Below are 131,722 nucleotides of genomic sequence, written 5' to 3' on the forward strand. Positions count from 1 at the left end.
TGCGGCCGCGGGGCGCTGCGGGGCGGTGTTTGCAGGCAGCCGTGGGCAGAGAGCCCTGGTCCCCCACCCTAGGAGGCACGGCCAGAGCGCTGTGCAGGTCACTCTCGGGAGCTGCCCAAGATAAGCGCCAAACCCCTCACCCCCTCCGGCACCCAACTCCCTCCCCGAGCCCTTTCCCCACCCTGCAGCCCCATGCCCTGCCCCATGCCCTGCCCCAGCCCAGTGGCAGTGAGTGAGGGTCCGGGAGAGCCAACCGCAAAGGGAGGGGGACTGCAGGGAGTGGGGGCGTGTCCCCAGGGAAAGGGGCGGGGCTAGGCGGTTCGGTTTTCTGCCAGTAGAAAGTTGGCAACCCGCCCCTCCCCCCGCCCTGCCCCGAACCCTCCCCCCGTCGCCCCTCCCCCAGCTCCCAGCCCCGCCCCCTCCCCTCCCCTCCCGTCGCCCCGCCCCTTTCCCAGCCCCTCCCCTCCCCTCCCGTCGCCCCGCCCCTTTCCCAGCCCCGCCCCCGAACCCTCCCCTCCCTGTCGCCCCTCCTCCCTTTCCCAGCCCTGCCCCCGAACCCTCCCCTTCCTGTCGCCCCTCCCCCCCCGCTTCCAGCCCCTCCCCCAAACCCGCCCCTCCCCCGGCTCCTAGCCCCGCCCCCGAACCCTCCCCTCCCGTCCCCCCGCTCCCAGCCCCGCCCCCGAACCCGCCCCTCCCATCGTCCCTCCCCCGGCTCCAAGCCCCGCCCGTCCCCCCGCTTCCAGCCCCGAACCCTCCCCTCCCCTCCCGTCGCCCCGCCCCTTCCCCAGCCCCGCCCCCCGCCCGTCGCCCCGCCCCCGGCCCCGGCGCGCGGTGCATGCCGGGCGCGGTGCGGCGGCGGGCGGCGCGGGGCCGCCATGTCTCGGGGCGGGCCGTGGCCGCGGCGGCGGGCCTGGCTCCGGCTCTGGCTGCGCGGCGCGGCGGCGGGGCTGGCGCTGGCGCTGCTGGGCCTGGCCTGCCTGGTGCTGCGGGGCCCGGGGCCGGGCGCGGCGCTGCTGGGCGCGGCGGGGGCCTGGTGCGCCCTGAGGCCCGGCCCGGGGGCGCCGCGCAGGCCGGGGACCCGGGGCGGCCCCAAGCCGCCGGCCGCGGCCAACGGGGGCCCCTTCGCCATGGGCGGCCAGCTGGGCCGGGCCGAGCCGCGCCCCGCCGGGGGAGCCGGGACCGCGCGGCCCCTGAGCCGCCGCCTCGCCGCGGGGTAAGAGCGGCCCGGAGCCCCCATCTCCCGGAGCCCCCCATCTACCGGCCCGGCCCCCATCTCCCGGACCCCCCTTCCGGCCCCCCCATCTACCGGCCCGCCCCCCATCTCCCGGACCCCCCATCTACCGGCCCCCCCATCTACCGGCCCGCCCCCCCATCTCCCGGACCCCCCATCCCTCCCGGCCCCCCCGTCTCCCCTCCCGGAGCCCCCCATCTACCGGACCCCCCTTCCGGACCCCCCATCCCTCCCGGCCCCCCCGTCTCCCGGCCCGGCCCCCCCATCTACCGGCCCCCCCATCTACCGGCCCGCCCCCCCATCTCCCGGACCCCCCATCCCTCCCGGCCCCCCGTCTCCCCTCCCGGAGCCCCCCATCTACCGGACCCCCCATCTCCCGGCCCGCCCCCCATCTCCCGGCCCGCCCCCCATCTCCCGGCCCGCCCCCCATCTCCCGGACCCCCCATCTCCCGGCCCCCCCATCTACCGGCCCGGCCCCCATCTCCCGGACCCCCCTTCCGGCCCCCCCATCCCTCCCGGACCCCCCATCTACCGGACCTCCCGGCCCGGGCCCCCTATCTCCCGGAGCCCCCTATCTCCCGGACCCCCCTCCCGGCCCCCCCATCTACCGGAGCCCCATCTTCCGGCCCGACCCCCCATCTCCCGGCCCCCCCATCTACCGGCCCCCCCTCCCGGCCCCCCCATCTACCGGACCCCCCGTCTCCCGGCCCGGACCCCCCGTCTCCCGGCCCGGGCCCCCTATCTCCCGGACCCCCTCCCGGCCCCCCCATCTCCCGGAGCCCCGTCTCCCGGCCCGAGCCCCCATCTCCCGGACCCCCCTTCCGGACCCCCCATCCCTCCCGGGCCCCCCGTCTCCCGGCCCGGGCCCCCTATCTCCCGGACCCCCCTCCCGGCCCCCCCATCTACCGGAGCCCCGTCTCCCGGCCCGGACCCCCATCTCCCGGAGCCCCCATCCCTCCCGGCCCGGAGCCCCCGGCCCGGAGCCCCCATCCCTCCCGGTCCCCCCCCCATCTCCCGGAGCCCCATCCCTCCCGGTCCCCCCCCCATCTCCCGGAGCCCCATCCCTCCCGGCCCCCCCATCTCCCGGAGCCCCATCCCTCCCGGCCCCCCCATCTACCGGAGCCCCATCTCCCCCTCCATCGCCCGGCCCCTCCATCTCCCAGCCCGGCCCCCCATCTACCGGAGCCCCGTCTCTCGCCCCCCCTTCCGGACCCCCCATCTCCCGGCCCGACCCCCCATCTACCGGAGCCCCATCCCTCCTGGACCCCTCTTCCGGACCCCCCATCTTCCGGAGCCCCATCTCCCCCCCCCATCTCCCGGCCCGACCCCCCATCTACCGGAGCCCCGTCTCCCGCCTCCCCATTCCGGATCCCCATTTCCCGGACCCCTCCCTCCCGGACCCCCCCATCTCCCGGCCTGAACCCCCATCTCACGGACCCCCATCTCACGGACCCCCCATTTCCCAGCCCCATCCCTCCCAGCCCGGACCCCCATCTCACGGACCCCCCTTCCAGACCCCCCCGACCTGCTCCCCATGGCCCGGCCCCCCTTTTTCCAACCCCCCCAGCTCTCCATCTCCTGGTCCCCCTCGGCCCCCATCACCCCGACCCGCTTCCCATCACCCAGCCCCCCCTTTCCGACCCCCCCCCCCACTAGCTCCTCATCTCCTGGCCCAATCCTCCCTCACCCCGACCTCCTCCTTGTCTCCTGGCCCAATCACCCCTTTCCGGCCTCCCTCACCCCGACCTGCTCCCCGTCTCCTGGGCCGGCCCCCCCTTTCCAACCTCTGCCAGCCTCCCTCACCTCAACCCGCTCCCCATCTCCTATCCTGGCCCCCCGCTTCCCGACCCCCCCCCAGTTCCCCTCACCCCAGCCCCGTCCCCATCGTCCGACCCATCCCCACCCCAGCTCCTTCCTCCTGACCCAGACCTCCCTTTTCGACCCCACCCCGACCCGCTCCCCATCTCCTGGCCCGGCCCCCCCCTTTTGACCCCACTCCGACTGGCTACCCATCTCCCGCCCTGTGCCCGGTCCCCCTCACCGCAACCTGCTCCCCATCGCCCGCCCCCCCTTCCTGGCCCCTCTCACCCCAACCCGCTTTCTGACACCCCCCAGCCTCCCTCACCCCGACCCGCTCCGTCTCCCGGCCCCCCTCTTTCTGACCCCCCCGACCGCTCCCCATCTCCCAGCCTGACCCCCCGCCTCGCATTGGGGTAAGAGCGGACCCAGCCCCCCCTTTCCGACACGCCCCAGCCACCCCTCTCTCCAACCCACTCCCCATCTCCCGGCTCAACCCCCCCTTTCCAACACCCCCGGCCTCCCTCACCCTGACCCACTCACCATTTCTCGGCCTGATCCCCTTCCTTGCCTTGCTTCGGGGTAAGAGCAGACCCGGCCCGCCCTTTCCGACACCCCCGGCCTCTCCTCACCCCGACCCACTCACCATCTCCCGACCCCCTGCCTCGCCTTGGGGTAAGAGCGGACCTGGCCCCCTCCCAGCCCCCTCTGACCCCCCCGGCTTTCCCTCACCCCGACTCAGTGCCTCGCCTCAGGGTAAGAGCGGACCTGACCCTCCACCCAATCCCACTGACCCCCCCGGCCCTTCCCCCTTGTCCCCCTTTAACTCCCAGCCCTTCCCCTCACTCCGTCCCCCAGACTGCCACCCTCCGGCGTGTCCCCTCACTCTGTTCCCCTCACCGACCCCCCTCCCCCTCAGCCTTTCCTCTCATCCCGTCCCCCCAGCTGACCTCCTGGCCCTTGCCCCAGTCCCCCTGCCTACCTGACCCCGGCCCCCCCACTGACTTTCTCCCAGCCTCACCCCGATCCACCCCACTGACCCCTCCTGGTCCTTCCCCGCACACTGACCCCCCCAGCCTCATCCACCCCTCATCTCCCAGCCTGCCATGTCTCCTCTCCTTGGGGTAAGAGCGGACCGACACCCCCGCCAGCCGTTCCCCCTCACCCCAACCCACTGATCCCTCCCAGCCTCCCCATACCCCTACCCACCCCCCATCTCCCAGCCTGTCCCTCCGCCTCATCTTGGGGTAAGAGAGGGCTGACCACCTGCACCCCAGCCCTTTCCCCTCACCCTGGGCCCCTGACCTGCCCAGCCTCCCCTCACCAGCCCAACACCCCCCAACCTAGCCCTTGCTCCTCACCCTCTGACTAGCCCGTCTTCCCTCCAGCCCAACCCCATGCCTCACCTTGGGGTAAGTGCGGACCGACCCTCCCCAGCCTTCCCCCTCACCCATTGATCCCCTCAGCCCGACCTGCCTCCTTGCCCCTTCACCACTGATCCCCTCACCCCCCACACCCTGACCTGCTCCTCCATCGCTCCCTGCACTCTCTCAGCTATGACTCCCCCATTACCTCCTAGCCCAACCTGCCACCTCGCATTTGGGTAAGGACTGGACATACTACCCCCCAGCCCAACCTGCTACCTCAGGCCCCCTTACTCCTGCCTGCCCATCAGCCCCAGCCGGCCACCTCACCTTTAATTAAGGACTGGACCAGTCCTGCCAGCTCCCCTTTCAGTCTGCTGTACTCTCCCCCCCTGCCCTCGACATACCCCCGCCCTTTCCCCTGCTCCCATTCTCAGCCTGGACCACTGCCTTGCCTTCATCCCCAGCCCTCCCTCACTCTGACCCCTGCTCAACCCATCCACTCCTCTCTCCTCTTTTCCCCCCCTCCATCCACTCCTTGGCCTTTGGGTAAAGACCAGACTGCCCCCTCACCCCCAACTTGACCTGCCACCTCTCCTTCAGGAAAGGACCAGACCTGCCTCCTAGCCCAACCCTGGGGCTCCCACCCCTCTGCTTCTCTTTCTGGTAAAGATGGGACCCACCTGCCCCAGCCTCCTCCTCCCATCCTCCTCATTTCTCCTGATGCATCTCCTTTGGGTAAGGAGAGGACTGAAACCCCCCCCCCCCCCCCCCAGCCCTGCTCCGGGGGCAGCTCCATCCCAGCACAATTCCTCATCCCCAACCCAATCCATGCTGCCTGCCTCTCTCTCCTTCAAGTAAGGACAAGATGGATCCCTCCTCCCCATTGCTCCCTCCCCAACCCCCATTCGGGGGTGGGGCAGCCCCCTCTCCATTATCCTCCTGTCCTTGCTGTCCCTCCTGGCCCCCTCAACCCAACTCCCATTCAACTTTCCTTGGCCCTGCTATCCCCAGCCCTTCTGGAGAACGGCCCCCCCTTCCCTCCCCACTGTCTGATCTTCTCCCCTCTTATGCTGCTCCTGGGGCACCCCTTCTTCCAGCATTGGGCAGCAGGCCCCATCTTGGAGCTACGGGGTGGGGAGGCTCCATGCTTTTGGTGGATTCTGGGGCTAGGTCTCTTCCCCAAGCACATGTCTCTGTTCTGAAGGTACCAACTTGGGAAGAACACCCAGAGGGTTTACCTCCCTCCTGGTATCAGGCCTGGGGAACGCAGACAGGTAGCAGAGAGCTGGTACCACAGCGTGTGAAGCCCCCTTCTCTAGGCAGGAGAGGAAACCCTCTTGCAGGGCGTTCTCCATGCAGCTCTGTGGGGTGCTTGGGCTGTGTGGGGCTCTACCCCACTCCACACAAGCTCATAAGCAATCAACTGGGTCAGGAGAGATGGGTGGAGCAAGTAGGAGTGGGGGAACTCCCTCACTTCTCTCTGTGATTTTGGCCAGGTTTCCTAGGGATTCTTTGCATTTCTGCAGCATGCTGCAATGGACACTCTGCATGTGTACACAAGAAAGTCTAGAGCTCCATGGCATTATCCCAACATGTGCAGGGAGTGGGGAATGCTCTGGGTCCTCACAAGTTGCTGTCCCCTTAGTTTGGCATGGGTGGGCAAAAATGGGGTGAGCACAGCAGCATCTTAGGGAAGGAATGATCTTAGCAGCCACACGTAAGCCCTTTGGGGTAGGGAGTAGACCACCTTGTTCTCTGTGTGTGTGTGTACAGCGCCTAGCAGAATAGGGTCCTGTTCCTTGACTAGGGCTCCCAATAACACATGCTGCTGTTACCGCTATTAATGTAAATAGCGATGGCCTCTCACTCCTGGTCTCTAAGGTCTTGGCCACACTTACTACTTATAGGTTCTTAAAGCGCAAAAACTCTGTTTATAATGGCTAACAAAGTTTGTGCCTGTTACATGGATCTCCTGCTGCCTATTTACCAGCACATTAACCATGTTTGAGCCTGTTGAAAATAGTTTAGCTGTAGTATGCAGTACACAAACTTTGTTAACCAGTTCTCAGAATTGGTCTGATTTGTGCTTGGTGTGGCTAGGGCATTGCTGAGATGCAGGCTTGATATTTATGTCCCCTGCAGATTTATTTGATTCCCTGCAGAAAAATGACTTTCTCACGGGGAAGCAAAGGGAGGCCACCAGAGCAATCACGCGACCCTCCCAAGCAATATGTTTCCAGGTGCCCAGGGCAGCCGGCAGAGAGGTAAATCACTGTAGGGCAGCAGTTAGGACTGGGGAAGACCCAGATAGTGGTTCCGAACCTGTGCCAGCTCAGCAGCTGGGCTCGGGAGGATGGGACTTCCTCCTCCCCTGCATGGCATCTGGGGCCGGGTCAGACCCACCCCCAGATTTCTCCCCCAGCTGCAGTAAGCTCTGCAAACCCCCCGCCCCTGCTTCCTGCACCCATTGCTCCTCAGTTACTGGGGGAGGGATCCCTGTACAGGGAGCTGCTCCGCCATCTGCCCAACCCTGTACATCCAGACCTGCCCCCGCTGAGCCAAACCCCCCTGCACTCAGAATCCCCCTCATGAGCCCCACTCCCCCAGCATCTGGACCCCCCAGTAAGTCCCCCAGACTCCCTGCCAAGTTGTGTATTCCCCAGACCCACCGCTGCTGAGCCCCAACCTCCTTCACCTGGACCCCCCTGCAGAGTCCCATTACCATTGCACCCAGACCCCGCCTCCATGTATCCAGATCCCCTCCACACCCAGATCCCCCACTGAGCAGCCCACACCCAGATTGCCCCAAACAGAACCCTCTCAACCCCCACCTGGATCCCCCCCCACCCCCATTTGGATCTTGCCTTACTGAGCCTACCTGCTTGCACCTGGCATGGAGGGGCAAGGCCCTGGGGTGTTTCTGGTGTAGGCCGGGCCCTTGTGCTATGGCAGGGTTGGGTGCAGTCTCACCTCTGTGTCCGGGGCGGGGGGCTGCACAGTGATCTCCCATCTCTGTGTAGCCAGTGTCCTGTGCTCCCCAGTGCCATGCTGGAGCCTCCACATTTATTTGAAAGATAAAATTTGCAGCATTTTAAAATATTGTGCACAGAATTTTAATTTTTTTGGCACAGAATTCCTTCAGGAGTATATTGTGGAACCAAACAGTGTGGAGAGAATTCACGTCCTGCCCAGAGACTGTCTTCTGCAAGACTGGCCTAGGGTCGAGGCACTTTGGCTTATTTTGGAATGGCTCCTCTCCACTTAGTTCAAGCCAAAGCTTAGATTTTGCAGGAGACTACTATAGAAGTTGAAATCTGAGGTTCTGTTTTCAGAGCTGCATATTTCTCCTGTTCCTAGCAATGAGTCAACTTTCATAAACTATTCCTCACTACTTCATGAGTAACAGTGACTTGGTTGCAGCTGGAATGTTTGTGTCTCTATGGAGTTGGTGGGAGAACTGCTTACCCAGAGTCACTGCCAAGTGATGTTTCATTGGCTTCCTATTAAATAGGCTGGAGGGGGGACTCTCCAAATAGATTAGTATTTGTTTGGTGCTGCCGCATGCTAATGGTTCCGTGGATGTTTTCCCTGTTGTCTGGCCCGTATTCTGAAGTGGGAAATAGTCAGATGATCCTGATGGATTTTACTGCACCAACATCTCTTCTACAAAGAAAGTGTAGTTTCGAAGGGTAGTTCTCACCAAAAATGGTTGCTTTGCCCTAGTCCCCTACTGTAGCAGAAGCGTTCCATTCTCTAGGATATCACCATGAAGTTTAAACTGGTATGGTATTTTCTCGCTGTTGTGTGTTGTTGCTGTATGGAGATGTACGCTCTGCCAGCATCGTAGAGGAAGCTGTGTTTTGGTGAGGCTGTGTGTAGATACTGTGTAATTCTGGTCACTTACGAATTGTTGGGGGTGATTCCTTGTAATGACTAAAGCAGCCCTTTTCTGAACCTTTCTAGTTTTTCCTTGCAACAGATAATTGCAGCTTAAACTCATTTGATCCCTTGCAATGCGTGGAGTCTCTTGGGGTTAGCAAGAGGTACGTTAGCTAGCCGCCCACTTATACCCTGTGGTCTTTCTCTACAGGGATCACCTGACTCCACCAACTCCCTTTGCGCTGACTCCTCGACACCGGTATCCAATTCAGCAGGCCCAGTACTCCTCGTTGGGGGCCCTGCCCACAGTATGCCTGGATGGCTACCAGAGGAAAAGCCTGCTATCTGCTCGCAACTCCAGCATGGTGCACAGCCCAGTGACAGTGAAGATTGCACGTCCGGACAGCAACCTGGCCCGCTCTCCACTGTGAGTACCGCTTAATCAGTGGCCCTTCAGTATCCCACAGCACATGTGGTACACACGAGGTACACGCATACAACCAGTGCTCAAATACACTTGTATCTTGTGTTAAAGATTACTGAGTGCTGAGCAGAGTAGTGTTCCCCTTTAGAGGGCAGGAGCCCTGCTTCTCCCAGATCCTGCACTTACTGGTAGCAAGCAGATTGTATCTCCTGCATGGCGACTTGCTCTGGATGCACTGAGGCGGGTGTGCACTGGTGGTTGCACTTACGCATCACTTCGCACTACTTACAGCTCTGTAAAACCTCCCCTTAATTAATCGCAGAGGGGAGAGTAGCCTGCTTGGGGAAAATGGGTAGTTCACTCTTCTGTTTGCTCGCTTGATGCTCTCTTCCCTGAGGGAGTGTCTGTTGCTCATGGCCCTGTAGTGACCTTTTAATCCCCATCTGAAGTATCGCTTTATTGCCATGGAAAGGCTTGTGAGGTCACAAGCTAGTCCTGAAGGTGCATTGGAGATGCTGCCTAGATTATTTCTCTTTCTTTAGAGGGGGGCCAGTCTTCAGATGTGCTGGGCTGTTCAGGCGCAGGGGAGCTCAGCACATCCATCACTGCTAATGGGGAGGAGGTGGGGGCCCACTCTCCCTTAACTCATGACTTTACATTGCAGCCTGGAGCAGCTGGTTTCACCAATGGCCTTGTCATGCAATAGCTCCCTGGACCCATGTGCAAAGGAGACTGTACTGAGTGCCCTCAAAGAGAGCAGGAAGAGGGCTGTGGAGGAGGAGGACCAGAGTTTCCCTAGTGGTCAGGAGAACAAAAGAAGGTAATACATTAGGGGGCTGGATGCTATCTTTGTGTGTCTGAAGCGGTGCTGTAGGTGTCAGGTGCTTCACTATCTTCATAATAGATATCCAGGCAGCATGCTAGCTGTGAACATGGGAGCAATCAGCTGGCCTTTCCAGTGTGGCCAGTAATCCGAAACAGAACTTGACTATTAAAGGTGGTCGGCAAGAGGAAACCAATCTGGTATCTGTGCCCTTCCAACTACCTTCAGGAAGCCTAGAAGAATCCTCTTTTGAGGAAGAGGGGAAAACTTTGTTTGGGTTTCTATCGTGGAAGTTTTAAATGCCAAGCCTGGTCTCCCCTGCTTTGGTGGAGGTCTTTGACAGCTTTCAATCCACACGCCAGGCCTCTATCTCAGCACTTGGTTGAAGGAGTGAAGGAGTTGGAATCCTAAAAGAGAATCACTTCCATCTGCTTGGATTCTTAAGTCTGGTTTATTAACTTCCATTTAAACATAACCATCCCTTCCCCTCACTTCATCAGGTCTCACTTCCATATTATTTTTATCATAAACCAATCAGTTCTCCAGTCAGCCTCAGTCTTTAGAGAGAAATGGGATACATGTGTCCTGAATTTCTGATGTAAAACAAAACATGACAGTTTAAAATCTGTTGAGATCTCCTTTATATAGCTCAATAAGCAAAAAAAGCATGCATGTTTTTCCTTCAAGAAATGGTGGGGGAAATATTTCCCAGTTTCCATTCGTTATTTTTAATGAGAACACCAGACCTTAGGTCTCAGACACATAGCTTCAGCAGTATCTTTCCCCAGGATTTTAGGAAGGAGTAGGATATAAATCGGTGGATGCCATCCTCTTTCTGGTGGAGTCCTCTTGCAAATGCCCTAGCGTAGTTGTGCTGTCCTCTCTTCCATCTGTGTTTTCCTTCTGTCCATTTCTGTATGTGTGGGTTTAATTTGTTTTGTGACTCCCCATGTTTGTCCCTTGCTTGCCATGAGGCTGCTTGCAGTGGGGAAATCCACTGGGGCTGGGTTCTATGGGCTCTTGCAGATGAATTGAGTGCTAGAGAACCGGAGAAGAGAAGCTTGGGCTGATGAGATACTGTTTGAGTCCGTCACCGTGAATGCTGCTCCTGGCCCCACAGTTGGATGTCAGTTTGAGAGCTTTCAGGGAGCAACCAGTTGCTTTTCCCACTGCTGCAGGAGCACACTTTCACTTGGAGTTGTAGTGACTTATGCAGCTTTCTCCTCTCTCCTTTGCTCTTCTCTGTGCCTCTTGGACTAGTGAATGTCTAGTCCCACCTCCTAAAGTGTGTGTGGGGATAGGATGAATACAATCCTACAAAGCGGGGTAGAAGGTGAGCATGGATGTTAACACTTCATTCTCCTTCCTGACATTGGCTCCACAAATCCCCACTAATATTGAGTGCCCAGCTGTGTAACAGTAACCCATTTCAAAGCACTGAGCCAGCGGGGGAGCGTGAGGAGGTTATGTAGGCAGAAAGCTCACTGCTCAGTGGCTTGAGTTGTGGGCCAAACGGCGCTTGTCAGCTATGTCAGATCTTAGCACCAATGCTCTGAGGGCGCCTTTGTGCTGCCAGCGGTTATGCCTGGCATGCAGGCAGCACCTGGTGTGGCTTGCACTTGAGAAATGCAGTCAAGCTCAGCAGTAGAACTGACCAGAGGATGACAATTCTGTTTTAAGGCAACTTTCAAGGTTTTGAAATTGGTTTTCATTCCATGTTGGAACAAAAACTAAAACTTCTGAACGTTTTCATGAAAACAGAGTTCTGTCAGTGTTGATTTTCAGATGAAAACATGGGTGGGGAGGTCCGTCTGGTCATATGCCTGTCTAGTTAGGGCAGTGGGTGTAGGATGGGGGTTTTCAAACTGGGGGTTGGGACCCCTCAGGGGATCGCGAGGTTATTACATGGGGGGGTCCCGAGCTGTCAGCCTCCACCCCAAACCCTGCTTTGCCTCCAGCATTTATAATGGTGTTAAATATATAAAAAAGTGTTTTTAATTTGTAACGGGGTGACTCACTCGGAGGTTTATGTGAAAGGGGTCACCAGTACAAAAGTTTGAGAACGACTGATGTAGGAGTTCTTGGTTCCAGAGCGGAGATTTTCATCACATATTCCTGGATTGTGTGGGTCCTTCTGAACACTGAGGATTTCCTCGTATCTTTTTCTTGCAGACGCCATGACAGCAGTGGCAGTGGGCAGTCTGCGTTTGAGCCTCTGGTAGCTAATGGAGCCCCAGCTTCTCTTGTACCCAAGTAAGTGCCTGCTATACTGTAAAGGGGCTAGTGTTGGCTAAAGGGCAAAGCCAAAAGGCTCTGCAGACTTGGCCAGTCGAGTGGAGGCCAGAGGAAAAGGCACTGTGCTTTTCCTTCATGAAGTGCAATTTATTGAAATAGCAGGCAGGGCTAGAGCTGGGCTTCCTGTCCTGTGACCCAAGCATTGCGGAGCTGTGCACCCTCACTGTGGGAGAAAAGACTTCTGGGAGGTGTCCAGTGCGGTGCTGGATCCTCTATATGGAGGGAAGCTTGGCCTGAGCTGCTGGCAGCCCCCTTGTCAAGATCTCGGTTGCACAAGCTGAAAAAGGAAAACTGAAAACCCTGCCCCTCCCTCAAAAATCACCCAGACTAACCTGTCAGAGAGAGAGTCTGGGTGGGAGACTCTCAAAACATGTGGATGCTGGGAGTGCATGAAATTAGAACTGGAAAAAACTTTTTTTTAGTGAATAATAAAATCACTGAAAAATGCATTTTTTGCAGCACCAAAATTGTGTGTGAATTCAAGTTAAATTCAGTGAAAAGTTTCAGCCAGAAAAAATGGAAAATCTTGAAAGTCAAAGCTGTTTTTTAAATAGTTAAATCTCTAAACAAAACATCAAGTGCTAAATAACTGAGAATAAAACATTTTGTGTGAAACAAGACAAAAAAAACCCTGAGATGAGACTCAATGTTTTGTTTTTCTCATCAAAACAAAAAACTAAGCTTTGGTTCAAATCAAAGCAAACTTTTTTGGCTCAGCCCCCAAATTGAAAATTCAATGATTTACTTAGCTTCATTAGCAACCTTCTCTCCCTCTTTCTCTAGGCCAGGCACTTTGAAGAGGGCCCTCGTTTCCCAGTGCCTAGACGATTGCTTGAGCAAGAGATCGCGCACTTCTTCCATCGGCTCCATGAACAACACATATGCTGGTGGGATTCCCAGCTCCATCCGCAATGCCATCGCTAGCTCCTACAGCTCCACCCAGGGACTCTCGAAGGTAGGACACAGCGTTTCTAATAAAACACCTGGAATTCACAGGAGACATGGTGGTTTGGGGTGGCATGGCCCTATGAGAATAAGGCAGCATTGCCACATGCCTGGCAATAAACGTGAGTAGTCTCTCTCCAGCTTCATGCAGCACAAAAACCTTCAGCAGAGCATCTCAAGCAAAATGTAAACTGTAGCATTGCCTGTCCTCAACATGCCCATCAGGAGGCAGTGCTTTGCCATCCTCAGCACTGGCTAAAGCCGAGGGGTATCATGGAATTGAGCCCCCTCAAATAGACCAGAACACACTGTGGTTTCCTTATGACTTAGTTTCAGTTGGATGGTGCTCAATTTGGATTGTTCTAGGTAAAACAAAACGTAAAATCAGAACCATTCTCCTGTCATGCCACCCCCTTTCAGGCTGTAATTGGCCAATGTTTGAGTCCAGCATTTTCAGCTTTGATCCAGGGCTCTTAGTCAACTGCTAATCTACCAAAAAAATGGTGTTGAAATGACTCCTTTGTCATCAGACAGGACTGTAAAATTGCAGATGCAGCATAAGGGGGAAAAGGGGATAAACAGTGAGGTGGCAAAATTTGCAGATGACACAAAATTACTAAAGATAGTTAAGACCCAGGCAGACTGCGAAGAGCTACAAAGGATCTCTTAAAACTGGGTGACTGGGCAACAAAATGGCAGTTGTAATTCGGTGTTGATAAATGCGAAGTAATGCACATGGGAAAACATAATCCCAGCTATATATATAAAATGATGGGGTCTAAATTAGCTGTTACCACTAAAGAAAGCGATCTTGGAGTCATTGCGGATAGTTCTCTGAAAACATCCGCTCAATGTTCAGCGGCAGTCAAAAAAGCGAACAGAATGCTGTGAATAATTAAGAAAGGGATAGATAATAGGACAGAAAATATCACGTTGTCTCTATATAAATCCATGATACGCCCACAACTTGAATACTGTGTGCAGATGTGGTCGCCCCATCTCAAAAAAGATATAATGGAATTGGAAAAGATTCAGAAAAGGGCAACAAAAATTATTAGGGGTATGGAACGGCTTCTGTATGAGGAGAGATTAATAAGACTGGGACTTTTCAGCTTGGAAAAGAGACCGCTAAGGCGAGATATGGTTGAGGTCTATAAAACCATGACTGGTGTAGAGAAAGTAGATAAGGAAGTGTTGTTTACTACTTCTCGTAACACAAGAACTAGGGGGTCACCAAATGAAATGAATAGGCAGCGGGTTTAAAACAAATAAAAGGAAGTATTTCTTCACATAACTCACAGTCAACCTATGGAACTCCTTGCCAGAGGATGTTGTGAAGGCCAAGATATAACAGAGTTCAAAAAAGAACTAGATAAATTCATGGAGGATAGGTCCTTCAGTGGCTATTAGTCAGGATGGGCAGGGATGGTGTCTCTAGCCTCTGTTTGCCAGAAGCTGGGAATGGGTAATGAGATGGTTCACTTGATGATTACCTGTTCTGTTCATTCCCTATGGGACACCTGCACTGGCCACTGTCAGAAGACATGATACTGAGCTAGATGGACCTTTGGTATGACCCAGTAGGGCCATTCTTATGTTCTTATAAGAGCAGATAACTGAACTTTACTAGCTAGTAGCCTATCCTTGTGCAGGCTTAACTGCTGCTGTTCTACTCTCTCTCTTGTACCTCCTCGTCTCCTGAGCCACTTTAGGGCATCAAACCTGATACACCTTTTTAAAATAAATCCATGGGAAAACGACATTGAATATTGCATGCAGTTCTGATCTCCCCATCAAAAAAAATATTAATTTGGAAAAAGTACAGAGAAAGGCAACAAAAATGAGTGGTACGGAACAGCTTCCATATGAGGAGACATTAATAAGACTGGGACTATTCAGCTTGGAAAAGAGATGACTGGGGGGGGGGGGCGGATATGACAGAGATCTAGAAGATCATGAATGGTGTGGTGAAAGGGAATAAGGAAGTGTTATTTACCTCCTCATATAACACAAGAATCAGGGCTCACCCAATGCAATTAATAGCAGGTTTTAAACAAACAGAAGGAAGTATTTCTTCACACAGCGCACAGTCAACCTGTGGAACTCATTGCCAAGGGATGTTGTGAAGGCCAAAACTATTACAGGGTTCAAAAAGGAATTAGATAAGTTCACGGAGGATAGGTCCATCAGTGGCTGTAAGCCAAGATGGTCAGGGATGCAACCGCATGCTCTGAGTGTTCCCTAAGCCTCTGACTGCCAGAAGCTGGGGCTGGATGGTAGGATAAATCACTTGATGATTGCCATGTTCTGTTCATTTCCTCTGAAGTATTTGTCACTGTCCACTGTTAGAAGACAGGATACGGGGCTAGATGGACCATTGCTGTGACCCAGTATAGCCATTCCTGTTCTTACAATTCCTGTAGGAAGTGTTCCCTAGGTTCAGTCTCACCTGAAATGTACCACTTTCAATGAAAAAATGGTACAGTCCCTGAGGTAGGATTGACGGTATCTTGTGCAGTGTTGCTGAGAACATAGCCTGTTCTCGCCAGAGTAACTCGATGTGTGCTAATGGATCTAGGGTATGTCTACATCGCAGTTAAAAGCCTACGGCAGGCCTGAGCCACTTATTCTCAGGGCTCGAGCTAAGGGACTAATTGTCGTGTAGACATTCAGGCTCAGACTGGAGCCCAGGCTCTAGGATCCTGCAAGGAGGGCGGACCCCAGAGCTCTTCACCACAATTAAACAGCTCTGTGAGCCCAAGTCAGCTGGCATGGGCCAGTCAGGGATGTCTAATTGCAGCACAGACATATCCTACGGCTCTAGTCTCTTCACCAGCCAGATCATTGTTGCTTTATTTGTTATAAAAAGGAGCAATACAGCCTGTGGGCTGGCCAGGAGCACAGGGTATTTAGCCTCCTGATGTGAATTACTTTTTAATGGTCTCTCTCTCTGGGTTCCAGCTGTGGAAGAGAAGTGGCCCGAGTACTTCCCCTCTCTCCAGTCCGGCATCTTCCCGCTCTCAGACACCGGAGAGGCCTAGCAAGAAAGCAAGGTAACCAAGCTGTACTTCCAGTTCAGTGCAGCTCACATTTGTTGCTGATTCAGTCTAAACAGATGTTGGGGGTATCGTTCTAGCGGTATCCTATGTGCAGACTCCAGCTGGGGGGTCGCAAGGCATGTCCAGGTGGGGCTGGTGTGGCGCTTTGCACTGCCCTCTTCTTTCTCCCCAAGTCTTAAGCTCTGTGTAAGCCACCCACCTTGGGGCACTCCGACCCTTCCCTTCCAATCCATCTCGAGTCCCCTGAAGTCTGGCTAACTCTACTCTCCCTTGTTTTCCTGCTGGTGGCCTGATGCACTCTAAGGAGGCATTGCACTTGTTCCATTCTCTAGTGTCCATAACTGTATCCTGCCTACCCTGCAGCTGATATGGATTACTGGCATGGTGACTTTCAATGCTGCACACACATCCTGCTGCTTTTGTCCATTTCCTTGGCCTGGATTGTTCGCATGTCTGGGGCTGGGAGAGAAGGAAGGGCCCAGTGCCATTTCGTTAACTAACACCCACCTCTGCTGCTCCTAACGACTCCGTCATAGCTGTCCGAGGGATACAGAGGCACCTGTCTACTTCCAGCCTCCTGTCTTAGTGCTCAGCACCTCATCCTTCTGCAGCGAGGGGTGTGTGTCTGCAGTCTGAGTGTGCGCCACATCAGTTGTAAAACAAAAATGTTGAAACAGGCTGTTTTCCCAGAATATTCACAGTGAATGTTTGGGTCTAAAGCAAAATGACTCTCAGGCCAGCAAAATGTGGCCCCCTCAGTGGTGCTCGGAGGTTAGATTTGCCTCTGCCAAGTGCTGGAGGGTTTGTGTGCAATTCTCCCTTTGCTGATATGCCAGACCTCTCCATTGTCCCAAGCTGTGGAACACAAGCGTTCGCCTTTTGCTTCCAGGCACTGCCGAGCTGTTTGGACTAGAGACAGTGCTGTGCTCAAGGCACTGGTCTTACCAGTGGTTGGCAGTTTTCTTGTGGCTTTCAAGATTATCGTTCATGGCTCGTGGGTTGTGTTAAATCTGTCCTGAAATGTTCGCAGCCCTCAGAGTGGAGGTGAGTCGGAGTGAACTGGGCCTAACGGGCTTTCTCCTGTCTCTGCAGGGAGGAGGATCCTCACTGGTCCAGCACTTCTACCCCTGTAAAATCTGACAAGGAGCTGCAGACAGAAAAGGGTGAGTGGGGACGGGGTATGGCTTGCAGAGCCACTGGGGATGCCTGCTTGGCTCAGGCTCTGCAACTGCCTTGTAAAGGAAAGGCTGCTGAAGAGTAAGAGGAGGCAAAAGTTAGAACCTTCTTTGGAAGTAAGATCTGAATGTGATCTAGAAACGGAGTAAATAGGTACAGGGCACAGCAGAGGGGGCAGGATGATGCGTCTCCACCAAGTTCCAAGCTGAGCAATGATAGGCCCCTCCCTATTTCCTCCTGCTGGTTAAATTGGACAGTGTTCTTCACTTGCTGTCCTAAGTGGTTAAACAGCTCCCATGCTTCACCCCACAGGGGGCTGAATGTGGGTGATGGAAAAGGAACCTCAGGTTTAGTTTGTATGCTGGTTAGTGGAGCACTCTGAGAGGATGGGAACAGCCATTATAAAGGGCCACTGCACTGCTGCTCTGAGTTACTGAATGGGCTCTTCAATGTAAGCAGGAGCAAGTCCTGGAGCAGTCTGTTCCACACTCCCTGGGAGACTTCGCACAAGCTGCCTCCTCAGTTTGCGGGTGTGGCCAGCCATTCATCCAGGAAACCCTGGGGTCCTGTACTCAGCTTGGCCCACTGTCTGGCTCTGTGCTCCGAGGCAGGGTTATCTGGAGGCAAGTCTCTCCCTCCCACTCTGACAGAAGGGCAGTGAAAGCATCGGTAAGCAAGTTCCTATGACAGGGTGTGCGAACTGACCCTCTCCTCCATCTGGGATCCCCACTTTTGATTGTTTCCTCCCATTCTAGCTTTGGAGACTCCTGTGCGGAAGAAGCAGAGTTCCTTGACCTTGCCGTCCATGTCAGGGAGCAGTGGGAAACGCAAGCGGAAGATCCAGCTGCTTTCTTCTCGCCAAGGAGACCAGCTTACCCTGGTATGTTGCCTCTACGTAGGCCCTCCTGGGCACCTCTGGCAGTGGAATACCCTGCTGCAGGTCCTCCATTTGTGGGATGGGAAGTGAAGCCAACCCCAGCTCCTGGTGTCTGGAGAGCTGCTTACTGCTGGGCTTCCCGGGCAATACTCTGGCCCACTGTGCACTCAGCACCAAGCTGAGTGGCAGACTCTGCTTCATAGCTGTTGCTGCTCAGTGTCTTTACCATGAGTTTGGCTGGGCTCTGCCTGCCTCCTTGAGGAAGAGACTAAGCTCAGGCTGTTCTTCCCTTGGCAGCCCCCACCCCCTCAGCTAGGTTATGCTGTCACAGCAGAGGACTTGGATGCAGAAAAGAAGACAGCACTGCAATGGTTCAACAAAGTCTTGGAGGATAAGACAGGTAAGGACTCCTCACGGCCTTCCCCTCCTGTTTAGGAGGTGTGGCTAGTAGGATACTTACAGTAAGTTAAAGTTGTAAGCAAGAAACTGAAGAAAACACCCATCCCATAGATTTCTAAGGCCGGAAGGGACCATTATGGTTAAGAATACAAGTCCATCACGGATTCCGTGATTTTTGGTGACCTCTGCAACTTCAGTCCCAGGTGGCGCACGGCTTGGGCTTGAGCAGTGCGGGTCTCGGGCTTCTATGAATTATTGCTTATTGACCATGACCTTACTAAAAATAACCCTGACAAAATCTTAACCTTAATTAAGGTTATCTGGTGTGACTACCTGTGTAACACAGGCCAGAGAACATCACCATGTGAGTCATGCATCATACCCAGTAAAGCTGCCTTCTCCCAGGGGCTAATGAAGTTAGATTTTCTGCCACTCTTGGTCCTGAGGAGAACTTCATGAATGACTCCTTCACTGCTCCCCCCAAACCTGGGGATTTTAATCCCATGTGAGTCCTCCAGATCCTGGAGTGGGGGTGAGGTCCTTGGATCCTTTCTGAAATGTGGAGTGTCCTCCTAATTTTACTTCACTGCGTCAGGCTCCGGTTCCCTCTAGTAGCTGCCCCTGCATAGTTGGGAAGCCCTGCTAATAGCAAACTGCTTTTCTGTAGAGGGGTGTAAGCATGTTGTTTTTCTTGCTCCCCAGCAGTAGATGCCACCCCAAGCACTGCTGCAGAAACCACCCCTGCATCCAGGCCTGTGTCATTCACACTGACATCTACTGGGCCTACGTCTGTTTCATCGGCCCCCCTGGTCACTGACACTGGCTCACTCCTGGAGAGTCTGAAGAAGATGCAGAGCAGCCAGAGTGCTCTTGTGCTTTCAGGTTTGTGCTCCAGCCAGGGCAGGAGTGACCATGGGGCTGTAGTGTGGTGAGGGAGACGAGAGAGCAGTGGGAATGTTGGCCTTTGTGGGTCACTAGCCAGTCCCAGCTTGGCAAGGCCTGGAGTTGCAATGTTGCTTCTCCCTGACACAGCTTATAAACAGCTGAGTGCTGGAAATCCCAAATGGCATTTGATTTAGTGCATCCATAACACCTCTCCAACGCAGAGTGGAACAAGAGCGGCGCAGGAGGGTCTCTAGGGGAAGCCATCCGGGTTCGAACTTGGTGGCTCACCTTGGCACCCAGAGCAGTGCTGTTTGGGTCTGGCGTTTTGCTCCAGGTAAGCTTGTCTTGGTGGCAACTTGATCATCTTCCCCCAGCCCACCGAGTTGACTTCCTTCATCACACAAATCAAACTCTGGTAATCACTCATCTGTTCATCTGTAAATGATTTTCCCTCTTCCACAGATTCGACTGGGGCTGCAGTGACATCTCAGCTGCCTCTGACAGTTCCCACAGTATTGCTGGATTCAGGTTCACTCCCTGCAGCCGTGTCTGACTCCAAGCCCGCGCTGACATTAAACTTGCCTGCTCCCTTGGCCCCTCCCTCCTCCACTGTTCAGCCTGCCAGCGGTGTGAGCAACCTGGCAATTCCTGCCTCATCCGACCTGGGCCAGACCCCCACCAAGACGTCCTCCCCACCTAAGCCCAGCATTCTCTTTGGGATGCTGAGTACACCGCCAGCCAGCCAGCCTGGACCAGCGGCGGCATCCACTGCACCCGCAGCCACCCCCATGTTCAAACCAATCTTTGGCACCCTGCCAAAAAGCGAGAGTGGGGCGCTCTCTGCAGCAGGCACCTCTCTGGCAGTCGCAGCAGCTACTGGCTCCGTGCCTCCCTCAACAGCTGCTTCCTCTGCCGCCACCACCACATTCAAGCCCCTCTTTGGGAACGTAGCAGCTGGTGCTGCCCCTGGAGCAACAGCGTCTCCTTTCACATTCAAGCAGACTCCTCAGCCAGCCCCACCTGCTGACCTGACAGTGACTTCCACTACAGACACCACCTCTGTCTTCACCGGCCTCCCCAACGCCGTCTTTACGACGGCAGCTACCGCTGCCAGCCCACCGGGTGCCACCACTGACTCCAGCACAAAGCCGGCCTTCAGCTTTGGACTCGGCGTGCCGCTTGCCACCAGTGTATCCCACAGCACAACTGTCGCTGCTCCCATCTCCGCCCGAGCAAGCCAGCCGTTCCTGTTCGTAGCCTCTCCAAACCCGGCCCCTAGCACAGCAGCCAGCTTCACGCCTACCGCTCCTGTCTTCCAGTTTGGAAAGCCTGCAGCCCCCGCAGCCCCCACTACCAGCGTTCCAGCAGGCTCCGCCTTTGGCCCCGTGCCCTTGAATGCAGCACAGGCTGCTCCCAGCACCACCGCTGGCTTTAATATCTTTGGGGGCACAAATCTGACCTCTTCTACCCCACCAACCACCAGTCAGTCAACGCTGTCGTTTGGTTCCTCCACTGCTGCATTTGGGGGTTCCTTTGGAACAGGGGCAAAACTGCCCCCTCCGTATCCTGGTGCAGCTGGTCAGCCTGCGTTTGCCACTGGCGCCCCGGAGAGCCAGCAGCCCACCAGCAAACCTGCCGCTGGCCCAGCGAGCTTCAGTACCCCCGCTTTCGGCTTTGGGGCCTCCGCGGCCCAGTCCGCAGCACAGCCGGCCTTTGGGAACAGCTCCCAGCCAGTTTTCGGAGGCACCACGTCCGTGTTCTCCTTCGGAACAGCCGCCACTTCAACCGTGTCAAGTTTTGGCTCCAACACCCAGCCTACAAAGAGCAGTACGGGTAGCATGGTATTTGGCGGAAGCACCCCCTCCCCATTCCCCTTTGGGGGGCCCAGCCAGCAGAGCACAGGTGCCAGTACCTTTGGCATGGGAGCGCCTGCCCCGAGTGGGGGCACCCCCGCAGTGGCATTCAGTTTTGGGGCTGGACAGAACGGATCGGCAAGCGCAGCAACCCCCTTTGGTTCTTCTTTGACACAGAACACGCTGGGTGCCCAAAACCAGAGTGCGCCATTCGCCTTCGCTGTGCCTGGCACTCCTGACAGCAAGCCTGTGTTTGGAGGTAAGGTGCAGGGGAGGAAAGTCTGCTTAGCCCTGTTTGGGACGAAGGCTGGGCCTCTCCTTCGAGCTGGCATGAGGAGGAAATGAGAGGCTTGAGTGGATCTAGGCAGTGACCTTGCTGTGCTTTCATTCTCCCTTTATTCCTCACCCCTCTACACTTAGGGCTGGCGCTGTTGATATTTTGCCCCCTCTGCCATGAGCCATTCCTTGGGATCAGGAGAATCCCAGATGACTGTATTTCCAGTCTTTGCATAGACTGGGGACCACTCCAGCTTGTAGCGGTGTGTCTGTGAGGGGTGCATCCACGTAGCTCAGCTCCGCAGGGGAAGGAATGGGCTGGGGTCACTCTTCTAATAGACTGAGCTGTACAAAGGTCTTTCTGCGCCAGCCAGTAGAGTAAGCTCTCCCCAGCCTGTTCTGTCCCATGGGTCTGCCGAATGGAGGCTCCAGGAAATAGGAAGGGAGTGGATGGGAGATGCAGGAGCCAGTTTTCCCAGGAACTCAAGTATTTCAGGGGGAGAGGGGAGGTGGCCACCTTGGGAAAGAGGGAAATGGAAACCCTCTGGGGTTAGTGGGGAGTGCACGTCATCTCTTCCTGTTGGGAGGCCGGGTGGACATGTTCCACCCCCTGCACAGTCTGTTCTCATCTTCTCCTTCCTCCCCTGGCTGAGCTGTAACCCCCCCCCCGTGGAGCAGAGGCTTCCCCAAAGTGCACCAGGCCCCTATCCTGCTGTGGCCTTGACACAGACTCCCCGTCCTGCTCCTCTAACCAAGGCTGACAGCGCTGTGTTGTTTTCAGGATCTCCCACTCCCTCCTTTGGGCAGAGCACGCCTGCCTCAGGAGCAGGACCTGTCGGGAGCAACAGCCTTTCCTTCGGGACCCCCAGCACTCCCGGGTCGGGCTTCGGAGGAGCAAGGCCTCCATTTGGTAAGAGACTTTCCTCATGGCTTCCTCTTCCCCCAGGTCTGCAACATGGGGGGTGATTGGGGTGTCAGTAGGAGCCCTGCCGCTAATGCAGAGCCTGCTGTGTGCTGCACTGACTTCAGACAGGCTCCCAGAGGTGAGTGTCTGTGGGCTGGCCGTTGGGTGGCTGGAAATATGTCTGACAACTGGTCCTGGAAGACAGCATTTGCCTGCCTGCTCCCTGGGATGGTGGGAAGGTTGGGTCATGGGGAGGACTGCATCCCTCTTGGTTAAGGCTGGCAGTGGCCCATGCAATCTCTCTCGCCTCCAGGACCATCAGCCCCTGCATTTTCTATCGGGGCAGGATCCAAGACTGGGCCCCGTCAGCGGCTGCAGGCACGAAGGCAGCACCCCCGCAAAAAGTAGGCTCTTGGCTCTTCCGTTGGATCGTAGCTCTGGCCCGGCTGTGAAGAGCCCCGCCAGCTACATGAGCAAAGGGGCCTAGTTCTAAGTAACCCTTCTGACGAGCAGCCAGGGCCCTGGGGTCAGGCGCTCGCTTCTGAAATCAGTTGGAGACACTTCTGGGCGACGCAGGACAGGATAAACCAAACCCTTCGTACTTGAACAGTTCCACGGCCGAGACTGGATAAACTCTGTACATATCAGCAGTGTTCCTCTTCTCCCTTCTTTCTCCAGGGCTTCATCTAGCGGCTCCTGTGCTCTCCTGACCTGACAGTTGAGCCTTGCCCATCGGCCACGTACCGAGTGCGCGGAGTGGGAGCTGGTGGGGGGATGAGGGGATGAGGGGATGTGCGCATGGTGCCGGCCCATATGCACGTTCCCTGTGCCTGAATGGAAACCCGTGTTCTGCTCCTTCGCTTGCTGTGTCCCTGCATTCTTCCCCCTTGTAGCTTTGCTGTAAGTGAGGCTCTTCCCTCCAGGCAGATGCGTTCCCAGTCTGCTTCGTGGCTGCTGGCCCTGGAGGGAGGGTGTCTTCGCTGGCTCCAGAGGCCTTTCCCTGCATGGTGATCTCATGACTTGGTAAACACACCTCTCCCCCCTCCTCCTATGGGACTCCAGCCTCTGGTTTGAACTGGCAGGTGCTGACTTGCCAGACCGAGTCCCTGTGTGTTGGGGAGTAACTCTTGGTGCTCCAGACAGACCACCATCCAGCTCCTGCATCTGGGCCTAATTACCGCTGTGAGCAATCTGCCTTTGAATGCTCCTAAGCAGACCTTGCAACTCGGCATCTTTCGTCTCCTGCGGGAACCTAGGATAGGTTGGCAGAGCTGCCCATTGCAGGGGGTAACCTAGCCTCTGCAGCCAGGGAAGGCAGGAGGGTGGTGCCTTTGGTGCACCAGAGGTGTTCTGCTACGCCCGAAACGAGCAGAACCCGTGCCCAGAGGAGGTGGGACGCTGTCACTTACTGCCCTCTCCCGTCGTCATGCTCCTGTAGTTTTCCCTGCTCCTGTCTAAGCACTGTCTGTTGTGCTCTTCGTATATTTGCTCCTGTTTGTTCGCTCATTGAATCGAGCTTGGAGGAAGAATTGAACCGTGTGAGTGGCGGCATGTTGGTAATGCCGGATTTGCTGTGTAAAGATTTTGCGGGGAGGCTGTCTCCTAGTGGGGGATGTGCCCTGCCTAATTGGGTGTTGAGAGTAGCATCATTGTGTGGCTACTAGTGCTGAGTGAACTCTGTATCTAAATGTGATGACTGAAAGGATGGCAGCCTGGGGCGTGGGGGGCCATAGGGCCCTCGGGATGCATGGGGCTGGAAGGGTTCCCTAGGTCACGGTTTGGCAGCCTCTTTGCTGTCATGCCCTGCTCCAAGCCTAGCTCTTCTCTCCCCTGTGTCAAACCCAGCTTGCTCTTGTCTACGCATGGTCTGTAGCACATGTCCCTTCTCGCTTCCCGTCAGTGCCAGGCTTCCCTGGGACTGCACGGAGCTGCAGACCCTGCCTGAAGCCACTAAAGGGAAAGAATCCCCAACTGACATGCTTAGGACTCTGCTTTTTGCCCCCTTGTTAAACTTTCTAGCTGCTCCCCACTGAGACTGGCTCCAGGGGCCCAGTGGGAGCCAGCGGGGGGTGCTCCTGGGGCTGCCCCTGTATCTTGGAGCGGAGTGGGCCAGGGCTTCTATTCCCTCTGTTGCCCGCAGCCTCTGGGGAGCTTTCACTGGGAGGATGCCTTGTGTGCCTCGGGGAGAGGGGCTGACACGCCAAAGGCCTAGGCCCCTATGACTCCCCCACGTTCCAAGAGTGACTCTGGCCGCCAGATCTTTTTACTACTCAGAGGTGTGAGTGTGTGTCTGCCGAATCCTAAATTAACAGATATTTAAACATTTTTTAAGAAAATAAAAATTTATTTTTATATTTAAGCTAAATTGCCTTTGAATTCCTTCAAGCTTGGTTCACTGAGGTGGTCAAAAGTTCAAAGCTGTTGACTAGGATTTAGCTGTGCAGTTACCTCTGGGGAGGAGGAAGTGGTCCCTTGCAGGCCTGGAACCCACCCCTGCCAGCCATGGCAGGCTGGGCTAGCAGCTGGGAAGGGCAGCTAGCCCATGTGGTGCTTTGCCCAGAGGCGTGGGGGCAGGAAGGGCTGGCCTGCTCTGTCCGAGTGGGTGCATTCTCTTCCTGCTGGCAGGAACTGCCAGGGCTGCTTCTCCCCTGACAGTCAATGTTACATGAAATGTACTTAATTCTTTTATAATGTGCTGTATGTGGATGTGACTAAACTTTTTTATTTTTCCTTGAGACTGAGGCTTAGGAGCTCTTGCACGTCAGAGAGAGTTGGGTGTTATTTTTTTCTTCCAGGAACAATGAGCCTCTCCTGGCTGGGGAGGCAGGACATGGGCGGAAAGTCTCTGGGCTCTAGCAGCTGGGAGGTGGCTCCCTTTAGAGTGTGGGGGTGGAGGTTGCGCTGCACTCACCCCTGCCCCTTTGGAGGGCTGTAGCTGCCTTGTGTTGGGCTGTTTTCCAGCCTTTCCTTAGGGTACCAAAGCAGCCATCGTGGGCTGTGGGGGGCTCTCCCCAGTCCATGGGCACTGCCCAACCATGTAAAGAGCACCGGCCCAGCCTTGCGGGAGTTTCATTTCAGTCTGACTCTTCGCACGGTTTTGGAAAATGAGGTGAAGGGGCTCGTACCTTAAAACTGGTCCCAGACCCCCCCACCCCTCACCTGAGAGGCCGTAGCGGCACTTCTCTCCTTGCTGCCGAGCACCTGTCTGGGCCCACGCGCTGTCCTGTCGGGCGACCACTCATTCATCGCTGGTGTCAGGCCTGTGCTTTTCCAGCCTGCTGCCTTCGGGGGCGGCAATGTATGCTGTGTTCAGAGGCTCTGGAGCTTCCCAAATCCACTGGGAATTGGGGCAGTTTGGTTCTGACACGCTGTGAATGGTCCGTGGCTGTTGGTTCGTGGATGTCTTTGCTCGCTGGCTTAGATACAAGAATTGCTTCTACCCAGAAAAAAGAGGAGAGTTCAGTGTCAGCCAGTGAGCAGAGATCAAGGTAGGTGTTGGTACTCGCTGCTGTGACCGCTGGCAGGCCTGCTCCCACGCGCCTGTATTCCTGGGAGACGGGCCTGAGGGAACTGGCCTACAGAGCTCCGTTAGCAGGAGGAGGCAGCTCTTCTGGTTACCTCAGTTGACTTTCCTCCGCCACAAGCCCATTCTGCCCAGCCTCCCATCTATCTCCGTTCATGGCGGTGCTAGGCTAGAGGTGACCTACGAGGTAGAGGCCATGTATTAAGTTTTCTGGCCATGTTATGCTGCATTGGTGTGTAACTTACTGCAATTCTAACGCCCTGCAGCAGAATATAAGGAGGAGGCCTCTTGCGCCTCAGACACAGCTGGGCTCCTGCAGGCTAATTAAACTCTGTTGGGAGTATATTGCATCTGAGGCCCCTGTTCACACCAATGGGGTGTAATGCATTTCAGAGCTGAACTCCAGGCTGTCTTGGTATTCCACATCAGAGGCAGGTTGCTGGGACTGGTGGAAGAGCCGAACAGAACAATGGTGGGTGGTTGGTCTCTATTTATAGAATAAATTATCAGCAACCCAAGAGAGCCCTGTGCAGTGGTTTGTGCCCTGAAACAAACCATGTTCATAATCCGTCTTCAGGGCACGGAGGTTTCAGGCTAGTCCAGTGAAAGAACCAGGGTAGGAAGAAGTAATAGGGTCCAGATACCACCACAGACTGGGGGGGCTGGTTCAGACACTTGCTAGAGTGTTACCCTGGGCTTGTTTTTAAACTGGCCCTGTTCTAGTTCTGGTGCTCTAAACTACCAAGCCATTTAGCAGCAGTAACGAGTCACTTTGCTGTACCTTGGTTGGGCTTGTGTTTGTCAATGGCCCTTTCCTCTTTTTCTAACGCAGTTATGCTGGGCCTGAGTTTTCCAAGCTCTCCCACCGTTCTCTGCTGTGATTAGCAAATACCAAAGCTGCCTAGTGACCAGGCCGCTGCTCTAAAGGACCCCCATCTGCTTATTGCACAGAGACCTTCCGCTGCCCGGCTTCCTCTGTAACAGCTGGGTGAGAACTGTGTGCGTTGCAAACCTGAGTGGGCTACAGTACGTGAATGTTGACAGGGGTGGGAGGCTGGGTTTTTTTAATTACAAATGAAAACTTAGATCATTCCTGGTGCAGCTGGTGGGGATTTTTAGTGTGAATGTGCAATTTTTTCCCTTGCTTATGTCATTGATTTAAAATAAAAACAAAATTGTGCTCGATTCTGGCTGTTCTTGCACCAGTTGCTTTGTGTCCTGGGCAGCCCCAGCTCCACCCTGGCTGGCCATGCCTGTGAGATGGAAGGGGTAGGCTCAGGCAGCAACAGCCACTCTGCGCCATTCGAGAGCAGCATTTCTCAAATGTAGCTGTATGTGGCCATCGGGTTCTTCCTGCGGCCACAACAGCCTCCTGGGCAGAGATGGGGCAGGCCGCAAAGCAGCACCCCCTCCCTGCAGCATACAGGGTGGGCTTCAGCCCCCCTCTCCTGATTCAGAGACTCGGACGGCAGGCTTCCTCCCCCCCCCCCCCTTTCAGCTGCAGGGCTCTTGCTTTGGCTATAGGGTTCTGGGGACAGGTTCAACCTCTTTCCCCCCCACCCCCCTTCAGCCTTGGGGCTCTGGCAGTGGGATCCATGATTCACATCTTTGGTTGCAGGGCTCTGGGCTTCAGCCCCCCACCCCAAATCCAGCCATGGGGCTCTGGGCTTCAGCCCGGCCAACCTTACTGGGCACCATGGTCAAGAGGCAAGGAGCGGGGTGAGCCTGAAGTGCAAGGCTGCAGAAGGGAGCTTGAGAATGGAGGGGGGGGAAGCAGTGGGGACCCAGGGGAGGATGAAGAGGCAGTGGGGCTGGGGGATCTGTAGGGAGAGGCTGTGGAGGCCTAAGGGGATGCATGAGGGGCAGGGAGAGGCATTGGGGGCCAGAGGTGATGGGTGGGGGTCAAGGGCACCAAAATAAATTTTGAGTCTGCAAAAAACCCCTACACACCTAAATTACAATGATTTGGATGTGCATATTTATTATTTTTTCCTAAAGTTAGGAAAATGTCAGAGCAGCCACCAGCAGCAGTTGGTGGCCACACTCTGAGGCCACCAACAAGTGTTGAGAACCCCTGTGCGGCTGCCTGCCTAGTGCTCATCAGGCTGCGGCCATCCCCTTGATCCTGTCAGCTGCTGGATTGCTCTCCTGCAGCTGTGCTACTCACAGATCAATCCTTGTGTGTGGTTAATACAGCAAAATTGGTAGAGCCTTCCTGCACTGAATCAATCCTGCCCTCACTAGAATAATCTCAAGACCCTGTGTCTAGTAGGATGCTCTTTACCCTTAGTCTGCAAATAGTACAGAAAAGTGTGTCCTAGCCTGGCCCAGTGGGAATGCATCACACATCAGTTGTAGGAAGAGAGGCCCTGTGCCCCTTAGTCTGGGGGTAAAAGTGGCTGTAGGTGGGTGGTGTGTGGCTGTACCAAAGCTGAAGGTCCCCTGGCTCTAGCTAGAAATATGATCCATGCTGCTTGGAGGAGGCCAGGAAGAAAGGAACATAGCAATCGCCAGCTGCTCAGAGCTGAAGACCATCAAAGCCAGTGTCCTGTCTGCCAGCTGCCAGTACCAGACGCTTCACAGGAAGGTGCAAGAAATTGCCCCTTAAGTAAGAATCTGTTCTCCACAAGAGGTTTCCTCCTAAACCATCAGACAGGTCTCTCTCAGTTAATGCATTAACTAGACTAAGAACTGTCTGACTTGGTCAGACCAATGGTCCATCTAGCCCAATATCTGGTCTTCTGACAGTAGCCAATGCCAGGTGCTGCAGAAGGAATGAACAGAACAGGTCACCATAAAGTGAACCCTCTGGTTACCCATTCCTGGCTTCTGGCAAACAGAGGCTAGGGACACCATCCTGGCTAATAGCTCTTGTTGGACCTATCCGCCATGAATTCATCTCCTTTTTTTTTAATCCTCTTATAGTTTTGGCCTTCACAACATCCTCTGGCAAAGAGTTCCACAGGTTGACACTGCGTTGTGTGAAGAAATACTTTTAAACCTAGTGCCTATTAATTTCATTTGGTGACCCTGAGTTCTTGTGTTATGAAAATGAGTAACACTTATTTACTTTCTCCACACCAGTTGTGATTTTATAGACCTCTATCATATCCCCCCTTAGTCATCTCTTTTCCAAGCTGAAAAGTCCCAGTCTTATTAATCTCTCCTCATACAGAAGCTGTTCCAAACCCCTAATCATTTTTGTTCTTTTCTGAACCTTTTCCAATTCCAATATATCTTTTTTGAGATGGGACAACCACATTTGCACGCAGTATTCAAGATGTGGGAATACTGTGGATTTATATAGAGGCAATATGATATTTTCTGTCTTATTATCTATCCCTTTTTTAATGATTTCCAACATTGTTGGCTTTTTTGACAGCTGCTGCACATTGAGCAAATGTTTTCAGAGAACGATCCACACTGACTCCAAGATCTCTTTCTTGAGTGGTAACAGCTAATTTAGACCCCATCATTGTATATGTAGAGTTGGGATGATGTTTTCCAATGTGCATTACTTTGAATTTCATCTGCCATTCTGTTGCCCAGTCACCCAGTTTTGTGAGATCCCTTTGTAGCTCTTCGCAGTCTGCCTGGGACTTAACTATCTTGAGTAGTTTTGTATCATCTGCAAATTTTGCCACCTCACTGTTTACCCCTTTTTCCAGGTCATTGTTGAATAGGACTGGTCCCACTACAGACCCCTGGGGGACACCACTATTTACCTCTCTCCATTCTGAAAACTGACCATTTATTCCTACCCTTTGTTTCCTATCTTTTAACCAGTTACTGATCCATGAGGGGACCTTCCCTCTTATCCCATGACAGTTTACTATGCTTAAGAGCCTTTGATGAGGGTCCTCGTCAAAGGCTTTCTGAAAATCTCTCAGTACACTTTATTCACTGGAGTCCCCCCTGTCCACATGCTTGTTAACCCCCTCAAAGAATTCTAGTAGGTCGGTGCGGCATGATTTCCCTTTACTAAAACCATTACTAAAAACATGCATCCAATGAAGTGAGCTGTAGCTCACAAAAGCTTATGCTCTAATAAATTTGTTAGTCTCTAAGGTGCCACAAGTCCTCCTTTTCTTAAAACCATGTTGACTCTTCCCCAACAAATTACATTCATCTCTGTGTCTGACAATTCTGTTCTTTACTATAGTTTCAGCGAGTTTGCCTGGTACTGAAGCGAGGCTTACCAGCCTCTGGAGCCCTTTTTAAAAATTGGCATCACATTAGCTATCCTCCAGGCATTTGGTACAGAAACTGATTTAAATGACAGGTTACAAACCACAGTTAGTAGTTCTGCACTTTCACCTTTGAGTTCCTTCAGAAGTCTTGGCGGAATGCCATCTGGTCCTGGTGACTTATGATAAATTAAATAGTAAATTTGTTCCCAAACCTCCTCTAATGACACCTCAATCTGGGACAGTTCCTCAGCTTTGTCACCTAAAGAAAATGGCTCAGGTGTCAATCTACCTCATATCCTCAGCCGTGAAGAACGATGCAAAAAATTCATGTAGCTTCTCTGCTATGGCCGTATCAACCTCGAGTGCTCGTTAGCAGCTCAATCGTCCAATGGCCCCACTGGTTGTTTAGCAGGCTTCCTGCTTCTGGTGTACTTAAAAATCTTTTTGCTCTTACTTTTTGAGGCTTTGGGCTAGCTGTGCTTTAAATTCTTTTTTGGCCTTCCTAATTATAACTTTGGATAGTCTTGTTAAATGTCCCCTGCCTTTTAATTTTACTAAATTTGTGGCCACATTTCATCCCTTGGGACTGAGTTTACAGCTTAGGTACAAATTGTGAGGAAAGAAATCTTTTTGAATTGGTCATTTTTAATAGAATGGTCCCTTCAAATGGGAGACGGGAAGAAAAAGGAAGCTGGAAGCCAGAAGCGAAGGCTGGTGTTTTGAGCTGGGGCCTACCCTTAGATACCTGCTGGAGAACCAAGAGCATTTGTGTGAAGTACTGAACTCAGCCATCAATGGCAGTGCTGGCTTCGGTATCTCTACTTCAGTCACAGCAGCCCCTATGTGAGTCGTCATTTCAAGGATCACTTGAGCCATGTTGAAAATCAGGCCCCTCTAAGGTATCAAGCGAAACACCCAAGTACACAGGTCACTTGTGAAAACCAGGGCTTGACATTTCAGCCTCTCTGCAGGGTGCCTTGGTTTCCAGAGTTCTGCAGTCCTTTTACTCAGCGGGCCCAACGGCTGCAGGTAGAAAGAATGCAAATTCCTCACTGAGCTTATTTCAGCCCGGTGAGCAAACTCATGGCCCATGGAACACGAGCACCAAAATAGCTGGCTGTGCTCCTCAGCGAGGGGGAGAGCCTAGAGCCCCCGGCACTGGAACAGTGGCAGTGCTTATAAGGGAGCAGATTTCATTGTCCAAGCTAAACACACCAGCTCAGGAGCTCCTGCCTGGATTTTCTGGCCGCCTTGAACTCTCAGTGGGTTCTGGGGGGCTAGGGCTTAGCCAGTAACCCAGGATTCTTCCCCATTTCATCACTGTAACCTGCACTTCTCTCTCCAGGCGCTGCCCTGCTATACCCAAGGGAGGGCTGCGTTGTGCTCACATGCAGGGAGAGTGCAGGAGGGGTGAAGCTGTGGGTGGTGACAGGAGGTAGCCCAGTGCACAGCCCTGACAGAACTCAACACAGGCATAGGGCAGGGAAGAGCAAGCACTGAGGGTGGTCATTTGGCAGTTGAAATTCCTCCTCCCAAGGCTGTCCTGGGGCTGGCTGCTCATGGCTCACAGAGAAAGGCTTATGAAAACAGCCACAGATCTGCCCCCCTTGAGTTCAGCTGCTCTAGCCACAGCTGTTCTTCCTCACCCCAACCCACTGCAGTGCTACTTCCCATGTGCAGCCAGTGTCCCTTTTCTCCCCCTCCAAAGCTGCCAAGCTCTCACCTAAAGGCTTGGCTGGCCTCCAGCGACAGAAGAGACCAGCAAGAGTCAGACAAAGTTGATGCTCAACCCCTCCCAGGAGCAAAAGTCAGGGAGGCCAGAAAGCAGTTCTGGATTGAGAGACAGGAGGGACCATACAACAACATAACCTGGCCCACGTCTGTCTGCTGGTCAAGACACCTGCTTGCGAAGGGGAGCTGACGGATTGCTTTGAGTGGAGTCATCAGCGAGCCCTTGGTTTGTATCTTACTCTCATAGAAGAGCCCATCAAGAGCACAGGTTGGAGTCTGAGCCCATGCGCAGGTGGTGTCCCTGGGGCCCGCACTGCAGCAGCATTTCTACAGACTGGGGCTCAGAGAAACTTACTCAAGATAAAACCTGAAAGGGGTTGGAAAGCTTTACTCCCACCCTGACCCAGGCTGGGGCCACAGCACCCCCAGCGGCTGGACTGGCAGCGGCTTAGAGAACCCCCTTCGACAGCAAAAACATCTGTTCGGACCAGCCCCATGGAGGGAAAGCTTGCCAGCAGCACAGGGCCGACGCAGCAAGGGGCTCCAGCCTCAGGGCTCCGAGTTCTGCCAGCAGGATAGGCAGGCGGCTGGCAGAAGCCTGGCTCTAAGGCTGCCACCACAGGGCCACCGCTGCTCCTGTCAAGAGTCCTCATTTCACACACTGGCTCTTCTTCCGCCTCTTCTTGCGGGCAGCGAGAGGGCCCCTTCCCTCTCCATCCTGGGATCTCTCTGCTCCACCGTCCACCTCGGCAAGAAGGGAGCTGGAAGCAACAGCCGGAGGAGAGCCCAGAGCAGCAAGAGTTACTGGTGGGACAAAGTCACCTTCCCAACAGAGCAGTGCCCCAACAGACTGGCCGTCCCACCACTAGACATTGTTCCCCAGCCTTGCTTCTATTGACACTGACAACTCCACAAATCTGCCACCCCACTCCTCCTGCCCAGCCTCAGCCCTTGGATTCAGCACAATCTGACCAAGGCTCTTGCTGCTGTTCCCATCTCCCCCTCTCCCCCCCACCAGCTACTTTCTCTCCCAACCCCCAGCTCTGACCTCCATCACCTCCCTCAGCTGGCTCCCCTCCCCTCCAATCTACGCCCTTCCCTAAGGCCCTACAGCTCACTGCCTCCTGCTGTCCCTCCTCCCAGCTAGAGGGTAACCTCGCCTCAGGGTCAATGAGCTCCTTCAAAGCCACTTTTTGCAGGAATCCTGCCCCCTATGGTTCCCCCCCCACCCAGCCCAGGTGCTGCAGGACAGCGGGCCTTGTCGGACAGCCTGCACAATGGAAATGCAACATAGTTCCTATTTTTAAGGAAGGGAAAAAAAGTGTGATCCGGGTAACTACAGGCCTGTTAGTTTGACATCTGTAGTATGCAAGGTCTTAGAAAAAATTTTGAAGGAGAAAGTAGTTAAGGACATTGAGGTCAATGGTAATTGGGACAAAATACAACATGGTTTTACAAAAGGTAAATCGTGTCAAACCAACTCAGCAAGATGCAGCATGCCCAGGGCATGGTGCTGCCAGCCTCTCCGCACCACATCCAACAGAGGATTTCTAACCAGAGCCTTTAAGGCAGTGCTAGGCCCTGCAAAAGAACAGAGGGCAAGCCCCAGCCCCTTGCCCCTATAAGGTGGATAGAAAGCTGGCTAGATTGTTGGGCTCAACGGGTAGTGATCAATGGCTCCATGTCTAGTTGGCAGACGGTATCAAGTGGAGTGCCCCAAGGGTTGGTCCTCGGGCCAGTTTTGTTCAATATCTTCATAAATGATCTGGAGGATGGTGTGGATTGCACCCTCAGCAAGTTTGCAGAGGACACTAAACTGGGAGGAGAAGTAGATATGCTGGAGGGTAGGGATAGGATACAGAGGGGCCTAGACAAATTGGGGGATTGGGCCAAAAGAAATCTGATGAGGTTCAACAAGGACAAGTGCAGAGTCCTGCACTTAGGACGGAAGAACCCCATGCACCGCTACAGACTAGGGACCGAATGGCTCGACAGCAGTTCTGCAGAAAAGGACGTAGGGGTTACAGTGGACAAGAAGCTGGATATGAGTCAACAGTGTGCCCTTGTTGCCAAGGCCAATGGCATTTTGGGATGTATAAGTAGGGGCATTGCCAGCAGATTGAGGGACGTGATCGTTCCCCTCTATTCGACATTGGTGAGGCCTCATCTGGAGTACTGTGTCCAGTTTTGGGCCCCACACTACAAGAAGGATGTGGAAAAATTGGAAAGAGTCCAGCGGAGGGCAACACAAATGATTAGGGGACTGGAACACATGACTTATGAGGAGAGGCTGACAGAACTGGGGATGTTTAGTCTTCAGAAGAGAAGAATGAGGGGGGGGAGGGATAGCTGGTTTGAGCATTGGCCTGCTAAACCCAGGGTTGTGAGTTCAATCCTTGAGGGGGCCATTTAGGGATCTGGGGCAAAAATTGGGGATTGGTCCTGCTTTGAGCAGGGGGTTGGACTAGATGACCTCCTGAGGTCCCTTCCAACCCTGATATTCTATGATTCTATGATTTGATAGCTGCTTTCAACTACCTGAAAGGGGGTTCCAAAGAGGATGGCTCTAGACTGTTCTCAGTGGTGGCAGACGACAGAACAAGGAATAATGGTCTCAAGTTGCAGTGGGGGAGATTTAGGTTGGATATTAGGAAAAACTTTTTCATTAGGAGGGTGGTGGAACACTGGAATGTGTTCCCTAGGGAGGTGGTGGAATCTCCTTCCTTAGAAGTTTTTAAGGCCTGACTTGACAAAGCCCTGGCTGGGATGATTTAGTTGGGATTGGTCCTGCTTTGAGCAGGGGGTTGGACGAGATGACCTCCTGAGGTCCCTGCCAACCCTGATATTCTATGATTCTAGCCGCAGAGCTCTCACCTGGAGGAGACCTGGCTGTTGCATTCCTGCTGCCTCTCCAGCACGGCAACAAAGAAGCCGTTTGTCAGCGTCGCTGTGGGGCAGGCTCGGAGGCAGCACTCCGCACCTGGGAAGGTGGCGAGGCCTCGATGGGGCCAGGAAGGCAGCACGTTTACCAACCTGTGAGCGGGGGCAAGATCACGACAAAGCTCAGTGACCCAGCTAGCCACTGCCCGCTCCGCTGCAGGGCACCAACCCAGAGGCCTAAGAGCCCAGCTGGCCAGCTGCCTGTGACAGTGAGGCGGGGAAACCTGACTCTTTGGAACCACTGGCTAGAGCCCCCGGGCCTCAGAGCTGCCTCAAACGATGCCCTCAGTCCCCTTCCCCCCCCCCAACAGGAAACACAGGGAGCAGATACTAACAATGCTGCCTGGCTTGTCCCCCGCCCCGTGGGCAATTCCACTTCCATCTAGCCACGGGCACCCACACACACTGTTTACTGCAGACCCAGCTACAGCCCTAGTGTCGGTACCTGAATGCTGTGCCGTGTTCCTGGAGCACATCCCACACCACATCCTCGTTCTCCTCCTGCTGCACCGAGCAGGTGGAGTAAGCCAGGCGCTGGAGGGCAGGGAAGCGCAGGGCATGGCTCAGGGCCTTGCGCTGGAACCCAGCCAGCGCCCGCAGCCGCTCCGAGCTGGGGGCACTCTCCTCAGCTGGCAGCCGGTTCACCATTCCTGGGGGGAGAGACAGTCAGAGAGGCATGGACAAGCTGGGCTCCAATTCAGGCACCCGTATCACCCAGCTGCTGGGCTCCCCTCTGTTCCAGGCTTTGCATCCAAAGGTCTATTCTCCACCAACCCCACTGACTTCAGTGTATCCTGTGGGGAGAATCAGGGCCCCAGGATCCTTCCCATAGGCTGGAATAGGCAGCCCTAGATGGAAGCAGAACTTTAGAGATATACTCAGACAGGTACACCAGATGAGTATAACCACCACCCTGTTTGTACTGCATAGGCCTGGCCTACCCCCACCCCTTACCTGAGCCGCTGCATGAGGGGTCCAGGAGAATGTAGGTCACATTGTTGTACTTGGGGTCACTGGGGTCAATTGTCAGGAAGTCCTGATTGGCCAGTTCACAACAGCTAACCCCAGCCTGCACCAGCATGGTGCTCATGGTGGCCAAGCGGTTGGGGTCCAGGTCAAAGGCGAAGATCTGCCTGAATGTAATGCCCCAAAGAGGAATACAGGAATCATTACCTGGCAGACAGGGCCCTACCTTCATTGCCAGACCCACAACCCCAGGCACGCAGAAATTCTCTGACAACCAAAGCAGTTTTGGCCAAGTACATCCTTAAGTCATTAACCCACTTCCCCCAGGGGTATAGCACCTCCTTCCCACCACTGCAAGAGGAGCCGGAGCACAGCTGGCAGCATGCTGGGGGAGGAGGGGGTTCACCTTGCTCTGCAGTGGGTGGGTACAGGTCACTTGCCAAGAACATCTGGCTATATCTTAATAGTTTCCCTGCCATTGCAGGGGTCTCGGGCACTGCTGCACCTTGGTCCCTCCTATCCTCTCCCTGTGGCACACAACAGTCTAGTCTCTGGTGGGCTGTGATGCTTCGGTCTCATTCTGGCTGTTGGGTTAGTGTGCAGGTGCTGGTGGTCTGAAACGTACAGCAAGCCAGAGTAGATGATCTGATGGTCCCTTCTGGCCTATGACTCTATATTAACGGCTGCCAATCGGAGTCTTTGGTTGCTTTTAAGTCCCTCCCCAAGCCTCACTCTCCAGCTGGTGCTCTGCCAGCAGTCCCCACAGACGCTGCCCTGTGCTGGACTGATTTCAGACAAGGACAGAGCTAACAAGACAAGCTGACAACAATTCCCAGTTCCCACATATGAGAGCCAAAATGCCCGCTCCCCCAGTGCTTGCCCCTTTCCCTTGTGTAGTCCTGCTTTCCTAGGCTCCTGGAGGACCCAGAGGGCTCTGAGCAGAACTGAGGCCAAAGACAGCGTGCATCCCTCCCTCCCAGGGAATCACAGAATCATAGACTTTAAGGTCAGAAGGGACCATTATGATGGTCTAGTCTGACTTCCTGCATGACGCAGGCCACAGAATCTCATCCACCCACTCCTGTAACAAACTTTTAACCTATGTCTGAGCTACTGAAGTCCTCAAATTGTGGTTTAAAGACTTTGAGGTGTAGAGAATCCTCCAGCAAGTGACCCGTGCCCCATGCTGCAGAGGAGGGCGAAAAAAACCCCGGGCCTCTGCCAATCTGCCCTGGATGAAAATTCCTTCCCGACCCCAAATATGGCTATCAGCTAAACCCTGAGCAAGCGGGCAAGCCTCACCAGCCAGACACCCAGGAAAGAATTCTCTCAGATCCCACCCCATCTAACATCCCATCATGGGCCATTCGGCATATTTACCGCTAATAGTCAAAGATCAATTCATTGCCAAAAATTAGGCTATCCCATATCATCCCTTCCATAAATTTATCAAGCTTAGTCTTGAAGCCAGATATGTCTTTTGCCCCCACTGCTTCCCTTGGAAGGCTGTTCCAGAACTTCACTCCTCTGATGGTTAGAAACCTTCGTCTAATTGCAAGTCTAAACTTCCTGATGGCCAGTTTATATCCATTTCTTCTTGTGTCCACATTGGTACAGAGCTTAAATAATTCTTCTCCCTTCGTGGTATTTATCCCTCTGATATATTTAAAGAGAGCAACCATATCTCCCCTCAACCTTCTTTTGGTTAGGCTACACAAGCCAAGCTCTTTGAGTCTTCTTTCATAAGACAGGTTTTCCATTCCTCAGATCATCCTAGTAGTCCTTCTCTGTACCTGTTCCACTCCGAATTAATCTTTCTTAAACATGGGTGACCAGAACGGCACACAGTATTCCAGATGAGGTCTCACCAGTGCCTTGTATAATGGTACCAACACCTCCTTATCTCTACTGGAAATGCCTCGCCTGATGCATCCCAAGACCGCATTTGCTTTTTTCACGGCAATATCACACTGGCGGTTCATAGTCATCCTGCGATCAACCAATACTCAGAGGTCCTTCTCCTACTCTGTTACTTCCAAGTGATGTGTCCCCCGTTTATAACAAAAATTCTTGTTATTAATTCCTAAATGCATGACCTTGCACTTTTCACTATTAAATTTCATCCTATTACTATTACTCCAGTTTACAAAGTCATTCAGATCCTCCTGTAGGATATCCTGGTCCTTCTCTAAATTGGCAATACCTCCCAGCTGTGTCTCATCTGCAAACTTCATTAGCACATTCCCGCTTTTTGTGCCAAGGTCAGTAATAAAAAGATTAAATAAGATTGGTCCCTGAGGAACTCCACTAGTAACTTCCTTCCAGCCTGACAGTTCATTTTTCAGTGTGACCTGTTATAGTCTCCTCTTTAACCAGTTCCTTATCCACCTTTCATTTTCATATTGATCCCCATCTTTTCCAATTTAACTAATAATTCCCCATGTGGCATGGTCTCAAATGCCTTACTGAAACCTAGGTAAATTAGATCCACTGCGTTTCCTTTGTCTAAAAAAATCTGTTACCTTCTCAAAGAAAGATCAGGTTGGTTTGGCACGATCTACCTTTTGTAAAACCATGTTGTGCTTTGTCCCAATTACCATTGACCTCAATGTCCTTAACTACTTTCTCCTTCAAAATTTTTTCCAAGACCTTGCATACTACAGATGTCAAACTAACAGGCCTGTAGTTACCCGGATCACATTTTTTCCCTTTCTTAAAAATAAGAACTATGATAGCAATTCTCCAGTCATACAGTACAACCCCTGAGTTTACAGATTCATTAAAATTTTTTGCTAATGGGCTTGCAATTATATGTGCCAGTTCCTTTAATATTCTTGGATGAAGATTATCTGGGCCCCCCAATTTTAGTCCCATTAAGCTGTTCAAGTTTGGCTTTTATCTCAGATGTGGTAATATCTGCCTCCATATCCTCCTTCCCATTTGTTGTACTACCATTATCCCTAAATTCCTCATTAAAGACTGAGGCAAAGTATTTGTTTAGATATTGGGCCATGCCTAGATTATCCTTAACCTCCACTCCATCCTCAGTCTTCAGCGGTCCCACTTCTTTCTTTGTTTTCTTATTTATATGGCTATAGAACCTTTTACTATTGCTTTTAATTCCCTTTGCAAGGTCCAACTCTGCATGGCTTTTGGCCTTTCTCACTTTATCCCTACATGTTCTGACCTCAGTAAGGTAGCTTTACTTGCTGATCCCTCCCTTCTGCTTTTTCTTAATCACCTCTCTAGGATGCTTAGAATCACAGAATATTAGGGTTGGAAGGGACCTTAGGAGGTCATCTAGTCCAACCTCCTGCTCAAAGCAGGACCAATCTCCAACTAAATCATTCCAGCCAGGGCTTCATCAAGCCTGACCTTAAAAACCTCTAAGAAAGGAGATTCCACCACCTCCCTAGGAACCCATTCCAGTGCTTCACCACCCTCCTAGTGAAAAAGTTTTTCCTGATATCTAACCTAAACCTCCCCCACTGCAACTCGAGACCATTACTCCTTGTTCTGTCATCTGCTACCACTGAGAACAGTCTAGATCCATCCTCTTTGGAACCCCCTTTCAGGTAGTTGAAAGCAGCTATCAAATCCCCCCTCATTCTTCTGTTCCACGGACTAAACAATCCTAGTTCCCTCAGCCTCTCCTCATAAGACATGTGTTGCAGTCCCCTAATCATTTTTTTTGCCCTCCACTGGACTTGTTCCAATTTTTCCACATCCTTCTTGTAGCGTGGGGCCCAAAACTAGACACAGTACTCCAGATGAGGCCTCACCAATGTCGAATAGAGGGGAACAAACACATCCCTCAATCTGCGGGCAATGCCCCTACTTATACAGCCCAAAACGCCAAAATCCTTGCTCATCCAGCTTGGTCTACAACTCCTGCCTATGAATTTTTCCCCTTTCTTGGGATGCAGGCTTCTGATAGTTTCTGCAGCTTTTACTTTGAAGTAATTCCAGGCCTCCTCCGCCTTTAGATCCACAAGTTCTTCAGTCCAATCCACTTCCCTAACTAATTTCCTTAAATTTTTTTAAGTTAGCTCTTTTGAAATCAAAAACCCTAGTCACAGATCTATTTTTGTTTATCCTTCCATTTAGTTTGAACTGAATTAGCTCATGATCGCTTGAACTAAGGTTGTCCCCTACAACCATTTCTTCTATGAGGTCCTCACTATTCACCAAAACCAAATCTAAAATGGCATCCCCTCTTGTTGGTTCAGCGACTACTTGGTGAAGGAATCCATCAGCTACCGCATCCAGGAAAATCTGAGCCCTATTATTATTACTAGCACTTGTCCTCCAGTCTATATCTGGGAAATTAAAGTCTCCCATGATCACACAATTCCCATTAGTATTTACTTCATTAAAAACATTAAAGAGATTCTCTATCCATATCGGATCCCGGTGGTCTATAGCACATCCCAAGCACTATCCCAGGGCAGGCTCTAGTAGCTTTCTTCCCCAATGTGATTTTTGCCCAGAAAGACTGTCTTATCCATTCCATCACTTCTTATTTATTTACAGTCTACCTCCTCATTGATAGAGGATGCTACTCCACCACCTTTGCCTTTATTTCTGTCTTTCCTAAACATCACATACCTTTCAATACCGGTACTCCAGTCATGACTACTACTCCACCATGTTTCTGTTATCCCTAGAATATCTGGTTTCACTTCCTGCACCAGTAACTCTAGTTCCTCCATTTTGTTACCTAGGCTCCTTGCACTGGTGTACAAACATCTTAATTTTTGCTGTTTGGCCTCGTTCACAGTCTTTACCCGCGTAGGCACAGACATTCTACAGCCAATATTACCTATTAGACTGCTATGTACACTGCCCTTCCTCCTTATGTCCATTCTCCTACCCACGGCTGTATGCTTTCTTACTTCGTTTTCTTCCCTCTCAACGTTAAAATCTGGCATGGAGATTACCTGGACATCTCCCAACCATTTCCCCCAGATTCCTAGTTTAAAGCTCTCTTGATCAGTTGTACCATCCTCCATCCTAGAAGTCTATTTCCCTCCTTACTCGGGTGAAGTCCATCCCGAAAGAACAGTCTTCTGTCCATGAATGCTTTCCAGTGGCCATACATCCCAAAGCCCTCCTTACAGCACCACTGCCTGAGCCATCTGTTGATCATCATAATCTTATCACACCTTTGTTGCCCTTCTCTAGGAACAGGCAGAATCCTACTGAAGATCACCTGAGCCTCGATTTCCTTAAGCATCTTCCCCAGCCTGGCAGTCTCCCTTGATACGTTCCAGCGAGAATCTAGCCATATCATTTGTTCCCACATGAAGGACCATCAGTGGATTCTTTCCTGCTCCCATTAGGATCCTCTTCAGCCTCAGGTCCACATCCCGTATCTTAGCACCCGGCAGACAGCACACCCTTCTGTTCTCTGGATCAGCTCTTGTTACAGGCTTGTCTATTCTTCTCAGTAAGGAGTCCCCAATCACGTAGACCTGCCTTTTCCTGGTGATGGTGCGATTCTCCAGTCTACCCCCTGTTCCCTCTGGCTGCAAGTCCTCTTGATTCCTATTGTCCCTTGCAATCCTCTGCAATCCATCCCATATCCTCCTGGGGCTCATCTTTGGTGTTATCTCCATTGACTCTTGCCCTCTTCCAATAGGACTAGCTGGTCTTCTCTTTTTCCTTGCTCTCTCACCTTCAGTGACCACCTGCAGTGCCCCTTCTTCATTTTCCAACTCCGCAAACCTGTTCCTGAGCTCTGTTTCTCCTTCACTGGCCCATCTTTTCCTCTGCCTGGTTCTTAGTCACATGCTTCTAACTGTCCACTTTCCTCACCCAGCAGTCTCCCCTCAGAGTTCTTTGGTCCTGCTTCCATCTGCAGGTCTGAGCTTTTCCCTTCAGCCTCCTCATGTCTTTGGTCCATCATCCACTGGAACCCCCTTCTAAACTCAACCAGAGTTTCCACCTGCATCTCCAATCCTCGGATCTTCTCTTCCATCAGCTCTATCAGGTGGCACTTCATGCAGACAAAACTCTTTTCAGGTACCCCCTCCAGGATCATGTACATGCCACAGCTTCTACATCCAGTCCTCTTCATTGTGTCTTTCACTACCACTGCTGCCTCTGTGTCTGTCATAGCCTTCTCACCTAAGTCCTGTTAGTCTGGGAAACGAACACCACCACCCACAGCATAAACAACCCCCATCAAGCACCACAACACTGCCAGAACACCACACTCTCCCTTCACTAGCCTGTCTGTTCCTCTGCCTGGCTCTTAGTCTTCCCCACAAACTCCCCCAACAGAATTCCCACTCAAACTCCCCTGTTTACAGCTCTGTTTGCTGGCTCCTGTACCGCTGCAGCTGTCTGTTCCTCATCAGAACGGCTGCTAGGCCAGGGCTTCAGTGCCCAGCACTGGGAAAACTGCTTATCACAACAGCAGGCAGCCCTCACCCACACAGCTCTGTCCCGCAGCTCACACTCACCCCTTGTTCTTCATGATGGCGGCCACGTGGCTGGTCTTGTTCCCGGGGGCAGCACAGGCATCGATTACATGGGCCTCTGAGGGGGGACTCAGAAGGAAGGCAGGAAGGCAGCTGGCCTGGAAGAGAGACCACCAGTCACAGCTCTGCACCTGCAGTACCTACCTCCCCAATATACACATTTACCCAATCTCTTCAGAGAACTCCCTTAAGTCATTCCACAGCCATAGAATCCACCCCCGCCTGGGGAATCAAAACTTCCATAAAAATACAACCGTCACCCTTCTAGTTATGGAGATAGCTTTCCAACACAGAGTAACCAATGCAGTGACAGCTGCCTCAGTCTGCAGCAAGCCGGAGACTGACACAAATTGCTCTCATTTGTCTTGATGGGGTATTGACATTTAACTAGCATCATGAGGTTTCAGAGTTGATAGGCTAACTATGTCATTGCTCTTTAGCAGAAACACCCAGCTTGAGTCCTTACCCCGCAACCCCAAACTGCCTCCTGCATCTCTCAGTTTGCCCCAGGCAATTTCTACAGTGCAGTTAGGAGCTGTCAGTACAAAAATCTCCAGCATATTGAGAACTATGGGAACTGCATGATCCTTCAGGGTCGTATCTGGGCCATTCTGCCCCATTAAAGGTCACCACTTCTTAGACCTATCTTAAGTTGCTGCACCAGAAAGCCACAGAATTTAGCTTTAGTTTGCTACAAAGTACGTGCGGGTTGTGGCCTAAAAACAACACCCATCCTTCCTGTATAGCCTTGTGACACTCATCACCATACCTCACTCCATTCTACAGCAGAACCACCCCTTGGCACTTCTCCCCTTAGCCTGAGTTTTCCATCCTCACCACAGTGTCACCTGAGCCCCACACCTTGTCCTGCAGTATGATATGCCCTGCGACGTACAGCCGGTTCTCATGGAAGTCTGTCTGTGGCGGGAAGACAAGCAGCTCCGGCAGGTGGGGATCCAGGAGGAATTGCTTCCCTGAGAGGGAGCTCAGCTCCTCCATTCTACCCAGAGACAGCAAGGAGCGGGGATGGAGAAGACTGATTTAGTGAAGTACACATCCTGATTTCCCCAAGCTCAAAAGTCCTTCAGAGGCCAGCTACAGATTTCCCGCTTTCTCATTAGCCCACTAAAGCCCATACCCCAACCCCATCTCAAGACCAGCTAAGTAGCTGACCAGAATCCAGGGCAGCGCATCACTCTAGAAGCTCCAACCCATCCATTGCCAATATTGAAGATAGTGTCCCTACCCCTCTCATTCTCTTCCACACACAAGGCTCTACTACTCCCCTTCACAAAGAGGAGGGCTTATGGCTTCCTGCAGTGCCAACCCTTGATTGTCTGGAAGGTCACTACAGTAGGTGCAAGGCCTCCCCCATCTCGGGCTATCAGCTTGGCAGGTCAGTGAAGATCAGAGCGCACAGGGTCATGGGACAGGCTAGGATGGCTTTACCTGACTGCCCTGCCCAAGTAGGAGTAGCCCTGGCGTTTGAAGTAGTCAACCACATCATCCTTGCAAGTTTTCAGGGTGTTCACTCGGACATACCGTGGCACTTGAGGGGCTGGGGAACCAAAACAAACAGGTTACACACAGACACAGACACACACAATCCCCTTTCCCAAATCACCTGAGATACAAGAATTCTCCAGCTTGTTCCGAGTATCAGACAGAGATGGAAGGGACAGATCAGGTCATGTCTAGCCCAGTCTGAAGGTCCATTTACTAAGTTACAGGTTAACCAGGAGCCCAACTCAAACAGACCCAATGCCCAGAAGAATGAACCTGGAAACCACTGCCCCATACATGACCCTTATCTCTAGTGAAATGATGGCACAAATACAGAGAATAGCCTTGAAGAAACCAGGAACTACAGTACACCCTCCCACTGGAGAAACAGTCACAACCTACCATCCGGGCAGAGGTGGGCACAGGAATCCTGCTGAGTCTCCCGCTACAATGGGATTCCCAGTCTAGAAGCCCACCTGCTGGGGAAAGCCCCCACACTCACCTTGGATCATCCCATCTGTGGGCGCCAGCAGATCCTCGTTGCAGCTCACCTTCCTGCGCACCTTGAGACGGGCCAGTTCTGCCTGCAGTCGGGCCCTGTGCTTCAGCACCAGCACCTTCCAGCGGCCCCCGCACTTCAGACCCTTGCCAAAGAGCAGGTCATACACCAGCACCTGCGGCAAGAGAGGGGGTCAGGCCCAGCCCAGTGCCACCAGCCTAGGGCATCCCCCTGAGATAGCCTGGGCAGGGCCAGGTCTTACCTTGGCCAAGTGGGGAGGCAGCTTCTTCTCAGCCTTCAGCAGGGCAGCCCCGGCCATGATGGAGTCCAGCACCAGCGAGTAGCGCAGGGTCTCGGACACCAGGGCATAGAGCTGCTTCACGTTCTGGGGGGAACAGACCCGGTGAGCCCAGGGGCCCAGCCCCCCTGCCTGGCTCTACCCCCCAATAACCCCAACTCCTGCCCCTGGCATGGTCAGTCTGGGAGCCCAGCCTCCCATCCCAGCTCTGCCCCCCAATAACCCCAACTCCTGCCCCCCACCCTGTGAGCCCAGCCCCCCTATAACCCCAACTCCTGCCCCCCACCCTGTGAGCCTGGGGGCCCAGCCCCCCTATAACCCCAACTCTTGCCCCTGGCATGGTCAGTCTGGGAGCCCAGCCCCCCAGCCCAGCTCTGCCCCCCAGTAACCCCAACTCCTGCCCCCCCACCCTGTGAGCCCAGCCCCCTATAACCCCAACTCCTGCCCCCCACCCTGTGAGCCCAGCCCCCCTATAACCCCAACTCCTGCCCCCCACCCTGTGAGCCTGGGGGCCCAGCCCCCCAGTAACCCCAACTCCTGCCCCTGGCATGGTCAGTCTGGGAGCCCAGCCCCCCAGCCCAGCTCTGCCCCCCAGTAACCCCAACTCCTGCCCCCCACCCTGGGGGCCCATCCCCCCCAGTAACCCCAACTCCTGCCCCCTTCCCGGCTCCGCTGACACCCCACGCCCCAGGCCGGAGCGGGGCGGCGCGGGGGGCTGGGCCCGGCCCCGGTACCTGGAAGCGGCTCTTGTACACCAGAGTCTTGAGGGCGCCCTCCCGGCGCTGCAGCCCCGCCAGGACAGAGGCGGCCGCGCTGTAGAGCGCCATGGCCCGGCCCGGCCCCCGTACTCAGCTGCGCGACCCGAGCCGCCTCAGCCACGCGCCACAGCCGGCGGGCCCGACTTCCGGCAGCGCCGCTCCACGAGGCCCCGCCCCCTCCTGTGGCCCCACCCCGAGAACCCGCGCGACAGGAGCGCGATCAGCGAGGAGGTGCGCTCGAGCCCCGGGCATTGTGGGTAACAGCGGGCGTCCTGCGCTGGGCGGGTCTGGCTGAGGCCGGGCCCGTGATTCCATCTTAGGGTGGCCAACGTTCTAATTGCCCCGCCCCTTCCCTAGGCCCCGCCCACACTCACTCCAGCCCCCCCCCGTTGCTCGCTCTCCCACCCTCACTCGCTTCCAGTGGGGTGGGGCTGGGGATGAGGGGGTTGGAGTGTGGGGGGGGGCTCAGGGCTGGGGTGCGGGGTCTGGGATGGAGTTTGGGTGGGGGCTCTGGGGTGGGGCTGGGGATGAGGAGGTTGGAGTGTGGGGGGGGTCTCAGGGCTGGGGTGCGGGGTCTGGGATGGAGTTTGGGTGGGGGCTCTGGGGTGGGGCTGGGGATAAGGGGGTTGGAGTGCGGGAGGGGCCGCGGGTGGGAGTTTGGGTGTGGGAGGGGGCTCAGGGCTGGGGTGCGGGGTCTGGGATGGAGTTTGGGTGGGGGCTCTGGGGTGGGGCTGGGGATAAGGGGGTTGGAGTGCGGGAGGGGCCGCGGGTGGGAGTTTGGGTGTGGGAGGGGGCTCAGGGCTGGGGTGCGGGGTCTGGGATGGAGTTTGGGTGGGGGCTCTGGGGTGGAGCTGGGGATGAGGGGGTTGGAGTGCGGGAGGGGCCGCAGGCGGGAGTTTGGGTGTGGGAGGGGGCTCAGGGCTGGGGTGCGGGGTCTGGGATGGAGTTTGGGTGGGGGCTCTGGGGTGGGGCTGGGGATGAGGGGGTTGGAGTGTGGGAGGGGCCGCGGGCGGGAGTTTGGGTGTGGGAGGGGGCTCAGGGCTGGGGTGCAGGGTCTGGGATGGAGTTTGGGTGGGGGTTCTGGGATGGGGCTGGGGATAAGGGGGTTGGAGTGTGGGGGGAGTCTCAGGGCTGGGGTGCGGGGTCTGGGATGGAGTTTGGGTGGGGGCTCTGGGGTGGGGCTGGGGATGAGGAGGTTGGAGTGTGGGGGGGGTCTCAGGGCTGGGGTGCGGGGTCTGGGATGGAGTTTGGGTGGGGGCTCTGGGGTGGGGCTGGGGATGAGGGGGTTGGAGTGCGGGAGGGGCCGCGGGCGGGAGTTTGGGTGTGGGAGGGGGCTCAGGGCTGGGGTGCGGGTTCTGGGATGGAGTTTGGGTGGGGGCTCTGGGATGGGGCTGGGGATTAGGGGGTTGGAGTGTGGGGGGGGGTCTCAGGGCTAGGGCAGGGGGTTGGAGTGCAGGAGCGGGTGCGGGCTCCAGGAGGGAGTTTGGGTGTGGGAAGGGGCTCAGGTCTGGGGTAGGGGGTTGGCGTACGGGCTCCAGGAGAGGGCAGGGGTGGGGAGTTGGGGTGCAGGAAGGGTACGGGGTGCAGGCTCTGGGAGGGAGTTTGGGTGTGGGAGGGGGTTCTGACCTGTGGCGAGGGATTCGTGGTGCGGGCTCCAGCCAGGCAGCACTTGCCTCAGGCAGCTCCCCGTTGGCATTGCAGCAGCACGAAGGCAGGTGCCCTGCTCTGGCTCTTCACAGCTCCCCGGAAGCGGCTGGCACAATTCACCTTCTTCCCAAGGCCAACACACACAGCGAGACCTGCCAGGGACGCAGGGTCACCCCTCTGTACCAACAAGCCATGGCGGGGGAGGAAGTAGGTATGAAGGTTCCTTTTTTATATAAAAATCAAGGTTCATATCTGCCCTTAGAGCTTCCAAAGAATTTCGACTCCAGTGCTGCACGTGAGAATCTTAGCCCTAGACCAGCAGCAATCATGCCTCACCCTGTCTTCCAGCCCCAGATATCGCTCCATCCTTGCTCTCTCTCCTCCAGCAGCATCCAGAACTCTTTCAGCCAGCAATCTTCACTGCTCTGTAAATCTGGTCAGCCACAATGGGGCAGAGGATTCTTGTGGGTAACAATGGACACTCTGCACTGGGACCTGGCCCAGTGCATTGTGTGTAACAGCAGAGTGCCTCTGCAAATGCTCATGGCGTCAACTATGCCACAAATAGCGGAGTCATAGTCATAGGGGGAGGGATCGCTCAGTGGTTTGAGCATTGGCCTGCTAACCCCAGGGTTGTGAGTTCAATCCTTGAGGAGGCTATTTAGGGATCTGGGGCAAAAATTGGGGATTGGCCCTGCTTTGAGCAGGGGGTTGGACTAGATGACCTCCTGAAGTCCCTTCCAACCCTGATAGTCTATGATAATGAAGCAGGCTGTGCCCTGTGTCACTCACCAGTACTGCACCATTAGCTCCTCTTTAGGAAACAGGCCAGAGTCCACCTGCTAGGTGAGCTGGTTAGATAAGTCTGGCAGCTACTTGATTATTGAAGAGACAAACCATTAATATTGTTCCGTACTCTCCTCCAGCCCCTCCCCCTTCATGGTCTTTGTTGATTCTTTGTCCATGTGGATCCCACTTGTCATGCACATGAGATTGAAACCCTTGTACCACCAGGGTCTGGTGGGGCCATACTGAAAAGAGCCAAATCAACACCACGGTGTGTAGCAGAGGCCTTACTGTGGGGTCTGTTCCCTGGAGAGACCCTTTTACCCAATGGCCATTATCTCATGAAATTTGCAGCATGTATGAAGCCAGTAGCTCATGTTTCAATTAGTTCATTCCCATCGCTACCCCTCACAAGTTAGACTAATGCACAAGTTAGAAATAACCCCCAGGGATGGGGGAATCTCCAGATCTCACTGAGTGATGAGAAGGGGGATCATTCTGTGGAGAGGACCCCAGGGCAGAAGAAGAACAGAACTTCAGTCAAGGAGAGGAGAGGAACATGGCCTTGGGGAGCTGGAAAAACCTCGGTCTCATGACCTGCTCCTATCTCAGCCCATCCAAATCTAGCAAGCTTACAGCAAGGAGCGTATTCGCGCTCAGCCTTGTGCTCTCAGCTATTCCCCACACTAGTCCCTACGCAGAGAGGAGCTGGCCACAAAGCTGCTGAGATCCAGATGATGTGCCCCATCCCCTCTGGCCTAGGCTGGGCCTGAGCTCTGGGCCTGAGCTTTTCCAGAACCCAGCTTCTGTCTATCAACTAGTGAGTCTCCCCTGAACGAAGAGTCATTACAATGATTCTCTCCTGTCCACCCTCCCCTTCCTCATCCTGAGGATCTGGCTGTCTCCCAGAAGATCCCAGGAAGTGGAGGTGTCATAAATATAAAGGAAGGGAAACCACCTTTCTGTATACAGTGCTGTAAAATCCCTCCTGGCCAGAGGCAAAACCCTTTCACCTGTAAAGGGTTAAGAAGCTACGGTAACCTCGCTGGCACCTGACTCAAAATGACCAATGAGGGGACAAGATACTTTCAAATCTGGAGGGGGGGGAACAAAGGGTTGTCTGTGTGTGTGATGCTTTTGCCGGGAACAGATCAGGAATGTAAGCCTTACAACTCCTGTAAAGTTAGTAAGTAATCTTGCTAGAAAATGCGTTAGATTTTCTTTTGTTTAATGGCTTGTAAAATAAGCTGTGCTGGAGGGAATGTATATTCCTGTTTTTGTTTCTTTTTGTAACTTAAGGTTTTGCCTAGAGGGATTCTCTATGTTTTGAATCTGATTACCCTGTAAAGTATTTACCATCCTGATTTTATGGAGGTGATTCTTTTACCTTTTCTTTAAATAAAATTTTTCTTTTAAGAACCTGATTGATTTTTCCTTGTTCTTAAGATCCAAGGGTTTGGGTCTGTGCTCACCTGTACCAACTGAGAATATTATTCTCAAGCCTTCCCCAGGAGAGGGGGTGTAAGGCTTGGGGGAACACGTCTCCAAGTGGGCTCTTTCCCTGTTCTTTGTTTAAAACACTTGGTGGTGGCAGCATACTGTTCAAGGACAAGGCAAAGTTTGTACCTTGGGGAAGTTTTTAACCTAAGCTGATAAGAATAAGCTTAGGGGGTCTTTCATGCAGGTTCCCACATCTGTACCCTAGAGTTCAGAATGGGGAAGGAACCTTGACAGGAGGTCAATCAAAATCATGTCTCTGGAACATGAAACAGAAGTTTCCTCTTGATTATCAAGAGGCAGAGTAAGATCTGCTCCAGTTGCTGGGGCCAAGATGGCAACCTGGAATGGAGGAATATTGTGGATAAGGAATTGTGTATATTGTGTATAAGGAATATTGTGTATAAGGAATGTGTGGGCCCCTTACTGAATGAGGGAGGCAACCTAGTGACAGAGGATGTGGAAAAAGCTAATGTACTCAATGCTTTTTTTTGCCTCTGTTTTCACTAACAAGGTCAGCTCCCAGACTGCTGCGCTGGGCATCACAAAATGGGGAAGAGATGGCCAGCCCTCTGTGGAGATAGAGGTGGTTAGGGACTATTTAGAAAAGCTGGACGTGCACAAGTCCATGGGGCCGGACGAGTTGCATCCGAGAGTGCTGAAGGAATTGGCGGCTGTGATTGCAGAGCCATTGGCCATTATCTTTGAAAACTCGTGGCAAACCGGGGAAGTCCCGGATGACTGGAAAAAGGCTAATGTAGTGCCAATCTTTAAAAAAGGGAAGGAGGAGGATCCTGGGAACTACAGGCCAGTCAGCCTCACCTCAGTCCCTGGAAAAATCATGGAGCAGGTCCTCAAAGAATCAATCCTGAAGCACTTGCATGAGAGGAAAGTGATCAGGAACAGCCAGCATGGATTCACCAAGGGAAGGTCATGCCTGACTAATCTAATCGCCTTTTATGATGAGATTACTGGTTCTGTGGATGAAGGGAAAGCAGTGGATGTATTGTTTCTTGACTTTAGCAAAGCTTTTGACACGGTCTCCCATAGTATTCTTGTCAGCAAGTTAAGGAAGTATGGGCTGGATGAATGCACTATAAGGTGGGTAGAAAGCTGGCTAGATTGTCGGGCTCAACGGGTAGTGATCAATGGCTCCATGTCTAGTTGGCAGCCGGTATCAAGTGGAGTGCCTCAAGGGTCGGTCCTGGGGCCGGTTTTGTTCAATATCTTCATAAATGATCTGGAGGATGGTGTGGATTGCACTCTCAGCAAATTTGCGGATGATACTAAACTGGGAGGAGTGGTAGATACGCTGGAGGGCAGGGATAGGATACAGAAGGACCTAGACAAATTGGAGGATTGGGCCAAAAGAAATCTGATGAGGTTCAATAAGGATAAGTGCAGGGTCCTGCACTTAGGACGGAAGAACCCAATGCACAGCTACAGACTAGGGACCGAATGGCTAGGCAGCAGTTCTGCGGAAAAGGACCTAGGGGTGACAGTGGACGAGAAGCTGGATATGAGTCAGCAGTGTGCCCTTGTTGCCAAGAAGGCCAATGGCATTTTGGGATGTATAAGTAGGGGCATAGCGAGCAGATCGAGGGACGTGATCGTTCCCCTCTATTCGACATTGGTGAGGCCTCATCTGGAGTACTGTGTCCAGTTTTGGGCCCCACACTTCAAGAAGGATGTGGATAAATTGGAGAGAGTCCAGCGAAGGGCAACAAAAATGATTAGGGGACTGGAACACATGAGTTATGAGGAGAGGCTGAGGGAGCTGGGATTGTTTAGCCTGCAGAAGAGAAGAATGAGGGGGGATTTGATAGCTGCTTTCAACTACCTGAAAGGGGGTTCCAAAGAGGATGGCTCTAGACTGTTCTCAATGGTAGCAGATGACAGAACGAGGAGTAATGGTCTCAAGTTGCAGTGGGGGAGGTTTAGATTGGATATTAGGAAAAACTTTTTCACTAAGAGGGTGGTGAAACACTGGAATGCGTTACCTAGGGAGGTGGTAGAATCTCCTTCGTTAGAGGTTTTTAAGGTCAGGCTTGACAAAGCCCTGGCTGGGATGATTTAACTGGGAATTGGTCCTGCTTCGAGCAGGGGGTTGGACTAGATGACCTTCTGGAGTCCCTTCCAACCCTGATATTCTATGATTCTATGAATATTTCACACTGAAATTCCACTACCAAGAGTGGCATCGTGAAGGGAAATCTTTAGGCTCCTACTTTACAATCAGGCAAACACCTTGTATGTAATAATGTGGGGCAGATAACATGGCCTATCCTTGCTGGAACTGGATACAGGCAAACTCTTCCCAATAGCCAAGCACAGAAAAAAGGCTCTGCACTTTTGCTAAAGATAAAATGCCAGCGTCCTGGAATGCGATCAGCCCCAAGTACAGCAACTCAGTGGGAATCTGCATGAGCCCTACGCCACATGGCATGCTCTGCAATAGAAGATGCAATATCAGCTCCCCGCAGTGCGTACTTCCAGGGAATTTAATGGGAAGCCCCCTCCCTATGGGCCTTGTCCACACTACAGCTTCTAACTGAGTTTGTAACCAATTAGTGATATAGTAGATTCTAAAGCTGGACCAGGTGCATACACAATGTGGTGAAATACTCCATTTTTGTGGCCGATAGAACACCCTCACAGGCATGTGGGGCCCAATCCTTAAATGCTGTGCATCTGTACTGACACCCTAAGGGACATTGTACTCACTGCTGTGTGCCAGAGAAAGGTCTTTCTGATTTGCAAAAGAACACAGAGGTTCTCCCCTTTCTGTGCCATAGTCTCATCAAAGCCACAAGCAGCAGGTGTCATGATGTTGGGGACACTGGGCATGGCCACTAGGTAACTCGAGGGGATGGAAGACCATGAGTGTCGATGAAGCCCCCTCGCACTAGGCCCAAGTGTCCTTGCCCCCCCCCTCCGCCTGGAGGCACTCGCAGCAGTTATGTGTACTAGGCCCAAGTGTCCTTGGCCCCCCCCGCCTGGAGAAACTCACAGCAGTTATGCTGAGGATCTGCAACAAGATGTTGCAAAGTCAGACTGCCTGAAACTAAACAAGGCCAAACAGGGCAGATATGAAAGAACAATGCTGAATAAAGCAGCTTTATGTATGGTTTAACAGATGGTACAGAGAACAAGGGAACTAGCTGGTAACTGGATTGGCTGGCTATATGGATACTTAGGACAGCTTGCTATTGGATAAGTATGCTGAAGAAAGGATGTATAAAAGCCTGTGTAACTTCCTGCTCTGTGTGCAGGATTTGAGATTCTATTCTCCCTGTACCTTGTTGCAGCTGCAAATAAACTTTTCTGCTTCTCCACCCCGTTGTGATTATTGGGTGACGCACACCGGGCAACGAACCTTGCTGTTGTTCGCCTCTGGCACTGGGTGCCGGCAACAATGAGAGAGAGTCACTTTCATCTCTTTGTATCACTGTCTCCGTGTCCATGCCTCTAAGTAGAGGCAGGGCAGACCTCTATCAATAAAACAGCACCTCACCCTTTGGCCTTTCTGTGGCAGCAAATATTACATCAGATATCTGGCTGGTGTGATCATTCTCCCTGAATGTTTGGGCATCTTTGCCTGTGTCTAGACTTGACCCTCTGTTGGCTCTTCCCTCACATTTTGTGTAAACAAGGGCACTTTCATCCCTGCTTAAAAGCTGTGGGGTCATTAAAACCTTGACATATTCCAGACATGCAAACTTCCCTGCAATGGACAGGTTCCTTACTGGTGTAATTATGAGATAGCTTTAACACGAGGCTGCCTGAGGCCTTGGCAGGGCTGTTCAAGAGAATCCCACTCCTTCTTGACACTAGGAACACCTGGACCACAATGTCTCAGTACTTTTAAGATGCTGTATTGCGTAAGAGAGAGCTAGAACATACTCTCCAGGGCGTTCTCTTATCTCTTTCTTGCCACATGCAGTAATAGCCCGAGATGGTGGTGAGGATCGTTCACCTTGATCTCCAGCCGCTCCTGTCATGGGGTTTTCTACTCACTGCTGGAACGCCTCCTTCTGACTGCATCCGGGGATTAGCTCTGCCAGGCCAATGCCCCTTCCTTTGGTAGCACTCATCACTCTCTCAGGACTTGGCTACTGTCACTTCGTGGCTTGGCCCTCCAGCTAGGTCACTGTAGCTCCCCCTTCCAGAGGATCATGTGCATCAAAGTCTCTCCAGACCCACTGTTCCAGGCACTCTTTTTTCCACTGCTCCTTTAACGGTCCCACTTCTCCAGTGTCTGGGAGGGGAACCTAGGGCCTCCCTCTATACTTTTTTCCAGCCCAGAGCAATCAAGGTCTGCCCAGTCCTCTCCCTTACTGCTGTATCCCTGGGCTATTTCCTACCTTGCCTTCTCTTACCCTAACAGTGACTGCAGTTTCTCTCTCAGCAGCCTCCTTCTACAGTCAGCTGCTGGGCTTTACACAGACTCCTCCTGTTCCTGTCCACCTGAGCTTCCTCTTTAATTAGTCCTCCTTGCTCCCTGGGTCCTCCTCCAGATGCAGCTGGTCTGACCTGGTCCCCTTAACTCGCTAAGGCCTTGTATGGCGTGGGCACCACATCACAGCTCCACACAGAGGTTCTGGAGCTGAGCGTTGTTTCTCTGAGCTGCCAAGCTTTATGAAACCCAAATCTGTCTGAATTCTGATGGACAGCATATGGAGACACATTACACAGACTGCTAAAGAGGGGTTTGCTCTAGCCAGTTGTGCCAGGGAAATTTCCTGTTCGTAAAGTTCAGTATCCTCATTGGGTGGATCCAATGTTTTATCTAGTGGGAAAGAGCATGTACTGACAGGTCCTTCAGGCAGAGTTGTTGCTCAACAGTAAAAAGGCTCCATCAAAGGCTCCATCTTGTATTGTCTGTTTTACTACAAGTGAGTGGGGTAAACACCAGTTAAGTCTTTTCCCCACAGGGATAACACACTACTCTAGGGTTCTGATTTGAGGACAAGCCAGACCTAACATAAGCATTGCATTCCTTTTCAGGCAACAAGGCAGGAACTTCTCTATGTTTCCTCTGATTCTGTTGAATTGTGAAGGCTTTTGAATATTGGTCAAGTTGGTCCCAAGTTGCTGTCAGTAGCCATGGCAGATTTGTCATTCAATATCATGGATATAATCTTAATATCCGTTAAGTCCTGCTTTCTACACTGCTGGATTTTCTGCCTCTGAGTTGAGGTGGGTGTCTCCACTCAGGTCTGAAGTTTCTCTGGTTGGCAGCCTGAGTCCAAATTGCTGGGATTCTTGATTAGGAGCATAAAGATGAGAGCTAAAAGATCTTATTGAAAAGTTGGAGTTTTTGATCTGTCCAGTTTATGAATTGAATGAGATTCCCCATCTGAGCAGCTCTGAGGTGGGTGGACCTAACAAGGTCTTACTTGACAGTTAATTTAGAGCAGTATTTCTCAACGGGTGGGTCCCATCCCCCAGGAAGAGTCACAAAAGGCAATCAGGAGGGTCATGAGGCATTGAAAACTGTGTTACAATCTAAAGCAAAGAAAATCTCACTCCCCCTCTCCCTGCACATACTTACCCTTCAAGATCAAATATTCCTGGTCCACCACTCCAGACACACACACCCAAATCAATTCTGTTGCCTTATGACTGCTATCATGGATATCGTTTTACACTTAATTTTACAGTAAAAGTTGTTGGGGGAGAGAGAGGTGTAAACAACTTTGACTTTGTAGAAGTGGTTGCCAGTCTGAAGAGGGTAAGAAACACTAAGTTGGGTTGGACTTTCCTGCTTTTCCCCTCTAAAATGAAGCTATTTTCAGCGCAGCATCCCAGCCTCGAGGTTTGGTCTACATTCAAACTTGAACTGGCCTAGCTATGTCAGTTGGGGTGTGGAAAAGCCCACACACCCCTGGAACATAGCCCTGCCGACAAAACCCCCAGTGAGATGCAGCTATGCCAAGAGAAGAGGGCTTTAGTCTGTGCAGCTAATGTCATTTGGGGAGGGGGTGTTCCTGCACCAGCAGCTGAGCTCCTTCTGTCAGTTTTTGCCACATCTAGGCTAGAGGGCTATTCTGACATAACTGTGATGGCATAGGCGTGGTAACTGCTGGTGGTAACAAACCCCCAGGGGAGGGGTGGGTCCTTCAACCCTCTTCTCTTACCAGGACTGCACTGGGGTGGGGCCAAGCTGGGCAGCAGCATCCCTCCAGGTGTTGTGGTGACCCCTCCAGCTGTTGCCATAGGGACCACATCACAAAGCATCTCTGGGTGAAATCACACTGGGGACAGGTCAGGTGGGTGTGGCCATGGGCGGAGCCTCAGTATAAATGAGGGGGGAGCATCCCCAGTTCTGTGCCTGTTGGCTTGGTGGTGTGGAGGGAGCAGCAGGGTCTTGGGTTTCTTGAGACCCAAGGGCTACAGAGGGAGCAGGGTTAGTGAGTACAGCTCAGAGAGACCTTCTGTGGGTAAGTGCCTGAGCCAGGGGATTCCAGAAGGGGCCATGTGAATTAGCGGCTATTTACTGAGAAGGGCAGAGGTTTGGGACTGGGGGGTGCAGGTTTGTGGGACGTTCCATGACAAGGCACACAGGCAGGCCTGGTGTGTTGGACAATGGACCATTGGGTTTGAGCAATGTCTGTAGAGCAGAGAAAGATCTAACTCAAATCCAGAGCCAACTCCTCAAACCTTTGCGTGTTTGAAATCTGAACCTAGATCCAGATTTCACAATTACCTTTCTTTTTATAATGGACCAAACCCTATCCTCTGATCCAAACAACCCCTGAACTTGGGGGGCAGACATGGAAATCTGGATCCAGATTTGAATTCTGTGGCTTGAGTCCATCTCTACTAGACGAGGGGCTTGGGTCAAGGAGAGGAGGTGGGGGAAAGAGTGGGGAGGGGAGGACAAACTCTGAGTCTGTAACCAGCCCCACAGTTGGCAGCTGTGTAGGGCAGAAAGAAAATCTCAGATCCAGGTCCATTCCCTCCCCAGAATTTGGATTAAGCTAATTCTAGGAGTGGGTTTTCCAAGTGAATTTGTATCTAGGGGGTCTGTCCTAGGGCTTATTTACACATGGTTCTGATTTTTTTAAAATCATTTAATAATTATGATACTTATTAGTTATGGGTCAAAACATTTGAAAAGAGAAAATCCATAGGCTCGATGGGCAACAGTGTTTTGTTCAAAACAAGATATCCTGATGGAGAAAAACATAAGGAAAAAATGATACAGCATCTCAGTCTTTCAGTAGTAATCATTGTCAGTAATTATCTATAACTGTCATCACACGGGATGGCAGGAGAATGATTCACTAAGGGCCCAACTGTGAAAATTTTACACACCTTGGGGTGTATTCCCACAGCTGAGTAGTCCTGCTGAAGTCAGTGGGTTTACTTGAGTGAGTAAATGGCCATCATTAGTGGATGGGTGTGTTGCATGTTTGAAATAATGATTTGTGATTGTCAAATAACAGGGGCAAATGGAATTACTTAATAAAAGATTAATGCAGCACTATACAGAATGCAGAAAGAAGATATACTCTACCACACCCAGTAGATGGCAACGAGAAGATAGTTTGGGCCTTTCCTCTGTGTCTAGTGGAATACTGGCAGTGTTCATTCACAAATTAGCTATCTAACTGTCTTTCCTTTTCTAGGGTGCGAGCTAAAGATACTTCTTTTTGGAGGGAAAAATATCTTCCTGTGATTAATTTTACCATGTGTTCTATTTTCCTAATTACTCATGTTCCTCAGTTTACCTGATTGATGAGCAAAAAGGAATCTCTAACCAAGTCATGAATAACAGCTGTGACAACTGAGAGTTCTTAATGAGTTAAAAACATCTTTCAGTGGGTCATTATCTCATCCATTACAGAATCCATCTGCAATAAGAATAACCTCTTCTCAATCACAGAACATAACTGGATCCTAAGTACCCTTATCAATTTCCCATAACATACTTCTGTAGACACCTTTCATTCATTTTGAGGGGGTCCCTTCCCTGGGTGTCTGGGCTATATTAGTAAGGTCAGGGTAAAAGATTGCACACATTCCATCTGTGACCAGGGTGGGGGCCAACTGAGGTTACCCAATTAGGGCGAACCGCAAAGAATGGGGCAGATAATCCCCAAAATTGGTGGATATTTTCAATACTTAGATTTACCAAGACAGCATAAAACAGCTTCTTTATTACCTCCCTGGTTGTCCAGAAACCAACAACACAGTTCCCTTAAAGTAACCCAGCCTCAGGCCTCAATCCAGGTACCCAAGTCAAATATGATGAATATTTCTGAAAATCTTATTTCATCATGTAAAAGAAAAGGTTCTACCAATCCCGAAGGATTGGACACATCACCTTCCAAGTTCATGAATATTCCAGATCTTACCCAAATACACGCTACAGCCAGTTCTCATTAACTAAACCAAAATTTATTAAAAAGAAAAGAGAGTGTGGTTAAAAGATCAATATCTGTACAGACATGAGTTTAATTCTTAAGATTCAGATTCATAGCAGAGATGAGCTTTGTAGTTGCAAAGAGTTTTAGAAATAGTTCATAGGTTATAATCCAATATCATTGCAGGGCGTTCTAGCATAGGACTGGGATCTCAGTCCTTACGGCTTAAGCTTCCCCTCTATGAAGCCTCAAGCAGATCTGAGATAAACAGGATCAGGACTCAAGGTCTACAATTTCAGGTCTTCTTTGACAAGTTGGATCCCTCAGGGAACAATAGGTCCTCATTTCTTAAGCATTGTTGTTAATTATTCACACAGATTAACACAAGGCAATTTAGCCATCAGGCAGTCATATGTAAATGCACAAAAACACAAATGTTTTCTCTGCACATGTCTTTAAAGGTTGGCTTTGGGTTAGTTAGCCTGCAAGCTGTTTAACCCTTTCTGGCCATAAGTTATATTTTTGTGTAAGATTTGTTGCGATGATATAATAGTGATAGCAATAATGGTTTGCATGATATTTTAATTAGACAATGTCACACCATCATTTTTCCTTCACCCATTAGATTCAATTGAAGGACAAAGAAGATTTTAGTTTCCGTATGTATAGGGCAATAAATATAGAGGTGCACAAAATAAAAAGGCTTTTGATTAGTATATAAAAGAATTATGAGAGTTTAACATACAAAAATCATAAAAATTACATACATAAATACATATTAACATACATAAATCGTGATATTTGCTAACAGATGGATGGAAGGGTGAATTGGATGGGTTGATTGGATGGGATAATTGGATGGATGGGGTGATTGGATGGATTAAATTAGAGAGATGGATGGGTAGGAATAGAAGTGATTCCTAGGCTTGGTATACAGCCAGTATCCCCTCCCATGTTCACAGCAGGATCAGGGCGCGTCTCCAAGGAGAGACGGGAGCTATTGGTTGCCTGTTTCTTCTCAGTGCTGAGGATCCATGTGGGTGACTCAGTGGGAAGCAGCAGGGGAAATCTATTCTTGCCCTGATGCCCTGTCAATGTGCCTTAGCCCCACCCTGGATGGACCCCTCTAGGGGCAAGAGGGGTGTTCTGTCTCTGCACTGCCTTGCGGGGTGGGGGAACAATCGGTGTCAGTTGTGATCATGGTTCTTGCGTGATGAGCTCCTGCCCACTCCAAACTGGACTGAGCGCATAATGCATTTGGGGGTGTTTGGATCTGGGTTTCTGGTTTGATCCATTACAGAGAAAGGGGAAAACCATGAAACTTGGAGCCAGATCCCAGTTTGGATCCCAAACTTCTCCAGCATTCAGGTGCACAGGTCAGGGGCACTGGCTCAAGCCCATCAGTAATTATTCTCCTTTGTGATATGCAGAGAAACTCTCTGAACTCACCACTAGCCACTGCTACTGACCAAGTATCTATTTGTACGGCATGTGGAGTGGAAGAGCAGAAATGGCTGACACAGTGGGACAGCACAGTGGAGGTAAGAGGAACCACTCCAAGAAGTGACATCAGAAGGGGTTGGGGCAGGAAGCAGGGTCTCTCCTGTTTGTTCCCCAGCGGGTTTAGGGATACCCTCTGGATTTCAGAGGCAGGGCCCTGTGTGTGCCAGGAATTGGGGTCCCTGCTGCACAATCGCTGCCACGAGTCTTGGCTTTCGCCACAAAACACTTGGTTTCTAGCACTTATAATAGAATGATAGAAGATCAGGGTCGGAAGAGACCTAGAATCATAGAATATCGGGGTTGGAAGGGACCTCAGGAGGTCATCTAGTCCAACCCCCTGCTCAAAAGCAGGACCCATACCCAATTAAATCATCCCAGCCAGGACTTTGTCAAACCTGACCTTAAAAACGTCTAAGGAAGGAGATTCCACCACCTCCCTAGGTAACGCATTCCAGTGCTTCACCACCCTCCTAGTGAAAAAGTTTTTCCTAATATCCAGCCTGAACCTCCCCCACTGCAACTTGAGACCATTACTCCTTGTCCTGTCCTCTTCCACCACTGAGAATAGTCTAGATCCATCCTCTCTGGAACCACCTCTCAGGTAGTTGAAAGCAGCTATCAAACCCCCCCTCATTCTTCTCTTCTGTAGACTAAACAATCCCAGTTCCCTCAGCCTCTCCTCATAACTCATGTGTTCCAGACCCCTAATCATTTTTGTTGCCCTTCGCTGGACTCTCTCCAATTTATCCACATCCTTCTTGTAGTGTGGGGCCCAAAACTGGACACAGTACTCCAGATGAGGCCTCACCAATGTCGAATAGAGGGGGACGATCACGTCCCTCAATCTGCTGACAATGTTCCTACTAATACAGCCCAATATGCCATTGGCCTTCTTGGCAATAAGGGCACACTGCTGACTCATATCCAGCTTGTTGTCCACTGTAATCCCCAGGTCCTTTTCTGCAGAACTGCTGCTTAGCCAGTCGGTCCCCAGCCTGTAGCGGTGCATGGGATTCTTCCTTCCTAAGTGCAGGACTCTGCACTTGTCCTTGTTGAACCTCATCAGATTTCTTTTGGCCCAATCCCCCAATTTGTCTAGGTCACTCTGGACCCTATCCCTACCCCACATAGTATCTACCTCTTGCCCTAGCTTAGTGTCATCTGCGAACTTGCTGAGGGTGCAACTCATCCCATCATCCAGATCATTAATAAAGATGTTGAACAATTACTGACCCCAGGATTGACCCCGGGACACTCCACTTAATATCGGCTGCCAACTAGATATCGAGCCATTGATCACTACCCGTTCAGCCTGACAATCTAGCCAGCTTTCTATCCACCTTATAGTCCATTCATCCAATCCATACTTTTTTAACTTTCTGGCAAGAATACTGTGGGAGACCATATCAAAAACTTTGCTAAAGTCAAGATATGGGTGCAAAGGAACCTTGGAAGCATCCGTCCTCTCTTGTCCTTGACAAGGGTATCGTGTGCACTGCAGGCCCTGCTCCCCAACCCCATGGAGTGGCCTCTGCCCAGCCCAGGGACACCCAGCGACCAAGGCAGGAGAATTTCCAACTGCCCAAAGCAGCTCCCAGAGCCTACCAGCATCCCTGAAGGTGGGATCTGGCCCTGGGTGTCTGGTTGGGGAGGGGAGTGAGGGAGGAATCAAGTCAGACTCACTCCTGGGCTTTAGCTGTTTGAGGGGAACCAAACCCAAGCCAAGTGCAGGGTCACTTTGGGTCCAGGTCCCATTTAACCCAGAGCTGGGGCAGTCTGAGGGCAAGTCACCCTCCAGGCATATCTCTAGCTGATAGGCTGAGTGATGCTGAGCTGAGATCTCAGGGCCAGGGGCTGGGGTGCTCAGGGCCTGCCTGTTGGTTACCAGGGTAATGCTGGCCCCTTCCCAGCCCCCTGCAGCTCTGGGGTAATAACCACCTGCATGCCTCGTGTCAACGCTCTGCAGGTCTGCACCATTGGATCTCCAACCTCCTGTGGCTGGCAGATGAGGGAGACCACAAGGACATTGTGGCACGCATCATGCAGGCAACCAGGGTCCAGCCAGCTGCTGTGGCCTCCCTCCTAGTCCAGATCCTCCAGCAGGATGAGGTAAAGCAGCTCCTTTAGTGACACACTGGCCTGTCTGTCTCCATGTGGCTGGCCAGCTGACCTACAGCAAAAGCTAATGCCCCCAAGCACTGTGTGTCTCACCAGGACACTTCCTGCTCTACCTTGTGTTGCTGTGAATAGTTAAAAAGTGCTTGTCCTCCCCAGAGGTGGCTGCACTTCAGTGGCAGGTGAAGTGACCCCTACATACGAGGACCAAACGCTGCTCCCCTCCATGCTGTTGGAGCCAGTGGGCTGCTGACATCAGAAGAGTTGGGATTGTCCCTGTGTTTGGAAATCACTTTGAGTCCCCCCCATGGAAGGAGCTTTAGAAACAAAGGGCCACATCCTGCTCCAGGTTCCAGCCACTCAATCTGGAGTGACTCCATGCACTTCAGTGGGGCTACTCTGGATTCACACCAGCATCACAGTGGCCAAAGGGGTTAATTTGAATGCGGGTGCAATATCCCCTAAGCTCCTCATGGTCCATCAGAGCCAGGTGTTGGGCAGTCAGGGCCCGACCCTGATCCCTGCTATGCAGGGGAATCTGTAGGGACTCCCCAGAGGTCCCTGGTGTAAGTGGGAGCTGAATCCAGCCCAGCTTCACACATGCCTCCATTTCCTGGCCTGACTGGAGCCCTGCAGGTGTCCCTGGGAGCTGGCTCCGTGCCCCAAGCCACAGGCCACTTTCCACTGACCTTCTCCCCACCCCTGGGCTCTCCGCTCCAGGTGTCTGTCAGGCAGAAGGTGGCGGCATACGAAGGCCTCAGGACCATGCTGCTGGAGCAGGAGATGGAGGCAGGACTCATCGGCAGCCTCATTGCTGTGGCCTCCCAGCAGATGAGGGCAGCTCCAGAGGTGAGTGACTCTCCCAGGGCAGCTACAGGGGATTCCCGCGGTGAAAGCTTCCCTCCGTGGGTCTGGGGGAGCCAACCCCCAGGCCCCGCGTGGGATACAGGCCTCTGGAGAGGGCTCCCAGCTCCCTCAGCGAGAGTCACCCGTATGGATCCTACCAGGAGATGCGCCATGCTAGGCACGGAGGCCAGAAGAGGGGGCAGCCCACAGCTCCCCCGAGAACCTCCCCTGGGCCAGAGACTCCTTCAGGAGACACAGAGTGAGCGGGTCCACCGCCAGTGGGGTCGTGCCAGGCTCCCATTTGGGCTGAGCGGGTTCAGTGCCATTGGGGTCCGTGGGGTCGTGCCCTGTTACACCAGCTCCGCTCACCCACAGGATCAGGTTCAGGGCAAAGTGCCTCTGCCCAGAGGAAAAGCCCAGGAGTTTGCTTGGAAGAGCCAAACCCCCTGCTCCAAAGAGACATCTGACCAGGACCTCCTGTCTGGGGTGGGGCCTCTCCAGGGCACATGCTGGGCTAGGGCTGAGATTTTCAAAGCCCCCTAGGGGTTTTAGACTCACAAGTCCCATTGAGTTTAGAGGAGCTGTATGTAAATCTCCTTGGTGGCTCTTGGCCTGAGACGCTGCACAAATCCCAATGGTGGCTTCAGACAGGCTGGAAGAAGGGCACTTACAGGGCTGCATGTCGGGGTGCTCTGGCCCAGTGGGCCAGCTTCACTGAAGGGAGAAGGCAAGGTGGGAGGTCACCCAGGAAGAGAAGGGGACCCATCCTAGGCAGAGGCCATGCCAAATATTCTCCACCTTGCGGGGTCAGTACCTCTCATGGTGTTCGGAGAATGCCCCTCTAGTACCTGAGCCCCTGCCACTTCAGCCAGGGCACATCCCCCCTTGGGGCTGGTGCCCTTATGCCCCCACAACTCTGGATGACTAATCGGCTCTGCTGTTCATTCCACAGGAGGCCTTGAGTGAGCTCCAGGCGGCTGCCAGTGACACCTTGGCCGCCCTCGCTGGCTGCTGCTTCAGCCCGGTGATGAGGGAGCTCCAGAAACACCTGAGGCCCTTTGTGCTGCCAGCAGAGTTCACCCTCCTCACCCTGGGCAAGGTCATAGCTGCCAGCGGTACGGGACCGCCCTGTCCCCTGCATGGGCCCAGTGCTTCGGGGATGCTCGCACCCTGCAGTGTCCCTGGGCCTGCGATTGGCTGGGAGCCGGTCCCCTCCATCTCCGATTGGCTGATTGGGTCTTCTCTCTGTGCAGTGTACCGGTGTGTCCCCTTCCTGGGCATCACCCTGACCACCATGCAGACCGTGATGCGAGGGATAGATGACAGCAGGAGACGAGGGGCCTTCTGCACTGGTGAGGGGACCACTTGGGGCAACCCTTTGTTCTAGATGGTGGGTAGAGATGGAGCTGGTCCGGCCCCGGATCCCAGCACCCCATGACCAGGATGTGTGTGTTCCCACATCGAAGCCGGAGTGGGACCCCGATTTAGCAGATTGAACCATCTTTATAAAGACCAAACCCTAGGATCTGAACAGCCCTGGACTCTGGGTGTGTAACCCTGATTTAGACCCCAGCGTTGCCTCTTGACCCCGTCTCTAGTCTATGGAGGCGGAGGAAGTGGAGGGAGAATATGGTCTGGATGCCTGGGTTCTTCTCCCTGCCGGGGGAAGGGGGGACTGGCAGGTTAATTCATTAGGCAGGGAGGTGTTTCAGTTACTATGATGGTGGGAGCCATAGAAACGCCTGTACATGGAAGGCAGTTTTTAGCAGAGGTCTTGGTTCCCTCCAGTGTCTTGGGGAAAGGGTGTGTAGGTGCTGGATCTGGGCGCACTGACAGGGCACCATCATTGGCTCCATGGCATCAGGTCCAGGCCTTGTCTCTGTCATGCCTGCTGACTGCAGGGACTCATGTCATGCCCTGAGGACCCTCTTAGGGTTGCCAATTTGGTTGAACATATTCCTGGAGGTTTCATCACATGACATAATCTTTAATTAAAGATTAATCTTTAATTCCTGGAGACTCCAGGGCAATCCTGGAGGGCTGGCAACCCTAGGTCACAATCTGCAGAGACCCATGTGTCCTGGCCCTGCGGCATGAACCCCAGAGGGGGCAGAGTCTGCAGCATGAATCCCACAGGGCAGGAGGCGGAGTCTGCAGCATGAGCCCCGGGGCACAGGGGGCTACGCGGGAATAGACCCCTGCAGAGACTGAAGTTACTGAGTGTAGCAGAGTTTGAGCTGGTCTGTAATGAACCATGTCTCAGCTCTGGACTGAGCTGCCCTTTGCCCCCCACCCCTCATAGCCTTGGAGTGCATGTGTGAGGCAATCAGCACGTACCTGAGGAGCTGGGAGAGGAGCACCTATCCACAAATCACGCTCCAGCGCTTCTCTGCATACCTGCTTCCCATGTACCAGTACCTCATCAGCGTCTGGCTGCCCAGCGAGGACATGCAGGTGAGGGGCTCGGACAGGCGCTGTGACCACGGCTCACTCGCTCTGCATCTCCCCCACAAGCCCTTTTGCCCCGGCCCCTTTGTACGGAGCAGACCCCAGGGTGGAAATCTCTCCTGTCTTGGGGTGGGTAATGTCACTGGATGCTAGGGGCTGTGGGGGTGGAGGACTGAGCAATAGGCTAAGAGCCAGGATTCCTTGGCCAATGTCCATGCAAATCTAGAGGCCAAACCGGTCTCCCCGTGCCTCAGGCTGGTCCCTACCCCTCTCGGTGCCTCAGCCAGTGCTGGGAGGAGAAGTACTGGATCCAGTGAGTAGCGCTGAGTGACTGAGCCGCAGGGGACCGAGCCGGCAGTCACCCCGTACTCGTCTCTTGACAGGTCAAACTGGCTGTCCTCAAGGCCCTGGGGCCAATGCTGAACATCCTGCTGCCCAGGAAGGATCTGCAAAACCAGATCTACGGGGACATCCCCCTGCTCCTGGCTCAGTACAGGGAGAACATTGAGGCCTTTTACATAACCAAGGTGAGGAGGTGGGGGCATTCCCTGCAGGGTCCATGGACTATGGCAGCCCCCTGCAGGCTCCATGGGTCAGCAAGTGAGCTGTCAGATCAGCTGCAGTATGTTGGAGGGGGTTCCCAGGGCTGGGAAGGGGTCCCAGGTCTCCACCACATGCCTTCAGGAAAACACCAACCCCGCTCCTTGGAGTTAACCCCTGGAACAACCACCACAAATAACAACAGCACAACACTGTTCTCTGACCCAGGCAAAACCCGGAGCAGACCCAGGCCAGGACCCCCAGTAGTGGTTACACAGCACAGCTTACAGCAAAGCAGCTGTCCTCCCCCCCGGCACGCCTGGCTTGACACACACAGACTCTCTCCCCCTTGGGTCAGCCCAGCCGGTCTGTGCTCTGGGTGGTGCTGGCAGGCTGGGTGAGCTCAGCGTGGTGGGTCGGTTACTGGTCTCAGCTCCGGTCTGCTGAAGGCTGAGAGTTTACACAAATTCCTTTTTGCCACCAGCCAGTTCTCCTGCCAGCAGCTCCCGCCCTGCCCCAGCTCAGGACTCCTGTCCTGCTGCTGCTTTGTTTTCTAGCCAAATTTCCCAGGCTGCCCCACACCATTCGTTCAACCTCCCTCCCACTCAGTTAATTCTGTGTGTTTGAGTGGCACTCCCCCCAGCCAATCAGGTTTGTGCAAAGTAGCTGGGGCGTGGGGAAGGGAAGGAGATCTCTCAAGTGTGCATAGCACACACCTAGCCAGCACCCAGGCTGCAAAGCACTGATGGCTCTTGCTGTGTGGGGAAGGGCTGGCTGAGAGACTGATTCTGGACCAGGATCCAGAACTCCAGCAGTCCATGTGTCAGGGCTGCTCAGATCTGGGGCTCTGGCAGCCCAGGGGCCCAATTCCCCAATCCCACCCATGTCAGGCACAAGTGACTCCATCATGGCCAGTGAGCTGCTGCACCAGGGTCAGCGCAGAATCTGGATCTCTGCACTAAGCAGAATTCCCCTCTTCACCTCCCTCCTTTCTCCCCAGAGCCTTCAGCCAGGGGTGAAGCAGACACCTGTGGCTGATGAGTTGATGTCAGTGCCGTGCTTCACTGTGCCGGCTCGGCCTGACATCTCTCCCTGTCTGTTGCAGGTTCTGGGACAGATCTTGCAGGCCTCTTCCTCCAACAACCCAATCCCAGAGGTGCATGTGAAGGCTATCTCCCATACGCTGAGCTACCAGGTATGGGGAAGTGGGGCTGGCGTGTTTGTGCTGGGGCCAGCAGATCTCAGGGACCCCAGCAGGCATCCGTAGAGTGCACAGTGCTCCCCACCCCCTGTACTGGAGACCTCCCTTTGCCCTCAGCATTCCATACAACGGGAGTTGACAGTGCTCAGCACCTCACAGGATCAGGCCCTTAGTGTCTGTGGGCCCAGTTGTCCTCTCCCGCATGGAGTCTAGGGGCGTTTCTCCTGATTTACCCTGGTAGACGTGAGAGCAGGATCAGGCCCTTTAGTTCCTTCTCAGGGCTCTGGCTGCGTCATACACAGTACGTACTGCAGGGCCTTTGCCATTAATTATTAAGTGTCTGTGATGGTCACATGGCCCAATCCAGTTCTCAGTCCTACTCACAGCCCCATCAGTGTGAATCTGCACTGGAGTCTGAGGAGTTGCAAAATCGGGCCCTGAACCCTTTGGGAGATTCCTGTTTGAGTGAGCAGGCTTCTCCGACCTGTTCCCATATCCCCGCAGGTCACTTCCAAAGCACAGAGGCCCTATCGGCTCTGCAGGGAGAACCACACGGAGATTTCCCACATCTTCCTGCAACTCGGTAAGGGGGTGGTGATGAGAGGCTGCAGCCCAGACCAGCAGTGTATGGGGTGCCTTGAAGCTCCTGCTGCTGGGTCAGGATCCCTGAGTCAGCACAGGAGAGGAGAGCTCATTCCTCACTGCCCATCATTCTGCTTCCTATTCCCTGTAGCCCGTTCCCATCCCTCAGAGCTGTTGGGGATTTTCCATCGAAAACTGGAGATGGGCAGGGGAGATACCCGTGTGGGGATCCTGGCCCTGATGTCAGATGTTATCGCTGCTGAAGGTAGGAGCAGGGGGGCAAGAGCTCAGAGACTTCCCCTTATATCCTGTCAGTGCGAGCGCCTGGTGCAACACGGGGCCCACTATGCAGCTTCGGGGCCTGTGGGTCTGCTTGCAGGGCCCTGGGCATGTCCTGTTCCCTGTAGCAATGGACAGTCCCCCCGTGCTCCCATGCTATGCGCCCTAAAGCTCTGCACACTCGACCACTGACAGTGAGTCTGCCTGCACCAGCCATGGCTGGGAACAGGTGTGCGGGTGGTGCCCCTGCCTGGGCCCAGCCTGCAGGGGGCACTCAGGGATGGGGAGGAGGGGAGTGAGGGCAAGTGGGGGAGCCCTCACCAGGCGGCTTTGTTGGGTACATTGCTCCAGTGAGGCAGGAGGACTCTGTGATCCTGCCGCAGGCCACAAAGAGCTAGTCTGTGGCTCTGGTTTAGTGATGCTGGATGTCTGTCTCTTCCAGTTCCGGGGATGCCCAGCTGGAAACATCTGTGCATCAAATCAGTGAAATCAGTTCTTACTGATGGGAGTCCCAGGGTGAGAGAACGACATTGCTGGGCGCGGGAGAGGTGGGCGGCGCTGGGCGCGGGAGAGGCGGGCAGAGAGTGGGCAGCTCAGGGTGAGATTCTCTGACCCAGCATAAACCTCACAGGCCCCATTCCCCTCCCACCCACACCAGCATCTCTCCATTGACTCAGTGAGTTACTCTTGATTCTTGAATGAGAATCTGTCTCTTTGAGCCGAGGGCAGGGTCCTTAGTTAACTCTAGCTCAGTTCCCCCTCCCCATGCATCGGTGTCAGGGTGGGGCTATAAACTGGCCGCTGGCGAGGCAGTGGGGGCAGGAGGCCTGGGGGCAGGCCACAGGGATCCAAGGGGAGGGGAGCCAAGCCTCAGGCAGGGTTGTGTTCTGGTTATTCTCTTTATTTACACAAACCCAAGGAGAGACCCTGCTGAGTCCTGGCCTTTGTGCGGGAGTCACCTGCTGCCTTCCACCTGTTTGCCTTCCAGCCAAACCCGGCACTGTTCCGGTGAGTGAGGGCACCGGGGCAGGGCTGGTGTGCCTGGCTCCCCACTGAGGCTGGCTTTGAGGAGCTGTCTGTGGTGCTGAAGGCAGCTCCTTAATCATGTGCCCAGGACCATGGGACCAGGAGGGGCTTGGATCTGGGCAAAAGGTTCAGGCCCTGATCCCATGGAAATATGCCCATTGATTCTAGTGGGCTGTGGGTCAGGATCTCAGTTGGGTTCCCAGGGAAAATCCTGCTCTAGCCCCCTGGGGCAGGGACTCTCTCTGGACTCCTAGTGGCTCAGTGAGGCAGGGTCTGGACCCAGAGGTTCAGGAGTCTCTCCAGTTGACTGCTGTTCTATAAGCTGTCACAGTCCTTTTGGTGCTGTTCTGAAAAGGGAGCCAGCTGAACCTTAGAGTCCCACTGAACCTTTCCACCATCCTGTGAGACTGGGGCTGGGCTGGAGGGAGTTTTGTGGATCCCTAGAATCTCACCAACCTGTTTAAAACTGTGGATTCCAAGTTTCTCCCTTGATCTGTCTGTAGCTCACCCAGGCCCAAACCCAGTAAAGAATCCAGTCAGTAGGACCCCTACTACTGTCCCAGCTTCTTGAGTTCTTATTGGGTAAGCCTCAGGCCATTTGGTGAAACAGGCCATTGCTACCAGCAGAGACTGCCTTGCCTGCCTCTGTCTCCGGCCAGGACCCAGCGCATCAATGGCAATTCATTCCACTGGTGCCACCACGAGATACTGCAGCAAAGGGGCTCTCCCGGTTTTAAAGGGACCCTTCTTTGCTATCCACATTGGTCCTGTCACAGCACAGGGGCTGGATTCAATGCCTTCTTGAGGTCCCTTCCAACCTGAGATTTCCATGGCGATTCCTATGATTTCCTGCACCAATTATCTCCTGTCTGCCTGCATTTTACCCACTAGAAAGTCTCTTTTCACTTGGCTAAGGCTTTTGCAACCCCAGAATGTCCAGCCATTTTGAGACTATGTGTCACGGAGTGTGGGGGAGTCCAGGCCTTGCACCCCTCTTCCTGGGATTCACTGAGACTCTCAGCCAGCCAGTAAAACAGAAGGTTTATTGGACAACAGGAACACAGTCCAAAACAGAGCTTGTGGGTACACCCAGGACCCCTCAGTCAAGTCCTTCTGGGGGAGCAGGGAGCTTGGAGCTTAGACCCCAGCCCTGGGGTTCCCTGTGTTCCTCCACCCAGCCCCAAACTGAAACTAACCCCTCCCCCCAGCAGGTTCTCTCCTGCAGCCTGTCTTCACATTCCTGGGCAGAGGTGTTACCTCCCCCTCCTCCTCCTGGCTCAGGTTACAGGCTCTCAGGTCTCCCATCCCCAGGGCACATTCCCAGGTCAACACTCCCCTCTCCCTGCTGCGTCACGTCACATCGCCACATCTCTCCCCCCTTCGAGACTGAACTGAGCGGGGTCACTGTGACCAGTGACCTGGGGAAGTTCAGGGCCCCCTCTCTGGGACAGCACATCGGCTATCATGTTGGCACTTCCCTTCACATGGACCACCTCCATGTCGTAATCCTGCAGGAGCAGGCTCCATCTCAGGAGTTTGGCGTTGGCTCCTTTCATCTGGTGCAGCCAGGTCAGGGGAGAGTGGTCGGTGTACATGGTGAAGTGTCGCCCGAAGAGATAGGGCTCTAGTTTCTTGAGGGCCCACACCATGGCCAGGCATTCCTTCTCGATGGCCGCGTAGTGTTGCTCCCGGGGTAGCAACTTCTTGCTCAGGTACACGATGGGGTGTCTCTCCCCAGTCCCGTGTCTGAGGCATCGGTGAACACCACAAAGGGCTTGTCAAAGTCTGGGTTTGCCAGAACTGGGCCACTGACCAGAGCCTCCTTCAGCGCCCGGAAAGCCTCCTGGCACTGCTCGGTCCAGACCACCTTGTCTGGCTTCCCCTTCTTGCATAGCTCAGTGATGGGGGTGGCTATGGCGCTAAAGTGGGGCACAAATCTTCAGTAGTATCCTGCCATCCCAATAAAGGCTTGTACCTGCTTTTTGGTGTGGGGAGCGGGCCAATCTCTGATCACCTCCACCTTGGCTGGTTCCGGCTTTAGGCGGCCGCTCCCCACCCGATGGCCCAGGTAAGATACTTCAGCCATCCCCACCTTGCACTTCTCCACTTTTACAGTCAGCCCAGCCCCCTGGAGTCGGTCCAGCACTTGTCTAACCTGGAACACATGGTCCTCCCAGGTCTGGCTAAAGACACAGATGTCATCAATATACGCCACGGCAAAACTCTCCATCCCCCTCAGTAGCTGGTCCACTAGGCGCTGGAAGGTAGGCGGCGCTCCCTTGAGGCCGAAAGGCAGGGTCAGGAACTCATAGAGCCCCAGAGGGGTGATAAAGGCCGATTTCAGCCGGGCATCTGCATCCAGCAGCACTTGCCAGTAGCCCTTTGTAAGGTCCATGATGGTAAGGTACCGAGCTCCTCCCAGCTGGTTTAGGAGCTCGTCAGGCCTGGGCATGAGGTAGGCATCATAGAATCATAGAATATCAGGGTTGGAAGGGACCTCAGGAGGTCATCTAGTCCAACCCCCTGCTCAAAGCAGGACTGATCCCCGACTAAATCATTCCAGCCAGGGCTTTGTCAAGCCTGACCTTAAAAACTTCTAGGGAAGGAGATTCCACCACCTCCCTAGGTAACGCATTCCAGTGTTTCACCACCCTCCTAGTGAAAAAGTTTTTCCTAATATCCAATCTAAATCTCCCCCACTGCAACTTGAGACCATTACTCCTCATTCTGTCATCTGCCACCACTGAGAACAGTCTAGAGCCATCCTCTTTAGAACCCCCTTTCAGGTAGTTGAAAGCAGCTATCAAATCCCCCCTCATTCTTCTCTTCTGAAGACTAAACATCCGCAGTTCCGTCAGCCTCTCCTCACAAGTCATGTGTTCCAGTCCCCTAATCATTTGTGTTGCCCTCCGCTGGACTCTTTCCAATTTTTCCACATCCTTCTTGTAGTGTGGGGCCCAAAACTGGACACAGTACTCCAGATGAGGCCTCACCAATGTCGAATATAGGGGAACAAACACATCCCTCGATCTGCTGGCAATGCCCCTACATATACATCCCAAAATGCCATTTGCCTTCTTGGCAACAAGGGCACACTGTTGACTCATATCCAACTTCTCGTCCACTGTAACCCCGAGGTCCTTTTCTGCAGAACTGCTGCCGAGCCATTCGGTCCCTAGTCTGTAGCGGTGCATGGGATTCTTCCATCCTAAGTGCAGGACTCTGCACTTGTCCTTGTTGAACCTCATCAGATTTCTTTTGGCCCAATCCTCCAACTTGTCTAGGTCCCTCTGTATCCTATCCCTACCCTCCAGCGTATCTACCACTCCTCCCAGTTTAGTATCATCCGCAAATTTGCTGAGAGTGCAATCCACACCATCCTCCAGATTATTTATGAAGATTTTGAACAAAACCGGCCCCAGGACCGACCCCTGGGGCACTCCACTTGATACCGGCTGCCAACTAGACATCAAGCCATTGATCACTACCCGTTGAGCCCGATGATCTAGCCAGCTTTCTATCCACCTTATAGTCCATTCATCCAGCCCATACTTCTTTTAACTTGCTGGCAAGAATACTGTGGGAGACCGTGTCAAAAGCTTTGCTAAAGTCAAGGAACAACACGTCCACTGCTTTCCCTTCATCCACAGAGCCAGTTATCTCGTCAGAGAAGGCAATTAGATTAGTCAGGCATGACTTGCCCTTGGTGAATCCATGCTGACTGTTCCTGATCACTTTCCTCTCCTCTAAGTGCTTCCGAATTGATTCCTTGAGGACCTGCTCCATGATTTTTCCAGGGACTGAGGTGAGGCTGACTGGCCTGTAGTTCCCAGGATCATCCTCCTTCCCTTTTTTAAAGATGGGCACTACATTAGCCTTTTTCCAGTCATCTGGGACCTCCCCCAATCGCCATGAGTTTTCAAAGATAATGGACAATGGCTCTGCAGTCACATCCGCCAACTCCTTTAGCACTCTCAGATGCAACGCATCCGGCCCCATGGACTTGTGTTCGTCCAGCTTTTCTAAACAGTCCCAAACCACTTCTTTCTCCACAGAGGGCTGGTCACCTCCTCCCCATGCTGTGCTGCCCAGAGCAGTAGTCTGGGAGCTGACCTTGTTCGTGAAGACAGAGGCAAAAAAAGCATTGAGTACATTAGCTTTTTCCACATCCTCTGTCACGAGGTTGCTTCCCTCATTCAGTAAGGGGCCCACACTTTCCTTGACTTTCTTCTTCTTGCTAACATACCTGAAGAAACCCTTCTTGTTACTCTTAACATCTCTTGCTAGCTGCAACTCCAGGTGTGATTTGGCCTTCCTGATTTCACTCCTGCAAGCCCGAGCAATATTTTTATACTCATCCCTGGTCATTTGTCCAATCTTCCACTTCTTGTAAGCTTCTTTTTTGTATTTAAGAGCAGCAAGGATTTCACTGTTAAGCCAAGCTGGTCGCCTGCCATATTTACTATTCTTTCTACACATTGGGATGGTTTGTCCCTGTAACCTCAATAAGGATTCTTTAAAATACAGCCAGCTCTCCTGGACTCCTTTTCCCCTCATGTTATTCTCCCAGGGGGATCTTGCCCATCAGTTCCCTGAGGGAGTCAAAGTCTGCTTTTCTGAAGTCCAGGGTCTGTATTCTGCTTCTCTCCTTTCTTCCTTCTGTTAGAATCCTGAACTCGACCATTTCATGGTCACTGCCTCCCAGGTTCCCATCCACTTTTGCTTCCCCTACTAATTCTCCCCAGTTTGTGAGCAGCAGGTCAAGAAGAGCTCTGCCCCTAGTTGGTTCCTCCAGCACTTGGACCAGGAAATTGTCCTCTACGTTTTCCAAAAACTTCCTGGATTGCCTGTGCACCGCTGTATTGCTCTCCCAGCAGATATCAGGGTGATTGAAGTCTCCCATGAGAACCAGGGCCCACGATCTAGTAACTTCTGCGAGTTGCCGGAAGAAAGCCTCGTCCACCTCATCCCTCTGGTCTGGTGGTCTATAGTAGACTCCCAGCATGACATCACCCTTGTTACTCACACTTCTAAACTTAATCCAGAGACTCTCAGGTTTTTCTGTAGTTTCATACTTGAGCTCTGAGCGGTCATACTGCTCCCTTACATACAGTGCAACTCCCCCACCTTTTCTGGCCTTCCTGTCCTTCCTGAACAGCTTATATCCATCCATGACAGTACTCCAGTTATGTGAGTTATCCCACCAAGTCTCTGTTATTCCAATCACATCATAATTCCTTGACTATGCCAGGACTTCCAGTTCTCCCTGCTTGTTTCCCAGGCTTCATGCATTTGTATATAGGCACTTGAGGTAACCTGCTGATCGCCCCTCTTTCTCAATATGAGGCAGGAGCCCTCCCCTCTCACACGCTCCTGCTCGTGCCTCCTCCCAGTATCCCACTTCCCCACTTACCTCAGGGCTTTGGTCTCCTTCCCCCGGTGAACCTAGTTTAAAGCCCTTCTCACTAGGTTAGCCAGCCTGCTTGCGAAGATGCTCTTCCCTGTCTTCGTTAGGTGGAGCCCGTCTCTGCCTAGCACTCCTTCTTGGAACACCATCCCATGGTCAAAGAATCCAAAGCCTTCTCTCCGACACTACCTGTGTAGCCATTCGTTGACTTCCACGATTCGACGGTCTCTACCCAGGCCTTTTCCTTCCATGGGGAGGATGGACGAGAACACCACTTGCACCTCAAACTCCTTTATCCTTCTTCCCAGAGCCACGTAGTCTGCAGTGATCCGCTCAAGGTCATTCTTGGCAGTATCATTGGTGCCCACATGAAGAAGCAGGAACGGGTAGCGATCTGAAGGCTTGCTGAGTCTCAGCAGTCTTTCTGTCACATCGCAAATCTTAACTCCTGGCAAGCAGCAGACTTCTTGGTTTTCCCGGTCGGGGCGGCAGATAAATGACTCAGTCCCACTGAGGAAAGAGTCCCCAACCACCACCACCCGCCTCCTTCTCTTGGGAGCGGTGGTTGCACAGATACAGATACAGTGATGGCATTGAGCTTCCGATAGTCCACACAGAACCGGACCGACCCGTCCTTTTTGGAGACCAGCACCACCGGCAAGGCCCAAGGGCTGGCAGATGGCTGGATCACCCCCAAAGCCAGCATGTCCTGGATCTCTCTTTCCAGGTCCTGAGCAGTTTTCCCTGTGACTCAGAACGGGGAGCATCTTATCGGCAGGTGCGACCCTGTCCGCACCCGGTGGACAGTCAGATTAGTGTGTCCAGGCTGGTTGGAAAACAGCTGTCGGTACGGATGCAGCACCCCCCTGACCTCAGCTTGCTGGGAAGAGGTTAGCTGATCCAAGAGGGGAATTGTTTCCAGGGGGGAACCAGCTCTGGTTCCAGGGAATAGATCTACTAAAAGGTCATCTCCTTGCTCCTCCCACTGTCCACACACAGCCAACACCACATTCCCCTTGGCATAATATGGCTTCATCATATTCACATGGTACACCCGGCGGTGGTGCGCCCGGTTCGACAGCTCCACCACATAGTTTACCTCGTTTAGCTGCTTGACGACATTGAAAGGGCCCTCCCAGTCGGCCTGTAGTTTGTTTTTTGTCACGGGGATGAGAACCATCACCTGATCCCCGGTGGCGTAGGCACGGGCCCGCACCATGCGGTCATACTAGACCTTCTGCTTCTTCTGGGCTCTGGCCAGATTCTCCCTGGCCAGGCCCACGAGTTCAGCCAGTCTCTCTCGGAAGATCAGGACATACTCCACCACTGACTCTCCATTGGGAGTGGCCTTCCCCTTCCATTCGTCTCTCATCAGGTCCAGGGGGCCCCTCACCCTCCTTCCATATAACAGTTCGAAAGGCAAAAATCCGGTAGACTCCTGGGGCACCTCCCTGTATGTGAACAGCAGGTGAGGTAAGTACTTGTCCCAATCCTGCAGGTGTGGGTTCATAAAGGTTTTCAGCATCATCTTTAGCGTCCCGTTGAACCTCTCCACCAGCCCATTGGACTGGGGGTGATAAGCTGAGGCCCAGTTGTGCCGGACCCCACATTTCTCCCAGAAGCACCAGAGCAGGGCCGACATGAAGTTGGACCCTTGGTCTGTCAAGACTTCCTTGGGGAACCCCACTTGGCTGAAAATGGTCAGGAGCGCATCGGCCACGGTGTCTGCTTCAATGGAAGCTAAGGGCACTGCCTCGGGGTAGCGGGTGGCGAAATCTACCACCACTAGAATGTATTTCTTCCCCGACCGGGTCGTCTTGCTGAGAGGCCCCACGATGTCTATGGCCACCTTCTGGAAAGGCTCCTCTATGATGGGCAAAGGTCTCAAAGCCGCTTTCCTCTTGTCCCAGGCCTTCCCCACCCTCTGACAGGGGTCACAGGATCGGCAATATTGCCGGACAGTGGTAAAGACCCCGGGCCAGTAAAAGTTCTGTAGCAACCTCTGCCGAGTGCGCCGGATTCCCTGGTGCCCTGCGAGGGGGATGTCATGGGCCAGGTACAGGAGCTTGCGGCGATACTTCTGGGGGACCACCAGCTGCTTCCTGATCCCACAGGACTCTACTTCCCTTGTGGGATCCCATTCTCGGTACAGGAACCTCTTCTCCCACAGGAACCTCTCCTGGCAGCCTCTCCTCATCCGTACCACCCTGAGGTCAGCCAGGTCCCTGAGCTTCCGTAAGGAGGGATCTTTCCTCAACTCGGTCTGGAACTCAGCAGCTGGGGAAGGGATGGGGACTGGTTCCCTCTGATTGGCGGGGTCTGAGGCCACAGCCTCTCTGAGCCGTGCCCCTTGGCGCTCCCTCCCCACCAGTTGCTCCAGTACGATTACGTCAAGCAGGTCCTCTTTAGTTTAGGCCCCAGCTGTCCACTTGCGGGCATATCCCTGCATCCGGTTGACCAGTTGTAGGTAGGTGACCTCAGGCGTTTTACGCTGACTCCGGAACCTTTTCCGGTACATCTCGGGGGTCAGCCCAAACTCACGGAGCAGGGCCTGTTTGAACAGTTCATAGTCCCCTGCCTCCGGCCCTTTCATTTGGCTGTACACCTCCACGTCTTTGGGGTCCAGTAAGGGGGTGAGAAACTGGAGCCTGTCTGCAGGGTCAACCCTGTGCATCTCGCCCAGCACCAAACTGAAACTAAACCCTCCCAGCAGGCTCCCTCCTGCAGCCTGTCTTCACATTCCTGGGCAGAGGTGTTACCTCCCCCTCCTCCTGGCTCAGGTTACAGGCTCTCAGGTCTCCCATCCCCGGGGCACATTCCCAGGTCAACACTCCCCTCTCCCTGCTGTGTCACATCGTCACACCATGACACAAGCTCAGCACCTCCTTTTTCAGTGTGTCTGGTACAAGCAGCTGATACCTGTACCCATCACCCACTGTCCGATACCATATTTCACCTTTAAACGCCATGTTTTCCCACTGTGACCAGAAAGTTTTTACTGTGGCATTGTGACAGGACACAACGTTCCAGGGTGGCTGTGTTTGCCTGTTGATTTGCCAGTCACACACTATCATGAGATCAGGATCTTGTCTGTCTCTCTCTCTGGTTCAGCGGGGCCTAGTGCTGGTCTGTGGAGGGACCGTGCCCAGCACTGCTGCAGGGACACCCTACCAGCCGTCTCACCCTGTATCTCACCACCACCTGTGACAGTGTCTCCTCCTGGCCTTGCAGGTGAGGGTGGCTGTCCTGCAGGCCATTGGCACGCTGGTCACAGCAGGGTACCTGGATAAGGTGGAGGGATGGCCTCTCAACTACATTGCCCTGCAGCTTGCTGTGTCGGCCAACTCGCTGGTAAGGGGCAACGTCAGCTCTCTGCCCATCAGACCTGGATTCACCCCCCCCTCACCTCCCACTAGTTGCTCTTCCTGCCGCTCACCTCCATCCCCACGGCATGCGAGTCACACTCCTTTCGGTCCCCCTCCCCGCAATGCCAAATTGGTGCAAATTGCACTTTGCCACTTACAGCCGGTTTCTGGCCAGCTCGTCCCCAGCATGGAACGCACTCACCCCCAGATCCTGGCTAATGGGTTCACCCCAGAGATGCCTGCAGGACCCTCCCCCCACTCCCTGCCGAGTGTCACCCGCCCCCCCACCTCCCAGGCACCCGCATGGGAGCTCCTCCTCCACGCAGAGTGACCTTGTGCTCATCTTTTCCAGGAGCGTCCCGTGCGGAGCCTTCCCCTGGGGGGGCTGCTGGAAAAAATGGTCCAGAAAACCAGCCTGGCCACGTTAGAAATAATCATTGCCTCGGGCAGGGGGATCAGCCAGGTGAGTGACTCCATTGGCTTAAGTGCAGTTACCTGGGGAGGGGCAGAACTGGGCTCTGAGGGGGGGAGGGGCATAGAGGGGCTCTGAGGGGGGCAGGGGAGGGGCGTAGAGGGGCTCTGAGGGGGGGAGGGGGAGGGCAGAGCAGGGCTCTGAGGGGGACGGGGAGGGGAATAGAGGGGCTCTGAGGGGGAGAGGGGGAGGGCAGAGCGGGGCTCGGAGGGGGAGGGGCAGAGTGGGGCTCTGAGGGGGACGGGGGAGGGGCTCTGAGGGGGGGAGGGGGAGGGGGAGGGCAGAGCGGGGCTCTGAGGGGGAGGGGCAGAGCAGGGCTCTGAGAGGGGCTCTGAGGGGGAGGGGGAGGGGCAGAGCAGGGCTCTGAGAGGGGGGAGGGGCATGGAGGGGCTCTGAAAGGAGTGATGCGTCAGTCCACCAGCAGGGACACAGGCTAGGACTGGTTGGGGGGAGCTGGAGAGGCAGGATTCACCTAGCCCTGGGCTCTCTCACCCACGTCTCTGCAGGAGCTGTGGGCACGGCTCCTGGGGTACGTTACCCGCACCCCCTACACTGATTCCATGACCCCCCTGTGCCGCTGCCTGAGGATCCTGGCCGAGAAGCGGCAGCAGCACAGACAAGCAGCCCACGACTGCAGGGAGCCAGGTCAGTGCGGCAGCACTTGGCCCCTGGGATCACAGCCCCAGGCTGCCCCAGTCATGTGCATGGGGGCCCTGGGGTACCAGCGGGGATCTGCTAGGGGAGGGCAGGCCCCAGGGAGCCCCTAGTGTCCTCTCCCACCATGCAATGGGAGCTGTTCTCCGTGGGATGCAGAGGCGGGGCGGCAGGGGGGTCCTGAGGGCAGTCCCTGGGGGAGAAGGCCACATGTCTGCACCTCTGCATATGCTCTGCAGTGCTGCTGCTGCTGGTCAGATGTGCCCACCCCTACCCCCAGCACAGCTCTGCTAGTGGCTGCCCTGCTGCTCTGCCCCTGTCCAGGTTCCTGGCAATCCCCCTGTGTGGCGTGGGGGTCATGGAGCAGCCTGGGCAGCAGGGGAGATGCAAAACCCTGTCCCACTGATGCAGATGGCCCCACTCCCATCAGGAGGGCACACTGGCTCTGGAAGAGCGGTGCCCCAAACTTGACTGCTCACAGCTTTTTTTCCATCTTTTCCCAGTGGCATCTCCGACTCCCCAGCAGCTGCTGGCCCGGCTCCTGGTGAGTGACTCACTGTGACGTTATTGACATAAGCTGGGACCGTATAGATCATTGTTGCAACCAAAGTCCTGTAGTGGCACCAAATCTTGTATAAAGGGGGTCAAATGAGGTGTCTAAGACCAGGTTATGGTTTGCTGGTTATGATTATGCTGTCTATATATGTATCATTTTTATAGTTAAAAATTATGAATATTGGCTCTATACTGTCTGTATTTCAAACCTGTGCTATGCTTCTGGGGAACACTCCAGACAAGTTGGTGTCAGCTCTGCCTAGCCTGCTTGGTGGCCCATTAAGGACCATCAGCTACACAGCTGACCCAGTGAGAGAAGGCAGACATGCCTTGGGACTCAGCAAGGTGTGCAGGGACCTGCCTAAGGACAGAACTCTGAGGGTTTTCCAGGCCATGGGATGGGCAGCTTGTCTTTGGGACAAAGAAAGAAAGACCACATGGCAAGAGACTATAAAAAGCTGCTGCAGCTCCTCCATCTTGTCTTCAATCCTGCTTCTTACCTCTGGAGGGACTTTGCTACACTGAAGCTTTGAACGAAGGACTGAAAGACCCATCCCAGCTGTGGATGTTCTCCAGAGACTTGATTTGAACCTGCAGTTTATTCTATCACTGCTGCAAGCCTGAACCAAGAACTTGGCCATTACTGTATGTCATTGATTCCACTGAACCAATTCTAGCTCTCATCTCTATTTCTTTCCTTTTATGAATAAACCTTTCAATTTTAGATTCTAAAGGATTGGCAACAGTGTGATTTGTGGGTAAGATCTGATTTGTATATTGACCTGGGTCTGGGGCTTGATCCTTTGGGATTGAGAGAGATCCTTTTTTCTTTTACTGGGGTATTGGTTTTCATAACCGTTTGTCCCCATAACGAATGGCACTGGTGCGGATACTGGGAAACTGGAGCGTCTAAGGGAATTGCTTGTGTGACTTGTGGTTAGCCAGCGGGGTGAGACCAAAGTCTGCTCTGTTGGCTGGTTTGTTTTGCCTTAGAGGTGGAAAAACCCCAGCCTTGGGCTGTAACTGCTCTGCTTTAAGCAATTTGTCCTGAATTGGCACTCTCCGTTGTGTCCCACCAGAACCAGCATCGTTACAGTGGTGTAGTCGTGCTAGGATCCACAGAACTAGGTCAATTAAACTTTGGGTCAGAACCCCACGCTATCCAAATTTGAATTTTGGTATTGAGAGTTTGGTTGGTTAAAGAGCAGTTGCAATGGGTGAGCAAAGAGCATATGAGGGCCTTGGCAAAAAAGCCCTGGAACATTTGTCTTCAGAAAAGGGGATAAGCTTTAGAAAGAAAGCTACGAATCAAGAACTGAGAGATCTGTTAATGGCCAGTGATCAGAAGGCAGGAGCAAGCCCTTACCTGATGCTAAAGAAGCTGCAGAAGCAATGAAACTGCAAGCTCTGAGAGACGGCCTGCAGTTGGAACATGAACAAAAACTGGCAGAAATTCGAATGAGAGAGAAGCAAGCCTTTGCCCATCTGGAGAAGGAGGCTGATGAAAGAAAGGAAAGGGCTCGCAGGGGGCATCTGGAGCTGCTGGCTGCTGAGGAGAAAGCTCAACAAATGCAACAGGAGTCTCACCAGATGCAGCAGGAGACGGCTAGACTCCAGCTCCACATCAAAAAAGCAATGGAAGAACAGCAGAAACTGTATCCTCTTGAAAGTCCAGTTTATAACTATGTTGATATATTGTATTACTCTGAGCAGTTTTCTGTGTTTAAGCAGTTTTCCTATGGCGAGGGAGAGGGGGATTCTAACCTGGTGGGAAATAGCTTTTTGTCTGTGCAAAAAAGCTGTTTGTCTATGAATGAAGTTTCTGAATGTTTGCCTAATGTCTCAGAAGTGAATCTGGAATTAAATCAAGCACAGAAAGATCTCATTGGTCAGGAAAATGTTTCTCAGGAGCAGATTAAAGTGAAGGGTGAGGTTAAAGCCCTAACTGAGGAAGGAAAGGGTAGATTTTTGATGGGTGATGGATTGTTGGCTAGTGCAGCTTGTAAAAGTGAACCTGAAACAGGTAACTGTGATTTGCTGGAAGTAGCTCAGTGTAGTGAAGAGAGCAGCAGTTTATCTGTGCTGAGTGGCAATGTGCCTGGGAAGGAAAGTTTGGATGAGCCTAGGCAGCCTTGTGAGCTGATGGCTTTGTCTAGTCAGCAGTTTCGGAAAGCGAGGATAGTGGAAGATGAGTGTCCCTGTACCTTACCTGTTACCTGTGTGGAGAATTGGGACAGTGAAGGAAATGTGCCTGTGTCTGTCAGGGGTATTGACTTGCCTATGGAGGGAGCTACCCCAGTCTCCAAGCAATTGTCTGCAAACAGCCCTGTGTGCTGGGACAAGGGAAATGAGATCCCAAGCTGTGTGTCTGGTAAAGGAGAATGCGTCTCCCACTCTTCTTTGTCTGTGGAGCAGACAGAAGGGGCCTTTCAGCCTGTGATGGTTGAGAATAGCGCAGTTGTCTGAGTTGTTTCTGGATTCCACTAAAGCCCAGGAAGGGAATGGTCCTAAGTTTGCGTCTGTTAGGGAGACTAGCACTGTAACTAGGTTGCATCCAGTTAGTTTCTTAGCAAAATCCCAGAGACCAGACAATTCTGGTGCTTGTATTTTGCCTATTGCTAATGTGTGGCTGGGAAAGCAACTTTGTCTGATCAGCGTGATACCCTAGCCAGGGCACAAGGAGAGCATAAAAGTGATTTGATTGTGTTACCTACTGATGGTGTGGAAACTTGTAAAGCAAGAAGAAAAAGATTCCTGAACTTGTGTATGGCAAAGGGAAGGAGAATGATTCTGATCTTTGACTATGAAATCTAGCAGTTTGCCTGAAAGGGGATTGTGTAGAAATCTGCCTGATGAGTCAAAGGTGATCCTGGATGTAAATAGAAAAGGAGTACTTGTGTGAAAAGTACTTTTCTTGAGTACTCAAGTACTTGAGTACTCAAGTACTCCTTTTCTTTTTGCGAATACAGACTAACACGGCTGCTACTCTGAAACCTGGATCTAAATGAGACCCAGAAAGAGTCTGTTGTTGCTCAGGGAAGTGTTCCTTTAGAGCAAGCCCTAGGTGAAGAGGGTAAGGGAAAAATTTCTGTGAGGGGTGAGTTGTTGCTTAAAGAAGTTCCTGAGGAAAGGAATCCTCATGGTAGTCTTTGCAAGCAGTTTGCTGTAGCTAGCTGAAGGCTGTGAAAGTGATTTAATCAAGAAAGTTTCCGTTCCTAATGGCCAGGAATTTTCTGTTGTGAATGGGTCCACTGACTTTCCTGTTGAAAGATCCAGTGTGGATAGCTTTGAGAAGGTCTCAGATGGAGTGAAAGCTGTTAAGAAAGTTGAAGAGTCCTATAACCAAGTGGCTGTGTTTGGCCAGCTTGTTGGGGAGACAAGGTTGTTGAGAGAGGAATGTCTCCATGCTGATTCTTTGAGTGAACAGACTGTGTCTCGGGTTCAGAGGGAAAACTGGGTAGCTGAGTCTGCAAAGCAGAACAGTTGTGCAGTTAATATCTCGAGAATGCAGGGGATGGCAGGTATACTCTCATCTCTAGACACTTTTTGGATAAGACCTGTAGTCTCTCAGTGAACTTAACATCTGATTCCATGTGGAAGCAGAGGTTGGTAAGGGAAGGACAACAGAACTTTGAGTCTAGCTTGTTAGTGAAAATGGATGGTTTCTCTTTCAGACAGAGCCCAGCCTTGGAATTGGTAGCAGTTAAGGATCTGAAAACTGGTGAACTGGCTCCTGTCTGTGGTAATGCAAATTACTTGGCTGGCAGGGAGAAGGACTTGCTAATAGCTGTTAGCACAGAGAACACACCCAATCAGCCAGTGAATTATGTTAAGCAAGAGGAATCAGGGTTTGATCCTTCAGGACAGGGAGGAAAGAGAGACCTTAATTTTGCAAAGGGAAGCCACAGGCTAACCCTAAAAGTCCCAAACCCCAATAGTATTGAGCCAAAGGTGTGAATAACAAACATGAATGTAGATGAAAGAAAAGGAGTACTTGTGGCACCTTAGAGACTAACCAATTTATTTGAGCATAAGCTTTCGTGAGCTGTAGCTAATGAAAGCTTATGCTCAAATAAATTGGTTAGTCTCTAAGGTGCCACAAGTACTCCTTTTCTTTTTGCGAATACAGACTAACACGGCTGCTACTCTGAAACATGAATGTAGATGGACACTTGGGATGAATTTGTTATTGCTCATGGTAATTTTGGTAACTAATACGGTGCTATTACCAATAACTGTAAAAATGTACAATGTGCCTAATCTTTTGGAAAATCCCTTGAACATGGTAAAAGGAATACATGAGAACACGCTTTGTGTTAAGAGGCCTTGTTATACTGATGGTTCACAGTTAATGCCTGTAAACAGTATTGGAACTTTTCGCAGGGGAAAGACATTCCAAACCTGATGTGCTGTATAAAAAGGGAAACTGAGGCACACTACCATATTGCTTTAATGGCTAACTGCCAAGATTCCTGTACTATAAAATACAGTAATATCTACATTAAGATGATGTTAATTGGGTTCCAAACATTTGCTAGAGTTTGTATGGATAAAGTAGTCATGTCCTTTAGCTCTTGGCAAGATCACATGAGACATACAGGAACCATGCTGGAAAAGCAGATCCAATCAGCTATTGTTCTAACCATGTTTTACCTTGAGTTTGTAAAGAGATTCAATCATGTTATTGAACATGACTTTGATAAACCATTTCGGTTATACACCAATACTTGCTGTAGTAAGACAGAACCAAGGATGGGGAGCTCTTGGGATGCAGTCAGTGATGGTTGTGTCATCCTTTCCTGCATCAATTTTGCGTTGGGGGTGTGACGTTATTGACATAAGCTGGGACCGTATAGATCATTGTTGCAACCAAAGTCCTGTAGTGGCACCAAATCTTGTATAAAGGGGGTCAAATGAGGTGTCTAAGACCAGGTTATGGTTTGCTGGTTATGATTATGCTGTCTATATGTGTATCATTTTTATAGTTAAAAATTATGAATATTGGCTCTATACTGTCTGTATTTCAAACCTGTGCTATGCTTCTGGGGAACACGCCAGACAAGTTGGTGTCAGTTCTGCCTAGCCTGCTTGGTGGCCCATTAAGGACCATCAGCTACACAACTGACCCAGTGAGAAAAGGCAGACATGCCTTGGGACTCAGCAAGGTGTGCAGGGACCTGCCTAAGGACAGAACTCTGAGGGTTTTCCAGGCCATGTGATGGACAGCTTGTCTTTGGGACAAAGAAAGAAAGACCACATGGCAAGAGACTATAAAAAGCTGCTGCAGCTCCTCCATCTTGTCTTCAATCCTGCTTCTTACCTCTGGAGGGACTTTGCTACACTGAAGCTTTGAACGAAGGACTGAAAGACCCATCCCAGCTGTGGATGTTCTCCAGAGACTTGATTTGAACCTGCAGTTTATTCTATCACTGCTGCAAGCCTGAACCAAGAACTTGGCCATTACTGTATGTCATTGATTCCATTGAACCAGTTCTAGCTCTCATCTCTATTTCTTTCCTTTTATGAATAAACCTTTCAATTTTAGATTCTAAAGGATTGGCAACAGTCAGATTTGTGGGTAAGATCTGATTTGTATATTGACCTGGGTCTGGAGCTTGATCCTTTGGGATTGAGAGAACCTTTTTTTCTTTTACTAGGGTATTGGTTTTCATAACCGTTTGTCCCCATAACGAATGGCACTGGTGCGGATACTGGGAAACTGGAGCGTCTAAGGGAATTGCTTGTGTGACTTGTGGTTAGCCAGCGGCGTGAGACCAAAGTCTGCTCTGTTGGCTGGTTTGTTTTGCCTTAGAGGTGGAAAAACCCCAGCCTTGGGCTGTAACTGCTCTGCTTTAAGCAATTTGTCCTGAATTGGCACTCTCCGTTGTGTCCCACCAGAACCAGCATCGTTACACTCACACTGAGGGTGGGCCCCATCACTGGGGAGCAGCCCCTGCAAGTCTCAGGTCCTCATTGCCCTGGAGGGAGGGGCAGCCATGATGGGGTCCCTTATCTAGAGCTGCCCATATGGGGACATCCCTGTGCCCCCTCCCTGACTCCACCTTCTGAGCCCCTTGTTCAGGAGGAAGACGCTCAGCACATGTTTCTTGCACGGGTCCCATGCTGACCAGGGCCCGTTCTCTCCCCTCCCCAGTATGGAGGGGGCTCAGCTGGTGCAAGTCACCTCCTTTTCCTTCTCAGGTGCTGTCAGCATCCCCCTTCAAGGGAGAAGGGCGCGGAGTGGCTGCCCTGCTCCTGCTGAACGCCCTGCGCCCTGAGCTGTATGGGGACGAGGCCGAGCAGTGGTGGATGGAGATTCCAGCCATGGTCCACTATCTTGACGGTAACGGGTGGGGATGGGAGCAGCTGGGATGGGCAAAGGGAGAGCAGCAGACGGAACCGTCCTGCCAATGCCCGTTCCTATCGCAAGCAGTGGAGCCAGGGAGAGCACAAGGCCTCTTGGATTGTCGCACCTGCAGCCTGCTGCTGCGTGGTTAGGTCCCCGGATGTCCCATGGCAGGGGTTGGGATGGATCTGTAGAGAGGGGTCAAGAAAATACTTGGTGAGCAAGCAGAGTGAGGAATGGAGCAGGGAGAATAAGGTGTGAGCAGAGCTGAACTATGGGAGAGAGAGCTGCTGAGCACACAGCCAGCGCCCTGCAACCAGACTGGCTAGGGTTGGCTCCTGGGAAACCCAGATGGGACATGTCTTCCCTATGAGGCCATGCCACGTTGGAATAGGGTACCTCTGTCATGGGAGCAAGGGCAGGAACTCCAGTGTGGATGGGACCCCTGTGTAGAATCCCCCATGCATGGCTGGAAGGGCAGGAACTCCAGTGTGGATGGGACCCCGGTGTAGAGATCCCCCATGCATGGCTGGAAGGGCAGGAACTCCCGAGCAGATGGGACCCCTGTGTAGGGACCTGCACAGTGTGAAGGGCAGGAGCTCTAGTGTGGATGGGACCCTGGTGTAGGGTCCCCTGGGAAGGACAGGATGCCAATGCAAATGGGATCCCAGTGGAGTCAAGGGGATCCAGAAGGGCATCCGTGGGGTGCTTTGTTAATGGCCAGCTTGGTACCCCTCTCTCTAGGACATAGCAAGTTCTCTCTGGACCAGACCGTGTGGGAGCACAAGCTGTTGGAGGTAACACGAGGACTTCTGTTCATTCTCCCAGCCCCAGAGTGGAGCAGCCCTGGGCTAGTTCCTCATGGAGGGACCTGGGTTAGAGAGTTGGAGTTTGGCCTGGTGTCCTTGGCCAGAATTTCCTGTTGCCCCCACCCACTGTTGGGCTGTTAAGCAGCTGCCATGCTCCACCCCAGAGGGGGTTGCATTTCACTGAAAAGGGGGTTCCCGTGTGTTACTGGAAAGAGCATAGGGACGAGCAGTGCTATGGAAGCGAGCGTTAGATCCTGGGCCAGGGCTGTCTCTGCTGGCACCTCTTGTGGTCAGGAGAGTTGCCCCAGCAGGTGATTTAGCACACTTGCTCTGCCAGTTCTTAAATGCCCAGCTCCTCAGTGCCCAGTGGTGAGAGCCCCCTTGCGTTTATCTGTGGGGGGAGTCCCTGCACTGGGAGTGGGAGCTGGAAGCCCCTGAGCTGGGCTCACTCGATGCTGGCCCCAGTGTCCTCCATCTAGAACCGCAGCTCAGGAGGGCTCTGTGGAGGCTGGAGGCCAGGATCCCTCATGCGGGTGAGAGCAAAGGAGGAGACTCTGCCCCTAAATGACCCCCCTTCGGCTCCTTTCCTCGCAGTTCCTCCGAAAGACCTTGGAGAGGAGCAAAGAGGGTGGCTGGAGCCAGGATCTGAGCCAGGAGCTGGGCCGGCAGATGGGCAGCTATGCCAGTGGCTCTGTGGAGAAGGTCAGTTCCCAGAGAAGGCCTCTCTAGCGCTGGGGGGCTCTGGGGAGGGGCAGGGGGTGCTGGGACAGTCCCACACGAGTGAGACCAAGCCCTGCAGTTCCCCCTGTGCATGTGGGGCCAGCCCCTGCCTGAAGCTACAGGTCCTGATCCTGGCCCAGGCTGGCGTGGCCTTCGCCCCAGCAATGGCACAGAGCACCCTCACCGAGACTGGGGCTGGCCCCTCCCCTGCACTCTCTTTCAGGCTTTCCTCTGCAAGGTGCTGGGCACAGCCCTGGCCATGGGCAAGGATGTGGCTGCAGTGACAGGGCAGCTCCGGGAGCTGCTGCGCATGACCGACTATCTGAATGACACAGAGACGGAGGTGAGGGGCTGAGACCGCCTGCACCCCAGAGCACCCAGCAGCTCTGGAGGGCCCTTCCCCCAGGAAGAGGCCTGTGGCCTTGGTGTGCAATTGGAGCTCCTGAGAGTGACTAAGGAGTGACTGGAGCACTGGGCCCGGGGACTGGGGAGACTGGTCGTGGCTGGGAGCCCTGGCCCCGGGGAGGTGCTGATGGGTCTCAACTGACCCCGAGCTCTCGCTCCCAGTGCCTTGGCTCCTGCCTGCAGCTCTGTGCCAGGGACCAGCTGGATGCCATCCTGAGAGCTCTGGGCGACTTTGAGGAGGAAATGGCAGAGGGGGAGGATTCCTGGCATCTCAGCCTGTGCAAGGTACAGCACCCCACCTTCTCCTAGCCCCCAACCCTGCCTGCATGGGGCTGTTGGCTGGGGTCCAGGCCAGCAAGGCACAGGCGCGTGGTGCAGAAGGGCTGGGCTGGGTTAGCCAAGTTTCTGATTGTCAGAGCCCACGGCTGGCCCAGCCAGAACCATGGTTCTGACCCTGTCTGGGTTGGGACATGGAGCCACTCTGTCGCCACATGGCTGGGGGGATCACCTGAGGGAACTGGTTAAGTAGGCAGGGATGAGGCTTGGGGTCACCGCCAGGGCATGTGGGGAGTGTATGGGGAGCCAGAGGTTTGTTCTTGGGTGGGGGGGTTGGCGCTGGACAGGGCCAGGGGGACGGGACAATGTTTATAGAATCTAGGGAACAATCTTCCCAGCCCGTGAGCCCCAAGGAAATGCCTGCCCAGGGCCTCTGGACCTGAGGAGGGAAAGGCCTTTCCCCAGAAACGTTCCTGCTCTTCTCTTCCTTGTCCCAGGGCCTGGCCCCATGGGAGAGGGACAGAGTGAAGAGCGCCCTCCTGCTGTTCTACAGCAGTGCAGCAGCCCAGGCACCCCCCCAGCAGCTGCTCCCTCTGCTGGTGGATGAGATCGTACCCAAAATCCTGCACCATTACAGCACCAGCTCCCAGGTACCTGCCCGCAGCAGTTGGTCCCAACCTCCCTGCCACCTGCCTTCTGAGATTGGGCTCCCAGGACCTCACAGGATCGGGTCTCAGGCCATGGGGTGAGGGCACCATGGATTGAAGGGGCCACTGATGAGTCCAGGGCAGCCACGGGGTGAGGGGAGGGGGGGAGAAATGGATTGATGGGAGGATAGCGGGGATGGAAGGAGACAGCTGGGGCCCTGCTCACCTCTTAGGGCCCTGTGGCTCCCAGCCCAGCCCTCCTCCTTTCCCTGGGCCATATAGCTTTAAACCTGCACAGGGACCAGAGGGAGGTGGGTCTGAGGGCCCCCTGGCACAATGAGCATGGCTCCATGCTGCCCCCCCCCCAGGGGGAGGTGGCTCTGGGGGCCCTGGCTTATCCCTGGAGGCTTCAATGCTGATGTCTGACAGCTGCTCCCATTTTGTTTTTCAGGCGCTGGGACTAAACGCCAGGCAGATGGTAACGAGCAGCGAGTATGATCCCAGTGTGTCCCCCAGGGCCCATGCAGCTCGGGCCGGGGCATCTGCATGAATTGTGGGAAGGCTGGGGCTGGGCCAGGCTGTGGGCTGCTGGCAGCCAGGCTCAGTCTCAGCCCTGGGGATGCTGGTGCATGGGACTAGTTTATGCTGCTGTTCCATGAATCTGGTTGAGTGTGCCCACAGCCAGGAAAGTACCGAGGGGCTGCCCCCAGGCCACTCGCTGCTGTGCGGGGGCTGCTGGTTCCATGAATCTGGTTCTGTGGGGTTGGGGTATTCATAAGCTTCTGGGCCCCTCCCCATCCGGGTGCCATATGACTTTGGGCCCTTCCTATGAGGGGCGTGATGGGGTGGCCAGGGTCCTCGCCTGGGTGGGGGGGGCCTCCCTGGATTGGGAGCCTGTACTCACCTCAAAGGGCTGGGGAGGCTGTGTCCAACTCTCATTCCCACTCTCCTCTCTGTGGGGATGTAGGACACGGCCCTTACTCTGCGCTTCATTGAGAGCATCTCCGCAGTCAGCCTGGCCGTCCAGAGGAGCGGGGAATCCCAACCCCACCAGCTTCCCCACAAACAGGTGCTGCTCAGCCAGTTGCTGGTGAGTGCGGGGATCCCCAGTCCTGGGGGAGCAACCTCATGGCCTCGGGGTTGCCCTGAGCTGGGGTCTCATTGCCCTGGCTCCAGCAGGCTAGGGCTCTGGGATAGAACTGGATAACTGTGTCCTTGAGAGTAGCTGGGGAGTGGGCTGCTCTCTGGAGGTCATCCCAACGCTGTCCAAACCTGCCCTGAGGCTGCTGGCAAGACGCAGAGGCTGGCTTGGGGTCAGGGGATGCAGTCCCATGGGCACTGGGAAGTTCCATCAGCCCTCCCCCCCCATCAATTCTGGGCATTATGTCAGTCCCCCGGGGGGGGGAGTCCCATTGTCGCCCCCAGGGATACCATGGCCTCCCCCCATATTCTTGGTCTCTCTGTGTGTACTTCAGGAGATCATTAAGGCTGAGCCAAGGAGCTCCCTGCTCTCCACAGTTCGTCAGGAGGCAATGGTGGCCATCGGGCACCTGAGGTGGGTATTGCTCTGCCCCTAGCCCCCTCTACACCAGCTGGCACTTTGGTCATCCTTACTCATGGTGACTAGCATGGGCAAGCCCTGACATGGGCTGTTCCGGGCAGTGTATGAAGCAGGAGAGTGACCCCCATGGTGCCACTAGTGTGGGGAGAGCTGCCCAGCCTTCCTAGAGCCAGGGGCTCAGTTCCCAGGGTGGCCTGGGCCCCAGAGCTGAAAAAATCCCGTCGAGATCACTGGCACTCAGATCACTGCAGATTGCTCCTGATCTCCGCAGGAGAGCCCTATTGGGCACAGAGCCCCTGCCTGCTGGCAGATCAACCACTGCACACCCAAGAGAGCAAGGGGAGAACCCTGGGGAGAGGGGGGCAGGGATGGGGGCACTGGGGGAGCCCCAGGGGAAGGGAGGCAGGGAAGGAAGCAGGGGGAAGGGGTGTTGGCCTGGAGAGGTCTGTGGGTCTCTGCCCTGCCTCTAACACCTCCCGCCATGCTCTCTCCTGCCAGTAAAGTGAAGCAGCCACTGAGCCGTGAAAAGAATCAGGAGTTGATGGAGCAGTGCCTTGATAGTGTCTTCTCCCTGCCTCCCCAGGAGTTCACTGCAGATGTGGGGCCCATCCAGGTATGTGAAAGCCCGTCCTCCCTGCCCCTGACCGGGCACCCCCGCAGGGTCATGGTGCCTAGGCATCACTCCCCCGAGGGCTGGGCCTAGGTACCAGCCCCCTCTGCCCCTTGCCAGCCCCACCAGGGCCTCACTCCTCCCTCTGGTTTGTAGACTCTTTATGCCAGCACCATGGCCACCCTGGAGGGGCTAATGGAGATGTTGCTGGAGGAGGATGAGACGCCAGAGCGACTCCAGGGAACCTTCCGGGTGAGTGGGGGCTGGGCAGGGAGGTCTTCTGTCCAGACTCCTTGATGGCTCCTGTCACCTCAGGGTCCCCTGCCCGGAGTCTGGGAGAGTCAGGCTCAGCCTTTGCCCAACATGGGGCTCATTTCAGACAGGAGCTAGAGGGGGGAAGGACCCCACAGAAAAACCTCCTTGTCTGGGCAGAAACACTCCCTGGAGCACTGCACCCCAGAGGGAAGGGTGGTTGGACTGCCCCCACTTTCCTGGTCTCCATTGCTTTGAAGACCTGCACCTCCGGGGGGAGAGGAGCCACAGGCTGTCTGCACAGCCCCTCCCCCTTCAAGGGGCTGGGAGCCAAGCACTGCTCCGGGCATGGCCCAGGAGGTGCCATGCGGAGGCCTCTCCAGGTGCCATTCCCCACCCTCGCTGGGCCCCTCCTCCCCCAGGTGCAATTGGTGGGGGGTTTGCTCATTGCCCTGCTCTGCCCACAGCTCCTGCAGAGATGGCTGGTGTCAGAGCAGGTGTGGGAGCGTGCACGTGCCATGCGGGTCAGCACCCACCTGCTGAGGGCGTATCTCCAGATGGTTACCATCACCGTGAGTACCACCCCACCCGCCTGGCCCAGCGCCTGCCTGCAGCCAGCTCAGGCACTCTGCCTCTGCCCCAGGATATCCCCATGGGTCCCATATGGGGAAGGGCAGAGCAGGATCCCTGGGCCCCAGCAGCCCCCGCACAGCAGCGAGTGGCCTGGGGGCAGCCCCTCGGTACTTTCCTGGCTGTGGGCACACTCAGCCCCTGCGCGGAAAGGGCCTGCTCTCAGGAGCAGTCAGGCTGGTCCCTGGGAGCAGGCAACTGTTGGCAGAGTGAGGTCACTGTCTGGTATGGACCAGATCCTGGGCCAAGGCGAGGCGAGGGGCTGGTTGCACCCAGATGAAGCCCATTTGTTGTTCTCTTTCTTTTCCCAACCAGACACAGATACCTCCTGGCCAGTTCAGTGCCCTGGCTGGGACGCTGGGCCCCTACACCTGTGACTCACTGGGCAGCATCCGCCAGGGTGCAGGGGATGCCATCAGGTGCCTGCTAGACATACAAGGTGCGGAGGCCTCAGGGGCAGCGGGTGCCCTGGGGCAAATAGAGGGCATGGCCCGGGGGTGGCATGGGGCATCGCCCAGAGGTGCCCTGGGGCAAATAGAGGGCATGGCCCAGGGGTGTCCCGGGGTGAATAGAGGGCCCATTCAGGGTATGGCATTGCAGATGCCTTGGGGTGAATAGAGGGCCAGACACAAGCATGTGCCAGGCTCAATGCCATGAGGGGCTGGGCCCCCAGCCTCAGCAGCTCCGGGTGCACTAATAATGGCACCCAAGGGGCAGTGGCTCGGGCCCACAGGCCAGGCTAAGCATCTTCCCCTGGTTGATTCCTGCAGTTATCAAGCAGCCTTGGACCCTGAGGGGCCAAGATAAGGAGTGGGTGCTGCGGTGCATGTGTCAGGAGCTGCAGAGTGCAGATCCCGGCAAGGTGTGGGATGCATCTATCAAACTGGCCAAAGTAAGGACTCCAAGAGCTGAGTCAGGCAGCTACTGGACTGGGCCACCTGGGGAGGGGGCTACTGGGCTGAGCTGCTTGTAGGAGGCCGGGCGGCTGGGGCAATAATCTGGCAACTGGGAGGCTCCTTGTCAGTAACCAGGAGGGGATTCACAGGGGCATGCTGGGTGACAGCGTGGATCTCTCATGGGCAAAAGCAAGGGGCAGAACCAGGAACTCCACTATCTGGATGCGGGATGCCCCAGCACTGAGCAGACTTCCCACGCCCCTCCCAGTACACAGGCTCTGGTTGGATCTCTGGGGCAGGGATTCTCCCCAGAGGGGCCAGCAGCCTGAAGGGGAGAGCAGCCAGGGACAGCCCTACTCCCTGCTCATGGCCAAACTCTCCCTGGGGCCCTGCCTGGCTGAGGAGTGAGCAGCAACCCCAGGCCATGGCTGTGCCCCTCTCTTTGCAGATCGTCAGCAGGGCCCTGCCCAAGGCGGAGATCCTGCCCTTCACCCAGACCCTGCTGGAGAGCCTGGGGGCCGTGAGCCAGGCCTGTGACCAGGCCAGTGTCCTGTGGTTTCTCACGCTCCTGACAGACCGCGCCAGTGACCTGAAGGACACAGTAAAGCTGGGTTGGCCGTGGGTGTTTGGGGCTGGGTTTGTGGCAGCGGGGCTCCCTGAGACTGTCTGTCAGGGGCTCTGATCAAGAGCTGCAAGGAGGCAGCAGCCCCTTCCCCCAGGCACGGGGAGGGGAGGGGACAGGGGCTGGGTGAGCAGAGGATGATATGTGATGGGGAGGAGCTGGCTGGGGGGCCAAGTGAGTGGCAGAAGATATGTGGTAGGGAGGCTTCTCCGCTGCTGGCGTTCCCGAGGAGTGGGCCAGGGTAATCTCTCTGTCACGGCCAGGTCCAGGCCATCCTGAGCATCACCAGCACCTACCTGCGCTGCACGGAGGACCCTGAGCCGAGAGGGCTCCTGGCCCAGGCAGTCTCACTGCTGGCTCAGCACCACCAGGAGACTGTGGTCACCTACCTCCTACAGCGCCCCCTGCCAATGGATAGGTGAGTGCAGCACCTGGCCCAGCACAGGCCTCCTAGCGGTGGGGTGAGCCACATGCCACATGTACCAGGGAGCAACCCAGGAGGTGCCCTTTGCCCCACATCCCTGGTCCAAGGGCTGATGTGATTCCACAGCTTGGGCAAGGTTCCTCAGCTCTTTCCTAGCGAGGGTTACCCCTCGCCCACCCCCACCCCTCCGATCTCTGGGGCAACAGCAGGGGGAACAGGTGCAGGCTGGCCCTAAACACAAGCCAGGGGTACGCCCACATCTAGCCCAACACTTTTGGGGTCCTGCTGAGTCAGCCTCACTTCCTGCTCCACATGCGCTTCAAGGTCACGGGTCCAAGTTTAGACCCCCAAACTCCTCCAGCCACTGGGGGCGCAGGGCTGGGAGAGGTCTGACCCGCTCTGGCCTGGGACTCCGGAGAAGCTGAGTCCCCTAAGCTGGGCCCTGACTGCCAAAGGAGCATGAGAGGGGCAATAAAGCCAGAGACTGGTCTCTCTGACCTCCTCTTTGAGCTGCCCACAGCCTTTCACCCCAGGGCATTAGAGTGGGCCCTGCCCACACAAAGGTCCCCAGCCGCAGCGAGGTGGTGTCTGGGCCTGGAGCGGGGGCTCCCACTGACAGATGTCTCTGGGTCTGCTATGCTCTAGGGACAGCAAGGAGCTCTGGGCAGCTCTGGCTGCTGAGGATTTCTTCCAGGATATCCTAAAGGATTTGCTAGACCGGATCCCCAGGGGGCCAGCAGCAGAGCAAGGGGCTGAGACCCAGGAGGTAGCAGTTGCCAGTCCCCTCTCGGTGAGTGCAGGGGGGCTGTGGGTATGGCAATTACAGGGAGGGGACAGCCAGCCCCCATCCTCCACCAGCACTGGGCCCTGGGACAACTACCTGAAGGGGGGTTCCAAAGAGGATGGATCCTGGTCTCAGTGGTAGCTGATGACAGAACAAGGAGCAATGGTCTCAAGCTGCAGTGGGGGAGGTCTAGGTTGGATATTAGGAAACACTATTTCACCTGGAGGGTGGTGAAGCACTGGAATGGGTTCCCTAGGGAGGTGGTGGAATCTCCATCCCTTAGAGGTTTTTAAGTCCCGGTTTGACAAATCCCTGACTGGAAGGATTTAGTTGGGGTTGGTCCTGCTTTGAGCCCCCTGGCCTCCTGAGGTCTCTTCCAACCCTAATCTTCTATGACCCAGTCCATGGGCTGCTGGATCCCGTTGCTGGCTGGGCAGGGAGTTGCTAGGTCCTTCCAGGGCAGATTTCATGGAAGGAAGAAGGCCCTGGATTGGCATAAGGCACAGACCCCTCTGGGGCAGGCTTGCCCCCTCCTCTCTCCACAGACCCTTCTGGGGCAGAGAAGGGCCCATGGGCCATGTCAGCCAGGGGAGTGGAGCTGGGGGAGGGTAGCTCCTGTTAACGCTGTGTGGGCCTGTCCCACAGGTGGTCTGTGCCATCGGCGAGGTGGTGATGGGGGCAGCGGTCGGGAATGCGCTGGGCTGGCTGCTCCCTGAGCTCTGCTGTGCCCTCCTGTACCAGCTCAGCCGCACCCTGGACAGCGACACGCCATTGCCCTCCAGGGCTGGGAGACCCCTGGCCGGCCCAAAGGGAGCTGCACCCCCACCCTCCACCCCCCGCAGGTAATGTCTGGGGCAAGGGCACCCCACTCCCACCCCTGCAGGTAGCATCTGGGGCAAGGGCACCCCATCCCCACTCCTCACAGGTTAAGCCTGGGGCAAGGGCACTCCACCCTCTGTCCCCCACAGGTAGCGTTTGGGGCAAGGCATCCCTATCGACCCCAGCCCTCCACCCCTAACCAGCAATTAGGGTGACCCTATGTCCCAATTTTATAGGGACAGTCCTGATTTTGGGGGCTTTTTTCTATATAGGCACCTATTCCCCCCACCCCCCACTCCCTGTCCCGATTTTTTACACTTGGTATCTGGTCACCCTACCAGCAATGCCCAAGGACAAGGCCGCCCCCACCCGTCATAGGTGTTGTCTGAGAACAAGGACACCCCTTCCCATTCTGCACCGGCATCCCCTCAGAGGAAACACCCAGGGGCAAGAACACCCCCCAGGTCCCCATCTGTCCCATCCTGCAGTCAGTGCCTGGGAAGGATCTGGTGCCGCTAGCCCCATGGTCTGCCGCTGACAGGATCCCTCTGGCCTCTGCCCTCCCCCATCTCTGCTCTGCTCCCCCGCTTCAGCTGTGCCCCTTAGCCTGGGCAGTGGGGCTGAGCCCTGGGATTCAGCCAGCTGGGTTCTGATTTCAGTCTTGCCTCATTCTCTAGGCATTTCTGGCCAAGTCCCAGGCCCTCTCTGGGCCTCATTTTCCCCCTCTGTCCATGGGGGTTAGTGACACATGGGGGGCACAGGGCTGAGGATAGCCAGGCAGCTGGATCCTGCATCCCCGTTCACCAGAGCAGCCCTGCTGTCTCCCCAGCCTGATGGTGGTGGCACTCAGAGCCGTGCTCGCTAAGGGCCTGCAGGATGTGTCCAGGACCCTGGACAAGGAGCAAGGCTGGCGCCTTCTGGAGGATCCCCGCAGCTTCCCCGAAGGTGTCTCCCTGCTGGCGAGGTGAGGAGTGGGCCTCCAGCCCTTCTGCTGTCTCTCTGCAGAGTCCCCAGTGGTGTGCTAGACCCTGGGCCTCCACTTTCTGCAAGGCAGACTGCTCCAAGACTGGGCCCTCCCCATGCCTCTGAGTTCAGGCCCCTGTGAAGTGAGGCAGCGATGCAGGGCAGTGACTAGTGGCCAGGGATACAGGAATTCATGGCAAAGCAGAGCTCCTCTGTGGGTCTGTGCTGGACAGCACCTCTCTCTCGGGGGCCAAGACTCCTGGACTCATCTGTCCCTGCCTGGCTAGAGCTCCCAAACCCCGGTCTGCCGCATGGCAGCCCCTCATCTCCCAGCCCCGTCCCACTGTGATCACTACTCCCTTTGGCTGCCAGGCCTTATGGTGGGTCTTCCACTGCATCTCCCAGGCAGCATCTCTCTCAGAGCTCATTCCTACGCTGCAGTCTATGGGCCATTTACCCAACTCTTGCTGCTCCCCGGTCCAGAGGGGAAGGGAACCCCTTCACACCAGTGGGTAGCAATCCAGAGAGAGGGGAAACAGAGTCACACATCCTTTGCAGAAAAATATTCCAAACCTTTCTGCCTCCTCCACAGTGACTCTGCGGCCCTTGGGCGGAGGAGCTGGTTTGGGCCCACTCACCCCACGAGGTGCTCAGAGCCCCTGCAGTTGGCTCTTGCTTAGCTCTGCCAGCCCAGACACTGCCCAGACTCACCCCCACTGCTCTGTACACAGGGCTCTGGCGCAGGTGGGCGAGGCACCACTGGAGAGGATCCTGCAGCTCCTGTTCCCGTCCCTGAGCTCCCCATGTGAGGACTGGAGAGTCACTGGCACAGCCTTCTACGCTGAGGTGAGACGGGCCCCAGATGGGCTCTCCCCAGGGTGCTGCCTGGGCGGGTAATGGGGTGGGCACGAGGTGGGGAGGCAGCTGGGCAGGCAATGGGATGGGCCCAGGGGTTGTGTTCTCCCTCCATTTTACATAGAACCCCCTGAGAGCCATCACCCCCTGGCACTTCTGCTGTGCCCCTCGTTCTCTAACAGTGGCACATTGAGGGCGCGTTCTGCCCCTTCTTTCAGGGGAGCAGGGCCCCACTGCCCTGCACATGGGGGGCAGGATTTTGGGAGGCTGGGCAGAGGCTGAGCAACCCCGCTCTAGGCCCTTGCACCCCAGGGTCCCTTGCTGCACCCCTGCTTCGTTCCAGCTGGGAGTAGCCCCCGTCCATTGTGCTGGGAATCAGAACCAACACCAGGGCAGGCCCTGCTCTCCCTTCTCTGGCTGCACCCTGCTTGACACCCCGTTGCGGAGAGCAGAGTCCAGCCCAAAGGAGTTCGCCCTCCAGCCCAGGCTGCCTGGCTCGCCCTCCTCCTCGCTGGGTGGATGAGCAGCCAGACAGCACCCTGAAGTCACAGGCTGGCACTGGCCGTGGACCCAAATGGCTGCCCTGAGCCAAAGCCCCACGGACTGTGGGAAAGGAGGATCCCAGCTGTAGGACTGGCCCATTCAGTGCACTCCGCCCCTCCCATCAGGCCAGGCCAGGCCTTGGCAGACCCCGGGCAGCAGCAGAGGCAGGTTATCCTGGGAGCCAGAGAGAGCTACAGGGTCTGGCCTGGAGAAACTCCCTGGAGAGCCAGCCCAGCCACGCCCATCTCCTCTCCAGCTAGGCTGGGACAGGGGAGTGAGACTGGAGGGCTGGGTCCTGTGCCCACTCTGCCACTGGCCCCTCAGTGAGTCACTTCCCCGCTCGCTGCCTCAGTTTTCCCAGCTGCTAAGAGGACAGTGAGACACACGCACCCCCTGTGTGCAATGCGCTGAGCCCAGGGGAGAGTCACCCCACCCCATGAGAGTGCCGAGAGGCACTGTGGTGCCTGTCAGAGCTGAACCCCCCAGCCCAGAGCCGGAGGGAGCTGGGGCTGTGCTCTGCTGCCAAACTGCCCGATGAGTGACTCCGCGTCCCTGGCCATGATCGTGGTCTCTTGTCCCTCAGCTAATGAGTCACCCCGTGCTGCGGCAGAGGAAGCTGCTAAAACCTGTCTTGAAGCACCTGGTGGCAGGGGCCAGTGATGAGAGTGACACCATCCGTTGGCTGGCAGCCCGTGGGCTGGGGAACATGCCCCAGGGGGCGCCGCAGAAGGTGGGCAGAGGGCAGTGTGGCCAGAGGTGGGGCAAGGGGAGCACCGCGGTCGGCGGGAGGGAGTGAGTCCAGGGGCTGCATTTTTTATTTCCAGCAACCCCCCTTGCCCTGGGCTCTAACAGTAGAGGCAGTCAGGTCTGGGGGATGTTCCCAATATGGCTGGTGCCACCCCTCCTGCACCTGGGGCAGAGACTGAAGCAGGAGGATCCCCAGCCGGCCCCTCCCCATCATATACCACCCTTAACTCACCAGGACCCCCAACCGGCCCCTCCCGACTGCACATTCCTCCCGCACTCCCCCGGCCCCCCAGCTGGCCCCTCCCCACTGCATATCCCTCTGTCACAGAGTCACCAGGCGATGCTCTGGAACTACTCCCTACGAAGCCAGTCAGGAATCTGGGGAAGCCTCCTCTCCAAGGCAAAATAGCTCACACAGCTTCCACCTTCCTGGCTCTGACCTCGGAGCATTCAGCATCCTCTGCCCCTCCGTGCGCTTCCCACCGCAAGTCCGCCCAGGCGGGGTCCTGGGGAAGCCAGAGGGCCCTGCACCCCAATTCCATAGTCAGACATGACTCTCAGCCAGCCAGTAAAACAGAAGGTTTATTAGACGACAGGAACATGGTCTAAAACAGAGCTGGTAGGTACAGAGACCAGGACCCCTCAGTCAGGTCCATCTTGGGGGGCAGGGAGGCCAGAGCCCCATCTGGCCCTCTCTCCATTTCCCCAGCCAGCTCCAAACTGAAATTCTCCAGCCCCTTCTCTCGCCTTTGTCTCTTTCCCGGGCCAGGAGGCCACCTGATCTCCTTGTTCTCCAACACCTTTAGTTGGTAACTTTGCAGAGGAGGGGCCCAGGCCACCAGTTGCCAGGAGACAGGGTGTCAGCCATTCTCTGCCTAGACAGCCTCACGCTGCCCTCTAAGGCTCTGCAACAATCACACAGCTTATCCCACCACCTAGATACTTAAGAAATGCCTAGGGGAAACTGAGGCACCCACACAGTATTCAAAGAGAAGTTTAAGAACAGTCCCACTTCGTCACATCGAACAGTTCCACTTCGTCACACTTTGTCTCTCTCCTGGGCCAGGAGGGCACCTGATCTCTTTGTTCTCCAACACCTTCAGTTGGCACCTTTGCAGAGGAGGGGCCCAGGAGAGGCTCAGGCCATCAGTTGCCAGGAGACAGGGTGTCGGCCATTCTTTGTGCAGATCCCTGCACGCACCTGCCCACTAGGGCTTTGCAGCAATCATACACCCTTATCCCACCACCTAGATACTTAAGAACTGCATGGGAGAAACTGAGGCACCCATACATTATTCAGAGAAAACATTAAGAACATTTCCACTTCGTCACACCCTCCCACTCACCCAGACCCCCAGCCAGCCCCCTCCCTCACCTGGGCCCCCAGCTGGCCCCTCCCCATCACATTCTGCGCTCCACTCACCTGGATCCTGGGGGGCACTGGGGTATGTCTGATTGTCGGGTTCCATTCAGGTGAAGAAGCACAGGCAGCTCCTGCTGGACACCCTGCGCCACCCCTTGGCTGAGCCCAGCAGCCCCCAGGTCGTGGGCGAGAGCATGCGGGCCCTATGCAAGATGCTGGGGCAGCTGAGCGAGCGTGACATGGGCCGCCTCTCCCAGCCCATGGCTGCGCAGGCCCGGGCACACTTCCCACACGTGAGTCGCCCCAGTGCACGGACAGAGCTCTCCCCCTGCGCCCCCTAGAGCAGGGGCTCAGAGTGCCGGCTCTCAGGGACACCCCCATTGCCTGGGTTCCCCAGACCAGCTCCAGCTCTCCAGGCATAGGACCTGGGAGCAGGACAGAAAATGGGGTGGATGCTTGCTGCCCCTCCGTTGGGGCATTGCCCACTCTCAGGCATGCCCACTGACTCTGCCCTCTGCTCTCTGCGGCAGGAGGACGGCGCCGTGCGCGCGGCAGCATTTGGCCTGTTTGGGGCCCTGGCCAGCTCGGCCCACCACAAGCACCGGCAGCTCTTCACAGGGGAAGTGAGGAGCAGCTGGGCCGCTCTCATGCTCCATGTGCGGGACCCAAGCCCTGAGGCAGCCACGGTGAGACGCAGGGAGAGCCCCCCCGCCGGTCCTGATCCTGAGATGCGGGCGCAGACCGTGAGAGAACCCCCCTGCTGGGCCTAATCCTGAGACGTGGGTGCAGAGTCACTGACAGGGAGAGAGCTCCCTGCTGGGCCTGATCCTGAGACGTGGGTGCAGAGTCACTGACAGGGAGAGAGCCCCCTGCTGGGCCTGATCCTGAGACACAGGCACAGACAGGGAGAGAGCCCCATCTCAACCTGCTCGCACTGCTTTTGCCAAGGAGGGAGGCTGACAAGTGATGGGTGATCCTGGGCCAAGTGCTGCCCTCAGAGTAACCCCAGTGAGATGGGGGTCATAGGGAGCAGAACTGAGGGTGCATTGAGGGGGTATAACCCACTGGGAGGGGCTGGATCGGGCTTTGGGGGTACCTGGGTGTATCCCATTGGAGGGGTATCACAAATCTGTCTGTGGTGGGGCACCCCCTTTAGGCTACATGGGGGTGCAGATGTGGGAGTCCAGTTACTTCATGTATGAGGTGCCACTGTGGGGGCTGGGCCTCTCCAGCCCAGGGCAGCTCCTTAACCCTTCCATGCTAGGGCAGGGTTAGTGACCTCTTCACAAGGGGGTTGCACAGGGGTCACTGTGTAGCGGACACCCCTTGTGTACCTGATCTCTGTCCCAGCAGAGTCCCCACCCCCACTGTCTGCAATAGTCTGGACAGTGGAGAGCTTTGTTCCTGTGCATGGGGCCCCGACTCACCACTTCTCTGCTTCCAGGCCTGCTACGCTGCCTTCCAGGTGTGCGCCCCGTTCATAGGCCTCACGGGGCTCGCGGGAGCCTTTGACAGTAGGCTCCTGACAGGCGCCTCCGGGGAGAGGCACGAACACTTGATGGGACACGTCTGCAAACAGCTGGTGAGAGAGCTGCCAAGAATGGGCCATTCTCTGTGACTGTGCTTTAGACCCAACAGCAGGGTAGCCCTTCCTCCCTCCTGCTCCTTCCCTTGCTAAGGCCCCAGGAGCAGCTCTGAGAGGCAGGCTGTGAGCACATCCGTGTGTCCAAAGCACCTGTGTCATGGGAGCTCAGGGCTCTACAGCTCTGTTGTTTAGGATTTAGCCTCCCCAGCCCCAGGCAGGGTTTGGTCTGATTCCTCCATCCCCCTCCCCACCCCTCATTTCCAGGATCAGGCTGTGGTGAGCAGGGGGGCTGACCTGTCTCTAGGTCAGGAGGAACTCATGCCGTCTCTGTCGCTGGTCCCTCCTAGGCCCAGAAGGACCCTGTGCTGCTGGACAGTCTCGTCATTGAGACCTGCCTGCACCTCCACAGCCCCTGGGAGGGGATCAGACTGGCAGCAGCCAAGCTGGCAGGTGAGACAGTGCCCAGTGATCAGCACCCAGATGGCAACGGGGAACAGGGTGGAGTGACCCTGCCTTCGCGGCCAGGTTGCAGCTCCGGAGCCAGGCCCACGAGGGCAGTGGTGTGACTCCAGGGAAAGCCAGGAGATAGGCCCAAGACAGAGCCATTAATCTGACCTCTTTTGAATGCGGTGGGAGGGTCCAGTTTGAACCCTGGCTCTGAATCGGCCCCTGTGGCTTGGGCCCAGATTGGCTCCAGCCCAGGAGGTGCCATGTTGTGGTTCTGGTCCAGACAAGGCCAGAATCTCATGAGAACAGCCATTCTTGTGAGATCCTGGCCCAAAACCTGGGGCCCTGGGTTCAAGGTGTCAGGAACCCACCCTGCCTTGCAGCACCCTGGGACAACATGCTCCTCTTGTGTCTCCAGGGATCCTGGCAGAGAACATGGAGGCCCAGCATGTCCAGCAGCTGGATCTGGGAAAGCTGCTGTGCTGTAAGTTCCCCAGACCACCCCACCCCCACCCCAGCTCCTGCCCAAGGAGCCACCCTCCAGGGCCCATCCAGCTGGCACAGAGCAGAAGGGGCAAACATGAGAACTGCTGATGCCGAGGGCCACGTTTTGCTCTTGCTTGCAGCAGAGCAAATGGGGAGCAATGCCCTTGGGGTCACTGGGGTGGCTGTGCATTGACATCAGGGCAGCTGGCAGGTGAGTGTGGCTGGAAGCTCACGGGCTGGACGGTGGGGGCCAAACACCCCCTCCCAGCAGGATGCTGGATCCAGCCTCGGCAGGCAATGCCACTGCTCGCACAAACAAGCCCAGGACTGCAGGGAATGCACCTGGTGCTGTCAGTGCATGGTCCGCATGCTGGGGGCTCTGACCTTGAGGATGCAGCCCATGGTCATTGTAGGGCTTGGCCAGTGTGGTTCTTGCCCCAGGGATCTGTGTTTATGCACAGGTATCTCATCCCAAAGGGGTTTCTCTTCCTCCCCACAGCCCTCCAGGCACTGCATGGTGACCCCAGCACTGCTGTCGAGATTGCTGTGGCAGAAGCCATCAGCACCATCAGCCAGAAGCAGCGGGTAGCCCTGCAGGAGCCAGGTCCCAGCCACACAGGTCCCAGAGTCCGAGGGAGGCTGCTCTTTGTGAGGAAGCTCTTCAGGAGGAAGGGGAAGGGGAGACTCCTGGCAGGGCCCCTAGATGCCGCAGAGTCCGATAGCATCTCCAGCAGCTGATGTTGGAAGGAGATGGATGCTGCTGCCAGTGCAGAGGATTGGGGCCTTTGGAACCGAGTGTTCCCCGCACTCAAGGGACTCTGGATATTGATGTGTGTATATATGTGTATATATTCTGTGCCTTTCCAGCCGTGGTCTGGGCTTTGCTATCTCGTCGGAGTCTGAGTCCAGGACCCCAGTCAGTCCCAGCCCTGAGTCAGCAGGAGCTGGGAGCGTGGGCATCTCACAGACTGGGCTGCTAAAGGTGCAGGGGCCATAAATATGGGAACCAATTGAATGCCCATGGGGTGAGATGGCAGCTGGGTGGGGCTATTGGCCAGGTGAGTCGCAGGCCGGCGTGTGCCAGGAAAGGAGGTTGTGATTTAGCCATGGCTTTTTATCTAGAGTGTCCTCCCCTACCTTTCCCTGCTCTCCTGGGTGAAGTCCAGCTCCTGCCATTGACTCTGAAATGCTGCTCCAGGTAGGACAGTGCTGTTGCATGGGGGAGAGCAATGCAATTCTACCGGGCGATTCTCTGCTACTTCCAGGCTCCAGGGTTTGCTTATTTGACCTGATAAAAGATCCTTTGGGGCTGTTCTTTTAAACCCCAAACCCCTCTAAAGAGACTCTCTCAGCCTCCCTTCCCCCACACCGTCTCCCAGCCTACTCCCACCCTATCAGGCTACCAGAGGTTAGCAGAGGCTCAAGAAATGGCCACCAGCACTGCCTTGCTCTGCTGTGATGGAGAGAGAAGCAAGCTTCACGGACCTTAGGGCCTAGGGGACATTTTGACCTGGTAAAGGCTAGTGTTAGGTGCTGTGTGTAACACTGGCTCTCCGTGCACATCTGTCCCTGTGGCTGTCTCAGTGAGAGCAGCAGCCTGCTCCTTCCAGCTAAGGAATCATAGAAGGGTAGGACTGGAAGGGACCTCGAGAGGTCGTCTAGTCCAGTCCCCTGCACTCAAGACAGGACTAAGTATTATCTAGACCATCCCTGACAGGTGTTTGTCCAACATGCTCTTAAACATCTCCGGTGACGAGATTCCACAACCTCCCTAGGCAATTTGTTCCAGTGCTTAACTACCCAGACAGGAAGTTATTCCTAGGAAGTCCAACCTAAACTTCCCTTGCTGCAATTTCAGCCCAATGCTTCGTGTCCTATCCTCAAAATTTAACAAGAACAATTTTTCTCCCTCCTCCTTGTAACAACTTTTATGTATTTGAAAACTGTTATCATGTCCCCTCTCAGTCTTCTCTTCTCCAGACTAAACAAACCCAATTTTTCAATCTTCCCTCATAGATCATATGTTTTCTAGCACTTTAATCATTTGTGTTGGTGTCCTCTGGACTCTCTCCAATTTGTCCACAACTTTCCTGAAATGTGGCGCCCAGAACTGGACACAAGACTCCAGCTGAGGCCATATCAGCGCCGACTAGAGCGGAAGAATGACTTCTCGTGTCTTGCTTACAACACTCCTGCTAACACATCCCAGGAGGATGTTTGATTTTTTTGTGACAGTGTTACACAGCTGACTCATATTTAGCTTGTGATCCACTATGACCCCCAGATCCCTTTCCACAGTACTCTTTCCTAGGCAGTCACTTCCGGGGAGACCTTGTATTCTAGGTCCCAGCCTCGGGCGGTCTGTGCATGTTATTCTTCTGCAGAGACATTAAACTTCCGAGAACACACGAGAGTCTGGCCTTGGTTTGCCCCAACAGCAGGGCTTTGCTGATCTTTAACTTTAAAAACAATAAGCTAAAAAGCCATTGTGTGGTGCCTCTCTAATGGGCTCCCGGGACTCTGTGATGGTCTGTACTATTATGACAGGTTTCAGAGTAACAGCCGTGTTAGTCTGTATTCGCAAAAAGAAAAGGAGTACTTGTGGCACCTTAGAGACTAACCAATTTATTTGAGCATGAGCTTTCGTGAGCTGTAGCTCACGAAAGCTCATGCTCAAATAAATTGGTTAGTCTCTAAGGTGCCACAAGTACTCCTTTTCTTTGTACTATTATGGTCACCACTTTTACAAGACTATGGTAAATTTTGTGCAAAGTAAGCCTTGTGAGGTATCATTTGAAAACTCATAATCTGATTAACATTATTGTCCTGGTAAAATATGTGACGAGGGAGATGTAAATAGGAAACAGGGGAGATGTAGACAGGAACAGCTATTCTGACAGCACAGCAGTGTAAAAGGCCCCCCAGGCTAGAGGATTAAGGAACCACAGCTGTTCAACAGGCCAGATTGTACCCTGAGGCCTGTCGCACTATAGACGGTTCAGTGCAGCAGAGGAGGGAGTCTGGAAAAGGAACCACCCCAGAATATTGCGGCTGGATTGTGAAGCGAGGCTGTAGGGATGTGGGTAGTCACTCCCCACGTGAGACGGGGCTCTGCTCAGGTTCAAAGCTTTGGCAGACAGTGCTTTCCCCTTACAGGGTGTTACCTGCACAATCATTGGTTCAGCCAAGCTCTGGGGCGGCAGCCCTGTGAGAGTTTATTGCAGGTGTCTGGGAGGAGTCTGCTCATTGAGTGGGACTGGAAAGGACCTTCCTGCAGACAGATAATATATGTGCTCCAAGATGTGCCCTGAGCCCCGGCCTCCCATCCAAGGCTACAGAAAAGTCTGGTTAAAAATAAAGGTACATGCAGTTACCCTGCTGGGGGGAGGGACAGGCAGTGCCACAATCTCTGCACTCAGGAACAATATGGGTTGGATGCTTCAGCTGTTGAGAAAGCAATTTACTGCAAATCAGTAGGTCTAAGCTGTTCTCCAGTGTGGTTAGATGTTTGGCTGTGTGTGTGTGTGTGTTCCCTCTGTGTGCCGCCCCAGCCCTGAGCAGACAGCTGGCATGGCAGACCTCGAGAGAATCACCCAATAACCACAAGATCCATTAAGGTATGAAGGCATCCAGCCAGGTTTATTGTCGACAAAGGCTGGTACTAGTATCCCGCAGACTCTATCGGACCACTAATACATGTATGCCCGTAACAATGGACCAGCTCAGTGAGCGGCAGGACTTTCCATTCCTCCCTAAGGCCAGACAAAGATACTCCCTCTGATATACATCTTTATACCCCAATACAAATAAGTTAGTACTGCCCCTTTGACATAGTTAGTTAGTTACCACCCGCGATGTGACTAGTTATTACCCATTACCTTGTACTTGTTGGTTTGATCAAAACATCCTTCTTATCTGCTGTCATCCTGACCTCATCTTTTAGGAGGGTCAGTGTGTTCCTGTTATCCTTGGGGAATGTTTTTGTACCATCCTTGATATCGGGATGTTCTGGTATCACTTGATATTGGGATGTGTTTGCGTGAGCACTTCTTAGGAATGTGTATTTCTGCAATATCAGCCCTGTTCTTGCCAAATTCTGTGAGCAGGTCCTGCCTCATACCAGGCCTCTAATATAAGGTCTTATGTCTCAGGCTCTCTTCCTACTACATCCAGGACTTAGGCCAAAGCAAACGAGCACGTGAGCCACTAAGTCAGGCTGGCCCTGCTGACCCATGTTCCAGGTCTGTGCACAGGGCTGGGGCTGGGGTTTAAATGGGGACTTGTTCCTTTTCCAGGTCCCCTACCTTCCTCCTTAGGGAGTGTGCCTTGATCAGGTTTGGAATCCAGGCTGGCCACATACTGTGAGCTCCTGTTGTCGCAATGCTTCACCCTTTGCCCTGGCTCTAGTCTCACGGGCTCTGAGGCAGGGTGGTGGAATGTGCCGGCTGGATCTCTGGGCGCTCTTTAGGGTATTGACTCTGTCCTGGGCATTGCTGTGTTGATCCCACCGTGGCAGAATGACATTTTGGCACCTGGTCGTGCTGCCTCATTGCTGTAGAATTTTGATGCCACCTCCTCCCCACTATGTGGTGATGACATCATGACACCTCCCATGCGGCATCGCGCTGGGTTTCGAGGACGTTTCATCTTGTGCCATGACAGCAATAGTTTGACGCTGCCACATGAAAACGTTTTGGGGATCACATCTGTGGTCACCCTGGGACTGAAACAGGGGTGCCCCAGCTCTGCCCCATGGAGCCAGTAAGTACAATGCTGGCTGGGCCTGGCCTTACCGCTCCCCGTGTGTCTGAAGCCGGAACACGGCAGCAGCTGCAGGAGCAGTGAAAGCTTGCATTGATTCAATGGATATTCTGTGCCTGTGTTTGTCAGGAACGAGTCTGGGAGCCAGGCTCAGAGGCAGGAAAGCAGGAAATAGGGGAACGAAAGAATGAGCCACAACAGGGCACCTGTGATGCTGGGTCACTGGTGCCCCCTGGAGGAGAGAGTGCAGCGGTCTTGCCACACCAAGGGCTGCGGGACGAGGCGTCAGCAGGGCGTTGAGGGAAGGATGGGCTACCGTTGCAGCCATTAACGGAGCAGCGCTGCCAGTGTTTGCCCTATTCTTGTGTTGTGATTTGAGTCCATTTTTTCCAGGCTCCTTATGATGAGGTGAGACGCTGCAGCTGGCTCAGTTACTCTGGCTCAGCTGTTGGCCCCTGGACCGAGGTGAAATCCCTCTCCCTGCAGAAGCAAGCAGCCATGGTCTCCTGCCCCATCAGGGTGATAAGGGGGTGGGGTATATAATCCAGGCAGTCCCCAGGGAAGTGGAAAGGCAGGGGAAGGAAGGCGGGAGCTTGCCTGGGGAAGGGGTAGGAGAGGTGCAGGGAGCGGATGGAGAGGATGGGACATCGTGGGCTAGAAGGAGAGAGCGGGAAGGCCTGCTGCCAGGGTCTGGGAGGTGAGGATGGAAAGCTGCTGGGGGCTGATGTTTTGCTGGGGGGCTAGGAGGGGGACTGCTGTGTGGCAGAGGGCATGAGGGGGAGCCTGGGCTCAGCTAGGGGCAGAAGGTCAGGAGGAGACAGGCTTTGCCACCAGGGGAAAGTACCTGCCTGCCCCCGCCCCAGCATGTCATTTAGTAAAGCAAAGCCCCCGCTCCCTTGGGAAACATGACAAAGGAGTTGGAGTTAACTAGGTGTCCGCAAATGCCCTCGTGAGCGTGAAAATGGCATGGGCAGGGTGCCCTGCAGCATGTGCCCAGGGAGAATTTGGGAGGTGCGGGGGAGGGGCTGAGGGGAGCGGGGAAGGGGAAGCTGCTGGGTGGGCTGGAGCGGCCGGTGGATAGTGGTGGGGATGTGAATGGGGCAGGGGCTCATGAGTGGGGAATGGAAAAGGTAGGGGAGGGGCGAAGGGGAGCAGCAGGGCAGGTGTCAGGGGCTGGGGGAAGCAGGGAGTGGGGAGTCCCTGGTGTGGGGGCTGGGAGAGATGGGAGGGAATGGGGGAGGCCAAGGCAGGAGCCCTAGGGAGGGGGAGGGAATGAGTCCCAGGTTGGAACATTTCAACGAACAAGAAGCTGCCCTGAGTGAACGACAGGAACCTCCTCCAATGGGAGGCTTCCCAGGGAGCAGGCGGGGAGGTGGGGAGAAGCTGTGCTGGGGGTGTCGCTGTGAGAGGGGCAGTGACACCCCCACACACAGTGCCCAGAGCCATGGGGTGGGGGCAGGAGGCTGCAGCCAGGGAGGGGGAAACAGGGCTCTCTGAGCTGCCCAGGCAGGGAGGGAGATTAGAGCCCCCTGGGGCTGTGCCCCTGCCCCATGCTCAGGGTTGGGGCAGGGGTAGGATCTTGGGAGCAGTCGCTGCCCTGAGGAGGAAGGGCTGGGTTAGTCAGGACCCCCCACCCCTCAGTGCTGGGCAGGCCCAGGTACCCGGGGATGGTGGTTGGGGTCTGGTACCCAGGCGGGTTGCTATTCCTCAGTATTCGGCAGGCCTAGGTACCCAGAGGAGATTGGGGTTCCTCAGTGTTGGGGAGGCCCAGATACCCGGGGCGGGGAGGTGTTGGTGTCCCTCAATGCTGGGCAGGTCTAGGTACCCCAGGGGGGTGGGTTGGGGTCCCTCAGTGCTGCCAGGCCCAAGTACCTGAGGTGGTGGTAGTTTGGGGTTTGGTACCCTGGGAGGTTGGTATTTCTCAGTATTGGGCAGGCCCAGGTACCCAGGGAGGGGTTAGGGTCCCTCAGGGCTGGTCAGGCCCAGATACCCGGGCAGGGGGTTGGGGTTTGCTAGCCAGGAGCTTGGTATTCCTCAGTGTTGGGCAGGCCCAGGTACCCAGATGGAATTGGGATCCCCCAGTGCTCGGCTGGCCCAGGTACCCAGGAGAAGTGTGTGGGGTGGGGTCAGATTTAATTCCACCAGCCCCACTGCGAACATGCTTCACACACACTAGCAGCCTCAATTTAGACAGCAGAAGTGGGGGCTAATGCTTCTCCCCACCCTCCAGCAACACCTGAGGGGTGACGGTGGCTACTAGAACAGTAGGCAGAGGTCCCCACCTCCTTCCCACCTCCCAAGACACCTTTGAGGTAAGTCACACAGCAAGGATGGAGGAGGAGGCAAAGAGGACAGAGGGGTTAATTAGCTTCTCTCCAAACACTAATCCCCTTTGGCTCTCTCTCAGCTCTCCAGACAAACTCCCTTCTACAGGACGAATAGACACGGTAGCTGTGCTGGGCCGAGTTAACCCACTAACCTGCACGTCTCAGTCTCAAGGTTGGTCTCTGCCTAGCCTCACAGCCTCAGCTGGTGACACTTACTGTGTCAGAGAGAATAAATGCTTATAGCTTGGCTATGCCACAAATGAGAAATAGGATCGTCCTCTGAAAGGATTTGAAGTCCAAACACCAAAGATGGAGAGTGGCACAAGGCCCTGTATGTAGAAAGGATGGGACAAAACTAAGGAAAGGAGAATTGAGGCTTACTATCACAAAACCCTTCCTGACAGTGAGATGTATCTAGCATGAAACAGCTTCTTCCAGGGAAGTTGTGGCACTCCATCATTTACACATTAATGGTTGGGTAAAAGCACTTGTGAATGTTCTGTAAAAGCAGTTCTATGTCAGGCCTCGGGCTGGGACCGAAATAGGTGACAAGCTTGTTACCATAGAAGTCAGAGGTGAAAACAAAACTAGGATGGGATATTCCCATCACCACCGCCTGATTTCTATGATAAACTTGTGACATATTTCATCCTCTGGCTGAGCGGGGCCACACTGCTGATTATGTCATTCACTATGCCCTTGCATCTTCCATTTGTCCCCCTGATGTTGTTGCATGTTCCCCGAGTTCCTCTGAAGTTGGGGACTCTGTGGATGACTGTTTCGCTCTTCAGGAACTATGTGACAGTGAACACAAGGGACACAAAGGAATTTCTAAATCAATCACCCTTTACTCACAGATAAAGCACTAGAGAGCTACAGATCTATGGAAACTAACAAAAACCCACAAGCAGAATTTTTTTTCCAGTGTTCACACCACTCACAGAGCCCTTTGGGTTTTGATAATTCCTTTCAGGGTCCCAGGACCCTCCTTTCCTTCGCTCCCCTACCTGCCACCCACTGTACAGCCTTGCCTTCTGGGCCTGATAGCCTCTCTCAGAAATTGCTGATGGGAGAGGCTTCCTTTTCTAATGTCCCAGTGCCCCCCATCAGGTGACTCTCAGTGGCTTCAAGTCCCTTGTCAGCTGATACATTACTTGATTACAAGCCCACCTGGGAGCTCTGGTTCCCCTAGGAAGTAGGCTGCTTGCTGTCCTAGGGTGCTTCCATTTGATGGGAGAACCACCAGGTTAACCACTCTTGTTGCTCTGCATTGTTAGCCATGTGCTAACACTTCCAGGACTCCCAGTCCAAGATGCAGATAAAAAGACAACAGTGAAGAACTGCTGAATTGGAATTCATTTGCAAATTGGATACTATTAATTTAGGCTTAAATAGAGACTTGGAGTGGCTAAGTCATTATGCAAGGTAGCCTGTTTCCTCTTGTTCCCCCCCCCCCCCCAGATGTTCTGGTTTAACTTGGATTTAAACTTGAAGAGTGGTCAGTCTGGATGAGCTATTACCAGCAGGAGAGTGAGTTTGTGTGTGTATGGGGGTGGGGGGGATGTGAGAAAACCTGGATTTGTGCAGGAAATAGCCCAACTTGATTGTCATGCACATTGTGTAAAGAGTTGTCACTTTGGATGGGCTATCACCAGCAGGAGAGTGAATTTGTGTGGGGGGGTGGAGGGTGAGAAAACCTGGATTTATGCTGGAAATGGCCCACCTGATGACCACTTTAGATAAGCTATTACCAGCAGGACAGTGGGGTGGGAGGAGGTATTGGTTCATATTCTCTGTGTATATATAAAGTCTGCAGCAGTTTCCACGATATGCATCTGATGAAGTGAGCTGTAGCTCACGAAAGCTTATGCTCTAATAAATTGGTTAGTCTCTAAGGTGCCACAAGTCCTCCTTTTCTTTTTGCGAATACAGACTAACTCGGCTGTTACTCTGAAACCAGTGAAGATACAGTGCAGTTTACACTCAAAATGGTGTTCATAAAATGGTGTTTGTAGTTTCATTTAGACATGTACCGACTTAACTAATCTGTCACACCGGGTTAACTCCCTGCGGACACAGAGGGGGATCCGCCCCACTGTGGATTTCTCATGTTTGGGGAAAGCCTCCCTAGCTAGCACATAGGCAACCCACACTAATGCTAGATGGCTGTTTAATTCCAGCCAGCCACTAAACAGTGTGCAGTGATGCCCCACGTCAGGTCACCTGGGACAGAATGAACTCTGGGCTCTTGATTTGAAAGCATGAGCTAAAGGGAGCCAGGGTTGAGTTGTGGAATTGGGAGATCCTAGGGGCTATACAAGGACATATGCATGTGGGCCTTGGTTCACTGTGTTAAGTGGAACAGTCGGGTTGGGGAGGGAGAACAGGATTGTTTAAGGAGCAGCTGACACTCCATGCAGAGCTCTGACCACAGACTGAGACAATCCTGTCTTGGTTGGTTGGATTCTGTCTTCATCCTCTCTGATTGGGGGATTGGCCCTGCTTTGAGCAGGGGGTTGGACTAGATGACCTCCTGAGGGCCCTTCCAACCCTGATAGTCTATGATTCTATGACTTCTGCACAGCTGGGGCCATGTGCGTGGGGGCAGGATACTTCTCTCTCTGCCTGCTGCTCCGGCAATAGCCTGGGACACAATCATCAGTCCCTAGCAGTCATTACGGTGCCCCACACAGGAGTCTGGGCAGGGAATAGGCAGCAGAGACAGGTGGAACACAGCAGTGGGGATGGGTCCAAATGGCAGCAATCAGGTCCGAATTCCCCCCAGGGTGGGGGTGGGAGGCTGGTTTGGTTCATGCCCATCTCTGCTCTTAAGGGATAAAGATCCTGTTTTCCCCACCCTGAGGCTTGAATGGCAGAGAACGATACCAGCTATAAGCCCTCCCCAGCTGGGCATCACAGCTCAGAGAGGTCTGACAATCCCCAAACAGTGGGTAGGGTGTGGGGCTCTGGGTGGAGATCTATAGCTTTGTGGGCTCCGGTGGGTCCAGGCTGCTGTCAGGAGCTTGTGTGTGTCGAATCATGGTGGCCGTGGGCAGCACAATGGGCAGGGCGTTGGTGCCCCGCTCGTGCCAACACATGTCTAGGATGGGGTAGAGCTTGCCCTGGAACTCCGCCCGGAAGGTGTAAATGGGGATGAGCTCATCGGGGCTGTCGGCATTGTAGAAGGTCAGCTCACCCTTCTCGTAGTGCAGGTAGATGCCGATGCGCTGGGGCCGGGCCGTAAGCGGCAGCGTGGTGCGGGGGTTGTTGAAGGCCTCGTAGACCTTTCCTTCCTTCAGGCCAATGAGCCACACGCCATGCTCGGGAGACTTGTTCAGCTTGCCCTTGCGGCTAGCTGTGCCCTTGATGATGCCCAGGCGCCAGTGGCTCTTGGTGCCTACGATCACCTCCCAGTAGTGCTTGCCCCAGGAGAAGCCCTTGTTGGTGAGGATGCAGTTGCTGGAGTCAAAGCGCTCAGGATTGCTGCCCCGGCCCTGGTAGAGCAGCCTGCTCTGCACCACAGTGTTGTCCTTGGTCAGCTCCAGCAGAGGATGTCCTGTCACCGGGTCCAGCTTCAGTGTCTCTGGGGCTAAGGAAACACATGGCAAGCAGAGGAACCTCAGGGCGGGAGACCCAAGCGGCTAGGCCCAGGTGAACCCTGAGCAGCTTTGGGGGTTGGACCAGGACCAGGAGAGCCCTGAGCAGAGAGGCAGGCCTGGCCAGGTGCAAGGAACCCTGGGAGAGCCCCGAGTAGCCTAATGGGCCGGATCCAGTAGAGCTTGTCCACAGGCAGCACCCCTATCTGAGCTCTTGCATAGCCAGGAGAGTGACCCATGTAAAGCTTCACCTGGCACATGCCTGAGCAGCCCTGCGTGGGTCGGACAGCGTGGTGCATGCCAGAGGGAGCATATGCACTTGACCATAGGTACATGCATACTCTGAGCACACTGCAGGGGACTTACTATGTGTGGTGCAGTACCTGGCAGGACTCTGCGGAGCAGACGTTTCCATACTGTCATCTTGATGTCATCTTGGTGGAAACCTGGCTTAAAGGAGATGGCGCTGAAAGTCCCTTCAGGTGGGTGCTGGGGGAGAAACTCTGACCTGGAGGGAAAGACACTCCCAGGCAGTGGGGTTTAGTGAGAACATTTAAGGGCCCTGCTTCCCACCCCATTGCCCACATCTGGCAGAACTCAGAGTCTCCCTGGCTGCTCTAGCCTCCATCTGTGAGCTGAAGGCCGGGCAGTGGGTGCTCAGCAGCCCCCAGGCCATGGGCACTAAGCTGTGCCAGGTGGAGGGGGCATGGGCACTACGTCACTCCCCTCTAGGAAAGTAAGCCATGGGAGCAGAAAGCCTGGTGCCTCGCTGCCAGGCTGCTCCCAGCAGCACTGGAGATGCTGCTGCACCACTGGCATGGAGAAGGAGTGCAAACCGCAGCTGGCATGGGCACAGCCCTTGCTCACCACTAGAGTTGGGGCCAAGCCCTCAGTGCCTCCTGCTACTCCCATGAAAGGGCCCTCGCAGTAACCACTCCTAGGAAACATTTCCCCTTCCTGGGTTCTAGCCATCCTGGCTGCCCCATGGCTCGAAGGAGGGTCCCAAGGGTGGAGGGTAAGTGCTCACCTGGAGGGGAATGAGCCGTAGTTCTGTAAAACACAACACACACACACAAAGGCAGAGTTAGCGCTGACAGCCTCAGCCCCATGGCCGGGGAACGCTGCAGAGGATTCCTGGCCAGCACTCTCACCGACTCTCCATCTGACCCTGGCACCAGCAAATGGCGCCTCTCACTGCCACCTCCGCTTCCCGCCTGTGCAGGGAAGGTCAATGGAAGCTGCACAGACTGGGGGCAGGGGGTCTCCGGCAGCCAGGATGGGGCTGAGGGACACAGGGATGGGAGGAATCAATTGCCAGATGGAGAGAGGCTGGAGAGGGTGCGATAGAACCATAGTTGTCTAGGCTCCTCCGCCATAGACAGGCATGGCACGGTGCCTGTCTCTTGGCTCTCCCAAGGAGGCTGTGTGGAGGTACCTGGCTCTCCCCTCTCCTGGGGGGAGATCTGGCTTTCTACTTCCCAGGGAGGAAGCATGGAGATATCTGTCTGTCTGCTTCCCCCGCAGGGTGCATGGGGTGCATCTGGCTGTTTCCCAGGTTGCATTGTGGGGTGTAGGGCAGTCTCCTCTCCAGAGTTTCCATGGTCATTCCCCTGGCAGACAGACTCACCCGGATGAAATCCAGCTGACTTTCATTATTGAGTTTCTCCAGCGAGCTCTCCATTTCCTGCAGCTTGTGCAGGGTGTCTGATGTCTGCGTGACCTGGGACTCAATGGAGGCAATGAGGTGGCCAGCCTTCCTCTCAATGCTCTCCAGGAAGCTGGCCTTCTCCTCGTCAATGTATCGGTGCAACTCCTGGAACTCCTTCCGGATCACCCACTTGAAGACGTCTGACTCATTCTGCAGGGGGACAGTATGTTCTAGGAGCCAGAGGAAAATACCCGGGACAAGATGTGGGGTGGCCCTGCCCGCTCCCTGCTCAGCACAACTCAGTCATTCCACCCGCTTACAGCGTGTTATGCTCGATGCAGACCATAGGCCAACTGCAGACCACCTGCCTTCTACAGCAGGGCACACACCCTCCAGAATATCTTAGTGGTTAGATCTCTCACCCGCATGTGGGAGATCCAGGCGAGTGGCTATTGGCTATTCTGGGTTCAGTGGATCTCTCTTTCTTTGTGACATTTTTTAGAAGGTCCTTGCCTTGGTTTTGTCCCGAAACAGAATGAAACCAAATGCAGAAACCTCCACTTATTTTTTCACAAAATGGAGCTCTTGTTTTGTGGCCACTGCTGCTGCTTAAGACATGGAAATCGCCCGAAGCTGACTTCCCCTGGCAGGGCAAACATGCCCTGAAGCTATCAGTATTGATCTTGTTGGAGAGCTAGCTCTGGCCAGGATATTTTACACTGGTTATCTCACTTTCAAGGACACTGGGTCAAACCAGCTCTGAACAACGAATTGCCCAGCCTGTCTGTACGCTTGCCAGGAAGTTCAGTGCCACAAGAGATGGCTCCCTCACCCCTTCGAAAAGCAGGGCTATTTTTAGTCCACACTTTGTGAAGAACAACAACCCCTCTCCTCTGCTAGCAACAGAAAGCAAGCGTAAAACAGTAGGGCTGGAAGGGATCTCAGGAGGTCATCTACTCCTTCCCCCTGGGCTGGGGCTGAGCCAGATAACCTTAGCCCAGCCCTGGGAAGCAAGACACTTATTCACCTGCCTCTCGCTCAGCAGGTGGAGGACATGGGACCAAGGAGACTCTGATATGGTGTGGGTTGGTAGGGTGGGACTCTGGGAGGGATGGGAGAACCATTCCCGATGTGGGGCAGAGGGCACTCTGGGATTTTATTATTATTATTATTTTATTTTATTTATTTAACATTGATATGGCTGGAGTGCCTAATGGCCAATCAGGTCAGGGTCCACTGTGCAGGGCACTGTACAAACAGTTAGCAGTGACCGTCCCTGCCCGGAGGAGCTTACAGGCTAAAACAAGACATTGCAGGGGTTGAGAAACAAGCTAGCCAGGGTAGGAAAGACAGGGTAAGACAACTAAAAGGATGTGTGCAGTCCTTAGCCAATCGGGAGCAGTAATCAGAACTGGGGCTGCTCCCAAGTTGGGACCCAGGAGATTCATGGTCATGGGCTCCTCTCACAGCTCCCTGCACTTACTGCGATCCGGGTTTTATTGTTAACCAGCTTGCTGATGTGCTCATCCAGCTTCCTCTTGTGTTGCTGGACCTCTGTTATTAGCACTGAAAGCTCCTCCTGCAAAGGCAGAACATACTCCTGTTAGACTGGAGTCTCTAGTCTAGGATATTGCACCGAAGGGAACAGCCAGGTGGCAGTCACCTGGCAGGGGTTTGGCTCTGGGCCCCACACTCCCCCATGTGTGCAGGCCAGCCTGGCCCTGAATGGAACCAGTTCTCCTGGGGTCAGTCAGACTTCCCTTGATCACTGGCTTCCCCCCATGGAATACAGGGCATGATGAGACCACGTTCTCCTAGGCTTCATGGGAAATTCATTTATCATTCCTTTTCCATCCTGCCTGAGTTCACCTCTAGGCCTCTTTAATGTTAAGTTACCTCGATATTGTTAACCCTAGCAGCTGGGCCAAATTGAGAACTGGGCAATTCTGTTCTGTCCATCTAAGATTCTCCCTGTGGGCTCATTTGACATCTAAATTGCTCTGCACTGTTAAACAGTTGCTGAATCCCACCCTAGAGGTGGCTGCATTTGAGTGGTGAGCGAACTGGTGTTGTATAGCAAATGCAAAAACCACAGAACTCTTGCAATGTTATGTTTGCACAAAAACTCTTAAGAGTCTGGAAATGCGAAAGTTGATATTCCAAGGGCTACATTCCTTGGGCTATGTAGCATGTTCTGTATGTTATATGGGATACAATTACAACCTAAACAGAAATATGTTAAGCTACATGTTTAAAAGGACATTGTCAGCTTGAAACCTCATCAGTTTAAAAAACTGAGTTAAAAGCAGTTTCAGGTATGACACCTGCCCCCGAGTCCCCCAGCCAGTGGTTCTGGTTGAACAATCACATTTTCTTTTTTTTTTTTTTTTTTTTGGGTGGACACCAGAGTTAACCATGACCAACTGACATGCTGTGAAACAGGACAGTACTTATCTACACAGAGTCTGTCTAGACTAGGAAAAGATTCTAGGTTACAATACGGCCAGCTAACACGATAGTAAGATACTAATAACCTGTGTCTACGCTTGGTGGTAAGTGGTGTTTCAAGTCACGTTAGCCAACTCAATTTTAAAAGCACCCTTTTTCCTGGCAGTGAGAAACCCTGCACATTTAACATGGTTTTCGTTGGCAAGTGTCCTCTCTAGCACAGTAATGGGGAATAACTGGTGAGGTGGTGGCACGGCAGAAAAGGATGGGGGGTTACAGTTGGCCAATATGGTGCAGTTGGAAAAAAAAGGCTAGAATAAGTCTGGGGTGTATTAACAGAAATGTCCTATGTAAAACATTGAAGGTAATTATTCTGCTCCACTTGGCACTGCTGAGTCATCGTCTGGAGTCCTGTGTCCAGGTTTGGGAGCCACACTTCAAGAAAGATGTGGAGACAGTCCAGAGGAGAGCTTTGGCGGTTCAATACAAGACAGGACACGGCTTTAGGCAAGCAAGCAGGCTGGTCTGCTGATGGGATTGCCCCTGTCAGCTTTTCCACCTCTTTTATTTCTCTCCCCCCTGTGCATCACATACCCCAACCGACCGCAAAAGGCATCAACAAAGGAAATAATATGACTTTGATTAATATTCCTATTTACTAGCCTCTATCTACTACAATCTTTATTCTCAGGCCTTGAGCTTCGGCCGAGGAAGCTTCCCACGGCTGATGTCCTTATTTTGACTTCCCAGATGGTCCATATTTTCATGGTCCATGTCCTTGGATAGAACAGAGCAATGTGTGCATTGCTCCTACACAACAGTCAGGGTGTGCCCTGACTGTTTCCAGGTGCATGAACGCTACATGAACCCTTCAGAGAGCAACAAAAATTATTTGAGATTTGGAAAACCTGACCTATGAGGAAAGGTTAAAAAGATTGGGTGTGTTCAGTCTGGAGAAAAGTAGACTGACAGGGGACCTGACAAGAGTCTTCAGATATTTTAAGGGCTGTTATAGAGGACAGTGATCAGCTATTCTCTGTGTCCACTGAAGGCAGGACAAGAAGCAATGAGCTTAATCTGCGGCAAGGGAGACTTAAGTTAGCTATTAGGAAAAACTTTCTAGCTATAAGGATAGTTAGCTCTGGAATTGGCTTCCAAAGGAGGTTGTGGAATCCCTGTCAGTGGAGGTTCTGAAGAAGAAGTCTGGCAAACAGCTGTCAGGGCTGGTCTAGGTTTACTTGGTCCTGCCTCAGAGCAGGGGGAAGGACTAGATGACCTCCTGAGGCCGCTTCCAGTCCTACAGTTTTATGATTGTATCATAGTAGGCAGGCCCATTATCTCACTCTGATTTGCAATTGACAGCCTGGGAATTTGTTTAGTGTGAGTGTTCCAGACTATTAATAATGTTAAAAACAAGCATAGCATGAATCACCACTGTGTCCTTCCTCTAACCTGATCTATGGACATTGGTCACTGCCCTTTCTGTGTGATCTGGTGGAGAAAGATTTGGGGGTGTAGCCAGATTGAACAGTATCTCACTAATTCAAATGCCACCAGTGAGTGGGTTCTTTTGCAGTAACTCCTCCCCTGCGCTCTGCACCGATGCTGCCTCAGTGGCGTTATTATTCCTCATTTACACTGGGGTGAGCAGCCAGGATCCAGAAGAGCCTTCAAGCATGTATTCCGGTTCAGGACAGCAGTTAAGCACATTCAGGTTCCTGAACTGGAGCCTCTAACAGAGTAAGAGAGAGGAGAGTTGGCCCTAGAGGTTCTAGTTCTGTCGCAGCCCAGATATACCCCACTTCTGAACAGGGCCCCAAGGCCCAAACTGTGGGCAGGATACACTTCTCTTGCCTCACACACCCTATCTGGTGTCAGGAGCAGAAGGGAGCTGGGGCTGAGTCTGTGCTTTTCCATTTACTGGCTGTCACATGGTCTGCTGGAAGGGACCCTTGCTGGTTACATCAACAGGTCAGAGCCTGTGTAGCCGAGTGCTCTGTCTCCCAACCTCCCTGCGTGGTATCTCAGTCTTATCAGCCCACTCTTTTCCAGAGGTGTTTGAGCACTGGAGATGAAAGGACCCTGGAGTAAACAGGGAACAAGACTGCCTCTCCCTCCAGCACTCCCCCGCCCAATGTCTCCTGCACTCCCTCCTTGGACAAACATTAACCCTTGCAGCCCCCTGGGAGCTGGGTCCATGTTGTTATCCGTGTTTTACAGAGCGGGAAAGCAAGCCAAGCAGATTGAAGGATTTGCTCAAGGTGACAGATAGAGCCAGTCACTGTCTGCAATGGAGCTGGAACAGAGGAGCTTGTAACTCCCAGCCCTGTGATCAGATCACTAGGCCATCAGGTGAGCACATCTGCACTGGAGTCAGGGAGACACAGCAGGCACAGACCCTGCAAGGCCCTTTCCAGGCTGGGCTCTGAGATGTTTAATTGATGCCAGAGACGGGCCCAAGCTGTGATCAGGGTCTTGCTTTCCCCAAAGTCTAGGGCATCCAGAACAGGATGGTAGGTTCTAGTCCAGTTCAGGGCTGCACAGAGATTCTGTTAATAAATTAGGGGCCGAAGCAATTGGTTTGCAGATGCTTTTCCCTGGCCTATTGATCCTTCCAATCAGTAGTGTCAATGGTCGGAGTCTCTGCCCTGATGCTACTGCAGGGGTGGCCAACCCGTGGCTCCGGAGCCGCATGCGGCTCTTCAGAGGTTACTATGCAGCTCCCTGTACAGGCACCGACTCCGGGGCTGGAGTGACAGGCGCCAACTTTCCAATGTGCCGGGGGGCTCACTGCTCTGCCCCTGGCTCTGCCCCAGGCCCTGCCCCCACTCCACCCCTTCCCGCCCCCTCCCCTGAGCCTGCCGTGCCCTCGCTCCTCCCCCTCCCCCTCACCCCCAGAGCCTCCTGCACGCCAAGATACAGCTGATGGGGGGGGGGCAGTGCTGGCTGGGAGAAAACTGGGAGTGGGTGCGGGGAGCTGACGGGGGGCTGCTGACGTGTTACTGTGGCTCTTTGGCCCTGTAGATTGGTAAATTCTGGCTCCTTCTCAGACTCAGGCTGGCCACCCCTGTGCTACTGGGTCAAGGCTCACTTGAGCCTCAGAGGAGCATGGGTCCAGTGACACACTGACGATGGGCTGTGAGCCCTTACCCCAAGAGCAGGCGTGGGACTGCCGCACGCCGGCCAGCTCAGCTCTGGCTCGGTCACAGCCAGTTTGAGTGAGAGCAGCAGTGAAGCCTGGCAGCCCAGATGGGCCCTGCACGGGGAGGCCTCACCCACGTGACTGTCTGTGTTGCCACAGCTTCGCTGCGATGGTTATCCCAGGTCTGGTGCTGCGATCACACCTCCTGCCTGCAGTGTGCGGACCCCTGGGTTACTGTGGCCACGGGACAAAGCCCAGCAAGCCCGATACCCCGTCTTGGTACGCTCCCAGTTCCCGCACACCGGGATCCAGGGTTTGTGTCAACTACCAGCCTGTGCCAGACCCTTGTCCCGCTCTCACTCCCACACCAGGTCCGGAAATCCAATCAGGGATGGTCCACTGGCTGTGCTTTTATCACCTGAAACCCGCCCAGCTCCTCCCTTCTCACCCTCCAAGGAGCCCAGTCGCAGGCCTGTGTCTTTCCCCAGCAGCTGCCATGGGGCAGGCAGTGCCCAGGGCCAGCTGTTAGCTCCCCAGGCACTTACCTTCATCCGGCTGTATACGGTAGAGACAGGCAGGATCTTATGCTGACGGTGAGCCCCAATGATGCCGCAAAGCCCACAGATCACCTCTTGGTCCTGCTCGCAGAAGAGGCTGAGGGGGTTGTGGTGGACAGGGCAGGACTCCTGGTTGGGATCTGAATCGCCCATGGTCCGCAGCGCCTCGATGACGCAGGCCAGCGTGACGTTGGGCAGCAAGGTGCTGCAGTCCACAGCTTGGCGGCACACGGGGCACAGGAGCTGCTGGTCCAGGTTGCACATGAGGGACCCCACGCAGGACTTGCAGAAGGAGTGCCCGCACTGGAGCATCAGGGGCTCCTTTAAGACCTCCAGGCAAATGGGGCAGAGCAACTGGTCCTCCAGCTCACAGACACTCATCTTCCGAGCCATGCTGCAACAGGCGCCTGTCCCGGCACGGTGGCTTGGTCCAGTCTTGGAGGAAGAGCCCCTGGGCTGGAAAACATGGAGTTAATGAGAACAGTTCCTAATGTAACAAGCAGGATGCCTCCAGTGGAAATCTGTCACCCACCGGCTGAGGAGCTTAGGAGGAGCACATCCCTTTGGGGTGTTTAACTGAATAAACCTCCAAACACATCTATCCACCTAGGATGGGAGATACCTCCACAGGGAGCACATTCCAATGGTGCTTGTGATCCACACCGGCTGCCCGCTTGCTTCTGTGTGAGGTGTTAGGTGTTGGTTTAACCTATGAAACTGGGAATGGTTTGGGCTCTGCTGACCTCTGAGACCCTGCCCCGCTGCTGGTGTGCTCGCAGGACAGCGGTGCTCAGCTCCCGTTGGGGGCTGCCCCGTTTACACAAAATAGGGCTGTTCTTGATAAGAGGGCATACACTGAGCTTATTTCCCCTCTGGGCTGGCCAGAGCCCATGTTTGATCACCAGCTGCAAGGCTGATCTGTTTCCCCGGCCTTCTGCACGGGATAGCGGGGGAGTGGAGTGGGGTGTTCCCTGATGGCGGGGACACGTCTTCATCGGCACTGGGCTCATTTCTGTTTCTAAAAGTCTCTGTTGAATCCTTCTCTCAAATACTGTACATAGAATCATAGAAGGGTAGGACTGGCAGGACTGAAGTAACATGAGTTAGGAGCATGGGTGGCAAGTGAACTGGCAGTTGGTGGAGGCTAGCCCCTTCCCCTCCCCTTGTGCCCAAGGCCCTGCCCCTCCCCTTTCTCCCCCTCCACCACTGGAGCCCAGAGCGGCAGAGCCCCATCACAGCCACTGCCCTACCACCTCAGGCCAGCGCCCCCAACCCCTACTCTGATCCATGGAGTGGGCGGCACGGCCGCATGGCCCCCGACCCCAGCCACGGAGCACCAGGCGGGCACCAGCCCTCGCCTCCCCAAGTCCCGGCAGCAGGCCATCAAGCCCAGCCCCAGCCTGGGCCACGAAAGAGCAGAAACTCACAGGCACTCCTGGGGGCGGAGCGTGGGTGGGGCCACACAAGGCTGTTTGGGGAGGCTCAGCCTCCCCCAGCCTATGATATCCGCTGCCCATGGTTAGGAGGCCTGGAATTAATGCATGTGAAATATCAAAATGAATGGAGGAATAAATCAAATAAAGAATCAATGCTCAAAAGACAAGACTATAGAACAACCACCCACAGAAATCTGCTGAGAAAAAAAATCACTGATTCAGAACTTCTACAGCCACAAGCAACCATTGTGATCATCTAGTCTGACCTCCTGTGGAGCACAGGCCAGAGACCTGCCCCACAATCATTCCTAGAGCACATCTGTTAGAAAAACATCCATTCTTGATTTACAAATCCATCAGGACCCTGGGTAAATTGTTCCAATCCGATATTGAAGCAAAGCTGTGAAATCCAGGTTTGAGACTCACACCCACTCCCTTCTTGAGTCAGGCCTTGGAGGATTTCCCCTTAGATGTTGTGACATTTCAGGGTATTTAAGGGGTATACACATGCACCATCTTGCTGGAAAACTTCTAATAAATCTACAGGCAATTGACTTTAGTTTAACAATAATAATTGTATGTACAGAGTTCCCTGAGGAATTCCCACTGTCCCTCTGGCCCATGAATGCTCCCCTCTTCACTTCCATACATTTCTACAATTCTCCCATGACCTGCAACAGAAGCAGCTGCAGGGAAAGAAACTTAACATGTGAGTAAACGCAGAGACTCAGGTGCATGGAATTCTTACAAGCAGTGCCTTGGCCACGAAAAAGGCCAAGAGGCCTGTGACGAAGTGGGGAATTTTCTGTAATATTTTTATGAATCTTGTATGTGCTGCAGTTTCCTCCGTACTTTGCATTTCTATCCAAAGGGCGCTACCAGGTTAAATCTGCTCCTGGGTCAGCGCAGGAGACATGAGGTGTGTGTCACCTTCTCACCGGGATAGACTTAGTGGATCATTAAAGGCCTGGCTGAGGCTGATCCGTATTAATGGAAAATCTGAGAAGACAATGGGAAACCTCCATTCACACCTAGCAACCAGTGACCAAGAGGAAGGAGGTTTCCCACCCACCTCTCAGCAGGGAAGCTGAGCAGAGGCCAGCTCCAGAACAAAGGACTGAGAGGTACCAGGCAGGGGATAAAGAGTAGCTTTTGGAGAGGCTGGGCTGGTCCTCCCATGGACACGGACAGGCACGGGGACCGAGAGCCTGAAATGAAGTCTGGAGCAGTTGGCCTGGCCAGATGGACTATGTCTTAACCTTGATTTCTCTGTGCTAACCTAAGCCCAATGCTGCTTTCCAGGTGACTAATAAACCCTACTCTGTTTTGAAAATGCTGCCTGGTGTCACTGCAAATACCTGCTGAAGTGCAGTAGTCCTTGAAGAGCACAAAAGTCTCTGACCAAGAGTATATCTCAGTAGGGCTTGCTGGACACAGCTCATGGAGTGAAACAGCAGTTCTGGATCCCAGGGGCTCGGTCTTGGAGGTGGTGAGGCTGCGAGGCCAACCCTGAAGGATGAGTGGGACCCTTTGGGCTGAAGAGGTTCCTTCAAGAGACTGTTTAAAAGCTGGGTCATGTGGATCCGTGACAATATCCTACATCTCCTCTGCCATGGCAGCCCTGCCCCTAAGCTAAACCCCAATGAACTTTTCTGGAGCAAGAATCACTCTGCCAACCCAGAACGTCTCCAGGGCTCCTGGCAGCAAGAGATTCTGGGCTGCAGGATGCAATCAGCCTGTTTTCAGAAAAGATTCCCCCACATCTGGGGTGGCCTCTCCAGACGTAGACATCGAAGCAATAACATAACATCCTCCCTCCGAGTTTGGCCCATCCCTCATCTGGAAGTCCTAGAAACACTGCAGAAAATCCATTCACCACCTATGATTGATCCTTCTCCTTGGCTAGTGAAAGAGTGGAGAGCTCACGGGGCCCCTTCCAACTGAGACTGACAGCACCTCCTTTAAGCATGTCCTAGTCCAGCCAGAACTTGGGAAACACTCCATGCTGCCAACGTTTCCTGCACCACCCACTAGCTATGCTTTCACTTCTGAGCAAGCTAAGTGAGAAGCTCATCAAGGCTCTCTGTTAATTCCACCTGGATACTTCCAATATTCTGAGCCTTCCCAATCAGGCTTCAGGTCAGGAGAAGGAACAGAAATGGCCATGAACACGAGCCATATATCGATTCTCATAGTGCAGGATCTCTTCATGTCATTCAGTGTCAATCAATGAAATGCTGATGTCCTGCCTTAGGGGCATAAGCTGAGGTTTGTGGGAAAGCACTGAGGTAGCTACAATCATTCCTCTTGGACCAGAGCCAGAGAGCTGTGATGGGCACCAGCTTCTCCGCCTCCCCTGTAAAGTTCCACAGTGATCCATCCTCTCTCCCATCCTGCTTAACCACTGTAGGAGGCAGCTAGGGAAGATTATGTCAATTGGGTTTCTCTGTTGTGCTCCTGGCCACAGGAACTGGGGATTGTGAATCACATGGGCTCAAATGCCAGCACTACACACACAACACGAAGCACAGAGCTTTCCAGCTAATGTGAACAGCACCCTTTCCCAGATCTCTCAGTGCTTGGAGGACCTCAGCACTTAGACAAAAAGCAGCAGGCTCAAGCCAAACCCAGCCAAGCTGGAGGTAATGTTGGTAAGGAGATGGGAGCTTTGCAAGGGACTAGCCACTACCATGAAGTCATTCTCATTGAGGGCATGCTCACTAAGGAAGGTCATTGCCTAAAGAAACCAGGAGGACCACAACCCTCCTTCAGATCTAAGTGGGACTGTCAGACCCATTTCCATGATCTCATCTTCCCACAACAAATCATGCAGACCAAAGGGGAAATGGGGAGACATATACAGAAACCTTTCCCTGTACTGGCTTTTAAAACTTGCAACATGACTCAAACCCCAATGCAAAGAGTTCAGGACAAATGCCCAGAGAGATTGTGCTTCAGACAGTGCCCAAAGAATTAGAATATAATCACAGCCCAAAACAAAAACTAAACACATAATTACAAGATAATAAAAGACTAAAAACACAGATAAAAAGGACCAGTCTTGGCTGATTTATTAAAGTGGGGAGAGAGGCTGGAGAAGACACTTCAGAAGAAGCAAGTTCAGTACCTGATGGCTCCACAGTGCATAGATTGGGGAGGGTTTTCAAAATGAACTCCTCTATATAAACTTTACAGCCCTCAGTGAGCCCCAGAACTACTCACCTTCCACTGCTCAGTCTTTCTTTCCTTCCCCTGCTCGCCCCTTCAAAGCTGCAGGGTGCTTGGCAAGAGATCAAACCCTGAGGGGTATTATTCAGCCTGTCTGTGACTGACAGAAACGTTCAGTCCCCTTAGGCAGACAGAATCCAGCTAACTGTGACAAATGATGGACACGCAGCTCCCACAGCAGCAAAGCAAGAGCGCCCTGTCACACCCACTTCTTTTTCCCTTTTCTTTAAATCCTACTGAGAGCTCTCCCCCTTGTCTTCTTAAACCTGGCCCACAAATGTAAGGAAAGATGGGACCCACCACAGCCCGCAGACATGGAGAGAACAAGTACTAAGAACAAGAGCCTAGCTATCTTCCTGCACCAATCCATGGTGCTTACCTCATGACAACACCCTACCACACCCCTTATTCCACTCCCCCCCCCCCCCCCCCCGCTCACTGTAAATCAGGTGTAAACACACACATCATATGACTGAATAGCCAGCCACCGAGAGCTCCACACTTGATAAGAAAGATTCAGATGGTTATTTCAGTCAGCATGCGGCTTCCAAGGAAGTCCTTTAGGCAGTGGTTCTCAGCCAGGGGTACGCGTACCACTGGGGGTACACAGAGGTCTTCCCAGGGGTACGTCAACTCCTCTAGAGAGTTACCTAGTTTTACAACAGGCTACATACAAAGCACTAGCGAAGTCAGTAAAAACTAAAATTTCATACAGACAATAACTTGTTTATACTGCTCTATGTCAGTGTTTCCCAACCTGGGTGGGGGGTCGTGATTTATTTCATAGTCATATGGTAAAAAGGAGAAAGTACGCAATTTTTCCATACTAGTGTGGCTGTGACACTTCTCTATTTTTATGTCTGATTTTGTAAGCATGAAGTTTTTAAGTGAGATGAAATTTGGGGGACACAAGACAAATCAGCCTCCTGAAAGGGATATAGTAGTCTCGAACAGTTGAGTACCATTGCTTTTGGGGTTTTACATGGATCCAGTCCAACTGGCAGAGTTGATGGAAACATTTTTTCAATGAAAAAAACATTTTCACTTGGGTTGAAATTTTCTGGGTTTTCTACAAAAACAGAAACCATTTTTTTTTTCAATTTTTGGTCACCTATTTAACCAAAAATTGAAACTTTTACTGAAAACAGTTTAGAGAAACATTTTCATGAGAATTTTTTTTGGGGGGGGAAACTTTTATGGTAGTTAATGAGAATATTTTGGATGGCATATTAAACCTCATGCTTCAGGGTTTAAGCCAATTTCTAACAAAAAAGGATTAGGAGACCCAATGTGTGGGTCAGATTATCCCATATCTGCTACTGTGTGGTTCTTCCAACATCCTCTGAAGCAGATAGTTCTGGCCACTGTCAGAGAGGGACTGCTTAGCTCTGATCCAGTCTTGCAATTGCTACGTTTCTGTGTGACCTTCAGCGAATCATTTGGGTCTCTCTGTAAAATGGGGTTGATAATATTTCCCATCCACAGGGCTGTTATAAGGATAGAGTTTGTTAATGTTTGTGAAGTGCTCAGATGCAACAGTGAGAGGGGCTATATAGACCAAACAGATCTAGGCTCTCCACCTGCAGTTTGGTGGTGCAGCGCTAGGTTTTCCTTTTGTACAGAATTATGTTGAGAAACATTTGGTTATTATTTATTAATCTAACAAGCTTGTATCGAGTGCCATAGATAAAACCACATAAACCCTTTCCCAGTTAGAACAGGTGCCCCAAATGAGAGGGTCTGGGCCTTTTTGGGGGGTCAGAAATGAAGCTATTCTATACCTAGATTCAGTGGGCACCAAACAGCAGCAGATTAGATCAATACATTCTTATACTCTCGCAGCTGTTTGTGGAATATAAATAAATTTACAAGAAAGAAAATGTGCCATCTGCTTCCCTCCTAAAATTATCCCATCCTACTGTTACTATTCTCTTCCAGGTTTCAGAGTAGCAGCCGTGTTAGTCTGTATTCGCAAAAGGAGTACTTGAGTCACCTTAGAGACTAACAAATTTATTTGAGCATAAGCTTGCATGAACTACAGCTCACTTCATTGGATGCATTCAGTGGAAAATACAGTGGGGAGATTTATATACACGCAGAACATGAAACAATGGGTATTACCATACAGTGATCACTTAAGGTGAGCTATTACCAGCAGGGGGGGGGCCTTTTGTAGTGATAATCAAGGTGGGCCATTTCCAGCAGTTGACAAGAACCTGTGAGGAACAGTGGGGGGTGGGGGTGGGGAAATAAACAAGAGGAAATAGTTTTACTTTGTGTAATGACCCATCTACTCCCAGTCTCTATTCAAAACTAAGTTAATTGTATCCAGTTTGCAAATTAATTCCAATTCAGCAGTCTCTCGTTGGAGTCTGTTTTTGAATTTTTTTGTTGAAGAATTGCAACTTTTAGGTCTGTAATCGAGTGACCAAAGAGATTGAAATGTTCTCCAACTGGTTTTTGAATGTTATAATTCTTGACGTCTGATTTGTGTCCATTTATTCTTTTACGTAGAGGCTGTCCAGTTTGACCAATGTACATGGCAGAGGGGCATTGCTGGCACATGATGGCATATATCACATTGGTAGATGTGCAGGTGAACGAGCCTCTGATAGGGCCTAATCACATCAGCCACACTATGATGGTGTCCCCTGAATAGATATGTGGACACAGTTGGCAACGGGCTTTGTTGCAAGGATAGGTTCCTGGGTTAGCGGTTCTCTTGTGTGGTTGCTGGTGAGTATTTGCTTCAGGTTGGGGGGCTGTCTGTAAGCAAGGACTGGCCTGTCTCCCAAGATCTGTGAGAGTGATGGGTCGTCCTTCAGGATAGGTTGTAGATCCTTGATGATGTGTTGGAGAGGTTTTAGTTGGGGACTGAAGGTGATGGCTAGTGGCATTCTATTATTTTCTTTGTTGGGCCTGTCCTGTAGTAGGTGACTTCTGGGTACTCTTCTGGTTCTGTCAACCTGTTTCTTCACTTCTGCAGGTGGGTATTGTAGTTGTAAGAATGCTTGATAGAGATCTTGTAGGTGTTTGTCTCTGTCTGAGGGGTTGGAGCAAATGCGGTTGTATCATAGAGCTTGGCTGTAGACAATGGATCGTGTGGTGTGGTCTGGATGAAAGCTGGAGGCATGCAGGTAAGTATAGCGGTCAGTAGATTTCTGGTATAGGGTGGTGTTTATGTGACCATCGCTTATTAGCACCGTAGTGTCCAGGAAGTGGATCTCTTGTGTGGACTGGTCCAGGCTGAGGTTGATGGTGGGATGGAAATTGTTGAAATCATGGTGGAATTCCTCAAGGGCTTCTTTTCCATGGGTCCAGATGAGGACGATGTCATCAATGTAGCACAAGTAGAGTAGGGACATTAGGGGACGAGAGCTGAGGAAGCGTTGTTCTAAGTCAGCCATAAAAATATTGGCATACTGTGGGGCCATGCGGATACCCATAGCAGTGCCACTGATTTGAAGGTATACATTGTCCCCAAATGTGAAATAGTTATGGGTGAGGACAAAGTCACAAAGTTCAGCCACCAGGTTTGCCATGACATTATTGGGGATAGTGTTCCTGATGGCTTGTAGTCCATCTTTGTGTGGAATGTTGGTGTAGAGGGCTTCTACATCCATAGTGGCCAGGATGGTGTTTTCAGAAAGATCACCGATGTTTTCTCAGTTTTCTCAGGAAGTCAGTGGTGTCTCGAAGATAGCTGGGAGTGCTGGTAGCGTAGGGCCTGAGGAGAGAGTCTACATAGCCAGACAATCCTGCTGTTAGGGTGCCAATGCTTGAGATGATGGGGCGCCCAGGATTTCCAGGTTTATGGATCTTGGGTAGCAGATAGAATACCCCAGGTCGGGGTTCCAGGGGTGTGTCTGTGCGGATTTGTTCTTGTGCTTTTTCAGGGAGTTTCTTGAGCAAATGCTGTAGTTTCTTTTGGTAACCCTCAGTTGGATCAGAGGGTAATGGCTTGTAGAAAGTGGTGTTGGAGAGCTGCCGAGCAGCCTCTTGTTCATATTCCGACCTATTCATGATGACGACAGCACCTCCTTTGTCAGCCTTTTTGATTATGATGTCAGAGCTGTTTCTGAGGCTGTGGATGGCATTGTGTTCTGCATGGCTGAGGTTATGGGGCAAGTGATCCTGCTTTTCCACAATTTCAGCCCATGCACGTCGGCGGAAGCACTCTATGTAGAAGTCCAGTCTGTTGTTTTGACATTCAGGAGGAGTCCACCCAGAATCCTTCTTTTTGTAGTCTTGGTAGGAAGGTCTCTGTGAGTTAGTATGTTGTTCAGAGGTGTGTTGGAAATATTCCTTGAGTCGGAGACATCAAAAATAGGATTCTAGGTCACTACAGAACTATATCATGTTTGTGGGGGTGGAGGGGCAGAAGGAGAGGCGCCGAGATAGGACAGCTGCTTCTGCTGGGCTGAGAATATAGTTGGATAGATTAACAATATTGCTGGGTGGGTTAAGGGAACCACTGTTGTGACTCCTTGTGTCATGTAGTAGTTTAGAGAGTTTAGTGTTCTTTTATTGAGTAATGACAATGAGTTTCCTGTCCAGTTTTGATGGTAACTTCCTTGGGACCAGGACCTCGTTTTACATGCCTGTAGAGCACCACGAGCTTAAAACTTGTAATGAATAGAAAATGAGGAAATCTTTGCAGGAGAAACAGAGTCCTGGAAGAAGAGGCTTCCAAAGAGGGATTTGAAAAGGCTTGGGAGAGAATGCCAGGAAGACAGAGATTGCAAAGAGTGGGACAAGGAGCTAACGGAAGCAGTGAGGAGAAAGGATGGGGAGACAGATATGGAGCAGGAGGGAGAGAGGAGGAAACAAGAACTGAGGTGTAGGTGGGGGCAATATTACATACAGCCTTGAAGGTGAGAATGGAGAGCATAGGTGTGATGCAAAAGGAGACAGGAAGCCAGCGACGGGATTCAAGGGTGGAGGCAAGTGAAGAGAGAGTTCACAGTCCTGAGTCAGAGTCCTGGTGGCACAGCCTCTTGGGGGTCAGGGGACCAGCACAGGAATGGGGAGGCAGGCTGAGCCTTTTCTAGTTGCAAATAAGCAGCAACTGCAAGGCCCTGACTGGAATTCATCAGGGCATCACAGATGCGGCGCCCCACACCCCGGCCATGGCCCCTGGCAGTGTCAGATAGCAAGTATATAGGTGCCGATTCAGTGGGTGCTCCGAGGCTGAAGCATCCAGGTGGAAAAAATGGCGGGTGCTCGGCAGCCCCCCATCAGCACCTCCCCTGCCCCACCCAGCACCTCCTGCAGGGGTGGGAAGAGGTGGGGAGGGGCAGGGCGGGGGTGGGGCCTTGAGGGAATGGCTGGAGTGGGGGTGGGAAGAGGTGGGGAGGGGCAGGGCGGGGGTAGGGCTGTGAGGGAAGGGCTGGAGCGGGGGTGGGAAGAGGTGGGGCAGGGGTGGGAAGAGGGGGGAGGGGCAGGGCGGGGGTGGGGCCTTGGGGAAAGGGTTGGAGTGGGGGCGGGAAGAGGTGGGGAGGGGCAGGGTGGGAGTGTGGCCTTGAGGGAAGGGCTGGAGCGGGGGTGGGAAGAGGTGGGGAGGGGCAGGGCGGGGGTGGGGCCTTGAGGGAATGGCTGGAGTGGGGGTGGGAAGAGGTGGGGCAGGGGTGGGAAGAGGGGGGAGGGGCAGGGCAGGGGTGGGGCCTTGGGGAAAGGGTTGGAGTGGGGGCGGGAAGAGGTGGGAAGAGGTGGGGAGGGGCAGGGTGGGAGTGTGGCCTTGAGGGAAGGGTTGGAGCGGGGGTGGGAAGAGGTGGGGAGGGGCAGGGCGGGGCTGGGGCTGTGAGGGAAGGGTTGGAGTGGCGGCGGGAAGAGGTGGGGCAGGGCGGGGGTGGGGCCTTGGGGAAAGGGTTGGAGTGGGGGCGGGAAGAGGTGGGAAGAGGTGGGGAGGGGCAGGGTGGGAGTGTGGCCTTGAGGGAAGGGCTGGAGCGGGGGTGGGAAGAGGTGGGGAGGGGCAGGGCGGGGGTGGGGCCTTGAGGGAAGGGCTGGAGCGGGGGTGGGAAGAGGTGGGGAGGGGCAGGGCGGGGGTGGGGCCTTGAGGGAAGGGCTGGAGCGGGGGTGGGAAGAGGTGGGGAGGGGCAGGGCGGGGGTAGGGCTGTGAGGGAAGGGCTGGAGCCGGGGCGGGAAGAGATGGGAAGGGGCAGGGCGGGGGTGGGGCCTTGAGGGAATGGCTGGAGTGGGGGTGGGAAGAGGTGGGGAGGGGCAGGGCGGGGCTGGGGCTGTGAGGGAAGGGTTGGAGTGGTGGCGGGAAGAGGTGGGGCAGGGGTGGGAAGAGGGGGGGAGGGGCAGGGCGGGGGTGGGGCCTTGGGGAAAGGGTTGGAGTGGGGGCGGGAAGAGGTGGGGAGGGGCAGGGCGGGGGTGGGGCCTTGAGGGAATGGCTGGAGTGGGGGTGGGAAGAGGTGGGGAGGGGCAGGGCGGGGCTGGGGCTGTGAGGGAAGGGTTGGAGTGGTGGCGGGAAGAGGTGGGGCAGGGGTGGGAAGAGGGGGGGAGGGGCAGGGCGGGGGTGGGGCCTTGGGGAAAGGGTTGGAGTGGGGGCGGGAAGAGGTGGGAAGAGGTGGGGAGGGGCAGGGTGGGAGTGTGTCCTTGAGGGAAGGGCTGGAGCGGGGGTGGGAAGAGGTGGGGAGGGGCAGGGCGGGGGTGGGGCCTTGAGGGAATGGCTGGAGTGGGGGTGGGAAGAGGTGGGGAGGGGCAGGGCGGGGGTAGGGCTGTGAGGGAAGGGCTGGAGCCGGGGCGGGAAGAGATGGGGAGGGGCAGGGCGGGGGTGGGGCCTTGAGGGAATGGCTGGAGTGGGGGTGGGAAGAGGTGGGGAGGGGCAGGGCGGGGCTGGGGCTGTGAGGGAAGGGTTGGAGTGGTGGCGGGAAGAGGTGGGGCAGGGGTGGGAAGAGGGGGGGAGGGGCAGGGCGGGGGTGGGGCCTTGGGGAAAGGGTTGGAGTGGGGGCGGGAAGAGGTGGGAAGAGGTGGGGAGGGGCAGGGCGGGGGTGGGGCCTTGAGGGAATGGCTGGAGTGGTGGCGGGAAGAGGTGGGGCAGGGGTGGGAAGAGGTGGGGAGGGGCAGGGTGGGAGTGTGGCCTTGAGGGAAGGGCTGGAGCGGGGGTGGGAAGAGGTGGGGAGGGGCAGGGCGGGGGTAGGGCTGTGAGGGAAGGGCTGGAGCCGGGGCGGGAAGAGATGGGGAGGGGCAGGGTGGGGGTGGGCTGTGAGGGAAGGGTTGGAGTGGCGGCGGGAAGAGGTGGGGCAGGGGTGGGAAGAGGGGGGGAGGGGCAGGGCAGGGGTGGGGCCTTGAGGGAATGGCTGGAGTGGGGGCGGGAAGAGGTGGGGAGGGGCAGGGCAGGGGTAGGGCTGTGAGGGAAGGGCTGGAGCGGGGGTGGGAAGAGGTGGGGAGGGGCAGGGCGGGGGTA

The 131,722-nt window shown here is 54.0% G+C and overlaps 4 protein-coding genes across 8 annotated transcripts; 2 read left to right on the plus strand and 2 right to left on the minus strand.

Annotated features, from left to right (window-relative positions):
• Window positions 1-836: 836 nt before the first annotated feature.
• On the plus strand, window positions 837-26,898 carry LOC140899810 (nuclear envelope pore membrane protein POM 121). 3 transcript variants are annotated; one of them, XM_073315941.2, is made up of 13 exons: window positions 837-1,213; window positions 8,486-8,701; window positions 9,363-9,518; window positions 11,694-11,774; window positions 12,600-12,771; window positions 15,723-15,814; window positions 16,913-16,983; window positions 17,752-17,876; window positions 18,171-18,273; window positions 18,975-19,154; window positions 19,620-21,269; window positions 22,068-22,196; window positions 22,504-26,898. In XM_073315941.2, the coding sequence occupies exons 1-13, from the start codon at window positions 876-878 to the stop codon at window positions 22,596-22,598; spliced, it is 3,408 nt and encodes a 1,135-aa protein (XP_073172042.1). In that variant the 5' UTR covers window positions 837-875; the 3' UTR covers window positions 22,599-26,898. The 3 variants fall into 3 exon arrangements, with proteins under 3 accessions (XP_073172042.1, XP_073172043.1, XP_073172045.1); XM_073315942.2 differs by having other exon boundaries at window positions 18,978-19,154; XM_073315944.2 differs by lacking the exon at window positions 837-1,213 and adding an exon at window positions 6,582-6,659.
• Window positions 26,899-29,722: 2,824 nt separating this feature from the next.
• On the minus strand, window positions 29,723-45,301 carry NSUN5 (NOP2/Sun RNA methyltransferase 5). Of its 3 annotated transcripts, none has more exons than XM_073316151.2 (10): window positions 45,060-45,298; window positions 44,290-44,412; window positions 44,031-44,202; window positions 43,475-43,583; window positions 42,887-43,025; window positions 42,008-42,123; window positions 35,529-35,707; window positions 35,020-35,224; window positions 34,509-34,667; window positions 29,723-30,926 (listed from the first exon to the last, which is right to left on the minus strand). In XM_073316151.2, exons 1-10 carry the CDS (start codon window positions 45,150-45,152, stop codon window positions 30,911-30,913), a joined length of 1,311 nt encoding a protein of 436 aa, XP_073172252.1. In that variant the 5' UTR covers window positions 45,153-45,298; the 3' UTR covers window positions 29,723-30,910. The 3 variants fall into 3 exon arrangements, with proteins under 3 accessions (XP_073172252.1, XP_073172251.1, XP_073172250.1); XM_073316150.2 differs by having other exon boundaries at window positions 29,723-32,395; window positions 45,060-45,294; XM_073316149.2 differs by lacking the exon at window positions 29,723-30,926 and adding an exon at window positions 32,863-33,450 and having other exon boundaries at window positions 45,060-45,301.
• LOC140899888 (maestro heat-like repeat-containing protein family member 2A) lies at window positions 45,231-103,176 on the plus strand. The gene is made up of 43 exons (XM_073316147.2): window positions 45,231-45,314; window positions 46,785-46,941; window positions 60,855-60,997; window positions 61,724-61,852; window positions 62,802-62,964; window positions 63,103-63,201; window positions 64,152-64,303; window positions 64,681-64,824; window positions 65,943-66,032; window positions 66,543-66,621; window positions 66,772-66,885; window positions 67,342-67,415; window positions 76,564-76,683; window positions 77,050-77,160; window positions 77,676-77,814; window positions 78,327-78,367; window positions 84,580-84,721; window positions 85,469-85,521; window positions 86,128-86,235; window positions 86,477-86,596; window positions 86,821-86,943; window positions 87,432-87,584; window positions 88,033-88,059; window positions 88,549-88,671; window positions 89,057-89,136; window positions 89,641-89,755; window positions 89,909-90,004; window positions 90,472-90,576; window positions 90,950-91,073; window positions 91,405-91,526; window positions 91,979-92,131; window positions 92,416-92,570; window positions 93,222-93,366; window positions 94,006-94,202; window positions 95,009-95,143; window positions 95,874-95,988; window positions 97,124-97,270; window positions 98,761-98,943; window positions 99,181-99,393; window positions 100,095-100,232; window positions 100,583-100,685; window positions 101,101-101,166; window positions 101,668-103,176. Exons 2-43 carry the CDS (start codon window positions 46,923-46,925, stop codon window positions 101,904-101,906), a joined length of 5,097 nt encoding a protein of 1,698 aa, XP_073172248.2. The 5' UTR covers window positions 45,231-45,314; window positions 46,785-46,922; the 3' UTR covers window positions 101,907-103,176.
• Window positions 103,177-111,234: 8,058 nt separating this feature from the next.
• Window positions 111,235-120,040, minus strand: TRIM50 (tripartite motif containing 50). The gene is made up of 6 exons (XM_073316152.1): window positions 119,636-120,040; window positions 114,984-115,079; window positions 113,480-113,710; window positions 112,880-112,902; window positions 112,236-112,375; window positions 111,235-111,845 (listed from the first exon to the last, which is right to left on the minus strand). The coding sequence occupies exons 1-6, from the start codon at window positions 120,038-120,040 to the stop codon at window positions 111,235-111,237; spliced, it is 1,506 nt and encodes a 501-aa protein (XP_073172253.1).
• Window positions 120,041-131,722: the final 11,682 nt, after the last annotated feature.

Source organism: Lepidochelys kempii, chromosome 17 (assembly GCF_965140285.1).
Source record: "Lepidochelys kempii isolate rLepKem1 chromosome 17, rLepKem1.hap1, whole genome shotgun sequence".
Lineage (NCBI taxonomy): Eukaryota > Metazoa > Chordata > Testudines > Cheloniidae > Lepidochelys > Lepidochelys kempii.

Excerpts from the sequence above, each read along its gene's own strand:
- LOC140899810 (XM_073315941.2), top strand. The coding sequence starts at position 876 with ATGTCTCGGGGCGGGCCGTGGCCGCGGCGGCGGGCCTGGCTCCGGCTC. Across the intron at positions 17,877-18,170 it reads AAGGAGACCAGCTTACCCTG|CCCCCACCCCCTCAGCTAGG; the intron begins GTATGTTGCCTC and ends TTCCCTTGGCAG. Across the intron at positions 18,274-18,974 it reads AGTCTTGGAGGATAAGACAG|CAGTAGATGCCACCCCAAGC; the intron begins GTAAGGACTCCT and ends CTTGCTCCCCAG.
- NSUN5 (XM_073316149.2), bottom strand. The coding sequence starts at position 45,152 with ATGGCGCTCTACAGCGCGGCCGCCTCTGTCCTGGCGGGGCTGCAGCGC. Across the intron at positions 42,124-42,886 it reads ATATCATACTGCAGGACAAG|GCCAGCTGCCTTCCTGCCTT; the intron begins GTGTGGGGCTCA and ends TCTCTCTTCCAG. Across the intron at positions 35,225-35,528 it reads CCCCTCATGCAGCGGCTCAG|GAATGGTGAACCGGCTGCCA; the intron begins GTAAGGGGTGGG and ends CTCTCCCCCCAG.
- LOC140899888 (XM_073316147.2), top strand. Across the intron at positions 89,137-89,640 it reads GTGGCCATCGGGCACCTGAG|TAAAGTGAAGCAGCCACTGA; the intron begins GTGGGTATTGCT and ends CTCTCCTGCCAG. Across the intron at positions 92,132-92,415 it reads CCAGTGACCTGAAGGACACA|GTCCAGGCCATCCTGAGCAT; the intron begins GTAAAGCTGGGT and ends TGTCACGGCCAG.
- TRIM50 (XM_073316152.1), bottom strand. The coding sequence starts at position 120,040 with ATGGCTCGGAAGATGAGTGTCTGTGAGCTGGAGGACCAGTTGCTCTGC. Across the intron at positions 112,903-113,479 it reads GTCAGCTGGATTTCATCCGG|AACTACGGCTCATTCCCCTC; the intron begins GTGAGTCTGTCT and ends TGTGTTTTACAG. Across the intron at positions 111,846-112,235 it reads GCTCCGCAGAGTCCTGCCAG|CCCCAGAGACACTGAAGCTG; the intron begins GTACTGCACCAC and ends GTGTTTCCTTAG.